General features: G+C 47.7%; 9 protein-coding genes across 23 annotated transcripts; 3 read left to right on the top strand and 6 right to left on the bottom strand.

Annotated features, from left to right (window-relative positions):
- Window positions 1-333: 333 nt before the first annotated feature.
- On the top strand, window positions 334-6,171 carry CDC42SE1 (CDC42 small effector 1). The gene is made up of 5 exons (XM_081026270.1): window positions 334-472; window positions 3,538-3,838; window positions 4,383-4,493; window positions 5,187-5,275; window positions 5,519-6,171. Exons 2-4 carry the CDS (start codon window positions 3,785-3,787, stop codon window positions 5,259-5,261), a joined length of 240 nt encoding a protein of 79 aa, XP_080882396.1. The 5' UTR covers window positions 334-472; window positions 3,538-3,784; the 3' UTR covers window positions 5,262-5,275; window positions 5,519-6,171.
- Window positions 6,172-9,151: 2,980 nt separating this feature from the next.
- LOC308487248 (protein MENT) lies at window positions 9,152-10,225 on the bottom strand (the record flags this gene model as incomplete). The annotated part of the gene is made up of 1 exon (XM_081025258.1): window positions 9,152-10,225. One exon carries the CDS (start codon window positions 10,223-10,225, stop codon window positions 9,152-9,154), a length of 1,074 nt encoding a protein of 357 aa, XP_080881384.1.
- On the bottom strand, window positions 9,170-16,411 carry BNIPL (BCL2 interacting protein like). Its single transcript, XM_081026271.1, has 7 exons — window positions 16,213-16,411; window positions 13,384-13,566; window positions 13,124-13,226; window positions 12,832-12,963; window positions 11,871-11,957; window positions 11,588-11,686; window positions 9,170-11,117 (listed from the first exon to the last, which is right to left on the bottom strand). The coding sequence occupies exons 1-7, from the start codon at window positions 16,394-16,396 to the stop codon at window positions 11,081-11,083; spliced, it is 825 nt and encodes a 274-aa protein (XP_080882397.1). The 5' UTR covers window positions 16,397-16,411; the 3' UTR covers window positions 9,170-11,080.
- A 2,180-nt stretch (window positions 16,412-18,591) lies between these two features.
- On the bottom strand, window positions 18,592-34,290 carry PRUNE1 (prune exopolyphosphatase 1). 2 transcript variants are annotated; one of them, XM_081026272.1, is made up of 8 exons: window positions 34,066-34,290; window positions 28,328-28,420; window positions 27,589-27,791; window positions 25,975-26,159; window positions 24,845-25,003; window positions 24,056-24,150; window positions 22,248-22,406; window positions 18,592-20,485 (listed from the first exon to the last, which is right to left on the bottom strand). In XM_081026272.1, the coding sequence occupies exons 1-8, from the start codon at window positions 34,102-34,104 to the stop codon at window positions 20,057-20,059; spliced, it is 1,362 nt and encodes a 453-aa protein (XP_080882398.1). In that variant the 5' UTR covers window positions 34,105-34,290; the 3' UTR covers window positions 18,592-20,056. The 2 variants fall into 2 exon arrangements, with proteins under 2 accessions (XP_080882398.1, XP_080882399.1); XM_081026273.1 differs by having other exon boundaries at window positions 28,261-28,420; window positions 34,066-34,246.
- A 1,213-nt stretch (window positions 34,291-35,503) lies between these two features.
- MINDY1 (MINDY lysine 48 deubiquitinase 1) lies at window positions 35,504-43,694 on the top strand. 7 transcript variants are annotated; one of them, XM_081026737.1, is made up of 12 exons: window positions 35,524-36,107; window positions 37,154-37,244; window positions 38,214-38,310; window positions 38,805-39,036; window positions 39,410-39,467; window positions 39,883-39,947; window positions 40,333-40,491; window positions 40,826-40,928; window positions 41,292-41,434; window positions 42,233-42,424; window positions 42,748-42,891; window positions 43,157-43,694. In XM_081026737.1, the coding sequence occupies exons 4-12, from the start codon at window positions 39,010-39,012 to the stop codon at window positions 43,235-43,237; spliced, it is 972 nt and encodes a 323-aa protein (XP_080882863.1). In that variant the 5' UTR covers window positions 35,524-36,107; window positions 37,154-37,244; window positions 38,214-38,310; window positions 38,805-39,009; the 3' UTR covers window positions 43,238-43,694. The 7 variants fall into 7 exon arrangements, with proteins under 7 accessions (XP_080882859.1, XP_080882862.1, XP_080882861.1 ...); XM_081026733.1 differs by having other exon boundaries at window positions 35,504-36,107; window positions 38,214-39,036; XM_081026736.1 differs by having other exon boundaries at window positions 35,504-36,107; window positions 38,214-39,036; window positions 42,275-42,424.
- A 492-nt stretch (window positions 43,695-44,186) lies between these two features.
- Window positions 44,187-53,242, bottom strand: ANXA9 (annexin A9). 2 transcript variants are annotated; one of them, XM_081025149.1, is made up of 14 exons: window positions 52,825-53,242; window positions 52,598-52,698; window positions 52,046-52,136; window positions 51,788-51,884; window positions 51,161-51,255; window positions 50,831-50,944; window positions 50,530-50,620; window positions 49,383-49,462; window positions 49,141-49,200; window positions 48,435-48,519; window positions 48,201-48,296; window positions 48,065-48,123; window positions 44,821-44,943; window positions 44,187-44,583 (listed from the first exon to the last, which is right to left on the bottom strand). In XM_081025149.1, exons 3-14 carry the CDS (start codon window positions 52,118-52,120, stop codon window positions 44,521-44,523), a joined length of 1,038 nt encoding a protein of 345 aa, XP_080881275.1. In that variant the 5' UTR covers window positions 52,121-52,136; window positions 52,598-52,698; window positions 52,825-53,242; the 3' UTR covers window positions 44,187-44,520. The 2 variants fall into 2 exon arrangements, with proteins under 2 accessions (XP_080881275.1, XP_080881276.1); XM_081025150.1 differs by lacking the exon at window positions 52,825-53,242 and having other exon boundaries at window positions 52,598-52,801.
- A 5,238-nt stretch (window positions 53,243-58,480) lies between these two features.
- On the top strand, window positions 58,481-68,467 carry CERS2 (ceramide synthase 2). Of its 3 annotated transcripts, none has more exons than XM_081024715.1 (11): window positions 58,481-58,841; window positions 64,613-64,786; window positions 65,206-65,323; window positions 65,547-65,665; window positions 65,887-65,944; window positions 66,045-66,095; window positions 66,285-66,377; window positions 66,569-66,697; window positions 66,848-66,954; window positions 67,066-67,219; window positions 67,409-68,467. In XM_081024715.1, exons 2-11 carry the CDS (start codon window positions 64,614-64,616, stop codon window positions 67,541-67,543), a joined length of 1,137 nt encoding a protein of 378 aa, XP_080880841.1. In that variant the 5' UTR covers window positions 58,481-58,841; window position 64,613; the 3' UTR covers window positions 67,544-68,467. The 3 variants fall into 3 exon arrangements, with proteins under 3 accessions (XP_080880841.1, XP_080880839.1, XP_080880840.1); XM_081024713.1 differs by lacking the exon at window positions 58,481-58,841 and adding an exon at window positions 59,197-59,324; XM_081024714.1 differs by lacking the exon at window positions 58,481-58,841 and adding an exon at window positions 59,767-59,920.
- On the bottom strand, window positions 68,345-91,145 carry SETDB1 (SET domain bifurcated histone lysine methyltransferase 1). 5 transcript variants are annotated; one of them, XM_081024707.1, is made up of 22 exons: window positions 91,061-91,145; window positions 89,582-89,852; window positions 88,659-88,810; window positions 83,939-83,973; window positions 83,220-83,319; window positions 82,462-82,587; window positions 82,090-82,291; window positions 81,215-81,288; window positions 79,748-79,938; window positions 78,867-78,996; window positions 78,030-78,204; window positions 77,786-77,944; window positions 76,486-77,172; window positions 75,913-76,029; window positions 72,653-72,822; window positions 71,479-72,107; window positions 70,896-70,924; window positions 70,649-70,781; window positions 70,203-70,368; window positions 69,656-69,867; window positions 69,298-69,386; window positions 68,345-69,097 (listed from the first exon to the last, which is right to left on the bottom strand). In XM_081024707.1, the coding sequence occupies exons 2-22, from the start codon at window positions 89,839-89,841 to the stop codon at window positions 68,980-68,982; spliced, it is 3,954 nt and encodes a 1,317-aa protein (XP_080880833.1). In that variant the 5' UTR covers window positions 89,842-89,852; window positions 91,061-91,145; the 3' UTR covers window positions 68,345-68,979. The 5 variants fall into 5 exon arrangements, with proteins under 5 accessions (XP_080880833.1, XP_080880836.1, XP_080880835.1 ...); XM_081024710.1 differs by having other exon boundaries at window positions 88,659-88,779; window positions 90,878-91,081; XM_081024709.1 differs by lacking the exon at window positions 91,061-91,145 and adding an exon at window positions 90,951-91,036 and having other exon boundaries at window positions 77,786-77,941.
- A 5,878-nt stretch (window positions 91,146-97,023) lies between these two features.
- On the bottom strand, window positions 97,024-97,191 carry CTXND2 (cortexin domain containing 2; the record flags this gene model as incomplete). Its single annotated transcript, XM_081024616.1, has 1 exon — window positions 97,024-97,191. The coding sequence occupies one exon, from the start codon at window positions 97,189-97,191 to the stop codon at window positions 97,024-97,026; it is 168 nt and encodes a 55-aa protein (XP_080880742.1).
- Window positions 97,192-116,135: the final 18,944 nt, after the last annotated feature.

The raw sequence follows: 116,135 nt of genomic DNA on the forward strand, positions 1-116,135 counted from the left end.
ACGGAGCCCTGTTCCATTTGGGGTAGAACACAAGATTGGGGGAGATGCTTCTGAGAGTCTCGGAATCGGGTTGGGGGGATCCAGGGGCTCCGCTTCGTTTTGCCTCGGGCGCAAAGGGAACGTGCGATTGCGGGGGACCGAGCCTGGGCGTCCGGCGCTCCTCCTGGGGTCCGCGTCCGCGCGTCGCCCAGCGGGGGCGGCGGCCCTCGGGGGCTTCCCAGGCCGCCTCCCACGGCGCTCCGGGAGCAGCGCCTCCCCAGTGCAGGGGGGGGCTGTGCGCCCGGCTCCCAGCCGGACGGGTTTCGTAATCGCGTCGCCGCCGTTTCCGCCCTCCGCCAGCCCCACCTCTGCCGGCCCGCCCTCGGCTCCCCCACCGCGCCGAGGAGCGAGCCCGGGAACCCCACACTGGCGGTCGCGGAGCGGGAGCCCCCCACCAGCTGCAGCCGGGCGCCTCGATGTGGGAGCAGAGCAGGTGAGAGCGTGGGGTGGGTCCCCCGCCGGCGCGCCCCGCCTGCCCTACCGGGCGGCGCCGCACCGGATACTGGGGGTGGGGGAGGAGGGTGTCCAGGGCTGTGGACAAGCTGGGTCTGTGGGAAACGGGGTGCGCTCCCTGAGTAACCGTCCCCATCCACGATCGTGCGGCGCGCAGGCCGAGGCCGCAGAAGAGTAGAAGGGAAAGAAGGAACTGGGCTGTGGGGGGAGGTGGCAGGGGCAAGGTCTCCGAGACTCACTGACCTCGGTGATGGCGTGTGCAGAGAAAGCGCACTGGGTCCTGGAAGGTCTAAATCAGACCGAGGCAACCACGGGCGACAGCGACCGGGCGGAGGGATTCGCAGAGAAGCCCCAGCCCTACCCAGTTCAGGTTGGGAAGAGCCGAGGGTTCCTGGGTAGAGTCGGGGAGGGGGCAGAAATGGAGTCTCTATGACGGGCAGCTCGGGGCCTATCTCTGTTTCCTCTTAAGGCCCCATAAGACCTCACCTGGGGAAGGACGTGGTTGGTGCTGGGGCACAAGCCTGTCACTTGCCTGCAAAGTGGGGCCCACCCCTACTTCTCTAGAACCCCTCACTAGGGCCCGGTGTCTGGAGGTCTCCACAGGCGACCAGCTGCAGCCCTGGGCTCATAGCCAGAATTGCCCACTCCATTCTCTTAAGTCTCTTTCTCTTTCTCTTTCTCTCCAGCTGCTTCTTGTGAAGGCTTGTCAGGCAGCGGGTTGGAAGCCTTGGGGCTGGAGGCAGCATGGACCGGGAAAACCGGTTTGGGGCTAGAGCAGGACCGGGGAACTACCTCTGTACATCCTTCCTCCCTGGAACCTTTCTCCCATCCCTTCTGCAGGCTCCCCAGTGGTTTTGAAGCCCTTATGGCGGCCGCAGTGTGACCTTGGTGTCTTTCCCAGCTCCGACTCACCCTGCCTATTTGGATGTCAGGCCCAGTTCTGGGCCTGTCAGGATATGGCCTTACTGTGATCTAATCCTGATCCCACCTGCTGGTTTACCAGCGCCTGCTCCTTGGAAGTGGGATGGAAATAGTGGGCAGCAGATTCGGGTACCACTTCCTGGGCTTAGCCGCTCAGGATTTCATTTTTCCTCAACCCACTCTTTAGATATTTTAAAGAAGGGGAGTGACAGCCAGTCACTCTTACTTCCTTTCCTGGCCTTTTTCCCCCCACCCCCGTTCACCCTGCCCGGTTTTCTTCACGTTCTGACCCCACCCCCAAGTTTTAGAGACCCCTGTGTCCTATGTCCTGAAGAATGGAATTTCCTGGTCACTTCTCATCATCATTGGTCATTTCGTGCCAAGTCCCACACACACACTTTCCCTCCACCCATTTCTGGCCAGGTCCCTGGAAAAGGAACAGAAACGTCCTTGTTCCCTCCACTGCCCCTTTCCCTCTCTCTCCTCCTCCCCCTTTTCTCTCCTCCTCCCTCTTTTCTCTCCTCCTCCCCCTTTTCTTTCCTCCCCTCCCACCATCCACTTCTGTCCACTCAGCTTTGAGCAGGGGGGTATTGGGGAGAGTCCAGTCTCAGTACAGCCTGTCTAGTGGTGTTGGGGGTTTCCTCTGATTCTCCATTGTTTTCTTCACCCGCACCCCTGCCTCCAACCCTGACCACCCGCCACCATCACAACAAACACTGTGACAAACACTGTGACTGACTTCCCCATTGAGCACAGCTCCCCTCTCTGTCCCACTGAGCTGGGACTTCCGGCCCATCTCTACTCCTCCCCTCCAGTGGTGGGAAGGGAAGTAAGAGGAAGCCCAGACTCCTGGGTCCTTCCCTCTCCTAGAAGCTGCCTCTCAGAGTTTGTGTGATCTCATCTCAAGGCTGTTAAAAAAAAACCCCTCCGTTCTTAGATCAGTCTAGGGTGCCAGAGCCTCAGGCTCCCAGGTCTGGAGGGAGGGGAGGTTCGTGTTCACACTCTAGTGTAATATTCATGAAACTGCCTGTTTGGAAACTTGGACGTTGCCTGTGATAGGCCCGGGAGATGCGGATAGAGAAGGCCAGGTGTGCCCTACCCTGGCTCGCAGGAATGAAGGTTCTTCCTTGGACACTAATGCTTTTGGAAAGTGTCTGGTTGGCTGATGACGCCTGGGGGTGGAAGTGGTGAGGGAGGGAGAGAACAGGTCATAGCGTGAGGGCTGAGGGAGGCAAGCAGGCCGGCAGGCCCAGGCCCTCTGAGCCCTCTGAGCAGCGCGGCACGATAGGACATGTGAAGAGGGTGGGGAGGCCGGAAAACTCTTTCTCATGGGACAGCAGATACCTGGCACAGGTACCTGCAACCTTGCACAGGTGATCCATGCAAGGCACTCACCGGGCTTTGGCCCTGCCACGTGTGTGCAAACAGGTGCACACGCAGGCATGCAGTGATAAGGGACACAGAAACACAGTGTGCACAGCCTTCAGGAAGGATCTCAAGGTCAAGTAATAAAGGAACTGCTAAATGTCTTTTGGGAGGGGCTGGGTCTTAGCTGAGGGAAATGAGGGACAAGGTCAGGGAACAGAGGGAAGACATTCCTCACTGCTGAAAGTCTTTCTTGGGGTCCAAGCTGCTACATTTGTCACCTAGAACCTAGTAGTCAAGGTCTGAAAGAAAATCTAGGTGTTCAGAGTCAGGTAAGGGAAAAGGGAGGGACGGGGTGGAGGCCTTGTTTGTGAGAACAGAAAACCACCATTTCCTCTTCAAAGTCACTTGCGTGCCCCTCCCCTCTGCCCTAAACCCAGAGAAGGGAGGTGGCGCAGGTAGCACCCCCAGACATTGCTCCTTTCTGCCACTGCCCTTTGGTCCCCTCCCGTCCTGTCACCCTAAAGGCTTCCAGCCCCTTCCTCTCCCTTGGTACCAGCAGCTATGGCTCCTTAACCCCGCGGTGTCCTTCTGTCCTTTTCTCTGAGCATCCAACTGTGAGGTTCTTCTGTGAGGAGGTTAGTGTTGGGGACAGGACCAGGCCCTGTAGGGACGACAGGAATATGGGCTCATCGGGAGGCTTCTCGAGGACGGAGGGGTTTCTCGCTAACCTGTCCTCTCTGCTTTCTGCTCATCCAGGGTTCCACGTCTGAGGAAGACATAGCCTTGTGCCGGCCCGCCCGCCCCGCCCTCTGGCCCTGGTCTGAGACACTGCCCTTCACTGCTCACTAAAGGTTCCAAGGATTCTCCTCTCTCTGGCCCGTGCCGCTGAGTGCCCAGGGTGTTGTTAACACCTGAAGGGAGTGCGCCGTGGACGGTCAGGGCGCCAGAGCAGGAGCCCTCTGGGGCCTCGGGTAGGGGAGTGAAACTGGAACCGTCGGGGAACATGAGTGAATTTTGGCACAAACTGGGCTGCTGTGTGGTAGAGAAACCCCAGCCGGTGAGTCTCCCCACCCCCACCCAACACACACAGAAACCCGACCGTATATTTATGCAGGAGGCAGCCCCACCATTTGGGATCTTTCTCCTCCCAGGCACTCTTCTGGCCTCTCGGTCAGGGGAGTTGCTGTGGCCTGACAGGTGTGATTTGGAGTAACGGGACGAATAGTTCTAGCTGGCACTTCCTGTTCCTGTCCTTCTGAGTTGGCCAGGGGTTGTAGGTGGAGCTTAACACCTGTCAGTTTCCCCCATTGTTTCCTCATCAGCCAGAGGTGACTCTGACATGTCCTTTCTTTGTCCAGTGTTCACTCTGCAGGCTCCTGCCCCTCCCACCCTGCCTGTGTCCTCTGTTTTAGGCTGTTTCGGCCTTGCCTTTCACACCCTCGTGATTTCCCTCTTATGATGCCATATCCCCTTTCCCTCCAGGCCCTTAGCTCTTCCCTTAGTGGTTTGCAGTCCACTTGGTTTGCAAGACTCTTTTCCCTTCCTCCACGGGGACTGGAGGAGGGGGTTTCAGACATAACTCCCCCATTTTCTCGAAACAGAAGAAGAAGAGGCGACGGATCGACCGGACCATGATTGGGGAACCAATGAATTTTGTCCACCTGACTCACATTGGCTCTGGGGAGATGGGGGCTGGAGACGGACTTGCCATGGTAACAAAGGAAGGGGGACAGTTTGATAGGGGGTTGTGGCCTAGAACTGTTCCCCTTTTTGAAAGTTCAGGGAGAGGACATAACAAAATACTCGATGGGGAAGTAAGAAGCTAGGTTTCTAGTCTTGGTCACCAGCTGCGTCAGCCCGAGACCTGGCGTTTCAGGTCTCTGGCCTAGGCCCCCATCTTTACAGTTAGCAGATTGTTCTTCATTGGGATGGGGGATAGATGCCTTTAAAAGTTACATGGGCGGCTTTTTCCAAACGCCATACCCCTTCCTTCTGTTCATTAAGAACTGCTGTCTCAGTGCCACAGTAAGTCATTGTGGTTGGGAATGTGGGGGCAGGGGAAGGCCGAGCTCCTCGGTCCTAATATGTGTATCTGTTCTCAAAGGGTGGGCAGTGGGCCTGGAGATAGTGCAGGAGTCCTCTCACCAATTGTGAAACTTCGATAAATATGAGGGCCCTTTGTGGGAGGAACTTATTCGTAAAAGGCTCATTTTATGTCACCCTCACGAAGGTCACTGTGGAGGGAGGCAATGAGACCTCCCTTGGCGGAATGGTAGTGAATTTTCACCTTTTCGGATGATTTTGTTGTCAAGAGATGGGTCAGCCTTTTCCGGGGAGGACACAGGGGCAACCTCCTACTGTGCGACATGAAGACTGATGGAGGGTTTCACGTGCGTTTTTCACAGACAGGCGCAGTGCAGGAGCAGATGAGATCCAAGGGAAACCGAGACAGGCCATGGAGCAATTCCAGGGGCTTGTAGCTCCAACAGGAATGGTGAGTGATTAGAGAAACCCACCCAGCGCCCGCTGCTGCCTCAGCTCCTCCGCGAGGATGGGAAGCGAGGGGGGCAGAGTCAGGAACATACTCGTGGGATCCAGGAAGGCAGAGGGACAGGGATGAGCAGACAGATGGAAATGGAGAAAAGAGAACGCTGTGGAAGTGGAGTCTGTGTGAGGCTGGGCCTTTCTCCCTGAGGCCTTGGGTTCTTGGAGGCTAATCTTCCTTTTTTTAAATCAGGTTCTGCTGTCTGAAGTCTCCCTCTGTCCAGCCCGGAAGAGATGCTGCCCCTTCCAGATCCCTCCTAGAACCAGTGCCCCCAGGGCCCCCTTTTCCCCCCCTCTGCCTCATAGTGCCTCGGAAGGCTTGGGGGCTGGCCTCCCTCCACTCCCTCTGGCTGTAGCCCCTCCTGGAGATGGGGTCAAAGCAGCAGGACTGACCAAGTGACTACTCGTTGGCCAGAGGAGCGCAGCTGAAGCCCTGGACGCTCTCAGATCTGAAATGGGAGTTTCTGGGAACCTGGAAAGAGTTCCCTTCTCCTGAATGACGGTCTACGGGCCACCTGTTTTTAAACTCTGAACCTGGAGCTCCTTAAGTGGCAGGTGGGTGAGGTAACCAGAGCTGAAGCTGGCTTTGCCGAGCAGCTCCTACCTCCCTGGTCTCGCCTCCTCCCTCTCGTGATGAACTGACGCAGATGTCAAGCAGGGGCTGGGAGGGTGACCACTGCCTGGGCTACTCTCTCTCCCTCTCAGACCTTAAGCTCACCGCTCGTCAGTACCTCTCTGCCAGATCCAGCGTCTTTCTCTAGTTAGGCCCCTGTCCCTGTTTCTGTAGCATTGCTAGCTACTCGGCCCCTTTCCCTCTTTTTTAAATTAATTAAAGATTTAATTTAAGATGAGTTCTCTTAATTACCCCCATCCTTTTACTACCTCTGTCCTTACCCTATTCCTGTTAGGAGCCTTATTTCCCACTGAATAAGAGTTATGGTAAGGGGTGGTTCTTACCCTGGTGACATTCCACGTAAGACTTGGGGACCTGGCCTGCCCTCTGCCGACCTCCCTGCTGGCCCAGGTGAGAGGAAGAAGAGGGATCTGGAAAGAAATGCCGCAAAACTAGGAGTTATGTCTCAGGGTGGACTTCTGGACCCTTGAGGAGGGGAGGCGGGGAGATAAATGTGTTCAGAAGAACTCATCTGTGAGTTTAGGGAGCTGAAGACCCTCACAGCCTGGGAGCAGGGAGACCCATAGAGCAAGGTCTCTCAAGCTGGACCCTGGACATCTTGGGCTGGATAATTCTTCGTCGGGGGGCACTATCCTGTGCATCTAGGCTGTCTAGCAGCATCCCTGGGCTACCCTAGTTATGACAACCCAACGGACCCCCAGATGTTGCCAAGTGTGTCCTAGGGAGCAGACTCACCCCCCGTTGATAGCCACTGCTCTAAAGTCAAGGTATTTTTCCCTTAAGTGATTTCCACCGCCACCCTCCCCCATCCCATAATTCATCCTAAGCCTGAGCCTTGATGAGCTTGGCCCCCTTGTAAAGTAGGCTTAGCGGGGCTGCACAGTCTCCAAACAGCTCTACTCAGTCTGTGGCTTGTGCTTGCATGGGTTGTCTCTGTGCTTCTCTGTTCTTGCTCTCAGAACGACGGGGGCCTGCTGTGGAGGCATGAACGGGGTGTGGTGGGCTTGGGGGTGGAAAGCAGTAGAGCTGCAGACAACCCGCTTCCCCTCCCCAGCTTTAAGCCCCATGCCTGTGCCCTGTCCTGGAACCAGACACAGGTAAGACTCAGGGAGTTTTGTCTGAAGACCAGGTCCCACTCCCCGCCTGGCTAACGAGTCTGCTGTAGGTGGGAACGTAATGGAGGAGCAGCGTCTTCAGGCACTTCGTTTTCTCAGGTGTTTTTTGTTCTGGTCCCTTCCTTGCGGGGAGATGAGGAAAGCAGAACGGCAGATGAGCTCCTGCCTGCTTTCTCATTAGCTCCGTAACTGGAAGCGTCCTGTTTGACGGTGGTGGGGGGCTGTCAGGAGCGTGGGAACTAGGATCCACTCTGCTGATTGCACCATCCCTCCCGTCTGCCCCCAGCTACAGTGACTAAGGTGTCATTTTTCCAAGTTCAGTGTATTTCCTGAAGTTTTTCAGGGTCAGATTGGTCCTGGAGACACATTCACAATTTATGTTCCAGTCTAGCTAGTTGCTCTGGAAGTAGCTCGATAGCTCGAGGGTTGTACTCGATCTGAAGGGTTGACAGGATAGGGTAGAAAGATGGGGACCCCTGGAGTTGCTGGTCACTCTGATCTTCATTCAGCCTTATTCGAATGCCTATTTGGACACAATCTTTTCTTTGGTGCTCTCTCACCTTTTGCTACCTTCTCTAATGTGCATGCTGCCATCACTTGAACAATATTTAGAGTGATGGGAATGGGTTTGAGAGTCATAATTTATATTTAAAAAATTGTTGGACTTTTAAATACATTTTTCAAATAAAAAAAGTGGAAGCAAAATAGTCTCAGACGAATCACTACAGGTGTGTGTTGGGTAACGCCTAGAAAGTGGCTGACGTGGGGTTGTGTACCTTTCCGAGGAGAGAAGAAGGCTACGTATTGTGAAGGCAACAAGAGCACCTTCGCCCAAGGGCTCACATCCTTGCTCTTCCTGTTCCCTTCTCTGGGCATTCACCTGAGATTTTCCAAGTCTCTACAGAAACACTTGTTTAAAAACAACTTTGGCAATGCGCAAGGTGAACAATATCAACATTTTATCTGAGGGATGGGGGAAAGGCCCAAGCCGCTTGCTGCTAGCTTCGCAGTTCAGTTTTAGGGTCCACGAGACTGGCGGTCTCTCCTTCCACAGACACCTCTGTAAAAAGACACGAGACCAAACAATGTTTTTTCTAGTTTTGTTTTTCTGTACTAAAAATATCCAGTGGGTGCTGGGACTGAAAAGGGAGGAGAGACTGAGATGCCGGCACCTCCTCTTGTAGGTCAAATGGCCATTACCTCTGGTTTCTGTCTATCTGGGAAAGAAAGAAAATAGAGAAAAGAGGAAATGTAACAAATCTATTTCTTTTCCCTTTCTTACTTCATGTCCCTCTCCCCACAAACTCTCCTTCCCTCAACACTACTGCGTTTATGCTTCTCTTACGTAGTGAATGCCATTGGACACATAAGGAGAAAGACAACAGAAACCGGCAAAATGACCAAGAGGACATTCTGCCCCTCACCTCTCACCGAAGGTCCTATCATCCTATCCATTGAGAATTTTACCAGGTCAGTCAGAGCCTTGGGTGGCTCTTGGTAAAGGAGATGACTGCTTCCTTGAGAATTCTTAGGTTGCTGGGAATAATCCCAGGACAGTTCTTTGGGACCGTGGTTGAGAGTCGGCACTAGGGTCAAACCAACCTGGTTTAAGTCCTGCTGTGATTGCCACTTACCAACTTTACAAACCCCCATTTCTTCATCTGTAAAGTGGGGATACTAATACCTCATGGGGGTGTTGGAGGGCTGATCCAGAGAAAGTGCACATAGCAAGACGTCAGACACTGGCTGTAATTACTATTAAACTGCACAGAGAAGCTGAAAACTTAATTATCTTCCACCTCCATTAATTATCTGCACATCAGGAATTCTTTATATATCTGCAATCTTAACAGCTTGGTCAGTCATCACCTAATGACCCACTATGCATGTTACCTAATAACCAACCAGTTCAAGGAATAACCAGTGGAATCCATGGCCAACGACAAGATGGACAGACCAATGCACATTACGAATCACTAAGCAGACACACAAGCAACAGTTGACACGAGCACACTGGCTGCTGAGCAGCAGGCTTTGGCTATCAGGACTTTCCAGATCCATCCACAAAGATCCCCGCTCATCCCCAAACACTTACTGGTTGCATCTCTGCGAACACTGAAGAGAGGCTGTTCCAAATATCCTCCAGCCCTATCCGGACCCGCTTCCAGAAAGCAAGGGCGGGGCTGGGGCTCAAGAAGTGCAAGGGCGTGGGTCTGAGTCTGCTGCTGAGGGGAGGCATGGGGCTGGTGGTGGCGCTGGTGGTGCTGGTGCTGGTGGGCTGGGTGGTGCAGCTGGCATCAGAACAGGGGCTTGAATCCAGGGGGCATTCCTCATGATGCCGGTCGCAGGGACATTGACGATAGGTGCAAGGCCGGTGCTCCGTGCGCAGTTGGCTCAGCGCCCCAACTCGGAGACGCCCCGAAAGGCCCTGCAGCTTGCCGGCGCGGGTCCGGCTCATGGTGCCTGACTTGCAGTGGCAGTGCCATGGGCCCCAGGGCATTAGCATCACCCGAAGTTCCTCCGGAGGTGGCATGGCTGTGGGCGAGGGTCGTGAGGAGCGGTGTGGGGTGGCCCCAGCTGTTGTCCACTGGCTGAGGCTCGTGTCGGAGAGCGCCAGGTCCCCAGTGGACCTCCAGCTGGAGCGCGGCAGGCTTGTGGAGAGCCTGTATTCCGGCTCCTGGATATTCGCGGGGAACCTTGAACTGGGCCCCACCGCTGTACTGGGAACGGAACTGGGAACCGCGCTGGGAAGAGTACTGGAAACCGTACTGGGAACCTCCGAGCTGGTGCTATTCTTATTGGCGTGAATCACAACCCCCTCCTCCAAAGTCCCATCCTCATGCTCCCACGACTGTGACCCATTGACGTCCGTGGACACCGTTGAGGCCAAGAGCTCCGCAGCTGCTGGGCCTGCCAGGCGGTCGGCAGTGGCCACGACGTCGTCCTCGTCCTCTATCGTTACCCTCCTCTTCCGGGAGGCAGCCGTCAGGGCGGTGGACGGGTACTTGCGGGTCATTGGGCCCTGGAAGCGGAAACTGACCGGCCCAGTCCCGGTCGTCCCGGTCGAAGTCAGGCCTTGGGCCCCCGCCGCCGCCCGGGACCCCAGACTCAGCAGCAGGACCCAGAGCAGCGCGCCGGCGGCGGGGACCATGGGGCTGGACGGTGTGGGGCTGGGAGGGAGCCCAGTGATCGAGGCCGGGGCTCCTACCTTTCTCCCTCCCGTCTGCTCTTGACCCACCGGGTCGTTAGAACTGAGGCCCAGGGGGGAGGGGGCTCTGATGCGCGTGCCACGCCCCCACCCCGCCCCCAGGCCCTCAGCCCGTGGCTCCCGCAGCCCCAGTGGCTCGGCTGAAAATCCTGGGAACCCCCGCAACTAGAACTCCACGGACAGACGGACTGTGATGCAGGGGCTGGAGAAAGAGTTCACTTCATCGGTGCAGAGCTTAAATCTGTCATGGCAGTTTATTAAGCGCCAAGAGGACAGAAGGACAGGTTTTGAAAACACGCCTTCCCAGGGCTCAGAGGCAGCAGACACGGCTAAAAAGGAAAAGGGGGCACACAGCGGCCCTCCCAGATTTAGGGAGGGACTCCTGGCCCCGCCCTTCCCACCCACCACCCTTCACCTTCACCCTACGGCTAGAATACCACACCCAGGTGGAAAGGATTGCAGCCCTTTCCTCTACAGAGGACCAGATGACTCAGAGATGATGGTTCTGCAGCAAAAGCAGGACTCAGACCCCCAGCCTTGCACTTTCGCATACAAAATGCCACCATGTGCACCCCTACTTCTGAAATGAAAGTCACCCAGCAGATCAGGTTCCAGACCAGCCCTGCTTTGAAGGCAGGGTCACGGAAGGAATGACACGCCACTGAGATGTGAAGATCCACTGGTCCTGGGGGTGAAGGAGATGTTTACACAAGAGCTCACGTTTCAGGGTTTCAGGGTTCGGGTGTAGGCAGATGGGTATCTTTGCTTGGTTCTCTGGCCCTTTATTCCAGTCCTATGCTAGGTTCCTCCTGAGCCATGGAGATCCTGGTCCAGCCTAGGAGAGAGAGGGAGGGAGTGGTAGAGGAGCAGGACCTGGGTTTTACGCACTGGTTTAGGGAGAAGTCAGGTGACCAGAAGAGAGAATAGTGGGTGCTTGAGTGGGTCATCATCTAGGATTTTTTGCTCCCTAACCCTCTCCCCACTGCAGAGGCTCTCGCACTCACTGCCAACACGTCCCTTTCTAATTTCTAGGGCTGGCCTGAATCCCTCTAAATTCAGTGCTGTGATCATTCCTTTAATCCTGGTGTCTCAGCACTTCTATGTATAGTTTTTCATTTGTCCTTGTTGGATACAGTCGTGTCCTTCATTTCTTCCCTGGGTGTGTGTAGTTTTCCCAGATACCTTGAAGAACCTGAAGGCAGGGCTTCTGGCTGTTAGTTGCTTTGTATCTCCCGCACATTAAGAAAATGGAAACTGGCTTTACACATCCCGCCTCCACCCTTTATCCTAAAACTCAGGACTCACTGTCTGACAGCTTCAGGGATGTGGACCTGATCCAAAGAGATGAGCTGGCCCAGCTCTCCCAGGCTGTTCAGAAAACGGATCTTGCGTGCAAACTTGGAACTGAAAAAAAAGAGGGACAAACCAAGTGCGTTTTGTACCGGGAAGGGGGCTCCTGGAGACCCTGATAAAGGAAAATGGGACAAGTAGAGTGCTTAAGGCTGAAAGAGACAGGATGGGGCAAGTTCCCTTATCCTGATTTTGAAAATGGGGAAGGATGGGGGGAACTTGTCCCCCGAGTGAGTACCTGATGAAGGGCCGAAGCAGTGCCAGGAGCGCCTTCATGTACCACGTGGCATGGACAACCACCAGGGCACACAGGTTTTTCCGGAGCCTGAAAAAGAAGATGAGGTCATCCTATTTTGTCTCCCATCTTCATGCCTGAAAACCAGGTGGGGCTATCTTCTGTCCTCTTAACTTCTTTCACATCTCTACTTTCTAGATTTCTCTGGCAACTGGGTCTAACCGCCATTCTTTTAACTGCCATCTCAGTTCTATCCAGCTTGAGCCCTCCATGCTCATTTTCAGGAAGCTCTCTTCTCAGAACCTCTCAGCCTGGTCTTCTCCACCCATTTCCCTCCTGGGCCCCACCCTCACATAAGTTCCTTTTGTACACTGCTTCATTCTCCATGACCAGGCCTACTTATAAAACTCCAGGTGAAGAAGACCCAGGAGGAGAAAACAAAAACAAAAACAAAGGAGCAAAAAAGAGAAAGCGAACAAAGAGAAGATGGGAGAAAGAGAGGGAAAAAAGGAACATGGGGGAAAACAGATGTGTGGGTTAGAGACGAAGGCGGAGAAGACAATGGACTGGAAAGGGAAAAAAACGACAAGACTGGGAGAAGGAAGAGAGTCCAGTGACAAAGGTATTCTCACTGCCATTTTACAGACAAGGAAACCGAGTCTCAGAAAGGTTAAGTGACTTGTCAAAAGTCACACAACTAGTAAATGGTGAAGGCAAGATTTGAAACTAACCCCAGAAGTAGAATAATCCAGAATAAAAACAAAGTCCACAGGAAAAAAAGAGAAAAAAAAGATTTGAAACTAGATTTGCCTGATTCTAAGAGGACAGAAGATGGGAGAGGCTTGGAAAGGGGTGTAGAGGGACGCAACAGAGGAAGAACTAAATGGAAAAAGAAAGAATGGGAGGATGGGAGAGAAGACAACGAGCCCGAGCCCCAGCCGTGGCCCCTTGTCCCGACGCTCACCGCCGGTCCAGAGTCCGGTAACACTGCTGCATCCAGCTCAGACGTGGAACTTGGGCCCTGCTGGTACCTCCGCTCAAGTGAATAAGCAGATAATTCTCAGCTACCAGCAGCTCCAGAGTTCCCACCATATACCTGGGGAGATGCAACTGTCAGGGGAGGTCTGTGTTTGGGTCGTGGGGCGTGAGAGGGACGTTATTATGGACTCGAAAATCAGCTACTGGTCCTGGAAGGGGTTCCCTTTGTATGCCTCCCCCCAACAGCCAGCTGGGGCCCTTCAGGCCTCCCACCTCACCTAAACAAGTGCTCCATGACATAGGTGTAGTTGGGGATGCTGCCTCTGGGTAGATAACAGGAAGCAAAGAGGATGACAGCATTGAGGCCATCACCATGGTAACCTGGGAAGGATACGGGGAAGATTCATTCATTCAAGCAACAAATATGTATTGACAGACATGTTTCGGCTGAGGGTCTCTGGAAGTCACAGGAAGGATGGGTGCACCCAATCACGGGGTTTCCAGCAAAGGCATTTTAGTCCACTATGCCAGCCATTACCTCCATGGGAAAGGACTTTCTTATAGGGCTCAATGACCGTCATGTCCACTCGCTGCTCCCGCTGGCCTATGCGGAACACCCTCCAGCGATGACCATCTTCTCCAGCCACATCCCACATGCAACCCCGGCCCAGCCTTTCAGCGGCCTCGCTGGCCCCCAGGCTCTCTGCCCAGGGCAGCTCATCTAAAACAGAGAGATGGGAAAAGGTCAACAGGGCAGAATACACACCCTCAGCGTCGCGTAATGTCCCCCGTTTTCTAGTTTATTACCGCACCCTCTCATCCCTCAGTTCCTTCCCCATGACGCTAGCCCTAGTTTGTCCCATACAGCCAACCCCTTGCTGGTGGCTCTCTCCTATGACTCATCATCCTCACTTTTGCAGTAGACGGTGCCCTTGAAGCAACCTTGCCCTGTGGTAGGTCCATGGCCCTTGCCAGTATCAGTTTTTGTTTTCTTTTTTTCTGGATTCTTTATTCCTCTTTCCATGCTTTTCTTTGGGTGAGCTCATCTATTCCCAGGTCTTCCACTAGCAGCGCAAGGTGATAACCCCCAGATTCGCCTCTGTCACCCAGGCTTCTCTCCAGACCCACATCTCCGCGTGCCTACACGGGACACCTCTACTCGTCTTTCTGTCACCTCCAAGTCACCAGACCCAAAGGGCAACTCAGACTCATGCTCTTCTTCCTCTCTCAGATTCCTTTCTTGGTGAAGGGCTGCGTCCATCCAGCTTCCTGCGAGAGAAATCTGTACATCATCCAAGACTCTCCTCTATTGGCCCTCGAGCCAAGTGGAGCCTGGGTCCTCTTCCATCTGCCTTCGTTACACTTTTATCACTCTTTCCGCTGCTACTGTCCTGGTTCAGCTTCTTACTATTTCTCACCTGGCCTGTTCTCGCCTCCTAACTGGTCTTCCTGCCTCTGGTCTGGTTTCCATTGCACCCTCTACAGCACTGCCAGAGCAAGCTTGCTTTTCTCCCCTACCTTTTTACCCAAATGACAATACTGTGCCCACCTCATTTTAAAAAATAGCTGCTCAGTACTTAGTATTCCATTGTATGGCTGCACCATAATAGGACTGATATCCACAGAGAAATCTTTCCAGAGTGATTAATTCTGATCACGTCACTCCCTTGATGAAAACCATTCAATGACTCCCCATCTAAAGATAAAAGGTAAAATCTAAACTCCTGGGCCAGCCCGGTGGCTCAGGTGGTTAGAGCTCCATGCTCCTAACTCCGAAGGCTGCCGGTTCGATTCCCACATGGTCCAGTGGGCTCTCAACCACAAGGTTGCCAGTTCAATTCCTCGAGTCCTGCAAGGGATGGTGGGCAGCGCCCCCTGCAACTAGCAACGGCAACTGGACCTGGAGCTGAGCTGCGCCCTCCACAACTAAGACTGAAAGGACAACAACTTGACTTGGAAAAAAGTCCTGGAAGTACACACTGTTCCCCAAATAAAGTCCTGTTCCCCTTCCCCAATTAAAAAAAAGAAATCTAAACTCCTTGGCAGGGCAGCAAGAATCTCCGTGGTTTGACCTTGCTGACTTAGCGCTATCTTTTTGTCCCTGCCTCCTGAAACAGTTGATGAGAAAGATGAAAGGAGTACATTTTGTTATTCATAACAAGCGCCTTTCAACCACATGAGTTTTTATTAATAAGGTGACTTTGGAAAGCCCCTAAGGATGAGTGGCTGGTTGCCAGGGAAACCATCCATGTGATTAGGGGGTTGCACCTTTGAGAAGGGGAAAGAGAATAGGTTGTGTTAATCACTAATGGCCAGTGAACTAATCAGTCGTGCCCACACAATGAAGCCTCCATAAAACCCTAGCTGAGGCGGTTCGGGGAGCTTCTGGGTCGGTGAACAAACACATGGGGGTGCTAAGAGGGCGTGGAAGCTCCACACACCTCCCCATATACCTTGTCCTACACATCTCTTCCTTCTGACTGTTCCTGAGTTGCTTCTTCTTACAATACATCTGTAATCTAGTAAGGAAATTGTTTTTCTGAGTTCTGTTAGTCATTCTAGCAAATTATCGAACCTGAGCAGGGGGTAGTGGGTATGCAGCACAGGTGATGACCTGGACATGTGACTGGTGTTTGAAGTGCGGGGAGGGGGACAGTCTTGGGGGACTGACCCTTAACCTTGGGATCTGCGCTAACTCCAGTTGGTTCATGTTCTAACTAAATTGCAGGACACCAGTCGGTGTCTGGAGAGCGGGAGAATTGATGTAGGGAAAACCCACACAGTCGGTGTCAGAAGTATTGTGAGCAGAGAAGAAACCAAATTTTCCTTAGTATCAAAATAGTCGTGCTTGAGACTTGGAATTCCCCAAATGCCATGCTGCTGCCCCAATCGCCTCTTCCAGCTAGAACGCCTGTCGGACTACATGATGGACAGCTGTCAGTCACCTCCTCTGTGGTCTTTCCCAGTGCCCCTCCTGCAGCGCTGATCTCCCCCTCCTGCCTGAACTGCACCCTGGACATGTGAAGGTCATAAGCTGGAAGTGCACTTCCTTCTATTTATGCTCATTTCTTACGAAACAGAGAATTGCCTGAGGGTGGGGACTTTATATCTCCAGTTCCAGCTCAGCGATGGCATGCAACAGTCATTCAATAGTTTTCCTTAATAAAAAAGGACCCCAGCCCCCCTCTGGGACACTCCTGCATTGCATCTCTGGGCTCTAGCTTTCTATTCTGAGGAAATCAATTTTGCTGACCTCACTTCTCGGTCCCCACCTTATTAGTTCTAACTTCAGTCCCACTAAATCCATCCCAAGCTTCTTTTACTGGCCTCTACTTCTCCCAGCTCAGCCCTCAGGTGTCTTTCCCACCTTCCCATTCAAACTCATGTCCACTGTCCAGCTGCTCCGAGTCTGAAGGTGTCTCTAATTCGTCTACTTCCAGGTCAGAACTGCCACCAGGAGAGGAAGGTACAGAGTGGGGAGAAGCTCCATTATCTCCCGGCCCTTTCGTCAGATTCAGTAGCAACGATGGGGCAGAAAGACGCTTACGCATGGGGCGCTGGCCACACAGGGTTAACGTGCTGGGGGTACCTGGGTTGGAGGGGGAGGGGGACAAAAAAATAAAAAGATGTGTGTACGTGTTAGCGGGGGAGGTTAGAATTCCTGTGTAGATGGAAGTGATAATATGGAGACAACACAGGACATTTGGGAAAAGGGAATTGAAATTGCAAAGGGATATGGGTGGCATAACCCCCTCACTAGATTTGAATCAAGAATCTGAGGCCTAGGATTGACTTTTCTTACCTGCCTGTGAGTCACTTTTAGGATCATCAGTATCTTCGGAAGGCTCAGCCGCTTCAGGAGGCAATCTGGAAGGGAAAAGATTAAAAGGGGGAAGACACACAGGCTAAAGGCATCAAGCCAGATAGCGATTGATCCATTCTCTCTCCCCGCCACGATTTCATCACCTCCGCTTTTTTATCCAGCCTCTTTCCTTCAAGTCCTGGCTTACCATCCCTGCCCTCCATTGTGACCACCCCCTTCTCCCAGTCTCCCTCACACCTCCTCACCTAGGGAATTCTTCATCCTGCCACTCCTCCTTCAGATCCAGTCCCTCAAGTCTCAGCGGTGCTCCTAGTCCTGTCGCTTCTGCATTCTCCCTGATCGTAAGTGCCCCCATCCCCCAGAAGAAAAGATTATCATGAGGCAAACTAGGCAGTGTCTTAAGGGAAGTGGATGGGAGGTAGGAGATCCTGGGATGGAGAATAGTGACTCAGGTGCAGGGCAGAGGGCAGGCTTTAAAAGGAAGTCAGATCTCTTGTCTCCTAGGCAGATGCTTCCACCCGCTTCACTGCTGGCTAGAAACAGATCACCCCTCATTTGCGCTGAGGAGCAGAGGAAGGATACATAAAGCTAATCAGTTACATCTGTGACAGTCGCTCCACCTACACAGTAGGGGTGAGAGTGTTTCTCATTACAATTGGCTGGAACCCAACAGACCTGCCCCACAATTACTGGGCAAAGCTGGGGAAGATGGCACCTGGTCAGGCCTGCCTTTCCTCCACCATGTTGGGAGTGGCCAGGGGAAACCATGGCATGGGTGGAGGGGTGGAGGAAGAAGGTAAGAAGATTTGCTGGGGAGGAGAACCTGGACCTAAATTAATTCTAGGTCTGCTTTCCTAGAGAATGGCCATTTTGGAGGATGAAGGTTAGAAAACAGAGAACAGGGGCAGATTTATCACACAGAATATTTCCTTTACAAACACAACACACACGCACAGGGAATTACCCTGGCCTCCCCTGTTCCCATACCATTCCAACATTTCCTACCTAAAGCCACCCCCATGCCTTCTCTGCAAATTCTTAGTCTTATTGCCTCTAGGAACCCAAGATCAGATCTGGTAAGAGCTGGGTGGTGGGGATATCCCCCAAGACCATTCACTTCTTTCCAACTGAGTTAACCAAGCGTTGGTGGTATAGTGGTGAGCATAGCTGCCTTCCAATTGAGTTAACCAAGATCTTACTTACCTGAGATCCAATGTCTTTTCTCCTGCCTCCGCTATAGTTTCCATTTTCACAAATCTTCCTGTCTCCTTTACACACCTGGACTTCCAGGCAGCCGGTGGTCCCAGCTCCCCAGCACTTCTGTACCCTTTTCTCTCTCAGCTCTTGTTGCTCTGGCCTCAGTAGGAAGGGGTAGAAGGGAGGGAACCTCACCTTCAAACAGGTTTTGCCACCTCCCTTCCCAAGGAGCAGGTTCACCCAAAAGAATAACCCTGCCTAAGTGGGGGCGGGTTTGGGGGAGGAGAGTACATTTTCTAAAGGGGCTAGTCTTGGGGGAGGGGGGTAGAGGTCTATGTAGTAAGGCCACTTGTTCTCCTTGTCAGACTCCTCATAACCTAGAAGCTGCTTAAAAAAAAAAAAAAAAAAAAAAAAAAAAAAAAAAGGACAAAAAGGCAACAGTAACACCCACTTTGGTTTTAAGACTATGTTGGCCCTGCCTTTTGGGCATAAGCAAAATCAGCAACCCAGAAGTATGTTTTCAGGAGGGTTCTGGAGGAAGAAACAAATGAAAGGAAAGGCTGAGGGTGACGAGCGACAGAAGACTGTTGCGCCTTATTCCTAGAGTCAACGGAAGGAAAACATGAAGTAGAGCAGGAGGAAGGGAGATTAAACTTGAGGAGGCTGAAACAGTGATCTGAGGCAAAGGCCTGATTATAAGTTGTAAAAAGAGACAATACGACTCCAAACAGGAAAAAAAAATTTAATACTTTAACAAAATGCAAAATAAAGTACCCAAATTACAAAACATAAACTCTTTTGGTTCAGTAATCACACGACTATATTCACCTTCCAATGGCTACACAACATCATCCCCGCAGGAAGTCCGCCCGGCCCCCATTACAATGAAGACGCCACGCGTCACCCCCCCCCACACACACACTATTCAGTGCAACTGTTGGCAACTTATGTGGAATAGAGCTGCGGGGGTGGGGGATCGGGGTGGGAAGGGGGACAGGTGGGTCTGAAGAGAAAAGGAGACTATACGCACTGAACAAGTCGGGAGGGAGCTCTCAGTCGGGTCACTAAGGTCTGAGACGTACCTCTGTACATGCTACATGAGGCCGACCGAGTCCCTTGGCACAAGCACGTATAAATACAGACAATCTGGTGACCCCGAGCATTCCCAGGGAAAACAGAAAAATAAAACCAAAAACATTCAGAGATGCAGAGAGAAAGGATGGTGGCAAGAGGCAGATCACAGAATGCGTGAGAGGTTTGCGTCCAGGTCTTTGGTGTTATGGACGGGAAAATGAGACCTAGAGAGACGAAGTGTCACAAAAGACACACGGTTCACGGCAGCTGGTGTTAGAACTCCACGCTTCCGCTTAATATGAGCAAGAGGATGACACGGACAAGAAACTGACAGACCCACTAAGGCCAGGGACAGAGCCCGGGCTCTTAACGCAGTTCTGCTGGCTTTTGGGAAGACTCCATGAAGTCTTAGGCCCAGAACACTCCAGAACCAGGGTCTGTTGGGTCTCCTCAGGCTCCCCGTGGCTTTGGGAGAGAGGAATCCAAAGAAAGTGAGAGCCAGGCCACCTGACCAGGACAGAAGATAATGGCCTCTACCCTGCTCCCCAGTAATGCCGCAAAAGTCACAATAAGCTCAGAACAGAAATTTCGTCACCTCAGAATCAGACATCGTTACCTAGCGGGGGGCGGAGAAAGGGGTCACGAAGCTGGAAATCTGCTAACGGCTGAAAACTGGAATAAGAGTTTCCAAAGCACTCCATGTTTCTACCTAGCTTGAAGCAGGTGCTCAGTAATAAACACTTGACTTCACCAGAGAATAAGCGAACACTGGAGACCATAAACGTGTGGTTCCATGAGACACCGGAAAGAACCTCGCGGAGGGCACTTCTGGGGCACACATTCTCTGTGCCCCTGGCAAATGAGATGTAGGAGAGTCAGTGCAGACTTAAAGAATTAAATAATAAAATTTGATTGGTAGAGATGGGGGGGTGTGGAAAGGCAGAAAGCCATTCCTGAAGCAGCTGCTTTCTTGTACTTCTTTCTCCTCCCAGGTTTATGACCACAATACACCAGATCCTGGAGCAATGAAGACAATTGCTGAAACGTCTCAAAACATGCAAACGTCTCAAAACATGGTTCAAGCAACCTTTCTCACTATGCTCTCCTGTCCCAACAGTCACTTCTTGGACAGGGAGGCACTGGTGGATTGTGACAGCGAGATCTGACTGCACTTCTCAAAGATGGCCTCGGCGGACAGTTTCGGCAGCCCCTGATCCAGAGGGCACTCGTCCACCAAGCTGTTCATGGGTGTGGGAGGGAGTGGGGGGTCCTCTTCATCTTGACTCAGTCCAGGAATCAGCGAGGTGTCTGCCCTGTCCAACTCCTTGTCCACCTGCTCCCTGGACACACCCCCCGTCTCAGACTGCCCCGAAGGGATCGTCATGGAGTCAAAATACGCTGACAGGGCTTCCTGGAGCAGAGGCAGAAATTTCTTCCGAGAGACCTGGGTGTTGCCTTGGAGATAGGCTTGGAGGTTGGGGTGGCTGCTTGGGACAGGGGTCAGCTTCAGGGACGGAGACTGGGAGCGTTCCAGGACTCCACAGATCTAAAGGGGAGACAAGATGGGGAAATGGTATATACGGCGGTGAGGCAGGGAGCTGAGGCTTCCCACTTACAGGCTTCTCTTACGGAGGAGAAAATGGCTTTTTTATTAAGTCACCTAGAGTGCAGTTTTATTGCTTACAACCAAAGACACATCAGCTAATACATCTAGTATTTCAGAAACAGAAGAAACACTTGAGACCATAGACTTCATTTTATTATGAAGTCAACCAAAACCCCAAGAGATGAACAAAATCGTGTAGATGGTGGTGGAATCTGAACCAGAACCCAGGCCCCCCAGCTCCTAACACTTGTTGTTAGGGGGACAATTGTTTCCAAGTGTATTCCGGGGCTCAAAAACTTGAACTCTAGCCTTAGCTGCGATGGGACAGACCTCTACTGAGGTCGGGGAAGAATCAGGGCAGAATGAAGGAAGAGATCAAAGTGGGAGGTAGGCCAGACACGGTGCCAGGCACGGTCTGGCCATTTACCAATATTCTCTCTTTGAATCCTCACCACTCCCTTATAAGATTGGTATTACCATTACTCTCATTTACAGGGAGGGAAACTGAGGCTTAGACAGATTAGGTAACTTGGCTAAAGTCAGAGCTTGAAGGAAGCAAAGCTGATGCTGGAGCCTAGGTCTGTCAGCAAAGGCAGTGCCGAAATCGCTGTGTTATACTGTCCCAACAGGAGGGGGACAGGCAATGGCAGGGACGGTGGGAGAGGCCTCCTGTGGCCCAGCACAGACAGGCTGTGGTGGGGACACAGTGGGGACGGGCACTTCTATCAGCCGAGGGACACTTTCCTTCCTGACATGCCTGGTAAGAGCATACCTATTGAGTGCTGACTGTGCCCAGCAATATACTTTACACGATATTGTGTTTAATGTTACATCAGACTGATTACTGAATAGGTAATATCATGCCACTTACAGACTCAGAAGTCAACTGACTTGCCTTTGCTCAAAGAGCACGGAAGTGGCAAACCCGGGACAGAAAAGCATGTCTACCTGCCTTTAGAAACTAGTTCGTTCCACAGCACCAAACTACCTTTCACTGAGTGAAGTGACACTTGTTTCCTGGAGGAGAAGGCAGGCAGAGAGAGGTGGAGGGGGGGCAAACGTACCTTTCGTGGGCTCAGAGGGTTCTCTGGCTGTAGTCACCAGCCTGGCAGTTCTCACACAGCCAAGCAGCCCAAAGAGCCCCTGGACCGCCTTACGTCCACTTTTACATTCTCCTCTGGGCTAATGAGTAACCAATGGAGGAAAAGAAAGAGGAGGAGGAGGGCAAGGGGGCCACATGGCAGATCAGGCAAGAAAACAAACCTGCTCCCAGACCACTTCTCAACAGTCAGCGCTAAACAAGAGTAATTAATTGCTGCATGGGTAAGTAGCAGAAAAGCTTTCTCTTGTGTTTCCATTTTCAAGGCAATAGGGTAAAAAAAAAAAAAAAAGAATTGATTTTCAGGGGTGGGAATCAGTGATTACACCAAGTCTTAACTCCAAATTTATTTTCTTTGAAGCCGATTTTAAGTTCCTTCTAAGTAGGAACCGTGTCTCTAATTCTCTTTGGAATCTCCCTTTCTCAACAGTGATTAAGGGTATTCATGTATGTAGAGAATGGGAAAAAGCGGGGAGGGGAGATTTTGGGAATACGAAGGACCTATGTCAACATAAGAACCAAGGAGAGGTCTTACCACAGAGGGCAGCACATACAGGCAGAGCGCCACAGAGCCTTCAGGTTGGAGAAGGGACAGAGACTCACCGTCATTCGGAGGGCTGCATGGGGACAGAAAATAGCCAGCTGCCTCATTGGCTCATTGTGAGGGTTGAAAACGATCGTCATGGCAACCAGGGCATCATAGCTGTGAGCCTGGCAGTAAGCACGGAGGTCTGTAATGAGGCCAGACCTCTGCAGGAAGGCCTGGAAGAGAAGAAATGGACAGAGCTAAGGACGACAGCTGGCCCCTCCTTGTCTCCACCAACACAACATGCTTAGGAAGGGTTTCTCTCTCTGCATGTTACCCTGGGACTGGTACGCCATAAGAGGTACCTGGATATACTCTGTGCTGGGAGGCAGTGTGTAGAGTGGGGAGAAGATGGGCTTTGGGTTCAGATAGAATTGGTTTGAAAAATCAGCTCTATTATCTATAAATAAGCTTTACGATCAAAGAGTTAGGTTAACAACCTCCCTGGACTTAAGTTTCCTCGTCTGTAAAAGTGAGGATGAAACATTTACCAAACATGGTTGTTTTAGGAATTACAAAAATGCTAATGTATGTAATGTGCCTGGCATGTACAAGACTCCCCTGCTCTTGCAGTCAAAGGTCTTTGCCGTTTGGGTATTTTTATTCCAAAATGGAACAACGGGGCACACAAATAAGAACAGACATGTGACAACTGCATCCTTGGCTCTTTATCCTTTGCCAATCTATGCTCATCTCCAACATCTCATGCAGTGTTTCCCCCAGTGGATCCCCCAATGGATAGCACCCCTAGCTGTTTCTGATCACGGCTTCTCTCTCCTGTTGGCACTTTTAATGTGATAGTTTGCGTTGTGCTTATGGTACTTGGTAAGCCTTTTCAGTTCTTATGTCTGTTTTCCAAACTAGGTTATGAGTCGTAAGGGAAGAGGTCATGCTATTTTGTTTTATTTAGTGTTTTAGCATTTGTACACAGCATTTAGTAGAAAGCTGTGCAGACTGTGAGAGTGTGTTCAGATCAGGTTGCCGAATGATTTAAACCAATATGATACGGAACCAAGAATTCAAATACCACTTCAGATATCAAGTATCAAAATTCTACTCATTCATCCATTTCACAAAGTTTACTGAGCACCCACTGAGTGCCAGGCATTGGCAAAGGTGCTAGAGACACAACCCAAACCCAAGAAGCAGGGTCCTCCCTCTGGCGGGGCTGATACACCAGCAGACACAATAAGACACCAGCAGAGACAATAAGCAAGGAAACCGTGAAATATGGTTATGCCAGTTGTGTTAAGTGCTACGAGGAAAACAAAGTAAGAGAATTGCTAGAGATTTCTGAGTGGGGAGGGTATCATTTCCGTGAGGACGGTCAGGAAGAACCTCTTCAAAGAGGAGACACCTGAGCTCAGTGATACAGAGGAGCCGGTGCTGCACGGGGAAAAGCGAGTGCAAAGGCCCTGACCTGGGAATGGGCTTAATGGCCGAGGAACATGTGAGGCCAGGAGTGGGGAAGTGGGGCTGCAGCAACGTGAGGTCGGACAGAAAGACCAGGGCCAGACCAAGGAGGGCGCTGTAACCACAGCCTGCCCTTTGCGTGTTATTAGAAGTCCACTGCCAAGGCGGTGAAGGGAGGGGCGGTGTGATCTAACTTATGTATAAGGAGATCGCTCCGGCTGCTGTGGGGAGAATGGTTTGTAGGGGCGCAAAAGTGGAGGCAGGAAAACCAGGAAACTGTGGGAGTGACAACAGAGACGGAGAGACGCAGGAAGGTACGAGATGTCCTCCGGAGGAGAGCCAGGCGTGAGGGGCGAGGGTACCTCCCTAACTGAAGGTTTTTGTGCCCACCACACCTACACCTTGCTCTTACCTTCAAGTCCACATATATTGCACTAATGGCCACCTTGAGGCCTTGTCTGGTGATGGTCTTCTGGTCCTTTCTCAGCATCTGCTCGGTGGTCAGTCCTAGAAAGCAGATGTGAGACTTGGGGTCAAAGAGCCCAGGGCCCTAAGACCAGGGAGGTGAGGATACCAAGATGGGCCAAGGAAGAGGAAGAACACAGCTTCTCATTGGGGCAAAGAAAGGACTGGTAACTGAGAATGTCACTAGATAATCGAAAGTACTTTAAATTACTGGGTCACAATAGTTACCATTAGAACAAGAGAGAGAAGGATAAAAAGAAGAAGGGAGCCTTTTGCTTAGGATTTTCCCCCTTTCTGTGTTGTTTTCATTTTCTAAAAGCCCATGTGGCACTTTTCTTTCTATACGTCAAGAGGTGGTAGCTGGGTAGAAAATTATGGCAGATTTTTTTTGTTCTCTTTCTTTATCCCTGGTATGTTCACCTTGGTATGTTTCTTCTACTTCCAGATCTCACTCTGATAATTTAGTATTCTTTTGGCATATTTTATTGCTATGTCTATATTCTGATTAGACTGGAAACTCTGAGACTCTTACTCTATTCCTCCTCCTTCTCCTTCTCTTCCCCCACAACAGCTCACACAGAACAATCCAGTCAATGACTGATCAGTTCCTGATCGCTCACACCTCGGTTCTCCCCAGCATGAAGTTTAATCATTACGCATACTCTGAAATTGTCTTAATGACGCTCCCCCCGTTTCCCCACCTGGGCAGGAGAGACGTCAGTTTACCCCTTCCCACCTGACACATCAAACTTTGCCTTTTGCAGAGAATCAAAGATGTCTTTTCTCTCGGGCAGATCTGGGAAGAGGGCCTCCAGTTGCTCCACATATTTCTTGTCCTTTGGGGTTGCCCTCCCAATGTTAAGGTCCATGTTGACACAGTCTAGGATAATTGTTCCTGGGGAGAAGGGAGATGGTGGAACTCAGGTCTCGTGGCCCTCCACACACGAGCCCTAAAACACACACAACCCTCCAAGCAAAAGGACGTGAGACAGGACACGGCACAGCGAACTCACTGAACACGAGAAACTGGGACTACGTCCTGAGGAAGATGGCCCAAATCCGAACTCGAATGCGGGCAGGGAAGTGGGGAAAAGGAAGAAAGGAATCCTGAGCATCTCAGTCCTAGGAGACTGTGAAACCTAAGTCTGAGGGAGAGGACCTCTGTCTTCCTCAGGTCAGATTCCAGTGAAGAATCTTATACATTGGAAAAGGGAGTCTAATCCAACTCTTTTGCTGTCTCTTTTTTCCCCCCACAAATGGAGAAAATGAGAATAAAAAGGTTAAGAGATTTCCTCAAAGTCACATAGATACCGTGTTTCTCGAAAATAAGAGCTAGCTGGACCATCAGCTCTAATGCATCTTTTGGAGCAAAAATTAATGTAAGACCCGGTCTTATATTACATATTATATTATATCACACTATACTATATTATGTCATATTATATAAGACCTGGTCTTATAGTAGAGTAAAATAAGATCGGGTCTGACATTAATGTTTGCTCCTAAAGACGCATTAGAGCTGATGGTCTGGCTAGGTCCTATTTTTGGGGAAACATGGTAGTTACTTCCTGAGCAGAAGCAGCATGAGAATTTGTGTCCTGCTTCTTCGGCTACCCCTCTTTGCATTATACTGTGGGGCTTCCTTTCTGCTTTTTCCAACAAAGTATCCCCTGGGCCTTTAAACAACAAAATATCCCAAGCCTCTAGCACCTAATTGTGTCCTGAAAGACTCCCATCCTTTGCTATGGCCTGAATGGCTCTGAGAGAGTACGGACCAGCTGGAAGAGTCTAGACTTTTCCACTCTCCCTTCTCTGGGGTAGGAAGAGAGGAACTAACTAGTCAGGCCCCAACGCAGCCACTCTCACCGTGCAGAAGGGCTGCGGTCTGCCAATCCAAGATCTCTGGCGCCCCCTGCAGGATCCGCTCTGTCACCAGGGTGCTGCAGGACCCCACCAGCTCCACCGAGACATGGCAGGGAGGGCAGCGTTTCTGCTCGATGGGCCGATGGTCGAGCACCTCTGCGACTGCTTCCTCTAGGGCTGCGTCACTTCTGTGTGGGGAAGAGGGTGGGGTGCGGGGTAAAAGAGAAAGAAAAAAAGGTAGGAGCACTCCACTGTTCTGACCAATCCCCACGTCACTCATGAAGCAAAATACAGGCGTCTCAGGCCAACACTTCGACCTCTGGTCACGTCTACCTCTAACTCACTCCTCTCAATTCTCCAGTGTTATAACTGACGTCATCTTTCAATAGGTCCTGTATAATCTGGCAAAGTATCTGCCACCAAGACCTTACTCACGTATTTGATGTCCTTTAGGGCGGTCTTTCCAAATGATACCCTTGATACCAAACATCTAAATCTCTCCTGTTCCCTCAATTCACTTAACACCCCGATTCCAGGCAGGTCACCAGATCCTGTGGCTTCTGTCTCAATCCCTTCCTTGCCAACCGTCTGCTACTGCCTTATTCTAGGCCCTCAGTGTCTCACCTGGACTGTTCCAATAGTTTTGTAACCAAACACCTGCTTCCGGTCCTGGGCCTTCCTAAACTGTCCTCCACGATGCTACCTGAATGATCATTTGAAGAATGCAGATTTGATGAGTTTAGGACCTGGAATAAGTATAATTAACATTAGCCCCCCACTGTCCTAAAACAAAGTCTAATCTCCTTGGCAGGACCTACAAGGTCTCCAGGCTCTGGCCCCTGCCCACATCTCTAGTCTTATCTTTTTTCTATGTCCTACTTCTCCCTCATAGTTTACGCTCCAGCCATGCAAAACAAATTCCGGTGCCCACAATTCACCATGCTATTTCATGCCTGTCTGCCTTTGCTTATTCTAATCTCGCTCTCTGCCTGGATGTTTTCCCTACATACCTGGGTTCCCCATTCCCTGAGGAACTCCTAGTCCTCTTTCAAGGCTGAGATCAAGGGTCAACTCTGTGACCACTCCATACACACACACACACACACACCTACTGCCCCCTAGCGTGACACTTATCACTTAACTCTAAACCCATTACAACGACCTGTTTGCCTAGTTAATTTTTCCTGACTGAAAGCTTCTTGAAATCATGGACTGTCTCACCTGCATCCTCTGAAGTTTATTAATGAGTGAACGGATGGCTGGATCCACGTTCTGAGGCTACCCCCTGTCAAAGTCCTGCCATAACCACTGGGCTCAGGAAAAAACATACATTTTATTCCTGCCAGACAGGAAGGTCTCACACTTGCGGTGCTTCGTTGGCAGTTTCTTCTAGTCCTAAACTAGGGATGGAATTATGGTAGGTGTGCACCTTTGTTAAACAGACACTAATGAGATCCTGCCTTGTGTAGGAAATAATTTTGCTTTTTTCTGTATCTGATATGACCCATCAATTACGATTAGCCTGTGAGATCTCCGAGAGCAAACATTCTTTCTATTTTCCTCATCAGAGGGCAACTCGGCCCTTGGTAACTATCAGCTGAACCTCCTGCCACTTACGGGGGTAAGACATGATGGTCAACAAGTGTGAGGGTGAGACAGCCAGCCTGGCGCAAGGCATGGAGGTCAATCTCGTCCCGGAAAATCAGGAGGGACTCTGGAATGTGCATCTTCTGAAGGAAGAAGACACTGTCCCCTCGTAGAGGTAGCTCCGAACGTTTTATATTTAAAACTGGCACGAAAACGTCCTCCGCCTTGGTCGTCTAGAGAGGAAAGTGAAAAGAAGCTATGGCAATGTTTTGGCACAAACAGGAAACAGAACAAGACTATTGGGACCCAGGGAGACATGATCTTGGGTAAGTTACTGCCTTCCCCGAAGCCACAGTGACCCAGTGGATAAAAACAAAAGGACAGCGCTTGCCCTCTCTCCTTCTCAGCAATAACATGAAAGTCAACAAGTTAACTCAAGGAAAAGACCTAGTAGTTCTAGATGACGCGGAGAAGGCATTCTCAGTCTTCCGGAACTGACACAGGCATGGCACGAGGGATTCGCACCAGATCACCGCCACCCTTGAGGAACTCGATAACAAACGGGCTGCCTAGTGCTTTATGCTTTACAATGCGGCCAGATACACGTACTCCTTTGATCCTCACGGCGACACTAAAATGGTATCATTTCGGGCTTGACAGAGGGTGACACGAGACTCGGCAAAGTTAAGGGGTTGAACTTACCCAGACTAAACGGCGTTAGGCAGCAGCGCTGGGTGTCGAATCCACATCTTTTCACTTAAGTACTCACCTTTGCCAGGTAAAACGCCAGGGCGAGAGCGGACACCATGGAGTCCAAGTCGCACGCTTCATTTCCCAGCACAACGTGCAGCCGTCGGGACTCCTGGGGAGGAGGAGGGGACATATGCAGAAGCACCATTACCCACTTCCACCTGCCTGACACACAGCCCCTCACTGATCTTCACAGAAGAGGGAGGCCAGGTCATCTGAGGGGTCCCCCCCTCATGGATGAGGACGTTAGCTGAGAGGGCGCCCAGGTTTTAGCTGAGCTTTGAGCATTCCACACACAGCCAGTTAGTGGGAAAGTGTCCTTTCTTCTCCGCTACACTGTCCCCTCGAATGTTAACTTACGGAAGAACAGCAGGCGACAGAGAATACTCTGATTTCTGATGTGGCTTTGGGCACATGACGAGGAGTCAAAGGCAGGGCCTCTGGGGGAGCTGAGGCATTGAAGCCGTATCAACCCTGGTTTGTTTTTTCCCATTTTCAAAATGGAAGAGTCCTTTCACTTCTAAATCACAAAACGAGGCAAACAGACTTGGAAAATAAGGTAAAAATAAGATCTAGTCCATGATCTCCTGGTCCACGAGCAGTCCCCTTCCCCGAGGGGCCTCAACGATAACCAGATACAACCAACACTCGCAGCCCGAGAAGCAGACACTTTCCCAGCAGGTTGAGATGAAAGTGAGAACAGCTGCGCCCGCTGGCACTCGTAGACCTAAAGCTTTGGAAAGTCCAGCTGCTGGAAGAAGTCTGAGGAGGGAGCAGCTTATTATTAACCTGCTTCTCTGCACCTCCCTAGCTTTCAGGTTTAAATTATACACATGAAAACCTCCAGTGCCCACAATAGCAGAGACAGGGGTTTGGTTTTATTTTGAAACATTTACTGAGTGTGCCGTGCACCGTGCTAATAGTTTTACGAGCATGAACTAAGCATTTCGTCCTCGAGTACCGATCTGAAGACATCGGTACTTTAAGGATTATGATTTCATTCCAGGTACGAGCATTCTGCCAGGTAGGATGAGACCATAAGGGCCACGGCTCAGCTTAGGGCACAAGAATTCTCTGATCACTTTGCTTCTGAGAGACGAAGGGAAAAGCGAGACCCAATGAGATCCACCTGTTATAGCAGTGTTTCTTAATTTCAGTAATCTTGGCATTTCAGACTGGGTAATACTTTGTTGTGGGGACCGTCCTGGGCCTGACAGGCTTCCCTGGCTTCTACCCACTAGATGCCAGCTGCCTCCCCAGTCGTGACAATCAAATGTCTCCAGACTTGCCAAACATTCCCTGGGGGGCAAGATCACCCCCGGCTGAGAACTTCTGCGTGACAGAAAGCTGAAAATCCACACTCTGGCTTCTTCAACCAGGGAAGATTTACAAGATGGAAGAGTTTAGAAAAGTGGGCAAGGGATTTAGGGGAACAAAACATAGGAATGAACAGTTATCAATCACATAATTTTAGGAAAAGTCATGTAACTATGTAACTTTAGGAAAAGAGAGTCTAAGGGAACCTAGAATCATCTTCCCTGTATGGGCTGGCTGTTACCTGCTTGTGCCACACCCCAGAAAGCTATAGCCAGAGAGGCGCAATTTCAGAAGACCTCTGGTGGTAGAAATTGCCTTATCTAGCAACTCACTAGGTTCTTGTTTTTAAATCACCCTCTTTCTCACCTCCTACTCCCACCGCTAAGAGAGAAGAACAAAAGGCAGAGGTCATCTGTCAAGATTTGGGGTGCAGGGCCTCTGGGGAAAGTTTGTCCTGAGGGTCTCCCCTGTGCCCAAGAGGCTGGCAGCCAAGACCCATTCCGACTGAACAGCATGGGAGACCCTTTTCAATATTAAACTCTTTTCCAACACAATATGAGAACTCTGTACCCAAGACCCCAGTCCTAGAGTAACTCCTCTGACTCGCAATTCCTCCTCCTGACACCAGAGAAGGCTGCTCTGTTTCCTGGATACCAAAGAACTGCCCAGATGGCTGTGGACCAAAGCGGCAACAAAGCACTTGAGAGAAGTGGCTACACAGATAAGTCGCTCGCTGACGCAGTAAGCGGGGTGGCACTATGTTCTCTAGAGAGGGAGCTAATATATAAACACGGGTGGCCATAGCTCCTGACGGTGGAGAAAAAGGTAAGAGGAATGGAGAAAAGGCAGAGCAAAGAGGAGAGACCTATTGCTGGGCCCTCGGAGAACTTTCCCCAGTGTCACTCGTATTACCGTGTTTCCCCGAAAATAATAAGGGGTCTTATATTCAGTTTTGCTCCCAAAGACGCATTAGGGCTTATGTTCAGGGGATGTCCTCCTGAAAAATCATGCTAGGGCTTATTTTCCGGTTGGGTCTTATTTCCGGGGAAACACGGTAGTACCGCTTCATTCCAGTGGCAGCAGAATCAGGCTGGATCAGGCCTCCAGCATCGACAGAAGGTTGAGCAGCAAAGCGGAAAGCAGGGAGCAGATGCACACGCCACGGCTCTGGGCTGAGGGGAAATGAGTTCCAGGGGAAGACTAATAACCCTTTGTGCTCAGCCAAGCTCAGCCCGCAGCCAGAAGAAACTACTACAAAAGGAATAATGCTGTGGGACCTTTAGCACATCTTGGAGTACGAGTGACCGAGGGAGATGGTGGCATTGCCATCCTGTGTAGCACCCACCATTCCCGCAGCCTGGCTGGTCTGGTCACCACCCGCAAAACGAGATGTGCTCGGGCCCAGCCCTGTTTGTCCTGCTCTGTCTGAAAGCAGCGGAGCTCCCCTTTGAAAAGGCCAGACTGGGGTTGAATCCCAGCTCTGCTTCTTCCTTGCGGTGGAATCCTGGCCTCCGTAAGATGATTCCTTTTTTTCAACGAGGATAATACTGTGACCAATTTCATGATGTTGTTACGAGGAGTCAATGAGGCAGCACGGACGTGCTCACCCTGTAGTAGGAAAGACAGCTCCCTTCCAGCCCCTCTGCCTCTGCACCCGCTCCGGCGCTGTCCAAAGCCCCCTCTCTCGCGACCACCACCCAGGCCAGAGCAACCCCCTCCTCTAGACCTCCAGCTGTCAGCACCCGTGGCTGTCACATGGAGCTTAACTTCTACCTTAAGAAACTCACTATCTTTTCGTGGGTGTGCATTCCAAACCCCTAACATAGCTCGCCAGGGAGGCAGCCATGTGCTTTGTTGTTCAAACCAGGAGACTCTTGTGAATGAAAAAGGGTGCAACTAATGATCACGTCAGAATAAATGAAGGCTTCCCTGGGCAAACAGGTGTAGAAGGCAACATTCTCCTGCCATTAGGAAAAACGGGCAACTCTTCACCCTCACCCCCATCCCCCGCCAGCTTAAGGCACAAGCCAAACAGCCTGTTTTCTGACATCCACAGAAGAGTTCAGAGCAAATATAGCTCTACTTAGAGCATGAGGAAACCTGAGCTGCCAACGGACGAAATCCAATCTCAGAGCCACAAGTAAATATAAACTTTTTTTCTTTAAAACAGCAACAAGCCACTACTTGGAATGGCTGTATCCTGATGTTCTTTAAGGATGGGGGGGGGGCGGGTGCTGGCAAAGAAAACCACTTCCCTTCTGAAGCTGAATGTGGTCTGAGCCTATCCCACAAAACAGGTAATAGAGGAGGGTAAAAAAAGAGACAAGGAGCCAGAGACAGAGAAGCCCTTCCAGCAAAGAATGGGACTGACGGATTGTGATCCCAGGACTGTACATTTCTAAGGAAAGCCAACCACTCTCAGTTCCTGCCTCAAGCCTGAGGAAGTGTGGACAACACAGACTGATTATCTGAAGGCTTCGGAACTTGCACCTGAACTTGAGTAGAGCCCCACCCTGAAGCAAAGATTCTTCCCCACTAGGGATGAGACACCAAGAACAGGACATTTTGTTAACCAGGATTTCTTTTAAATGGAACAACCTTACTGTCACTGGAGCAGAGGCTGCAGAAAATTCCTCTGGTATCAAATGCTAAAAATATGGTATCAACAAGAGAGTTGGCTGGGTTATCAGCCGTTTCTATCTTGTGTAAAAGTCAAGCATTCACAATTCCCTAAAAGTTAAACTACAAAAAAAAAAAAATAATAAAGCTAAAAGGGAAACACTCAAATTTAAGTGTCTCTTACTCATGTCTTCTTTACACAAGAAACAAGTGTGGCGTTTGGGGAATGAATGGGGAGAAGAAAACGAATCTTTTTCTTTTTCATCTCACGTCGTTTTTGTATTAAAACGTTTTCACCATCTACATTTACAACTTCTGTAATGAAAAGCAATCTAAATTACTGTTGTTCACTCACTAATGTCCCTCGAGTCTAATTTTCTTACCCCCCTCACCCCCCTCCACCTGGCCCTGGCTAGGCTGTGTGATGAGGAGAGTTCACACTGCTGTAGAAGATACCCCCTTTTTTGGCACCCTCTGTGTACTGTTAACCTTTGGGGGGCAGATGTTGTGGGATAGACGCATGCAATGAAGTGCTATTTGGTGGTTTCAGGTCCAAGGGCTCTTGATGAAATGGTGGGAAACAGGTCATCTAGGTTGGGGGGGGGGTGCAGATCCAAATGCTTAACACTAGGAATGGTGCCACAAAGACTCTACATTGGTCCTCTCATGAGTTCCCTGTGGTAGGGACTGGAGGTAACCAAAATGGATCGGGTTCCAAATCGCCGTACGCATTAAAACAACTTTCCCCAAATTTGTATTTCACGAGTAACTGGTGTTCGTTGGTGTTAAAAGTGAACTTCACCCCTCCTCTTCAGGTGAGGACATTCATTTATGCCAGCAGCTGATTCTGCAGGAGAAATCAGGTGACTTGCAGGAGTTGTTCACGACCAGAACCTGTGGCCCAGGGGTAGTCGCAGCGTAAGATACTTCGAAAGGAAGGTGAAGTCAAACATCTGTCCGAGTCTCCCCAGGGACAGTGCAACTTGCAGTGGCGGGGGGGTGGGGGGGCCGGGGGACAGGTGACCTCCCGGAACCTCTCGGGGCCAGCTCTGTGCTGCTGAGGATAGCAGCCTGACGCTGCATGCCCGGACAGTCCAACGGGCTCGGAGAGCACCGAAAATAAGCCGCAAAGCACTCAAGAGTCGTGTTTATAGTTTTGATTCCAAACACACTTTGTGCTTATCTTCCGGGCGGGGGTGGGGGGTGGGGACAGGGTGGGGGGGGGGGTTATGTAACCGCTGTGCCTTAAGGCCAAGGAAGAAAACTGTTGGCAAACCAAGGCGGGTCGCGGGTGACCAGATGTCTCGTGCAGGCTGATCCCAGAAACTGGTTTAAATGACAACCCCACGACCACCGCTGGTCCCGGATGAGCCAGGCCCGCCAGGCAGAAACCTCGTTCAGTGGCAATAACGTCAGGGGCACAGGCAGCCCCGGGTTCACCTGGAGGCCTGTGGGCCAAGGAGGCCCCGAGAGCGGAGACCTGAGAGGGGCGGGGAGAAAGGAACACGCACACCTCCGGGCGCCCCTGGCGGCGGCGCCGCCTGGACCTTGTGCCGGAACCGACCCAGGCGCCCGCGACAGGGGCTCAGACGCGGGACCCAGACCCACGGTTCTCCTCCCCGCTCTCTGGCAGAGCCCAAAAGCAAGGGGCCCAAAGTGGGGAGACTGAGCTGTATTCCCACTGTCCAGAGCGAGGCTCGCGGTCCCCGTCGCTCGGGTCCCCAAGCCCCGACCCCACAATTCCGTGTTCCCTCCACACAGACCCTCCCCACACCCCACATCTTCGCTCCCTTCTTACAGTCACAGGCAGGAGTGCGTTACCTGCAAAGCAGCTCGACAAGCCTGCAGGTAGTCCTCCATGGTGAAGTCCCACGTGTGCCGCCGCCCCTCGCCGTGGAGAGGTTATCCGGCAAATGCGCCCCACCCCGGACTCTGGGGCTTGTAGCTACAGTCAGGAGGCGGGACTCGAACCCGCCATGCTGGGATTCGGCCCCGACCCGGGGAGGAAGTGCGTAAGCGCGCATTCCTGGCGGCCGACGTCGCCCCGCCCCCAGCGGCGGAGGCGGAGGCGGAGTTCTGCGCCCAGAGACTCACGGGATGCCTTTCCGGAGGCTCGAAGTGGGGCGTGGCGCAAGGCCTCCTGGGAGTCGTAGTCCAGAAGCTCCGAAATGGCTCCAAGAATTGAGGAAAGGAGAATTTTCTAAGATCAATCATTTGACATAGAAACGCGTATGTGTCACAGTAACCTGTCTTCGTGGCATCTGAACTTTCCCTCTCGAGTCAGGCTAAGTAGAGCATCTTTCCATACATTACACTGAGCCTCCGATTGACATCTTAAATTACACATGGCAAAACAGCTTTTCTTCATCTTTCTTGAATTCTCCCCTTTACCAAACTGACCCATTGCCACCAACTCTGTGACTGTCCATGTGATAAAAAACATTAGAATCATCTTTGACGCCTCTTCTTAATACCTACAATCTCTTGCCAACTCCTGCTGTTGCTTGCTTTCTAATATAGCCTCGGAAATGTCTCCTTCTTCTTTTCCTGGATCATTGTAATCTGGCTTCTTTGCTCTCTGCCTCCCTAGTTGTGCCAACGGCCCTTTCAGCTTTCAGAGTTGCTTGCTCAGTCATCCTGCGGCAGCCCAGTGTGTAGAGTTTGGAGGGCCCTTCAGAATGTGCAGTTGTGTTCCAACCTCCTTCCAACTGCCACCTTCCAGGCCCACGTTGTACAGAATGCTGCAAACAAATGTACTCTCATCATCAAATGTTCCCTCCTTTATTAATCCATCCTTTTATTTCCTATAGCCCGACTGACACTAGCTTTTGCTGCTCCCCAAGCTAGCAGCTGAGAGGAGGTGAAGCCTGTGTGGGAACAAGGAGCGGAGCACGGGGGTATTGGGTCTCCTGCTTGTTCAGCAACTTCTCTCCCTGCTACACTCTTCTCCCCACAGCCTGGGCCTTCTTGCACACCTATTTCTGCACTAACAGGGGCATAGCCCAATCACTTTCATTTCTGGACCAAACAAATGATAAAGTAAGAACTTGGAAAGGAGCAGGATTTTTTCTTTTTTCTTTTTCTTTTTTTTTTTACTTTAAATGGGTAAACGTGTAAGTATCTCGCTCTTTGGCCCTGCTTCTGTGGATCCAGAGCAAAGGACTGCCTTCCCCGAGAAAGCCCAAATCCAGCAGGCTGCTGCTGTCCAGCCCTGCTCCTCCCTGCTCGGCAAGGGCACTTGCTCTTCCCTGCTCTCACCAGAGAGGCACAGCGCTCCGTCCCTTTCAGCGGCAGGCGGAGGGAAGAGAAAGGCTCTGTTGTTTTTCTCTCCTTGTTTCTCGCTCCCTCACTGCTGCTAATCACCAAGCTGCTGACCAGGTCAGAGAGCCTTGATGGAAACCCTACAGTGCTGGGCAGGCCCCTTCTCCAGGAAGCCTTTCCTTGACTAATTTTTCTTTGTCTCAATGGGAAAAAAAGAGGGAAAAAGAGAAAAAAAGAAGAAGAAAGAACCACAAACTTCCTTTGAAAACCAGCTTGTAGTCAGGGCCTGGAGCGCACGCCCTAGACTCGGCGACTCAGGAATCCTGAAGACGCGCACTGAGCAAGCTGGGGAGGGCACCTGGGTTGTGCCCCTGCCTGTGCTCACCCTCCTCCAGTGCCCTGGGTCCTGGGCGTGAGTCCGGAAGTGGCCAGGACCCAGCCAGGACCGCCGCTCTCATAAACCTGTATGTGGAAACTCTGGTGTTGACAGCTGAAAGGCAGCTGCGACTGAGGCGGCACCCTTCGTTGTACCCACCGCCCCCATCGAATTGCCAGATCTGAACCCTCCTTTTTAGTCCAGGAACAGCACTCACTTCTTTAAGGTAAAAACTTCCTTTTATCCATTTCTTTCACCTCCTCTCCTACCCTCAGTTATTTTTCTCTCTAGCTCTGGGGAGGTGACACTGACTAACCTCCCACCTTTGGTCTCTCCAAGTCTGGAGGGGCTAAGGTAGGGGCAACACGTAAAAGGGAAACTGCTTGGTTTCTTCATTTTCTTCTTTTTCTGCCCTATGGTGGTGGTTTGACTTCTTCTGAGGGGAAAACTTAAACTATTAGTTGCATGACGATCTGGGTCACACTGAGAAGGAGATTGGAGTGCGACAGTAAGGGACATGTGGGGAGAGGAAAGTTCTGGGAGGAGGGGTGGGAGTCTTACTGAAGCTACCTACCCATTTTATAGGCTTCTGCCAACTTTTGGCTACTTACTGCCAATGCTAGGGAGGGGCCAGGGCTATTTTAACTCCCTCACCCACCATCAGAGGATAACGCCAGCTGGAGACTGGAGAGAATGCGTAGGACTTGAATTGAGAAGAGGGAAAGAACGGAATCCTGATTTGTTTGTTTGAGTACCCGCCCCTCCTTTCCTGCTCTGACATACGCCATGCCCACCCCACCAGACATACACCTTGTAGAATGGAAATCCTCCATTACGGTTCCTGCCCAGCCGCGTAAGACTTAGCCCACTCAGCTTTGCCCAGTTTCTCTGGCACCCAGCTCCCTCCGTTGTCCAGCTCCTGGTTTCTTTTGGCTCAACCCCTTGCCAGCTAGCGGCCCAGCCCCCACTTAATTATTGATCATTTTTCTGGCATTGGACAAAAAAGATAAGAAATGAGCCCTGCTTTCCTCCAGGCTTTTTAAACTTTCCTAGGCTCTGGTTTCTGCTTCTGAGGCTCATCCTAAGTGTCATTTGGGAGGGGAGGAAAGGAGAGAGGAAAATAAAGTGTCAGGCCTGCAGGCAATTTTTGCTACCCTGATTCTAAATTAGCAACATGCGAATGCATTAATTATGTCTGAATCAGGAGGATGATCGATTTGGGTGACTAGGTGTATTTCGGAACTTTTTATGTTCCTCAACTTTATCTCCCAGGCCATACCCTTGCCCTGAATTCCTGAGAGATTACAAGAAGGAAGCCATGACTTCAGGATAGGAAGGAGCTGGAGAAAAGACAAGACTTCTGGCAAGTTTAATTTCTCCCCATTTCTTACCCTGAGTCAGGAGACGAGGGGAGCAAGGAGTTTGAAGGGAGATGTTTTCCAGAGGGCAGAGTTTGTGGCTTTTTATTGTTTACTATCCACAGTGTTAATTGAATGTCTGTCCCTGCTGAACTTGATGTTTAGTGTGATAGAGAGCAGGTTAAACAGGTCCAGGTTCACATCTAAAATGACCTAGATGGGAACAGACAGAAAGAACCAAGGCACAGACAGGTGAATGTACCTGGAGCATTTTTTAATGTAAATCGATGATCTGTATTGCTATATTCCATAAATAGTGGGCCAAAATGTATCTCTGGGTTTAGGCGGTTTTGGGAGGAGAAGTTCCTGTCTCACCTCCAGCTGTCCAGGAAAGCTTACTGGAGAATTTGTGTGGGGCAGTGGTCTTTGTGGTCCTACTGTGAACTCATTAATCAGTACCAGTCTCCGACTCAAATCCCTACGGCCTCCATTTCCCCTCTCTAGCCTACAGGAAGCCCCTCCCAAGACCTTTTTGTTGTGGTTTGAGATTGTGTAAGGTTCAGTAGAGTCCTCTGACACGAAGGACTTCTCCTCACCAGTGGTTCGTCTTTAGGGGCATGATATTGACTCTGCATTTCCACTCTTCACTCCAAGCTCTTTGTGGCTGTTCATGGCTTCGTCCTTGAGCTGAGGCAGAGAGAAGGTAGCCCTAAGGGTACAAACAGCCTGTGTGTGCTCAGGATGGTCCACGAACAGCGGAGTTTGGTGTAGGGCAGAGGAATTACTTGGATCCTGACAAAGGTGGGGGTTACCGACGTGATGCTTATTACAGGGTGCACTAAAGCTGAACCATGTTAAATAACCACTAGTATAGTTTTAACATTTCTTTCTCCATCTCTTTCCCTTCTGTCTTTCTCCTTTTTACTCTGCCTTTTCTCTGTCTTTTCTGCCTTCCTTGTCCTTATCGATTTCAGGGAAGCTGACTCCACCCAATGTCTTCAATCCCACTAGAATCATCTGTCCCAAGCCTGAAGGTCCTGTACACTCATTGGCCCCATCTGGTCACAGCAGGTTAGAGGTGAAAAGAGCTCACGCTGGGGCTGCCCTTGTTTACCTAAGCTGACGAAGACACACTCCCCCAACAGGAGTGACTGCAGATACTGTCCAGCCTTGCCCACTGCAACCCTTTTCCGAGACTTTTCTGGGTCTGTTTGCTTTCCAGCCCAATGATTTCCTTTGTATTGGATTGGTCTCTGTTTTGCATACCAAGCTTAGATTAGGCAAGTGCCCGAGGACCGAGGACCGTGAAGTCCTTTGGTACCCCTCAGTAGGTTCCTCTTGACCATGGAAGACCATCTCCCTGAGCATTTGGCCTCTGGGACGGCCAGGACTGCAGAAGCAGTCAGCTCTGAAAACCACGAGGTCCCGTCAGAACCAGATGAGCACCCTCAAGATAAGGATGCTGGAATTGCCGACGGGGCAGCCAGAGAGCAGGAGCCAGCCCACCAAGCCTCGCTGCCAGCCCAGGGCCAGGATAAACTCGAGTCCCTTCCTCCTGACACTAGCTCAAGCCAGCCAGGGCCGGCCCATGGCACACAGCCCGAGGGAGAGACAGAGGGGGCGTGCTCCAGGCCCCAGGAGTTGCCCCAGTCCCCCAGGGCCCGACAGCCAGAGTTGGATTTCTACTGTGTAAAGTGGATCCCCTGGAAGGGAGAACGGACACCCGTCATCACACAGAGTGCTAACGGCCCTTGCCCCCTCCTCGCCATCATGAACGTCCTCTTTCTTCAGTGGAAGGTGAGAGATGGTTTGGATGGGGGCTCAGAAAATGGGTGGGAGGGTTCTCTTCCCTGACCCACTCCCTGGAGCATCCTGATTTTTCTCAAACCCGTCAAAACTTTCCAGATGATTCTGTTTCTCAGCTTGAACCAGTGAGATAAAGTGTTCATCAAAACAGTTACGTGTTCTAGTCCTGTATCTTCCACCCTCTGGCTCATGGGACTGCCTTGAAGTATATCACATTTATTCCCCTGCCCCCATTGCAAGCCTTCTTTGTCCATCACCCCCCCACCCCCTGCCATCTCCCCGCCTTTCTGTGAGTTTCTCCTTCAGTGCTGTGTGAAGGAAAGCACTCACTTGGCTGACCCTTTGGTCACCCCTTTGCCTCCAGGTCAAGCTGCCCCCTCAGAAGGAAGTGATCACCTCAGACGAGCTCATGGCCCACCTCGGTGAGTGACTGGGCCTTGAGGGGAATTATGCAGAAGATTCAAGTGCTGTCCACTCACCAGAAATCCAGAACATTGACGGACTCCGCGTCTGGGGTTCTGATGTGTCAGGGAGGATGGCAGTCTGGGGGGCTTTTCTGCAGGGCTGGGGAATGAGAAGCAAAAGTCAGGGTGTCAGAAGTCCTGGGTTGTAACCCCAATTCTGCCCTTAGCTTTCAGTATGTGAGCTTGGGGAGCGGCATTCACCTGTGTGAGCCTATTTCTTCCTCTGAGAAACGAAAGGTCTGGATTAGATTCTGAGGCCCTTTCTAGCTTTACAAATCTGTGGTTTGGTGACCTCACAGCCAGACCCCAGGAGAAGACAAAGCGGCTTTGGGGGCAATCGGTGGGTAGGCTGATGAAGAATCCTGTCTTGTAGGAGACTGCCTCCTGTCCATCAAACCCCAGGAGAAGTCAGAAGGACTGCAGCTTAATTTTCAGCAGGTGAGCAAAAGGTCTGTGGACAGCGGGGGTTACAGGCTAATAAGAGAAGCCTTTCTGCTGCTTTTCATGAAGGTTCCTGGAACTGATTTCTTTCTGTAGGAAGAAGAGGAGGGTATATCTGCGTCCTAGAAAATATGTTCAGTTACATCAGCCAAAGAAGGGTTGAGGCAAAGTGGGGAATGGAATGGCTTGTTAGAGAAGCAGGGAAGAAAAGCAACAAGATTAATTTTTTACTCCTGGGAGTGGGGGAGGGGAGGCTAGACTGTCCATCCTTTTCTAACTCCCCTCCAGCTTTATTGAGATATAAATGACATATAACATTGTGTAAGTTTAAGATGGACAGTGTGCTGGTTCGATAGACCCGCATTTTCTCTCCTGCCCCCAGAATGTGGACGACGCAATGACAGTGCTGCCTAAACTGGCCACAGGTCTGGATGTCAACGTGCGGTTCACGGGCGTCTCGGATTTTGAGTATACACCTGAATGCAGCATCTTCGACCTACTGGGCATACCTCTGTACCACGGCTGGCTTGTGGACCCACAGGTGAGGGGGAGAGGCCCCCGAGAATCTCTGGTCCAGCTCAGGCTGACAAAGAAGCACCGTTTTGTGGGATGAGGGTTAAGGAGGTAGGGATTGGATTGGTTCCGGAAGGTAAAAGCGTTGAGAGGCAGGACCCAGTGCAGAATTCCTTGAATTTCGACCGTTTTGGAGGGCACCATTGAAATACAAGCAAACCATATGCAGTTCTTTAGACATCAAAAATTTCAGGAACCTTTGGTCACGGGTTGCCGTTCTTGTGGGCTTGGTTCATTTCCTTCCTAAAAAGATCTCAATGTTTTATTGTTTTGTACCCCCCTTGCCCCCACTGCCCATGCAGAGTCCCGAGGCTGTGAGTGCAGTGGGGAAACTGAGCTACAACCAGCTGGTAGAAAAGATCATCACTTGCAAGCACTCCAGCGACACCAACCTCGTGACAGAAGGTGATTTCCCTCCCTTCCCCTCTGTGGATCTTATGTGGAGGGAATGGTGCTTACTTAGGTTTATTGTGTGTCTGTCTCCCTCCTACTACATCCCACTGGCATGTAAACTCCATGAAAGGGAGTTTGGGGAACTGGGGTAGTTCCCTGGCATGTCCCCCTGTTGCCCAGCACAGTGCCTGGTACGAGGTAGCTGCTCACTCAGTAACGCTTTGTTGAATGAATGAATGTGGCCAGGCTTCGGGGAAGGGACTTCAGATGGTGGGACACCCCTAGGCCTGTTGACAGGGACTGTTTGGGGAGGTCCTACCAGTTATGACTTTGGACTGAAGCCAACCCCCCCCCGCCATCTTGTGCCCTCCGCAGGCCTGATTGCAGAGCAGTTCCTGGAGACCACCGCGGCCCAGCTGACCTACCATGGCCTGTGTGAGCTGACGGCCACGGCGAAGGAGGATGAACTTAGCGTTTTTTTCCGCAACAACCACTTCAGCACTCTGACTAAGCACAAGGTGATGGGGTGCGGGAGTGGGGGGAGGGGAGGGGAGTGCTCTTTCTGTCCTCAGGCCTTTGCTTCAGTCAGGACAGCGTAGATTAAGCTCTGGTAACACGTGTCCCTGACCATCCCTGTGGTTTGCCAGAACAAAGGTTTACTTCTCTCAGGCTGCATGTCCACTGCAGATTGGCTGCACGTCTGTCCCACTTCATCACCACTCTGGGACCCTGGCTGACAAAAACAGCCTTTATCTGGAATATAGGAGGGGCACCATGCACTCCCTTTTACTGCTTCTGCCTGGAAGTGACACGTGTCATTTCTGCCAAGCATCACTGGCCCAAGCAAGCCATGAGGAACAAGCCTGCCATCAGTGGGGGACAGGAAAGTATAATCCTCTCCCAGGAAGGGACAGACAGTGGAACTTTTAAACAATACTGTAGTCTTGCAAAGTTAGAAATTATCTAAGCTCTCTGGGAGGAGTGGGAAAGGCCTTTGGTTCTCAAAGGATTGCTCCTCATAGCCGTCGGGCGAGCCCAGAGAACCATGGGAAGGAGGGGAGGAAGCAGGATCTTGGGTGGGACCTCCACTCTGAGGACCCTGACCCCAGTGACCCCCTGGCTGACTGTACACTCAGTCACCCCTTCCCTCTTCCCATAGCCACACAAGCATAAAATATGCTCACGCGTCCAATGGCGTGTTCCAGCCGGCACGCCAATTGGTTCAAATGGTCTCTGAGCATGTCAGATGATCTGGGGCAACAAACCACCTCTGTATCACTTACCACCCCCAATCAGCTCCATCCTCTTTCTTGCAGAGTCACTTGTACCTATTGGTTACCGACCAAGGCTTTCTACAGGAGGAGCAAGTGGTGTGGGAGAGCCTGCACAATGTGGACGGTGACAGCTGCTTCTGTGACTCTGACTTTCACCTCAGTCATTCCCTGGACAAGGGGCCTGGCGCAGAAGGTGGGAGTGGCTCCCCCGAAAAGCAGCGTCAGGTAGACCAGGTGTGTGGGGCCTTTGGGAAGGGTGCAGAGAGCACGTTCACTCACTCACGTTCGAGCGCGGTTAGCCATAGGCCAGCTGCATGCATTGGGTCATTGGGTCATCCAGAGGTCGTAGCCCGAGACACCCATGCCCCTTCACTTTGTTACCTTTGGACCCTCTCGTGCTTGCTGTGTATTTTCTGGCATCACGGGGATCTACTTGGCTGCGGATTTTGCTGTGACGGAGGAGGAGGTGAAGAAGTTGAAGGATGAGGAAAAACGGGTTTGGAGACCTAATCCAGCTGGCCGGCCGTGGCCCACACTGTGTCCTTACCCCCCTCTAGGACTACCTGATCGCCTTGTCCCTGCAGCAGCCACAAGGCACAATGGGCCTTAGCGACCTGGAGCTGGCCCAGCAGCTGCAGCATGAGGAGTACCAGCAGCAGCAAGGGGTCCAGCCTGTGCCCGCCCGGGCCCTGGTGCCGCAGGTGAGCCCCCTGCAGCCCGCCCCTCCACCTGTCCACAATCCCATTGTGCCACCCCTGCCGCTCCCAGTACACGCATGTGCGATTATGATCCCTGCCTGTGGCTGTCTCTTCAAGGATGCCTTCGGGGCCCTTCTGCTGTCTGTCCCTTGCCCCTGCGCCCCTTCCTGTCTTTCTCCCTTCTGATCCCGACCCCCGCTTCTACCTAGAATCTCAGGCCTTGTGCTCTGGCAAGGCTGACGGATGACTGGTTATTACATCCACACAGGGGAGAGGAGCCACATCCGGACGCCCAGCCAGGGAGCGTCGACAGAGGCCGAAGCAAGAGTCCGACTGTGTCCTCCTGTAGTGCTGCCCAGTGCCAGGCTGCCCTGCCTCTTCTCCCAGAGGCCCTGGCTAGCTCGCTTGCTGTCCCGTCAAGCCCCAAGATACGCAGAGTAACTTATTTATGGACTGGTGGGGATCGGGGCAGGCAGTCAATGCCAAGGTCAGACTCGGTGACATCCTTGCCCTCATGTGCTGCGGCCTTCGCTACCTGCCAGTCACCCAGGGCAACAGTAAGGCTAGCGGGGTGAGGATTTCTGATTCCCAGCTCCCTTTCCCCAGAATATCACACTAGCACACCACTCAGGCTTAGGGTGAGGTCCCTATCTAGAATGCATCTCCCCTACTTCCCACCCCTGAGGGCTGGGTCCTCCTGCCTACCCTGCAGGCCCATCTTCCTTTGTTTAGGGGTTTGATTTGGGTTTCTATCTCTATTATTTGTAACGCCTTCCTAGGGGTTTGGAAATAAAACTTGTTTCCTGAGGTGTGTTGTTTGCCTTACCCTACAGCAATGGGGTTAAGTATTTGACCCAATTGAGGAATGCGAATAGGGAGGGAGGGTAAAGAGGTGTGAAAGGGTTGGCTGTCATTTCGAATAGAGCCAGCAGGGGGAACCAAAGCCCGCTTTTTCCTTTTTTGGTTGTTTTTATGTTCTCGATAAGTCTTTGGGAACTAGTCCTCTCATTTGGAGGTGGGTTTCCAAGGCACGGTCCTTTGCCACCTCTGACCATGTCCTGGTTTCTGTTTCTTAATTATTTTGCCTAAAGTTTCCTGGGGAAGAGAGAATAATGGGGTCAAGGGGAGGGTGGAGATGCCCAGGGGAGAGGGGTTGTTGATAACTGCAACACTAGAGCCCCAAACAGGATTCCCTGTTGAATATCCAAGCACACATCAAAGGCACCTCCAATTTCAAGGCCTCCTCCCAGCCCACGTCCTGTTCCACCCAAACTTCAATCAGGGAACACAAACAACTGTGAAGTTAACCAAAAGAATTCAAGTATCAGTGAGATGTTCTGCCCAGGGCTCAGGAAGGATGAGTCGGGCAGAAACCGTCAAGGAGAGATCCCATCAACCCACACCCAAGACAGAGTGAGGGGACCCAGGTACCAGACATCACTTGGAGATGAGGGACATTAAGAGATTTAAAAGAAAACTTCGAGTGCCAGCCTCAACAAGAAGCTGGAACATGTGCTCCGTGAGGGGTTAGCCTATTTGTTGGGGTTAGCCTCCAGCTGGTCTCCTGCAGGCTCAGCCACACATGGGACGCTCAGATCCTTGAATGTCATGTGGGATGGTGGCAGGGAGGTCTCAAAGGTCTTCAGCCCTGCACAGGGCTAGTAGGGCTAACCGGCAGTCCCCTTTCACTGCATCCTGCACACAAGGGAGTCATGTTAACACAAGGACTCACGACCCTCCTGGCCCAGGCACTCTGTCCCCTCCCTCATGCTGGTCTAGAACTCATCTGGTGCCTGGAGTCCTACACCTAAGTTAACCAAAGACTCATGAATTCTCCAGGGCATGATATGCTCTGCTGTGTGCAGTAGATGCCAGGGAAGAGGTGAGGGGTGAAGCTCTGGGGCTCCAGGTTAAGAACTAGCCGAGTCTCACCTGGAGGGCAGAGTAGAGGGACTTCCCAAATTTCCTTCTGAACTCAGCTCGGATGCTTAGAAGGTCAGTCTCACTTCTAGAAATAAGGATACGCATCAGGACTTGGTAGTTGGGCTCAGTTTCCTGGTGGGGGACGAAACAGAATGGAGAGGGGTGGCAATGAGATTCTCACAGGATGGGGATTAAACGGCATGGTAGATTATTCTAGAACAGTGGAGGAGAAGAGAGAGTCAAGGGAAAAGAGAAGTATACGTTATCTAGGGGAAAAATTATCTTTGTCCATGCTCGTGGAAGATGTGTAGCGCATCAGGAAGATCAGTCTCTCGGGGCAGCTGGAATACTTCTCATTCCTTCCACATGTCTTTCCTGGCCCTGCCACTTGCTTAGAGCCTCGCTCCTCCAGAGCTTGGTGGTAGGCAGCTCCAAAGGCAGGGACTTAAAAAAAGACTTGAAAAGACTTGCTTCCTATAAAGACTTCCAGTATAAAAGCCAGGAAGACTATTTTTAACTTCCAAGATAGTGAATGTCTAAGGAGAAAACTGAGTTGAGGGTGGTGGGATGGCTCAGTTGGTTAGAGCACGAGCTTTCAACAACAAGGTTGCTGGTTCAATTTCCTCATGGGATGGTGGGTTGCACCCCCTGCAACTAAGATTGAAAACAGCGACTGGACTTGGAGCTGAGCTGCGCTCTCTACAACTAGATTGAAGGACAACGACTTGGAGCTGACAGGCCCCAGAAAAATACAGTTTCCCAATATTCCCCAATAAAATTAAAACACACACACACACAACTAAATAAACCAAAAACTGAATTGGTGGGGCTCTGATAGGGAGCAGGGTCATGTGACTTCCGGTTCTAATCCAGACCCAACAAGCCATCTCGCTGCCCTCATCTTTACACATCAGTTTCTCCTGGTTGGACCCCTGGGGTTCAGCATCACTGTCTTTCTCCTATACCTCCACCAGGCCTCCTGCCTTTTGGTTAAAGAAGATAATGGAGGGTTCAGTTTAGAAATAATAGAGGCACAAAACCATCATCAAGTCATTACATCAATCATGCATTGCAAATGATTATAGTAAGTAAAGTGTTATCATGAGAGATTGCTACATGAAAACTTTTGGTTGCAAAAATCCTACTTGTGTCATGAGCTGTGCACGGGAGCTGTCCACCATTTAATGTCCTATTTTTCAGTTTCCTCAATTACTCGACTCACATGACCCTCCCCAGACGGCCTGAAACCCACACCCATGGCACCCCACAGGTCATAAACTCCTATGAAGAAACAAAAGAAAGGGATGAAGTGAAAACAGGATGCTATATTTCATCTGGATTCATTACCTAATCGTCAGTGGGCCTGATGGCTACCATATTTTAAATTTCATGTATCATCAGTTTCGTATTGTGATAAAGATTGCCAATTGTTCCCCCAACTATCAATTCTTCCCTTCTCCAAACTCTTGTCACGCCAAAGTTGTAGAATTGGGGCAAGAGTCACTCATTAACTGAGTATTCCCACTGGTGTACAAGTACCGTCCACACCAAATCTATATTAAATACAAATTTTGTCTTGATACTTGACAATGTACTTGGCACCTAATAATGATCTTTATAACGAACATTTATTTTATGGTTCAGGTTGGTTCAAATGTGTCCCGAATCAGCATTCACTGAAGGTCATTTTTCTGAAGAAACATTCTTCACAATCTATGTTTTCACCTATCTCTCATAAAAGAATAGTACAGAAGTATCCTGATTGAATTTATCCTCTTTTTTAAAAACTGGGCCAAGATTATTTTTCAATTCCTACATCCAAGAGTGTGGGTCCTGTAACCCAGATACGTACATTATAATTATTTACTGCTAGGGTAAAAGTCTTTCTCTTTTTTTGACAGCAAAACTAGATAAGCACAACTCTTCAAATGAATTTTAGTGTTGACCCGTTATAAAAGTCCAGGCTTTATTGGGTAAGTACAATAATCTGCTGTCTGAATGGAAATCTCTGGATGATGAAACAAGTACTTAAAGGCACTGTCTTTTGAACAGCGGTCAATAAGGCATGTGAGATTCTCAGCCAGTACATTTACCATTTGCCAAATGGTAACTACTCTTTTCCTCTTCAAAGTTTTGGTGAGTTTTTTTATTTCTGGGTTTTGGGAGACAGTTGTCCTAACAGGAGACCTAGCTCAATGAGCAGAATGACTGGGTTCTGCTTATGAAATCACTCCAACTGAAGCCGCCATTTTAATTATGGATAATATGGAACAAAGTCTGACCAGTGTGGAGAAAGATGGTGCTGGGTGCTACGAGCACTCATGGTAGAGCTTATAGTGCAGGCATACGCTGGAGGATTGTGGGTTCGGTTCCAGACCACCGCAATAAAGCGAGTCACTTGAATTTTTGTGTTTCCTAGGACATAGTAAAGTTAATTTATACTATGCTGTAGTCTGTTGACTGTGCAATAGTATTATGTCTAATAAAACAATGTATATACCTTAATTTAAAAATACTTTATTGCTAAAAAATGGCACCCATCATCTGAGCCTTCACAAGTCGTAATCTTTTTGCTGGTGGAGAGTCTTACCTGCTATTTGTTAAAAAAAACTGCAGTATTTGTGAAACACAATAAAATGAGGTCTGCCTGTAGAGACCTACATCTATTGTATAGACCAGGAGTTGACGCGTGGCAGTTAAATGTCCTACAGGACCATCATGTGTTTGTAGGGAGACTATACGACCTAAAAGCTGTGTGTCGTTGAGCAAGGTCCTTAACTTCTCTGTGCTTCAGTTTTTCTATCTATAACACAGGGATGGAGTGTGGCTGTGAGGACTAAAGGTGTGTAACGGGCTAAGCGTAGGCCCTGGCACACAGTGAGCACCTAAGAAATACTGGTTCTTGTCATTACTGTTGCTGGTGTTACCACCATCACCATTCTGGCAATAAGTGAAACCAGACAAAGCATGGTCTTCCAGAGCCAATCTTATCTGTATTTAGCCATGTAGGCATGAATGAGGCCAAAATGTGGGCTTGGGTGCCCCTTAGGGGTCACCTAACTTAGCTCTCACCACAGCTCACTCCTCTACTCTTGACCAGAGAGTCTGCAACCCTAGGAAGCGAGCTGCTATATGCTTATAAAGTGACTATGAGATTGTTGTTAGCGGCAGCGTGGAACTTCCCCTCTCGCCCACGAGGTATCTCCCCACCAGTTTTTGTTCCAAAGCGAGGGAAAAGGAGGGGCCCTCTCACCTGGAGGGCTTGATGAAGTTTCTCAGCAAAGTACAGCGGTGTGTTCCTGATCACCGAGGCTGGAAGCAAAGAGGGAGAGATGGAGAGAGGTAGCTCCAATCCCAGGAGACCCCACGTGTCCCGGGAAGGCCCCTACCTAGGCTGAGCAGAGCCATCTGGGCATCTCCGTGGAAACGGTTCTGGACAATCTGCTCCAACTCATGCCCGGTGCATCGGTGGTACTGCTCAAACACTTGGGGTGTGCGGGGAGGTAGTTAGAGAGAGAAATGCGGGAGGTTGATTACCACAGAGAAGGATGAGCCCTCCCCACCTTCCTCAGCCGGAACTCATCATTAGAGCAAACTGGGGAGACAAGAAGCCTGGTGGGTACCTCGGAGGAGGTGTTCAGGATTTCGCTGGGTGAGGATAAGGACCCATGTCCCCTCTGTGCCGGGTCCCTCAGCCTGCTTCAGTGCCTGGGAAGGGGGAGTAAATCAGGATCGTTGGTTGGGGGCTGGAGAGCCATGATTACGATATTCCCAGAATCCTCCATGATGATGATGGAATGGGATTAAGGGCGGAAAAGTTATTTTAACCTGCAAATTAGTTGCTTTTATTTATGGTTTTTAAAAAAATGCAACAGAGGTGGCCGGTTAGCTCAGTTGGTCAGGGTGTGGTGCTAATAACACCACGCTTGCCAGTTTGATCCCCACATGGGCCACTGTGGGCTGTGCCCTCCTTGAAAAAAAAGGAATAGGACCAAGAGAGGGACTCCACCCTTACAGCTCAATCCCCCAGTTTGAGAACAACTGGCACCCAAGTAATTAAGTGTTCCCCGAGGGCGGGTCTGTGGAAGGTCCCCCACCCAAATACCCATGAGAGTTGACGAGCTTCGTTTCTGTAACTTCAGGAGTCAGAGGCTAGATGAGTGAAAAGGTTTCAGGTGTAACACTACCCTATGCCCCCACTCCACGGAGGACTCTTTCCCCACGGCAAGGACAGGTTTGTTGGACAAATGGGTACGTGGGTCACTGGCCTAAGCTATGGTGGAGGGCATGTCTTCCGTGCATGGTTGTGCGGTCTCTTCCCTCACTCACCTGGACGTCCTCTTCGGCCAGGTGATAGTCAATGACTTCAGAGTAGCTCTCACGGCCCCCCTAGAAGGAAACTGTCTCAGGAGGATTCTCTGAGGGGCAGCTTTTTATCTCCAGGACCACAAACCAAACCTGGTCGCCCCCCAAAGCCCTCTCTTGTTCATTACACTACAACAATGCTCCCTACTCTGTGCCACCCCACTCCCAGGTGGTTTATCTCCCTTCCCGTGCAGGTCAGTTCTCACCTTGGCCAGGGCGAGCAGCAGATCCTGCACGGTGCCACTCGTCTCAGATCTGATGTCCTCCTCAGCCTCCACCTGGAAATCTGGGGTGGGGTCGGGAGCTCCCTGAGTCCTCCTGATTTTTTCCAAGGCGGATGCCTCTAGGACCTGACAAATGCCTGACCCATTGTGCCCCGCCAACCCTGCCATCCCCTGCTTGCATGGCTGTTAGTCCCCAGGATGGAAGGCAGAAGCACCATCATGGCCACCCAAAAAGCATCCCGAAGACGTGGCCACCCGCCACTGTGGGATCTCGTGCTGTGGCACGGCCTCATCTCCAGGCGCCAACCTGCTGCGGGCAGGAGGCATCTGTTAGTCCAGTGGTGGCCAGACAGTGAAGAGGAAGTAGGGAAAACCATCTGATGAGGCAGGATGGCTAGGGCCTGGCCCCCTCCGTGGAGGGGAGGGAAAGTGATGTCGGAGGTAGGATGTTACAAAGGGAAAAGCACAGGAAAGGGAGAAAAGGAAGGGAAAAGAAAACAACAGAGAGAGGGGTAGGAGAAGGATTAGGAGATAGGCCAAGACTGGACATCAAAGGAAATGGGGGAAAGCAAGAAAAAAAGGGGGGCTACGATGAGGATGAGAAAAGGCTCATTCCCAATTAGTGGGTGAGGCATGTAGCAGCCAAGCAGGGCCAGCAGCCAGGGGCCTGAGAGGTGACACCATGACTTAGAGAACAGGTCCCCACCTTTCCCCTCGGCTGCAGCAAGGTTCCATTCAGCCTGGGATGTGGTGTGATGGCAGAATCAGCCAGGGGTTGGGAAGATGACATGGGTACCCTTGGGACTGTCACAACGCCCAACGTTGTCATTACCTCGGGATCTGCCCTGGAGCCCCAGACTAAGATGGTTACTCATTGCTTCTCTTTCTTTAAAGATCACATCTGGCTGTCTCCCCTGGGGAGACTCACATCTGGCTGTCTCCCCTGGGGAGACTCAGCACTGGCTGGAGGGCCAGGAGGACAGGAGGTCAGGGAGGAAGGAGACAGCCCCAGGGAACAGAGGTCGGGCAGACAGGCTCCCAGAGGACTCGCCACCGAGATTGCAGGAGAGGATAGGACAGTCCCTCTGATCCCTCCTCGCTCCTGCCGGGCCCTCCCTCATGCGCTCACCGTGTTTGTAGACTGCCAGGCACTCTTGCAGCTGGGGTGGGGCACGGGTAGCAAGAATCTCCATGGCCACATCCTCAGCAGAACCTGAGTCCTACAAGAAATCAGGAGGCCACCCTGAGACAGGACCATGCCATTCACCCCAGCAGAGAGCAGATGCTGACCACGTGTCCTTCTAAGGGTCCACAGAGAATGTTAAAAGGGGCCTCTGCCAAGTCCGCTCTTCTGGAGGGGCGAAGGCCCAGCCGCCCAGCCATGTCCCTCCCTCAGTGTGTCCCCACGTCCCAGCCTCCCCTCCTGGTACCTTCAAGGCTGTCCTCAACTCCTGGGCATCGAAATGGGCTGCTGGCTTCAACAGGGCCACCACGAGCCTCTCGAGGTTGCCGGAGACTGCTGCCTGCAGCGATGTCAGCAGATCCTGGAAGGGGTCCCCAGGACAGAGGGTTGGGTGTGCGAGGGAGGCCCAACCGTGTGGGGAGGTTTGGGAAGATTTGGCTGGTTTTCATCTCAGGCCCAAAGCACTTTCCCCCGTTTAACCAGGGGGCAGAGGCTGGCCTGCTCTTGCTGTACCCCAGGCCTTTCAGGGGGTTTCTCACCCCAGTCCGCTGCTCCTGGGAAGTCAGAGGGGTCTCACCTGCTTGGTGCGCTCGCGGAAGGCTCGGGAGATGACCTGCCTTTGCTCTCTGCTCCGATTGGTCAGCACGTCCATAATGGCGTTGCGGTCCACACCTGAACCAAAATGAGGGCTCGGCTGTATGCCCACCGGGCAGACCCCCAGCGGGGTCTTTACAGGGTTGGGGTCCCCTTACTCCTCAGACTTGCAAACTAGGAGGGAACAAGCTCTCAGAGAGGGCTTCACCCCCACTTCCATTTGGTTTCAAAAGGAGATACAAATATGATGCCAAAATAGCATGCAAACCTGACCCGCATTTAGGCCAAGGTGGCCTGTGTGATGGGGAAAAAGTGGCTTTGGGGGATCAGTGACTTGGATTAGAACCCTGGCTCTGCCTTTATGACCTTGGGCGAGCCTCTTCACCTCCCTGAGCCCCAGTTTCCTCATCTGTAGGATGGAAACAATGAGACAGCTCACAGGGTGTGTGAACAGGACTGTGCCACACCTGCTGTGGTACTTGACTTACAGGAACTAAAACATTCCACAACCACTTATCGAGATGGCCGGTTCCTCCCTCCTGGCTCTCTCTTGGTCCATAATGTGGTTTCTTAAAGGTAGATCCCCTAGTGCACAGGGGAAAGGGCTCACCTTGGCCTGCAATGGCCCTCAGCAGCCTCTGCACATCCTTTTCCACACTGAAGCTCAAGAAGGTCCTCAGCGTACCCAAGGTCCCCCAAGCTGCCGTCTGTAAGAGCAAGGAGGCATTGCAGGTGTGCCCATGCCCTCCCAGGTGCCCCAGTCAGGCCCTTGACAGGCCTCAGGGCCTGCTCTTCCCCATCTCTGGCCCCCTCACAGCCCCGGAGCAGATGTAGTAAGAATGATTCCTGCAGTCCCAGCAGCCCCTACCTTGTTGGCAAGGCCCAGGTAGCTGAGGATTTCCTGGGTCAGAGACAGTCCTGCCTTCTCGCTGGTCACAGACATGGTGTAACTGGCCGTGCTGGGGAGGGGACAGGAGCCAGCTGAGGGGAACTTCCCGGCCTTTGGGACTCTTTATGACCCCCCCTCCCCCACCGCCAGGCCCCAGAGCCTAGGATCCCATTGCCTGTTCCTTTCCCTTGTTGTAGAAAAATGGGACATTAACCTGCTTGGCAGGTTTGGGAGCCCAAGTAGAGGGGTAAGAGGGAAGCCCCCACCTTCCCCACCTCTCACCCTCCTTCAAGAAGCAAAAGTGCTGTCGAAACTAGCCCCAAACAAGCCCTCCCTGACTCCAGGGCTGGTCCCAGGGCTCCCTAACTGTGGGCCTGAGGTGGATGATCCCTTCTGAGGTCCATGTCCTTATCTCCCGTGGCCTGGCTAGGTGTTCCCGGGTGAGGCGAGATGGCAGGAGTAAATGTGGGGTGGGAGCTAACTCCTCACAGCACTGTCCCTGGTGAGCCCCAGCTGGCCAAGCCACCTTACCTGCCGTCTTTCACCCTTGGAGTCTCCGGCCGGGATTTCTAGGTCAGCAGGTGCAATTTCTGAGCTGATGTGAATCTGTGTTCTTGTTGGTACATGGGTGCCTGGGCAAAGGAGCAGGTACTCATGCTAGAAAGGAAAACTCCTTCCTCCCTCCCCTAAGCCATACACAGCCCCCACCCCCTACCCCCCATCCCCCGCCAGCCTGCAGGCCCAGGTCCAGTGCTTACCCAGAGGTGCTGAGGGCGAGGTGGGTGTGGTCACAGCCTGGTGGCGTGCCTGTGTGGGCACTAACTCCTGTGTGGCCCAGTAGAGGAGAGCGGGGCATGAGCAGCCTGCCCAGCCGCCTGTCAGATGACCGGTCCAGCTGCTGTCTCAGGCTCTGGCCCCTCCCAAATGTGGGAGAGGACCAGGCGGTACCGGGTCCCACAAGCAAACACCTCCCTAGGGAGCATCTCCTCAGCCCACGCGTGAGAACTGCGCTCAGCCTCTCAGCAGCTCCACCGGCACACAGGAGGCTTTGTGCGCTGCTTTCCCAGTGGGACCAGCTCGGACCATAGAAACCCAGTCTCTACATCCAGCTTCTGACCTGGCTGTATCTCCGGCTCCCTGGGGGGCAGGTCAGACAGGCTCCAGGCTGATCTCAGGCTGATAGAGAAAAACCTGTTGGGGCACATACCGGCAGTGCACCCCAGCCTGCACCCCAGAGGGGGTCCCAACCCAGACACTCCCTGACAACTGCCTTATTAGAGCCAGAATCCTGCGTGGGGAGGGCCAGGGGACTGTGTACATCAGCGAGGAATAAGGGCACAGATATTTGGCGGTGGAAGCAGATCAGCAGAGTCAAGAGAAAAAAATGCACAGGGTGTTCCCTGTGGGCTGAAGCACCGCGCTCCCAAAAGGCAACAGGGAGATGCGGGAGGCTCCCAGGGTCCCTGTTCCTTGGAGTCCTTCAGTTGCCTTTTGGCTGCCAGGACTGTTTTAGCAGCTGGGCCTGGTGCTGTCGGGGCACAGGGCAGCAGGTGAACAGTCCTGAGGAGCCTCAGGGGCCCCTGAACAGGCAGCTACTTGAACCTGACAGCCAGCTCCATGGGGCCTGGGAGCAGTTCCCTCCTGCCTCCCTAGAGCAGTCAGGTGGGGGCTGGGCACAGAAGCTTAGAGAGTTGTCTCCAATCCTGTGCCAGGGTCCCAGGAAGGCCCTCGCTGGTTTTCTTACATGACGAGGGACTTGCAGCTCTTCCACAAAACAGACCAGGGCTAAGGAGATGCCAGGACGGGATCTCCATGGGCCAATCATTGTCCATCACTTTTCTCCTGTGAAAATGGGAAACACACACTGGTGTCCACTGGAGAAATGTGGGTCCAGTCCCCAGCTCTGTTACTTGTTACCTTCTGTAACCACAGCGAGTCACTTCAGGTCTCCATCTCTGTTTCTTTACGTGAAAAAAAAAAAGATTGTTGGGAGAGGCTGGGGGTAGGGGGTGGTGGGGGGGTGGTATCCTGGGGCACTTGAGGCTAAGCTTCCCGGGTGGGATTAAATGAGGTAATCTATGTGATGACATCTGACAGAGAAAGGTGCCTTGGAAATTAGGGTTGCCAGAGTTAGTAAATAAAAATACAAGACATCCAGTTAAATTAGAATTTCAGACAAACAACAAATAATTTATTGGTATTAAGTATGACCCAAATATTTCATGGGATATACTTATGCTAACAAATTATTTGTTGATCTGAAATTGTCATTTAACTGAAATTGAGCATTCTGTATTTTACCTGGCAACCTGAAAAATGAGTCTTAGTTTCAGAATAGTTAAAGCAGAAATTCTAGAGCCAGACTCCTTAGACTCAGAATCCTGGTCTGCTGTGGGAACGTGGCAACTACCTTACCCTTTCTGTGCTCAGTTTTCTCATTGTCAAAACGGAGATAATAATAGTGTTAATATTTTAGGCTATTGGGAGAATCAAATACATTAATACATGTAAAACAGTTTAGTAGCGTGACGGGCACAGAGTGGCAAGTATACATGTCAAAACGTTAAGTAATATGTAATAATAAATATTGCTATGTTATTGTATAATGATAACTTATTGTTTTCCTAGGAAGTCCAACCTCTGCTCTTTTGCAACATCTTTCCTGCCATTCCCCAATATGGCCACAAGAGGACATCAGTAGCCACCGAGAGCTGAGAGCCCCCTCGTGGCCACCTGAAGTCTCGAGGCACTGGTTCCACACAGATCTCAAAGCCCTGTTCTTTCCATTGTAGGGAAGAGCAGTCTCCTGAACACCTCAGGTTCCTAGAGAGACTCGGTGGGCAGGCAGGATCAGGAGACGAGCCTTGGGTAGACATCTACTCAAGGGACCCCTGTGAGACAGGCAGGAGACTCCCTGGGCTGGGTTATTGCAGTACAGTGGCTCCACAGCCAGGGTCCCCATACCTTCTGCTTTCTGTACCGGTCAGTCTCTTCTGGGCACAGGTCCCAAGTAGGCTTAGCAGGGAATGGAGGGGGAGAGAGGGCTCTTTTGCCCCCAGTTCAAATCTTTGCAAGGGACTCCTGGCTGACCTCAAGGCTGAACTCCGAATCTGGAGAATCTGGAGAAGGCAGGCAGAACCCCAGTCACGTGGCCCAAGCATAGTGCCAGTTGCCTAGGGGTGTGGGGAGGTGTGTGATACAATTACAGTTGCCCCACTGAAACTTGGTCGGATCTCACTTCTTTTGTCCCTTGGTTTGGTTTTGTTCAACTCCAGAGCATGACTGTTTACAGGTTTACCAATCACTTTCACCCCCTCTGCTCTACATCTTAGAATTTCAGAGTTTGAGGAGATCTTAGAGACCATCTGGTCTCCTACCCTCTCTTACTGACTCAAGGAGGCTGAGTATGTTCCCAAGGCCATGGTGCTGGAATCCAGAATCCAGCTCTCCTAATTTCTTCTCAGTGTTTTCTTCATCATTCAGAGCAGGGCATGGCTGATTTGGGGTCCCTCTTAGTGGAGTACAGGGGGACAAGCAGTAATATAGAGAGCCTCAGCTGTTGACTCATGAATATCTCTTCAACTCTTAACTCCAGCTCGCTTTTCTGCAAATTCGGTCATGCATCGCTTAACAAAGGGGACAAGTTCTGAGAAACGCGTGGTTAGGTGATTTCATCGTGGGCACACACTCCCACCTAGCTGGTGTCGCCTACTATATACCTGGGCTGTATGGGTTAGTCTACTGCTCCTGGGCTACAAGCCTGTACAGCATGTTACTGTACTAAATACTACAGGCAACTGTAACACAATGGTATTTGTGTATCTAAACATCTCTAAACATAGAAAAGGCACAGTGAAAATATGGTATGAAAGATAAACAATTCAGACCTGTATAGGCCACTCACCATGCATGGAGCTTGCAGGACTGGAAATTGCTGTGGGTGAGTCAGTGAGTGAGTGACCGTGAAGGCCTAGGACATAGTGTAACTACCATAGACGATAAATTCTGTACACTTAGGCTACACTACATTTTTTAAAACATTTTTCTTTCTTCAATAACCTTAGCTTATTATAACCTTAGCTTACTGTGTTTTACTTTATAAACTTAAACACTTTTTAAACTTTTTGACTCTTTTGCAACAACACTTAGCTTAAAACACACATTGTATAGCTGTACAAAAACATTTTCTTCCTTTATAACTTTATTCTGTAAGCTTTTTTCTATTAAAAAAAATTGGCCTCCACCTACACAGGGTCATCAGTATATCACTGTTTTCCACCACTTGTCCCATGGGAAGGCCTTCAGGAGCAATAACATGGAGCTGTGTCATCTACGACAACAATGCCTTCTTCTGGAAACTTCTTTTGGAAACACCTCCTAAAGCACCTGCCTGAGGCTCCTCATGGGGAGGCAGCTCTCTTCAAAAACAAGTCCACAGTGGTTAGCTTGGTTTCTTTTTTTCATCATAGATTTGCTTGTAAGCAGATGTTAAAAAAAAAAAACAACACAGGCCAAAATGGAGTCACTTTTGCTAAGCCATGGCACCAAACCAAAATTTAATAACTAATCTAATTGCAGTTTCAGCCATCCCAGGAGTGGAATTTTAAATCATTCAGTCTGGAATTTCCTGATCAACTTTAGTGGGGTAATCTGCCTGAGAAGACCCCCTGCCTCTCCCTAAAGGAAAGTCCTTGCCTGAAATAATCCATTTTTTTAACTTCGTAGTCCAGCCCTCTTTCTGCCTATAAAAACCTTCCATTTTGTACAAAACCTCGGAGGTTCCTTCTAGTAGTTTGGTGGGGGGCTGCCGGATTCATGAAAGGCTTAATAAAGCCAATTAGATCTTTAAATTTACTCAGATGAATTTTGTTCTTTCACACAGAAAATGCACCATAAACATTCCTCTCTATTAATGAAAACATTTCAGTGTTGGGGATCCATGTTTTCAAACTTTTTAAGGAGCTTGTCAAGGTCTGAAAAGCTGTGAAATCCTTCACTGTGAATATTTTGGGGGTTCTTTTTCTTCTGCATTTTCCTTTTCTCTTGCCTCTTGGCGTTCCTGTTCCAGTTCCAACAACTCATCAGTCAACTCAGGAACCTTCTCTAAGGAGCTCGTATCCTATCGTCCTCATCCACACCCAGATTAAAGTTGTTTGCTGTCTCAACCACGGCCTTGTTGATTTTTGCAAGCTTTGCGCTCGGATTTAAAACTGCTGTGAAGTCACTCGGCAATTGGAAACTTTTAGCTCTATTATAATCTTATGGGACCACTTTTGTATTTGTGGACCCTTGACCAAAACGTCCTCATGCGCTGTATGACTACTTTGCCTTGCATGATTTCAGAGTACACAGACATTCCTCCTGGCTATTTTTCCTCTTGTAAGGAAACATTTTTCCCCGAACTCCTGGCACCTGAATCCCTCTGCTCAGGTCCTAGCCAGCCAAGCTCTACTCCTTTACCCAAATAGGCTTCTAATTTGCAAGAGGCAGCCTTACCTGGGTAGACCCACTTCCCACAGCGAGGATTTAAGTCTTTGCCCACCCAGAAGCCCGCCCAGATACCTAAATCCCAGGCTGAAGGCCTCCGGGACACCTCACCAGCCCGTATAGAGGAAGTGAGGCAGCATGGGGCTCTATGGGTGGGGCTATGCCAGCCCGGGGCCGTGGGGGATGGGTCACAAGGGCGGTGGTCAAAATCTCCTGATCCAGCCAAGGCCGCACTGTGTGTGTGTGTGTCCTAATTATGTTGACAGAACTGGTGGCCTCTTTCTAATACTGCCTGAGGCCAGGTTTCCTCTTCTCCATCCTCCTCCTTTGTCTCCAGGGGGAGGGTTGCACCCTCTTATCTTTATTTCTCAGGCCTTGGTAATCTAACTTCTGCCCCAAAACTTCCCCTCACCCCTGCTATCTTTAACAATGTTAACCGGTCTCCAGTCCTCCGAGGAATCATTTAAAACATCTGGTGAAGCGGGGGGGGCTGGGGCAGCCGGTTGACTCCCTGGTTAGAGCGCAGTGCTCACAACACCAAGGTCCCCGGTTTGATTCCCACATGGGCCAGTGACCTGCGCCCTCCACAATTAGGTTGAAAAAAAAGGAAAACAAGAACCAAAAAAACATCTGGTGGGGACCTTGGGAAAACCTGGCAACAGGAAAACTGATTAAGAAGGTTCAGACTCTAAAGGAGAGGAGTCAAGTAGGACAGAGGTGTGGGGAGGAGTTAGAGAGGGACCCAAAGGTTATCTGGGGTCCAATGAGGAAGATACTGGAACCCTGCTGGAAACGGGTGAATGGGTGTTTAGCGGAGGAGGAATCTTGGGAGGCGCTCAAGAAAGGTAGAGGGAACTTTGGAATTGGAAGGCTGAAAGAGGAGGAGTTACAATATTTGCTAAGAAGGAAGGAGTTCAGCATGTGGCAAAGGAAAACAGGGCTAGAGGGGTTGCTAGGAACTGAAAAATTTGGCAGGTCTGAGGATGAAAAAGGCTGGAGTCCACCGGCCTGGTTGTGGGGGGAGAGACTGGGTCAGGGGGTGGGGCCTGGGATGGGGTGCCATTGCAAAGAGCAAAAGAACAAACAGGTTCGAAAGCAGTCAGCCTTTGCCTCTCAACCTCTCCAGAAAAAGCCTTAGGTGAGGGCCAAGCTCTCAAACTGGCTTACTAGGGGGTCGCACTCCATCCTAAAAGAACTGTCAGAGCACCTGAACTTGACCAGGTAAACCATGGAACAAGCTACTGTCAGAGGTTCTGAGACAGTCTAAAAACGCCAGCACTTCATCAAGGTAAAAAATTAAGTTACCTCTACGTGGAGTAATTATAGCTCTCTCTCTAAACAAACCCTCAAACATATCTTAGTCACGCAGTGTCCACACGAGGAGCCAAGGACAGTTTTCTAGGATAAACATGTTGCATCTTCCTGAAACATCAATTTTACCAGACTAAGGGAAAAGACATTTTTAAAATACGAATTTGAACACGGATGTAGATTGAAAACTCGAATACACTTCACAAAAGTTGGGGTTTGGCTCTTTCAGAGTCTGCCAGGAGGCTATGCGTCCCGCTGGGGATAGGTTGGGGGGAAACTTCGTGGGTTTTATGGCGGCGGCGGCGGGGTGGGGACACCTAGGGGTCGCGGGCGGTGCGCTGGGAACCGCAGTGGAGTCACAAGGGCCCATGCCCGGCTCGGCCCTGGAGGGGCGCTCGGCCCGGGCGCGTCGCCGGAAGCCGGGGCGCCCTCCTGTCTCCACTGCCCAGTGGGGCTGGAGGTGGGAAGTGTGGCGATCGGCGGGGCAGAGGGAATGGGGGCAGCTGCCCGGCCGCGGTGGCGGGCTGGGTGGGGCAGGGGCCCGGCGCCTCCGTGCGGGGCATCGCAGGCACCTCGCGGGTCTGAGCGCGACATCGCTCCCCGAACGGAGAGTCGCAGAGGCCGGGGGGGCGCGCACTAGCTCCCCTCGTCGGGGGATTCTCCCCGGCGCGGTGACTCAGTAGGCGCCGCCCGAGGGCTCGGGTCCCCGGGTCGCGAGGCGGGGAGCGGGGGCTGGGAGCGGCTGCCCGGCGGAGGCCTCGGCCCGCGCCCGCCCTCCCCGCCCCTCTCGCCGCCGGGCCGCAGGCCCACGCCCAGTCTCCCGGCTCCGGGGTGGCTCGCGGCCTTTCTTTCCCGGGCTGGGCTCGGCCTCGGCTCGGCTGGGCTCGGCGGGCGGCGGGAGGAGGAGGAAGGAGGGAGGGAGCGGGCAGGCGGGCGGGCGGAAGGGGGAGGAGAGGAGCGGGCCGAGCCAGTCCGGTGGGGCCCGGAGCTCGGACGAGGAGGGACACGGAGCAGCGGCCCCCGGCCCCGCCAGCTCCGCGACGCCGCTGCCGCCGAGTGAGTGGGGACCCCGGCCCGGGCGCCCGGGGGCTGCGCGGGGGGTGGGGCGGGCAGCGGGCGCGGAGAAGTTGGGAGCAGCGGGGCTGCCCCGACGCAGCTCCTCGGAGAGGCCGGGCCGGGGAGGGCGCGGGGCCGAGAGGGGGAAAGGGACCGGTCGCGGGCCGGGGCGGCGGGCGGGGCGGCCGTGCGCTCGGGGCCTCTGCCGGCCGCGCTCATGGCGGCGGGCCTGGGGGAGGGCGGGCCGGGCGCCTGGCGGGAGCGGCCGGCGCGTCGGGCACCTCGGATTCCCGGGCGCGCCGGCCCGAGCGCCGAGAGGCCCTCCTGGGCAACAGGTAGGGTCGGGAGGTGGGGACCCCGGGACACGGGGATGTGGCGGAGCGCCCGAGCCACAGGCGCCCCTTTGTGGGGCAGTAGCAAGGCGTGGTGACCATTTGCGCGAGAGCCCCCAGCGCAGCAGGGCCCGCGGCGTCACCCCCGGCCGGGACCGGCCCGTGGCCGGAGAGGGCGGGGAGAGGAGGGTCTTGCTTCTTTTGCTTCTGACGGGCGCACTGTGCCCACTCCCGGAGGGAGGTCGGAGCGTCCATGTGCTTAACGGGAAACAGGAAGGAGTGGCTCTGAGAGTCTGCCCCGGCCCCCCAAGGCTAAGGCTCCTAAACCGTTATGGGGTGTGTGTGGCAGGGGCGGGGGGGACGGGGAGCTGCTGGTGAAACTGGTTTGCTGTGCCACAGCTTGTGAATTGCTGGCCCCGAGGCTCTCTGGCAAGTAGGTTAATTGCAGGTGTGATGGGTGAATCTGTGGTCTGAGCTTGGGGGTTGCTCCCTCACCCCAAGCTCCTGGCATCCAAACCTGGCCCCAGTCACCCGAGTTGCCAGGCCAAGAGTCAGGGGATTCTGAGGACCCTGAGGTGTGCAGGGAGCCCCTCTCCCCAGAGAATCGAATCAGGGACGGCCTCCAGCAGGTTGTCACTCTCACGTCTGTGTTGGAGGAGTCACTGTCCCCGTCCGTCCGAAGGTCCGAAGGTTCCGGGGCCTGAAGGTGGGTGGTGACTGAGCTGGTGATGAGGCTCCTGGGGGTAGGGAGCTGTCTGCAGCCTCGCAGTGCCTCAGGGCCTGGCCCTCATCCTCCAGTGACCTGTGCAGGCACTGTTCTAAAGAGAGTTCCTGGTGTCCCAGGGGACCCCACAATCCACTCCCTTTCCTGGGGTCTCTGAGCAGCTTTCCCTCTGGGAGGAAGGGCCTCTTTCCGCTGTCACTGGCCACGGGCTGGCTGGTCCTTTAATGCCCCGGTCAGCACTGCCCCCCACCCCCATCTTCAACCTGCCAGCCTCTGTTGACCCCTGGGTGCTGTAGTCTCATGCAGTGTTTGGGTGCCCTGGTGGGGCAGCCCAGACAAGCGAGATTTGGGGGCATAGACGGCAGCCTGAAGCCATGACACCGCCTCTTCTTGGCTTCAGCTGTTGCTCACAACCTTTTAGTTCATGGCCTGCTGCTGTTGCTGCCTGAAAAGTTTTCAACAAGGAAGACTATTCAGATCGTCTTCCACTTCTTTTTTGTGGTTCCTCAGGCTTCAATGGAAGCCCGGAGCCTGTGGGACCATCTCTGTCACCCTCTCCTCCATTGCTTGTCCTGTTCGAGTTTCCTCAGTTTTGCCACCAACCTCTGAGAGCCAGTGGGACTGTTTCTTATCACGCGGAATCTGTGAGATCCATTTCTCACAGACTCACCCTTCTGCCCTCCCTGCCCTCTGGGTCTCCAAGTCCCCCTGGGGACCCTCTGCCCCTTTTCATCCACCTGGGAGGGGTCAATCAAAGTCGGGGCTAAGGGTGGGGATTGGTCTGAGCTGAGCTCAAGTTCCTGGTAATCCAATGCCTTGAATCCCTGCGATGCTGGCCCCTCTCCAGCCTGCGCCTCCGAAAGTGGCGTCTGTGTTTCTGAGGAGGTGTGAGTGAGTGTGTGTGTGTGTGTGTGTGTGTGCATGGGCGTGTCAGAATCTGAGACACACACACACCTATTGTCTTTTCGTGTGTGGGGGGGGCGGGGGAGTACATTCTGTGCGTGGAAACTTATCTGTAGGTGTGTGTGCCCTGAGGGTCTGGTGCCTGGTGTCCCCGTTACACGGCCCTCTTTTTTGCCCCAGCCTTTTGTTTATGGGACCCCTTGCTTGGCTTGGTGTGTGGGTGCCAAGAAGCCGCCAGCAGACCCATTGGTTTGGTGGGGGTGTGTAAGTGAGCTGGGCGGGAGCCCCTGTTTTCCCTTCCCCCCATGTTGACTCTGAAGTCCCGACCTCCTGGATCGACCTCCTGGATCGGGTGCCTCTCCCTGCTGGGCCAGGCTGGGTGTGGGTGTGGGGTGGGGATGGGGTAGGGCTCATCTGCTAATGGAAGGCTGTGGTCACAGAAAGCCTGAGACCCAGGTGCAGGAGCCCCCATTACTCTGCATTTCTGAATGCCTGACACTACGCTCTGTCCTCACAGCTCACACCCGCCTTCCACTCTCCCTGCGTGGAGCGGGAAGGAGATAGGTGCTCTCGTGTCCTAGGTTCAGATAGACCACAATCCCGGCACCTGCCCTTGACCCCTGCCACTTTTGCCTACCTCCCCAGCCCCTCACCTTCTTTGTTGGAATAGGAAGGGCATCAGACATTCCTGGACCCCAAAGGCCAGGGGGACCCCAGTCAGTGCCCTTAATCTTTAATCCTCAAAATGTCCCTGTCTGACCAGGGTGGGGTTGGAGACCATGCCAAGGCCTGTCTGTGCCCTTGGCTTTAGATCTCCCTGGAGGGCAAACTGAGCTCCAAGAGCCATAGCTGTCAGGTGACTGGGTCAGGTATACTCCCCACCTCCAGTCAGGCTAAGCACAACGGTGCGAAGGGACAGCCAGGGGCCACCACATGGCGTCTGCCCTGTCCCTTCTCTATTACATTTTCTACCACTTTTCTCTAGGAAAAATGTGTGTGCATGTGCGCGGTTGTGTGGGGAAAGTTCCACTGTGGATAATTATGTTTAATTTTGTTCAGTTCAAAAGGCTTCCATCTCTTTAACTAATTAAATATTTATTCTGGCTAAGGTAGAGGGGGAAGGGGCAGTGCCCTCAGGAGCTGAGGCCTGGAATGTGTGTGTGTGTGTGTGGTGTTGGGGGGAAGGTGGAGCTGAAGCTCCTTTGTTAATGCTGACCTCTGATTTCATCCAAGAGAGCAGTGACAGGAGTTGGGACAAGAGGGTAAAGTCCTTGAGCTGGAATACTGACCCGTGACAGGCTGAGAGGGATTTCGCAAGTGCCTCTGTGGTGGGTGGGGGCGGAGCTGTGGGAGGAGGGACGAGAGGCCCAGCCCAGCTGTGATCTATCTGATGAGCCTTCTGCCAGGGGCACCCACTGGTCTCCAGTTCACAGTGGAGAACAATCTCCCCACTCTCTTTCCTCCCTGGCAGGGGGAGGGGGCACGACCACCTTTCCTGAGTCAGCTTTGGTCCCAAGGCCAGCCTGGACACCACCATCTCTCCTGTCTCCCGGGAGGGATAGGGAGCCTGGAAAGTACTGTCGTTATCACCCTGCTGGCGTTCACTGCTGAGTCCCAGGACTGCCAGGTGTGCTGGTTCCAGCATCACTGACTGTTGGGACCATCTTGCTACTTATCTGGGCTCCAAGCAACTGCTGGCTCCCCGTGAACCACAGACCACTTCCTCCCTCATTCAGTGTCCAAGTGGTCACTACCCCTGGTCGGTCCTTTCTCTTTCAGGGGAGAAAGGCAGAGGTGAGGACAGCAGCAGCTCTTCCTGAGCTGAGGGTACTTTTGCCAGCTGTCCCCCTGCAGACTAGTATTTTAGTTTCCAGGGGAGCCTTAACAAGCAGTATCTCCTAGTTCTGCCAGATACGTTGGTCTGCTGTTTTGATTTCCTGTCCCCCAGTCCCTGACTTTGTGTCGCTGTGCCCTCACTTTGTCTACCTAGGGCTCTTCTGCCTTATGTGTAGGGGTTGGATGGCTTGGCATGGATGTTAATCTTGTGTGCAAAAGTTTGCTGTCCACTGATTGTCCTAGAGCTCAGCCTCATCTGGGGACATAATTTTACTTTATTCTAGCCTTTTAATTTTCCCTAGGGCTTTGCTGCCTAGATGGCTTATAGGGAAGGGATAGGGAGGGCTTGCCCCAGCCCTGCAATACATTTGTGTTTTTTTTTTTTTTGTAATTAAATTATTGTGGTGACATTGGTTAATACCTGCAATCTGTTTTTGAGCTTCCCTAGCTTGGAAGTTTGCAGTTGTCGCTTGGCTGAGAGGCTGGAGGGGGTGGCTGGAGAGTGGGGGAGAGGGAGGCTGCCTCTGACTTCACTTGAGATTCTCGGGCCAGATCCTGCCTGTCCCCCATGCTGGGATAGCAGAATGACAGGCGACCTGAGGTTCTTAATTCTAGGGCATCCAGCCTTCAGGGCGGGGGTGTGTGGAGGGGAGGGGTGGTGGTGGTGGTGTCAGCATCACCTGCAGTTACTGTAAATAGTAAATGTTAGAACTAGAAAAACGCCATCTTACACAGACGAGAAACTGATTTGGGCAAGGCCACGTGACCAGGACCGGAGCCCAGGGCTTGAGTCTCTGCGCCCTGCTCCTTTTGTTACACCATGAAAACTGTCATCTCTCTCTGTCCCCCATGGCTACCCCCACTGATGCCTTCTCCGTTCCCCCCCTCCTCACTCAGGATGCTCCAGACCTTGTATGACTACTTCTGGTGGGAACGGCTGTGGCTGCCTGTGAACTTAACCTGGGCTGACCTAGAAGACCGAGATGGACGTGTCTACGCCAAAGCCTCAGACCTCTACATCACACTACCCTTGGCCTTGCTCTTCCTCATCATTCGATACTTCTTTGAGCTGTGAGCATACCAGCCTACCCCATGCTCTCCCTGGCTGCCGGCCACACCGTTTCCTGCACTTCAAGTGTCTCTTGCCTTTTAAGTGGTCCTGGACCCTGCTGTTCTGGCCACCCAGGTCCCTGCCTACTGTGTCCCCCACTGAAGGCAGCATTGTCTGCCTGAGGGCTCAGCACCCCCGTGCCCTTTCTGTCAATGCTTGTTTGTTCTCACCCTCCACCCCGCCTGGTCACTCGTGAACATAGGCGGCTTTGTCAGCTATGGGTAGCCCAAGGAAGCCAGAGAAGGGGTTGCTGGGAAACTGAGGCCCAGAATGAAGTTGCCTGAGCTTGCAGTCCTTTTCCCCTCCCAGCTTAGGGGCTACCAAGAGACCGCGGTGCTTCAAGAGAGCCAGACACTTCTCACTCATGTTCCTTCCCCAGTTATGTGGCCACACCCTTGGCTGCCCTCCTGAATGTCAAGGAGAAAACTAGGCTGCGGGCAGCTCCAAATCCCACCTTGGAGCACTTCTACCTGACCAACGGCAAGCATCCCAAACAGGTATGAGCTGCAGCCCCTCTCTGGGCATTGCTGAGTTCTGGTGGAGAAGGGAGGAGGAGGGAGGGGAGGGGAGGGGAGGAGAGGGTAGTAATGCCAGCTGTGGTGGGTGGGAAGGTGGTGGTGCTGACTTAGGTTGTTACAGGGGGAGGGTGGGAGGGTGGGAGGGTGGGGGATGGCTGCTGAGTTCTGAAGTGCCCTGTGATGGCTTCTTCGCGACACCCAGGTGGAAGTAGAGCTGTTGTCCCGGCAGAGTGGGCTCTCCGGCCGCCAGGTGGAACGCTGGTTCCGCCGCCGCCGCAACCAGGACCGGCCCAGTCTCCTCAAGAAGTTCCGAGAGGCCAGGTGGGGCTGCTGGGGCATGCGGAGCTGGGTGGCAGAGGAAGGTCTTGTGTGTCTTGCTGGGAGGGGTGGGGGCAATGGCTGCATGCGGGGTGAGGTCTCACCCAGGTGAGATGATTGGGTCCTTCCTGTCGTTCCCAGAACATCTCTGGGGGACTTGGGGGCGGGAGGCTTGTGCCCTCCTCCAACCCCACTCTCCTAGCCATTTCCGCATCCTCTTCCAGCTGGAGATTCACATTTTACCTGATTGCTTTCATTGCCGGCATGGCTGTCATTGTGGATGTGAGTGGGGATTTCTGGGCCGTGGGAGTCAGTCCTCTGGCAAGGCGTGGGGAGGCCATAGAATTTGGGTCCGTCTTTTAACCTCTCACCATCTCTGCAGAAACCCTGGTTCTATGACATGAAGAAAGTTTGGGAGGGATATCCCATACAGGTATGGAGTCCTGATTTCCTTATGTGGGGTCATTAAGAGAATCAGTGTAGGGTGGGACTGGGACACATGTACCCTTGTGAAGAGGTGACCCCTGGAACACATGGCAGAAGGGACTGGTGTCACAACGCTAAATGTAACTTCAGGGGCCAAAGGGCTGGGTCTACCCTACCTCTCTCTCCTCCCTTCCAGACCACCATCCCGTCCCAGTACTGGTACTACATGATTGAACTTTCTTTCTACTGGTCGCTGCTCTTCAGCATTGCCTCTGATGTCAAACGAAAGGTGGGTCCAGGGGCTGCGCCATGAAGCCTAGAAGCCGACGTGGAGTTCTGTGATGAACAGGTTCCCCTCTGGTTTCTGGGTGCTTTGGATAGAGCTGTGGGCAATGGGGAACTGAAAGTGGGCGGGAGGAACAGGGAATAGTGGGGGCTGAGGTCCGGAACAAGTGCCCTGGAGCTGCCTCTTTTCTGCAGGACTTCAAGGAGCAGATCATCCACCACGTGGCCACCATCATCCTCATCAGCTTCTCCTGGTTTGCCAACTACATCCGAGCAGGGACCCTCATCATGGCTCTGCACGACTCCTCCGACTATCTGCTGGAGGTCAGCAAACCCAGAGGCCCCAGGACAGGCTCTTTGGACCATCTGTAGGGTGGGGGCCGGGGCACAGAGCCAGTGTGGGGACCGGGTTGTACGCGTGAATGTGAATGGGGGAGTCAGGGGCCCGTGATGACGGGCGGGCTCCCCATGCAGTCAGCCAAGATGTTCAACTACGCGGGATGGAAGAACACCTGCAACAACATCTTTATCGTTTTCGCCATCGTCTTCATCATCACCCGACTGGTCATTCTGCCTTTCTGGTGAGTAGGAGGCTGGACCAAACCCGGCGTCCCGCCTCCCCGCCGTTACCTGTGCTCCGTCCTGGCCTCCCCCTGCGAGGTTTACAGTTCTCCCCTGCTTCCCGTTCCCAGGATCCTGCACTGCACCGTGGTGTACCCACTGGAGCTCTACCCTGCTTTCTTTGGCTACTACTTCTTCAATTCCATGATGGGAGTGCTCCAGACGCTGCATATCTTCTGGGCCTACCTCATTTTGCGGATGGCTCACAAGTTCATAACTGGAAAGGTGAAGGCTCGGTCCCCACTTTGTATGCCCTACTACGCTGAACTCGAGCTGCTGCCCAAACTCCTTCCTCTACGGGAAGCAGCCCTCTGAGAAGCTGCGGTGGGGCCTGGGGGTAGCTGGAACAAGCCCGCACACAGGCCACCCTTGGGGCTCGGAGGACATGGAATAACCCTTCGTATCCTTTTACAGCAGGTAGAAGATGAACGCAGTGACCGGGAAGAAACGGAGAGCTCTGAGGGGGAGGAGGCAGCGGCTGGGGGAGCAAAGAGCCGGCCCCTAGCCAACGGCCACCCCATCCTCAACAACCATCGTAAGAATGACTGAACCGTTGTCCCTGCAGCCCCTCAGATTAATGCGTAAAGCCAAGGAGCTACCCCACCCTCCCCACAGGGTCACTTTAAGCTCTGGAGAGAAAGGTGAAAGCCAGAGAAGAGTTCTTCTCTGTGCCCCCACCCCTGCTAGTCACCCAGTTGCCTTTAAACCAAATCCTCACCAGCCTGTCCCCAGGTCTCTACCTGGAGAAGCTGGTTATGTCCTTTGTGTGGGGGGGAGGGGAAACGGTCTCATTTCCCAAGTTGTCCTTCCTATTACTTTCAGGACCCTTCCTCAACTCTGGGGGTGGGGGCTGCAACTCACATTCCTTAGCCTTCAGAGGTTGGCCGTTTGCCTTTGCCTCCCTGACCTCCAGAGCCAGGGGCGTGCCTTACTGTCCCATCTGTGGGCCTCATTCTGCCAAAGCTGGACCAGGGCTCATCTTTCTAAGCTCCCTAACTTGGACCAGAAACCAAAGCTGAGACTTTAACTGTTTCTCTCCTAAGATGCAAATGAATTGAGTGTAGGAGGGTACACATGACCCTTACCCTACCTCTGCCAAAAAGTGGGGGCCATACTGGGGACTGCTCAGTCTGTGTTACTACTTCTCTGCCAGCTGTCCCTGTAGTCACAGGTCCAGGATCTTACTGCCTCCTTTTTCTGGCCTCTTCCCCTAGGCTAGCTGGTTTGAAGTAGAATGGCAACTAGTTCTAATTTTTTTTTATTTATTAAACATTTGGGGTTTTGGTTTTAAAGCCAGAATTACAGCTAGCACCTGGCATTTTAGCAGAGGGACCACTTCAGACCAAAATGTACTGTTAATGGTTTTTTTAATTAAAATATATTAAAGATTAAGTAAAACATGGCAACAAGTGTCTGAGACTATTGGGAATTGAGAAGGGGGAATCAACTAAATAAAGTAAGGTCGTCTTCCTCATGGTTACGTAACAATTTCGGTTTCAAATTTCACGTGGCAAATAAGAAAAAGCAAAGGTAGAGAAGGTTCGAGACTAATGACAGCTGCCCATTGGGAAGGACGGGGGCGAACAGACCTCTTACAGAAAGACCCAGAACTGGGAGCGTGGAGGCTGAGGGAGAAAAAAAAATCAAATCATAGTCTTCGTCGTAACATCTTGTTGAAAGACTTTCAAGAAACAATACAAACCAGGGGGTAGTAGATACACAGCCCTCATTCCGGGAATCGAGTCCGTTAGAAGCAGGAACACATGTCAGGTGGTGGGGATTTCCAACAGGACCGAGGGATGTCAGGCCCAGGCTGCTAGCACCACACTGGAAGGGGTCTCCCGCTCCAGAACCCCCATTTCTATTGACCAGGAGCTGGGGGCGTAGCTAGACTGGAGAGCTGGGGGTCAGAGCTGACCAGTCAGGGAGACCCCGTTCCTGAGGAGAGGGCAGGCCGGGAGGCTGCAGGGAGGCGGCAGCGCGCTCTAGAGCAGGCGCCCTCGGCACTCGATGGCCCCGCAGCAGCACAGCAGCTCCTTGCCTTCCACGCTGCCTACCTCGTAGTTGTAGTCCCAGGTCAATTCTGTCCCAGCCCGGATTCTCCTGCACAGGGACACAAGGGGGGGCGGGTGGTGAGGACGGCAGGGAGCCCAGGTGCCCGGGGTTGCATGGGTGGGGGTGGGGGTGGGGGTGGGTCCTGGCTGGATCACAGGAGGTGCTTTAGGATCACAGAAGTCCTCGCCCCTCCCCGACCCTGGGCTTCTTTTCCTCCCCACACACCCTCTTTCCCAACTCCCTCTTACTTGCTGGCAAAGAAGGCCACCCAGGGGAAGCGAAGGTCATGGGTATCCACGAAGACATTCTGGACAAACAGGTTGGGGCTGCAACTGTGCTGTAGGTGTAAGGACAGGGTCAGTCAGAACCAAGGAAACAGGATCCGGCTTTGGGGCGGACGTGAGGGCTGGAGGAAAAACGATGCCGTCGGATCCTCCCCGTCAGAGCAGTGGAGTTTTACAAGAAAGCTACCGCTTTAAGATCCTTTGAGATCAAGCACGTGTACCAAGAAGAGCGGAGTTTCTAGAGTTGTGTTAAAAGCAGTAGGATTTGAGGACCATGGGATCATCCAGCACCCAGACGTGGGTCTGGGAAAAGGGGTCTCACATTGAGGTAGCGGCCCAGGTTGCCTTCCAGCTTGGCGTCGATGATGTAGCAGGACTCCTCGCCGTCGTAGAACTGGCGGGTGTTCTTCCGGATGGGTGCACTCTCCCCCTTCTCCGCGGACGCCATGTTGGTGGACTTAATGGCAATCCCATGGGTTGACTTCAGAGCAAAGCCTCGGGTGGATTTTACTGCCACCTGGCGCTTCATTGGACCTGGACAGGAAGGAGAATAGGGTCAGGACCCGTCCCGACTCATGACTGGATATTCTACCCCCTTTTCATCCCATCGACCGCAGCTCAGGAAAGACAGTAAGTGGGGACTGAAGCAAAGATCGTAAGTGGCCGTCTTCTCCAAGCAGGATTACATCTGCTGGGCAAAGTGGCTGAGGGAAGAGTGGAGAACCGGAACGGAGAGGAAGGGGGCGTGTTTAGCCGGGAGCCAGGGAGCCCTCCCAGAGATGCACCAACTCTCAGGGTCTGAATTTTCCCCCACGTCCTCAGCTTTCTTTAAAACTCCTCTACCACCACCCTAACCCCCCCCAGGCTACCGGACATGTTCTTCTTATCCTCGAAGTCATCGCCTTCAGAGCCAGACGAGATGGTCTGGATGTCATCACTGTCAACTGCCGTGGCGGAAGTCTGACCCGCAGTGGGCTTCCGGCTGGTCCCACTTTCCCCCTCACTTTCTGTGCTGCTGGACAGTGTCAGGACATCCTGGGGAGGCAGAAGGGTGAGAAGAAGGAAGAAGAGTAAATGGACAGGGCCCTTCAAGCTCCTGCTCTCACCAGGAGCCGGGCGGGAAGGGGCTGAGGCTACAGCAAGGCGAAGAGGAGAGGGTGGTGGAGGGAAACAAGGCCGGAAGTCGAGGCCAAAGCAGCATGGAAGCTCTAGCGGTCGTTACAATGAAGGGCCTGAGATGAGGAGGACCTCCCTGCACTCAGACTCTGAACCAAACAGCAGGCTGGTGAGGCCGAGCGCGACACAAGCCACTCACATCAGGGTGGGACTGGGCTGAGGCCACGAGCCGGCGGCTCTGGTGCATACTCGTCTTACTAGGCGGGCGGCGAAGTCCTTCCATCTTCATGGGAGATGGGTTGTACCCATAATTTCGAGAGCTCTCAGTAACCCTGATGGGAGGGGAAGGAGCAAGAGGGGTCAGGTTACTGGCTGTTTCTCTGGCTTCTTTTGTAGGGTGGAGACGAGAAGGCAGATTGGGAAACAGGGCAAAGGGAGGCACTTACATTGCCATCTTGGGTCGGTCGTCAGGGTCCTGGAAGAGAGAGCAAGTGGAGGGTTAAATGTAGCTGAGGTCCTAGGGAACAAATCCAACACTTAGTCTTCATCTCAAATGACTTCCAGAGGCATTAGCCAGGGAGAGTTAAGCTCTCTAAAGCGAGGTGTGTGTGGAGAAATGACTCTGCAGCCCGACAGCAACAATTGTATTCTCACCAGCAAACCCCGCCCGGCAGAGGTCTTCAACCCTCCCCAACAGGGCGCCAAACGCTCATGGAAAACCCCACAGACAGAGTCTTATAAGGACAAGGAACACAGTTCACTACCTGTAATGTGGTCGGTTTCAATATCATTAAAAGTCACTTATAAACCCTTCACTCTGGAAATGAAGCAACCCAGCAGGTTGATTTAAAAATAATTCGGTTCTTGAAACAAACACTAGGATTGTGCTGGCTGGAGGAGGAGATAATCAGGTTTACCACAGAAAAGAGCCACTAAGAAAACAATCTACGTGTGAAGACTTCTGGGGAGACAGCATGGAGTCTGGACGGCACCATAGCCACCAAAAGCCACGGCCCTGTCACTGCTTACCTCTTTCTTGGCCGGCTTGATGTCTCCCTCATCCTTGAGGCCCAGCCCCGAGGTGGAGGCCTTCTCGGCTTCCCCTCGGCCTCCCCCAGCCCGGCCGTCCCCACCTTCGCTGGTCTTGAAGGACGAACGGCTATCTGAGTCAGCAAAGCCACCCTCACTGACACTATTGCAGCTCAGCCACGAGGCCACCTTGTTCTTGGGCGTCTCTTCAGAGGAGGGCGGATTGCAGCCACCCAGAGGCATGGGGAGAGGGACCGGCATATGTGGGGGGCCGAGGTCTGGGGGACGCGAGTCCTTGGAAGCTGTCTCGGACAACCCGTTCTCCTTCTGGCCGCGCGTCTGCCGCCGGGTGGCATAGCTGCGCCACACTGAGCTGGTGCTGAAGTCCTCGTCCTTACAGAAGTTGTCGTCCGAGCTGTCGTCATTGGACTCTTCGGGGTCCTCTGTGCCGCTGTTGCCGTCCTCCTGGTCCTTCAGGTCCACGCCGCTGCTGTCGGAGGAGCAGGGCGCGTCGCTCTCATAGCCCTCCTTGAAGTTCTCCACGCTCTCGATGTGGTCCAGGTTGGCGAAGTACTCGTCGCCCATTTCCAGGCCCTCCTTGTCTGCAAAGTCATCTGTCAGGATTTTGCCTGGAAACGAAGTAAAGAAAAGGCCTTCCGGGGTTATGAGGATCTTTTAGAAAGAGCAAGGCTTGTTCCACCCAGACCCAGCCCACCAGCACGCAGGCAAAACGCCTCCACGTGGAGCCTCCTCCCCTGTGTGCCTTCGCCAAGGGAGCACGAGGAGCTGACTGTGGTTTTATATCCTGCTTCCTGCCTTCCCACGCGTCCTCTTTCCTTTGTTTACCAACAGGGTTCTCAGCTCCACCCAAAGATCTCTGGGTGCAGCAGACTGATGGGGGGAGAAAATGGTACTGGGGACTCTGCCGTCACGTCCTTCCGAAACAGCACCCCCGCAATTTCACCCTTGTCATTTTTGTCCCTAGGAAGCACTTCTGTCCCTCCCTCATCCCCCCAGATGGACATATCACTCATCATGTTTTTTACAGAAAAAAATCCGGGCCTCCTCGTAGCCCCGGTTCACGTGTCAAGCATTTTTCTCTTGTGTTCAAACTCATCTCGGATTCAATTCCCACCATGTCTCAACCCCCGACTGCCAACCTTTCGTCACCAACCTGCATAAATACAGACAAAGGAGCCCTTGGCAATGTCGTCCAAGCAGCGGATACCCCAGCCCTTGTTCTGCGTCTTGAACAGCTGGAGCCGAACCTGGAGTCCGTGCTGTACCAACCGGTTTGTGCACATGTTTGGGTCACACTTGCAGCGTTTGTTACACTCGTAAACTCTGGCAGGAGATTGCAACAAAATCGATCACGACACTGTGATCACTAGAGCATTAAATCCACACAACTGTTACCATTCGTAAGGTATCACCACGGGTGAGGGAATGACTAAGTGAGCAGATTGACTGAGCTGTCTGTGCTCTTTTGATTCATTTGGGAATGCAGCCCAAGGAAATAATTCAGAAGGGGGAGAAGTGATTTCGGCAGAAATGTGCAGCACTGCAATTAGTAACAGTGAATAGCAATGACTAACTAACCTGGAGAAAAGCTCAGCAACTGTGATGGGAGCAGGGTAAGAGCCATTAAAGTACGTAGGTCAGCTGTGTCAGTGTATAATAAAGATACGTGAGATGCATGAATAAAGATACGTGAGAAACGCAGAAGCCAATACGTAGATACTGAAAGGGAGTAAAGAGGGTGAACTGGTACAAAATTTCATGGGATTCTTCTTTTGGTCAAGTTGATTTTCATTCTTCTATCCAGTGAACGTCTTTAAAAACACCAAGAGCTGTGTCAGACACTGGGGACACAACAGGGGAATCTCAGGGAGCTCATGTCTAATCTCAGGGAGCTCATGTTCCATATCCAGTTCAAGGGATTTAACAACATTTAAAAGTAAACTACTGAAGTTAATCAGAGAGATCTAGCAAATATGGACATTAAAGGAAGTAGTTATAGTGAGAGAACTGTCGTCTTTCCAGGTATCAGTTTCTGCTCTACCTGCTGTGCTCTGTGTTCGGATTTGACTACTTCTTTTCCTGGTATGTAAATTGAAGGGGACTGTTTACTTTTGGGAAGATGACAAGAATACATTTAGTTGGTTGATGACATTAGTCCTATCCCTCTGGACAAAGAAGGTAAGACTAGCCTCTACTCATTGAGCATATACTTTGGGTTCAGCATCACTGCTTTACATACATTCTTATTCTCTCCTCAAAGTAGCCCTATGAGGGTGTTTTTAAACTTTAAATGCATTGTTCAAACATAACATACACAGAAAAAGTGGGCACCTAAGTCTACAGCTCAATTTCCGCAGATACACCGTGGAACCAGCAACCATATCAAGAAACGACGTAGTTCAGTCCCGTGAAACCCCATTGGGCATGGGGGTGCGGGGGTGTCAGTGTTCAGTGCTTACTGCCAAAGAGCCAGGGTCAGCTTGGGAAGGAGGGGGTCAGAATGTGAACTCAGGTTTTATCACCAGATGGAACTTCCAGAGAGCTCTACTGAGTATCCCTCATTCATTCAACAAAATGTGTTTGAGCTGTTACTAGGTGCCAGGCACTGGGTAAGTTAGCTGCTGGTGACACAGCGATGAGCCAGCCAGACAAGATTCCCCACCCCGCCCGGAGCTTACATTCTCATGGAAAAGAGAACAAAAACAACTCAACAAATATAAGCGCCAGTTGTCACAGATGCTAGAAAGGACACACACGGGGTGCTCGCTGAGAACTGAGGGGGTGATGATGACCCAGTTTTAGAGCGACCAGGAAAGGTTTCTCTGAGGAGGTGAGAACAGAGCTGAGAGGGCTCAAGGTTAAAGAAGATAAGTACGCAAAGGACAGTGGGAGGATGCCAAGAAGAGGGCACAGTATGTACAAAGGCCCTCGAGGTAGGCTGGCAAACACTAGGTGAACTGGATCCGGGAACTGAAGAGTATCAGAGTGGTTGGAACAGTTCTGGAGGGAGAGAGATAGGAAGAGGCAAGATAGTAGTGTCTTGTGACCCAAGATTAAGAGAATAAAATCCGAGGTATCGGCGAGTTTTAAGTAGGGGAGTGACATGTTATTTGTGGTTATTTGAGAACATTTTTATGAAACATTTCAAACAGGTAAAAAAGATACAATGAATACTTACCTGCCACCCAGCATTATCAAGTCTAAACATTGTTACAAGATTCAAATATTTTGTTTGTAACAAAAACATAAATGATACAGTGATGCAGCTAAAGCTAGTAACTGTCTTTTCCTGTTTAGTTTTCAATGTATCAATCTCCTTTGAAGATACTCAGACACAGCAGGTTTTCTATCAAACTGTTTATTTTCCCAAAAGCTCTTGCAGCCAGGTCTGGCGCTGTCATACCCGCTGTTCCCTATACTCAGCAGTCAGCCTGGAAGCCCCCTTTTCCTTCATTATCATCTGTGGGATTTTCCTCACCCCCCTTTTGAGTTGGATCCTATTTGCTCGATCTGTATGAGTTCCTCGTCTCTCTTTACTTTATTCCCTCATTTTGGTAAATATTTCGTAACTTCTGAGAAGGGAAGTGATGGAAAATTTTGAGGTATTTCATGTTCTAAAATACGTCGTTAGCCTGCTTTAACACTCAACTGACAGTCTGCCCGGGTTTAGAACTCTGGGTTAGAAATAATTTCCCTGAGAATTCTGAAAGGATTGCTTAATTGCTATCCAGCTTCCAATGATGCTTTGGGAAGGCTGAAGTCATTTTGAGTCTCTTTTTTGTGTGTGATCTATTTCTCTTCTCTAGAAGCTTTTAGGATTTTCTTCTTGTCCTCAGTGTTTTTATTATCATGTGTTTTAGTGCAGGTCTATTTTCATCTATTACACTGGGACCTGACTGGCCCTTTCAATTTGGAAACAGACTCTTCAATTATAGGAAAATATCTGCATTATTTCATTGATGCCCTTCTCCTCTCTTCTCCTATTCTTTCTGCTAATTATGTATCTTGAGTACTAGACTTATTAGTTCACATACTCTTATGTAACCACTCTCCTCTTTCCATGACCTGTTCTTCTCGAGCACACATGCTGGCTCTGCCAACCTCCACTCAATTTCTGGTTGGAGAGCCTAGGGCAATCTGTTAGGACATTCACACAGCTATAAAATTAAGATCACCTTTGACCACGACAGAAAATTACTAAGACACTTTTCAATCATTCTATGTCTTCATTTCAAGGAAAGCACAAGGGAGAAACACGAGCTGGGATTTCAGTAAATAAAATTTAATTGATAAAATACCTGTTTTGGTTACTCTATTTTTGGTTCTAAATTTTAGAATTCTGATGGTTCCTACAAGCATAGAAAACCAAGAACGTGCCCCTCAGTCTGAGGTGCTGTACTTTCTCCTACTTACCCGGTGGGCAGACACTCCTCCAGCCTCTTGTACTGGTAGCCAGAGTTGGGGTTGGTTTGGCCGCCAGGGGTGCAGGCTGTAGCCTGGATAGTTAGCTGGTGGCAGGCGCACTTGGACCTGTACACGATAGAAGGTATGGCAGCTAGAGCTGTGAGGTTTTCTTTAGAGGCAAGAAGCACTGATAAAAGGATGGGGTTAAGACGGGGAAATTTCTTTTTCTCCTCTCATACATGTAAATGAGAAAGGCAAAGATGGAGTAAGCATATGACAAAGTGAGAATAAGACAGAGACAGATGACAAAATTGAAAGCATGGCGGAGGGAAGCAAAAGAAGAGGAGAATCAGAGACAGAAACACACACCTGTGCCCAGGGTTATGCAGTGGGGACAAGGCAACCCCAATGCCTCTATCTCATAGTTTTCATGGAGGCCTCAAGGCAGTTCGGCTGAGGAATGAGGTAAAGGCAGGTGGGGAAAGGGAAAAGGGATGCAGACATAAGGCACTGGAAAAGGTGGAAAGAAAGGCAATGCCAAAACAGGTGGAGGCAGGGCCAGCAACAGCCCGCCCGACTCACTTGTCCCGACACCCGTCCTTGCAGTCACAGCCAACCAGGAATTCAGGGCCCGTGTTAATGAAAACACCCTTGCCGGGGATTCGTTCCTTGCTGTAGGCCACCTGGGGCGGGGGGGTTGTGTCAATCTCATTGACACAAGATAGAGGAACGTCTTCTTTCCCATAGGTGATGTCCAAAATATAGTAAAAAGGCTTAAAGGGCTGAAACTTCCGGTCCACAAGAACGTACGGATCCAAACAGAACATCTCCAGGAAGAGAAAGTCACAGCCAGTCTCAAACAGGTAGCGTTCGATTTCCTGCATTGTCCGAAGGCAGAGGCCACAGGGTGTCTTATAGATAACATGGAAGCCCATCTTGCGGTTCACTCGGCGCCGGGCTGTCATCCGCCGGAAGTCATAGAGCAGTGGGACGAGCAGAGGGTTCTTGCCCCGGTACTGCTCACTCCTTATAGGTCTGACTCGCGACAGACAAGTATAGCTGCAGACGTGAGGTAAGTAGAAAAGCTTCTCCATGGGGGCGCGGTAGGAGGGCTCTGCCGGGGCCCGCTCCAGCATGCCGTGGAATGCTGGGAAGGCGGGGAGGGCTGGGAGGGCTGGAGGTGCTGAGGGAGCGGGGGGTACGGGGGGTGCTGGGGGCGCCGGAGGCGCCAGGGGTGCCGGGGCAGTGGTTGTTGAGCCTAACGGTGATCTGAAAATGAAATGCAAGATCAGGTAAGAATGCAACAGGGTCTATCTGTTACATAATTACTCCCACCCCACGCCGGCTAAACCACTTCTTGAATCTTTCAAACAGCTGTGCTCTTGAAGCTGAAGATGACACCAGATTTTCCTATGCCTTGCCAAAAGACCCAGACAAGGGAACATCCTGGTTAATATTCACTGACCCATAATACCTCTATCTCAACAGTGTATCTTTTCCTAACAGTGTTTTTGCCTGTGAATTATAGAAGTCGAGTCCAGTCTTCTACCAATGCTCTTTTTCCTGCTACGTGTCCTATAAATGTCCTTATGAACTCCCACGGTTCAAGGAAAGAGGTTGTAGTGTTCCTTTTTTATTGTGCCAATGATGACACCAGACTCAATGAGAAGTTTAACAAATGACTTTCTTGGCACCCAGTTTCTAATTCAATTATTTTTATGTTCTGTTTCTTGGAAGCTTCCAAGGTTAAAGCTTTTGTTTCAAGTCCAAACTCTTCACTGTAATAGCCTTAACAAAGCCCCTTGGAGCCAAGGAAGCTCCCTAGAAGGGACCATTCATTTCATACTGCCAGCCCCCCACAGAGCACCTGAGATTTTCTCACCTAAATGTCTGGTTGATCCCAGGTTTCCCACCAGGGACATTTTCACTGAGTGCAGGGGATGTAGGGGAGGAATGACCAGAGCCCACAGATCCTGGACGGAAAGACGTGCTCTTTTTGGCTACCTGCTTCCGTGATTGGGCAAGCTGGCTTTCCAAGCTTCTGGGAGATTAGAGATCATATGGTAAAGGATACAGAAAATACGAAAGATGAAAGAAACTGGCCAAAAAGAAGGACTAGCACTCACTCAGTGTCACCTGCCTGGGGGGACAGAGGTGGAGCCGGTGGGGCAGGTGGGGTGGGTGTAGCAGGCGGGGCGGGTGGGGCTGTAGGTTGTGGGAGCTCCATTGGCTTAAACTGGGTGCCGGTACTGGTCAGATCCTGGGTATACTGGACCACAGGGCCTTTGCTCCTCACAGCACCTACAGGAAAAAGGACATGGATCACTGAGAAGATCACAGTGTCACCTGTTTTCATGCACACACCTGATCCTCAATTTACATAATATAAAAAAGCAAAAATGGAAACATTCTGAGTGAGTGCTAAGACTGTCAGTTCCCAATCTTTATACAATGAGTGGGGAAACTGGCACAGCCTGGCTTTGACTTACACAATAAGACTTTCTCTTCCTGCCTCAGACGATTTATGGTAGTGATGCTATTTTGGTGAAAACTTTCAAAAATATGTTCTTTGATCAACTAGTGTAGCGAGGAAAAAAAAAAAATCAACCAGGAAGTATGCCAGGAACACATAAAAACAAAAACAGTTTGGGCTATAAAATGGTGACCACAGATAACAAAACACAGGTGATCCCCCTGTGAGTACCAGAGGCAGCTACCACCAACACCCCTAACCTAAGCCAGTTGTTTCAGATTTTATGTGGTTGTTTAGAACGAATCAGAGCCACAGCATGTGGACGCAGCACCACAAATCCATCACCACTACTGGGGACAACTCAGGGCACACGTCCTGTTTCCAATGAGTCAGTAGTATCATCCTGGTAAACAAAGGATAGCCGTTGTATATAATCTCCTTGGCTGGTGTGTGCGTTTCTTCCCTCCCCCAGGGTATCTTTCAGGCATACCCATATTGGGACGTGTCCGAAGCTGTCCCCCTTGCTTCTTCTCCAGTGTAGAGGCCGAGGATGTCTTCATGCTGAACATGGGCTCCAGCCGTGTAGAGCCTCGGTAGATCCATTCACATCTTTTGTCATCCTGGGAGATTGGGAGGAGGGAAGGGCGGGATTAAATGTGTTAAAGACTAGATTCTATCCCGTCATTTGCATAGAATATACACCATGTGCCTGCCTCCTCAGGGAAATCTCCCTGAAGTGCCCTGAATTCTTCATCTCGTCAAGAAACTGATGTGCTGGGCTCCATGCTAGGCATCAGAAACGTGAACTAGAAAAACATGTATTCCTTGTTTAAGAAATCTCAGGAACGATAGATGTTTTTACTGAGTATAAGAAACATGACCAGGATCATACCTTAGGAACAAAAAGCTGGGATAGCTCAGTGAAGAAAAAGGATTCTAAGTAAGGCGTGAGAGGGGAGAAAAGGATGGGTACGTAAGGTCTAAGAATTAACTTGGGTTTTGAAAGATCATCAGGACCTCCAATTCCTGATCCCTCCTTCTCTGTCCCTCTACCAAATCCTAAGCACAGACAAATGGAACTAGCTGCTTTTTCTGTACCTACATGCAACGTGGCTACTCCTAGAGGAAAAAAACAAAAAAAAAACCCCACCACCATGCAGATGGTATCTCAATTAAATCCAGGGAATTTATTTTCAACCACCACCCACAGAAGAACACAAAGGACACAGCAAAATTTGACCCAAAGCAGTGAGAACAGATAGGAGGACAAGAAAGAGGGAAGCTATGACGTTTGACAAAACCGCCCTCGTTGTTGTCTCTCATGCGCCTCAGTCCACCCGGACCCTCCAAAACTCTAGGGGAGAACAGTACCAGGAAGAGGATCCTGACCAGGCTGCCGTCCACCTCCTCCACTCGGGACTTCCACCACGTGCCCTCCCACTCAGTCTTGATAAGCTGGCCACTCTTGAGCAGCACCATGGGTCGGTTGGGGTAAGCGGTGATGTACTCCTCTATGAAGTCTCGGCAGGAGATGTCTTCTATGTCCTCCCACGTCTTTTTCACTGTCCCAAGAAAGAAGGCGGGCTGAGAGAGGGCAGGTAGGGCCCGTCTCACAGGAAAAGCTGGTTGGCAAGGAGATGTTTGCTATTTCTTCAGTTGGGAGGGACAGAAAAATAAATGAAGAAATCGTAACCTGAAGGGGTGCAAACCTAAGATCACCAAACAGCATCGAACCTCCTTGTGTAAATGATCACACAAATCAAGTGCGATCTTATAGGTCACACTAAATATAGGTTGAGTCACTCGTCTCGGAAAAATGGATGTTTCTCCTCAGAAAAATTCAAACGGAAATTCTTGCTAACTTGATATAAGTCTAGAAGTAAATCAAAAAGATCAGGTGGCATCATGAAATGGATTGAAAACAAAACGTCGTCCTTCCCATTCTCTATCAGGCTTCTAAGGAACCCTGAAAGCATTTACTGTCATGTTATGTGGAAACAGCAGCATTAGTTGACTCTTCTGCAATTAAAAAATGTTGCTTCTGTAGGAGTCTGTCCCCAAGCCACTCACAAGTGTAGGGGACAGCATAAAGCCTCCATTAACATAGCTTCTGTAGAAAGCACTACGCCGACCACAGATTTATATACATGTCAGACAAAGCATGAGACCAGGAAAGCAGTAATGTCGTCTCAAACCTAATCACTTAGAAAAGAAATCAAAACATTTCTACAATATGAGTATCCACCCAAGGTCAGGCCTGACCTTCCAGTGTTTCACTCTTTGGCTACAGAGACCCAGCACCAGAGACGAACAAATAAAACTGTATCTCCCAAAGGGCATTAACACTTTTGCTGCAATGTTCAGGTACGTTTTCCTATGGCTTGCACTATCAACAACAAAGACAGTTTGTGTGTCATATTGTGTAACATTTTATAATAAATTTTTTATGTCATCAATGCCATTAGATTCTTATTTATACTTACATCTAATTGATGCCAGTTAGTATGTTTATGTTTTGCTAAAATTCAATACAATGGTAAATTTATTACCATATAACAAAGATTTAAAATAAAAATAATGTCATTAATGTATAATGCAGCTCAAAATGTTATTATTAAATGCATAAAATAGTCGAGATATCAATTTTTTTATTTTTTGTGGATTTTTGACACATTTTGAAAGAAAAAAATTTGAAATTAACGCAGTGAAAAGGTTTAACCAAACTTTTGCTCTTTGGGACTGAAGTATCAAGAATACTAGGGATCTTCAACTGGGCGTCTTCGAAGAAATACAAGGAAGACAGTCTACACCACTAAGGAAGAGAGAAAACACACTCACGTGGCCGGCAAATGGGATACAGTTCAGACTGTGTGACGTAGGAAGCGTAGCCATCATCAAAGAAAATGAGAAACCTGTAAGGAAAACAGTGATGGCAGAAAGATCAGGGGGTCATATTTAACAAGGACCTATAGACATTATCTTATCTTAGACTCCACTCCTGTGGCTCAAACAGAACACTCTTCAGAGGAGGTGTTCCAGTCTACTACTTTCTCCCTGTTATTCTTTCTTCCCACCCCAAGAGTTAAGGATACTCTCTTGGGCAGCCGGATGGCTCAGGTGGTTAGAGCACGAACGCTGAACAACAGAATTATCAGTACAATTCCCACATGGGATGATGGGCTGCGCCCCCTACAACTAAGACTGAAAACAGCGACTAGACTTGGAGCTGAGCTGTGCCCTCCACAACTAGATTGAAGGACAATGACTTGACTTGGAGCTGATGGGCCCTGGAGAAACACACTGTTCCCCAATATATTAAAAAATAAAATAAAAATTCTCCCTTAACCTAAGCAACATACGCCCACTTTTCCAAAAGCTATTCTTGTTCCACTATCAGATTCCTATTCCGAAAACCATTTGGTCTCCACTTTTATTTCTTGATTTCTAAGGATTCCCTATTTCCCTATTAATCAATCCTGAGTAGTCTCCTAGATTTCTAAGTGTTGTCCTTGAGAAAGGTTAAAAAAAAAAAAAGGAAAAAAAAGGAGAGAGAGAGAATCACCCGCATGACTCCTGTGGCAAAGAAAGAGAAAGGGTTTCTGGCCACTGGGGACTAAGCACAAAGGCTAATTGTGAGATCTGGACTATGGCTTGAACAGGGCAGGTGCTGTGCTCCCGGCCTCCGCTCTCTTTCCAGTCCTCTGTCCAGGTACCTGAGCTTGTTTTTGACGTTTGGTGTCTCAGCTACAATGCCAGCATAGAGCCAGACCTGATTCCCGTCTTTGTACTTGGCCACCACTCGACTGCCCACATACAGCTTGTCAGCAGGAGGGTGGTAATCATAGGCAATATGGTTCCCCGACAGCAGACTCTTTCCCTTGTTGTCAAATTTCACCTTGTACTTCTTTCCTGGCCCTGAGGGAAAGGGAAAGATACACAACAAATGTTCCAAGCCATCAGTCTGTGGGTAAATCCTGGCTGCCGAGTGCGAGACAAGAGGCCTGGCTAAGGGGATGGACAGCAGTCGGTCTGTAATGGAGACCTGCAGGCTGCCTTTTGTGCGCTCCTGTGCAGGCTGAACATACCGACCGTCTGGATGGCAATGAGGGTTCCTTTGTGCCACGTCTTAGTTCTCTTCTTGCCCAGAATGCGCATGCTGACTATCAGGTCCCCGTCTTTGCTTAGTTCTCCGGGTATCTGACTCAAAGTCCCTGTGGAAGAAAGTAAAGGCATTCTAAAGAGACAGGACAGAGACTGGGGAGAGAATGGAGAAGAGAAGAGGGCAGTGAGGTAACCAGGGAAAACGTGGCCATCTTTGATCCTCAACTACTTTTGCTCTCTCTTGACCAAGGGCAGAAGCACAAGACATAGCTGACTCGTCTGTTACGCTAACAGGAAAAACTCGAATAATTGAAATTCGCATGTAATTCAAGAGCATCTCACTTCAACCAAATGTCTCCAACTCATTAACAGTATTACCTGCCACGCATGAAGTGCCAAGTAGCATTTATGCCACATTTTCCTGAAACAGCCCCATTCTACAAACAGAGCTTTCCTCAAACTGTTTTCTAAGTGTTTGAGTTCTTCTCCTCTCTGATCTCTATCTGGAAGGAGTCATGAGCATGAGCTAAAAAGGTATTTGGACAAAGCCATCACACCCTGGAAAATCAGTAGGCAAAAGACTTACATAGACAAGGAAAAACAAAATAAAAAATAATCTTATATTGACCTGTATAGCCCAACAGAGGTGAAGGATTTTTAGAAGCTAAAACAAAGGCAGTCACCCATGAAATCCCTGTAGGAGTTCTCCCCCATCTGTCTCGAAGCATCTCCTGACCCTAACCTTTATGGAGCTCCTGGGAACTGCTCTTCTTGTTGACGGCATCCATGAACTTCTGCACATCCTGAGCCGACTTCCGTAAGGCAGCCATCGCTTCACGGAGCTGTAAGGAAGGGCAGCAGGGAAACGAGTTTTAAAACAGTAGGATGGGTAAGGAACGACTTCATAGCTCAGTTGGTTAGAGCGTGGTGCTCTGAACAACCAGGTTGCCGGTTCGATCCCCACATGGGCCACTGTGAGCTGTGCCCTCCACAACTAGATGGAAACAACTACTTGACTTGGAGCTGATGGGTCCTGGAAAAACACACTTAAATAAATAAAAATTTAAAAAAAAGGAAAAAAGAAATGGCTTCAGAAAAAGAAATAACTTGTCTTCCAAGAAACAAAGTAGAATTAGTTATGTTTGAAGCTTACGGTTACTTTATCAGGCAAAACTGCCCTTTCTTATAAATTGGGTTCAGAACTCAGCTTTAGGATGCTGTCCTGGATGAACCTCACCTAGCTGGGCACTGCCAGATTCCACACTTGGTAGCAATCAGTGTGTGCACCTTTAAGTAACCTCTTTTGCAGTCTTACCACATCTGTTAGAGGACAACCCACAGGGTTGGTTACAGGGTGAATGATTATATGTCAATGGCTGAACTGACTGAACGGTCAGGTCAAAAGTGTCTCCCATTTTCATATTCTTATCTGTCCCCCTACCCCCACCAATTCCAACTCACCTTCTGGTCTTTTGGAGTTCTGCTCCCAGCGTCACCTGTGGATGAGAAAAACTCTAACGAGTGTAAGACACTTACACACAACAATTTCCAAGAAATCAAGAACGAAGCTACCTAAACGCATTACCGTGGAAATACTCTTGATAACAACTGCAAAGTAGATCCAGGTATACGTATCTACGTCAAAGTACCAAAAGAGTCCAGAGAGATACACAGCCAATAGGTGACAGTGCTTACCTGGGGTAAAGTACTGGGACAGGTGGCAGTCGGTGGGATTTTGGGTTTTGAATTTTTATAACAATAACTTACTCATGGATTAGCTGACTGACTTGAAAAAATGAGATGTGGTCGATAAATTAGGCAAAGTTGTTTATTCTTGAGTAGTGCTATACAGTAGGACTCCTTGCTCTGATGCTATAATAGAATTGCTCCACATCTGCACTGTCCCATCTGTTACCACACGGCTACTAAGCAAATGAAATGTGGCTAGTGCAACTAAGGAAATACATTTGAAATTTCATTTTTAAAAAACTTAAAAAAAAAATCAGGTATAATTCATATACCATAAAATGTACCGTTCTAAAATGTTAATTCAGTGCATTTCAGTATATTCATAAGGTTGTACAACTCACACCACTATCTAATTCTGGAACATCTTTATCACCCCAAAAAGAAAACCCACTAATGAGTATGGGGTTTCCTTATTGGGGTGAAAATGCCCATTAGCAGTAACTCTCCATTGCAGCATCTCGTCAGCCCCCAGCAACCACTCATCTACTTTCTGTCTCTATGGATCTGCTGATTCTAGACATTTCATGTAAATGGAGTCATACCACATGTGGGTCATCCCACGAGGGTCATTTTTGTTGTAGCATTTATAAAACACTCCAGTAGCAGAATACAAATTCTTTTCAAAGAGCACACAGGGATCATTCTCTACGACAGACAACATGCTAGGCTATTTAAAAAGTCTAAAGAAGCTTAAAAGGATTGAAATCATACAAAGTATGTTTTCTGACCACAATGAAATTAATTCAGAACAGAAAGAAATCTGGGAAATTCCCAAATATTTGGAAATCAATGTACTCCTCAATAATCCACTAGTCAAAGAAAAATCACAAAAGAAATTAAAAAATTGAGCTAAATGAAATATAACATATAAAAATTTATGAGACACAGTGAAGCATTGTTAAAAGGAAATTTATAGTTTTAAATATTTAAATTGGAAAGGAAGAAAGGTCTAAAATCAATAAGCTAAGCATCCACTTTGATAAACTAGAAAAGAGCAAATCAAACCCAAGTAAGTAGGAGGAAGAAAACAATAAAGATCAGAGTAGAACTCAATGAAATAGAAAACAGGAGAGAACACAGAAAAACAGTAGAGAAAAAATCAATGAACCCCCAAAATGGATCCTTGAAAAAGAGCAACAAAATTGATAAATCTTTAGCTAGACCAACCGAGGAAAAATAAGAGATCCAAATATAACCAATGTCAGGAATGAAAGAAATTACATCACTATAGAACCTATGAAAATTAAAAAGGATTGTAAGGGAATACTATGAACAACTATGACAATAATTTAGACAACTTAGATACAATGGACAAATTCCTAGAAAGACACAAACTAATAAAACCAATTGGAGGAGGAAAAGAATATCTAAGTAGACATATCAGGTAAAGAAAATAAATTAGTAATTAAAAACCTTTCCACAATAAAACAATGTAGTATCCTAGATTGGATCCAAGAACAGAAAAAGTCCAAAAATCAAATAAAGTATGGAGTTTAGATAAAACTAATGTACCAATGGTTGTTTCTTAGTTTTGACCAAGGTACCAAGGTAATATAAGTTATTAACATTAAAAGAAACTAGTGAAAGGTATGCAAGAACTCTCTGTACTATCTCAGTAATTTTTCTGTAAATTTAAAATTATTCCAAACTAAAAAGCTTATTTGAAAAAAAAAAACCTTTCCACAAAAAAAAGTCTAGGCCAAAATGGTCTCACTGCTGAATTTATCAAACATTTAAGAAAGAAATACCACAATTCCACACAAATGCAGAGGAAAGGAACACTTCCTAACATCTTATTACCCATATTACTGATACCAAACCCAAACAAACCAACAGCCTTCATGAACATAGGTTCAAAAATTCTTAACAAAATATTAGCAAATCTGAAACCACAACATGTAAAAAAGATTATACACTAAAATGAAGAGGAGGGGTTTATTCCCGGAATGCAAGGTTGGTTTAACATCCAAAAAATAATTAATACACCCTATTAACAGGATAAAGGACAAAAACCATAAGATCATCAGAAAAAGTAGCCGACAAAAATCTAAAATCCAATCTAGCTATGATAAAAAACACTCAGCAAACTAGGAATAGAAGCCACTTCCCTCAACCTGATAAAAGTGTTGCCACAAAAACCCTACAGCTCACATTATAATGCTTAAAGACCAAATGTTTTCCCTCTAAGATCAGAAACAAGGAAAGGATATGCTCGTAAAACGTTTACTCAACATTGTACTGGAGGTTCCAGTGAGTATAAGACAAGAAAAAGAAACAAAAGGCACCCAGATTAGAAAGAAAGAAGTAAAATTGACTTTATTTGCAGGTGACATGATCTAGAGTATAGAAAATCCTAATGGATCCACAAAAAGTTTCTAGAAGTAATAAGTGAACTTGATAAGGTCATAGGCTGCAAGATCAATACACAACACCAACTATATTTTTATATCCTAGCAACAACCCTAAAATAAAATTAAGAAAACAATCCCATTCACATTAGAATTAAAAAGAATAAACTCCTAATACTTAGGACAGATGTACCATGTTCATTCATTAGAGGACTCCCTATTAGTTAAAAAGGCAATACTACCCAAATTAATCTTTAGATTCAATACAGTTCATATTAAAAATCCTCGCCGGTTAAAAAAATTTTTTTTGGGGGGGGGGGGTAGAAACTGACAAGCTGTTCCTAAACTTTGGAATATACCCGTATATGAAATACAAATAAATTTGGAGGCTTTTCACTAACAAAGTGATTTTAATACTTACTCGTACTATAACCTATAGTAATTAACACAGGGTGGTGCTAGTATATAGACATTTATATCAATGTGATGAAGTAGATCCTGACATACATGGCCAGCTGATTTTTGACAAGGGTACCAAAGAACAGTCTTTTCAACAAATGGAGGTGGAACTGGATAGCCATAAACAAAATAAACAAAGCAACCTCAACCCTACCTTAAGAATGTTTAATCTTCTAAAGACACCAGTAAGAAAATGAAAAGACCATAATCTGAGAGAAAATGTTTATAAAATACTTGTATATCCAATAAATGAATTGTACCTAAACTATAAGTCTTCTAAGTCAATAATAAAAAGACATGGGCGGCTGGATGGCTCAGTTGTTTACAGTGCGAGCGCTGAACAACAGGTTTGCCGGTTCGATTCCCACCTGAGATGGTGGGCTGTGCCCCCTGCAACTAAGATTGAAAACGGCAACTGGACTTGGAGCTGAGCTGCGCCCTGGAGAAACACACTGTTCCACAATATTTCCCAATTAAAATAAATAAATAAATAAATAATAATAACAACAACAATAATAAGGCAATCTAATTTTTTTTGAAAGGCAAAATATTTGAATAGATGTTTCCCCAAAGACAATATATAAACAGCAAATGAATGTATTAAAAGATGCTTAACGTCCTTAGGGAAATTCAAACTACGATCACAGCGTGACAATACTACACACCCACTAGAATGGCTACAATAAAAGACAATACCACGCATTGACAAGGACATAGAGAAACTGGAACCCCACGCTTTGCTAGTGGGAATGTAAAATGGTATAGCCACTTTGGAAAACAGCATGGCAGTTTCTTAAAAACTGAAACATACACTTGTCATAACACCTAGCAATTCCACTCCTGGTAGAATACCCAAGAGACATAAAACATAATGTTCACACAAAGATTTATACACAAATTTCACAGCAGCATTACTCATAATAGCCCAAACTGGAAACAATCCAAATGTTTATCAATTGAGGAATGAGTAAAACCATGTGCAATAGCTATGCAATGAAATATCATTCAGCAGAAAAGGAACAAACTACTGACACATGCAACGGTATGGATGAACCTCGAAAACCTGATGTCAAGTGACAAGCCAGACACACCACAGAAGACATATTGTGATTCTATTTATATGAAATTTCTAGAAAAGACAGAACTTTACGGAAAGAAAGCAGATCAGTGGTTGCTGGGGTAACAACAGAGACTGCGCACACAAGCACGAGGCAATGTTTTGGGGTGACACAAGTGTCCTAAAACTAAATTGTGCTGAAGTTTGCATTACTGTATAAATGTACTAAGATGCACACTGTACACTTACAGTGGGTGCAGTTTATCGTATATAAATTATACCTTTAAAAAACTATTAAAAAATAGATAAAACCAAACAATGTACTGTTTTGGGATATATACATAGGTGCTAATGCCACCTATAAAAAGAAAGGAGGCTAACCAATCAGGAAGTAGCGTGTAGGAGACACTATGATACTAACAACATTCCATTTCTTCCTGTATCAGACAAGTCCAACGGTTTGGAATATGGAGTCAGTGACAGTGGTTTCTCCTCTCTTCCATCTTCTCATCTTCTAGTGTTTCAATTTCAATTCTGAGACTTTCCGATCCACAACTTCATCTCTTACCTGAATCAATACTGAGGACATCATCATCTTCATCAGGAATCTCAATTATTTCTGTAGGCCGGGAAGCTTCATCCTCGGAGCTACTGTCCCGGTACTGTAGTCCCAGTTTGGAGTAAAAGTCCTTCACCAAAGACTCACAATTAGTCACTGCCCTAATATTGGAACACATGTAGAAAAGGTCAGTAGGTGTAGGAGCCACTCGAATTTATATATATTTAAGTATATGCTGACCTCAATGTAAACAGCCATATTCCAAAGCATCTCTGTTTAGAATAGAATGCTTTTCCCATAGAAAAACGTTTCAGTAGTGGTTTCCAGACTAGTTCCTCAAAAATCCACAGTAAGCCCAAAATATGGTCCTTTTAACCACATCTCATCATCTACCTTGTTATTTGAAAATGTGTCCTAAGTGACAACCAGGCTCCAGAAATAAATCTCCTAGGGCCCTAGGACCTTAGTAATGCTCCAGTTACATAAGACAGTAACTCTTCACAATCCTCACTCCTCAGTTGATCTTAACTAAGAAAACAAAGCACTTGTTCTGAAGTAGAGCGCAAGAGGAAGAAGGGAAGGAACTCAAGACCTGGCCCCTACTTCCGATCACATATGAGGCTCTGATAGACGAATATTCTATATACCGAGGGTGCCAAAAAGATGTATACACATGACTTTTGTTATCAGTCTATATTGACTATTACAATTTTAATACCGTTTGTTCCTTTCTTAAAATGTATATACATTTTTTTGGCAGCCTCTGTATATGGATGGTGGTGAGGTAAGATATTGGACTCTAACCTTTGAGGCAGAGTCAGGTTTTGCACATCTGTACCTTGTAAACTATAAGGCGCATGACACGGTGTCATGAACAATTATACTTCAAAAATGTCTGTCAATGGAGAGATTTCCTCCCATGTAGTCCTCACCTAGATGCATCATCAAAGAGCTGGTCAACATGGGCCACCTCAGATTCCTTCTGTATGACCCACGTCTCCAACTCTGCCAGCTGCTTCTTGCGCTGCTGTACACAGTCCATCTTTTCCAGTTCTTCATCGATGAACTGCCGCAGTTCTTCCATAGAGATGCCTAGCTCCTCAACCACTGCTTGCTGCAGCTCTGCAATCTCTTCGGACTCCACTGCAGCTGTGGCTGCATCCAACCCAAGGCACCCAGGGAGGGAGGACATGCTGTTGTCCTCTACATGGAAGAGAAAGCTAAAATTACCGCAGGAGGCATTATAACTGTAACAGAGAATTTTGGCCGCCTAATAAACCTCCTTTCTAGTCCTTACTTGTTATTCAAATATAGTTAGGGTTGATTCTGGGCTCTCGCCCCCTTCTGCACTATAAGATGCTGAGAATCTACAGGGTTCTCATCTTACGCGATCGACTTTAAGCCTGAGTAAGATTTAAAAGTTTGAGAGGGCATATACTGTACAACAGGGAACTACTGGAAATAATGTTTTCGGAAACTCAAGAGAGCCGATTTACAAAGATATAGGCATTCCTCATAGATATTGCGGGTTGAGCTTCCAGACATCTTAATAAAGCAAGTATTGCAAGAGAGTAATCTTTTTGCTGGTAGAGGATCTTTGCCTTCAATTTCTAAACAAAAGTAACACCTGTGAAGCGCAATAAAGTGCAATAAAAAGAGGTACGCCTGTATTTCTGTGACCTGTGTTCCTTAATGGATTAATGAGATACATCTTGGTTTGCACGCTATTGCCTAGCTTGAACAAATACCTCCAGTTGGAGAGGAGAGGTCGGTCTATCACTCACTGTTTTCTCTTTAATTAGTTGTTGAAATTTACTTTTTTAAGAGTCTATACTACTTAAGCACACAAAAGCTTGCAGCAACGAGATTTCTCCAAAGCAAGGGAAATAAAGCAACCTGGAATTAAAGGTGGCTACGTAAAACCTACAGTCCAAATCCAAATAACCCACACATTGACGTTAGCTGCTTTTCTGATCAAATGGTTAGAGCAAAAGTGATGCCAGTATGCCGGGGGAACCCCAATGCCAGTTCTCAGCGCCTCCACTTTTCCCTTTGCCCACATCCCGCCCCACCCGTGTGTTACCCATTGTAGGGGGTGCGTCCCACGCTCCTGCAAACCCAGCTCAACCCCGCCCCCGCTCGCCGCAGGGGCAAAACTTCCTTCCCACCCTCACCCGACCTCCTCCCACAAACAAAACATTCCAGACAAGCCCTTGGTTTCCAAATACCTCAGTTAACTTCCCCCACCTCCCTGCTTCCAGCTACAATAGCTCTTTTTCACCAACCAGACCCCAGACTCACGCCTCAGGGGTGGGCCTCTACGGGAGAGAACGAAAGAGAAAAGGGAGCAGGGGGAAGGTAAAAACGTGAGGGGAGGGAAAGGGAAGCAAAAGGGACGCCCGGAAGCAAACCTCAGGTGCCGTTCCGGTCCCGGCGACGGTAGCCTGACGGGGTCAAACCCAAAGCTTGCAGGACAACCCTCTGAGGCTAGGCAAATTCAGGCGAGTACGCATGCGTCAAAGCGAGCCGCCCAGGGCACACGTGAGAAGCGATTGGCAGAGTGAAGTGGGCGTGGTCTGGAATATATTACAGAAGCTCCGCCTCTTCCACCCCCTCCCCAACTGGTGGCAGCAATACTATTTGTTAAGTAAAGATTCAGTGGGTCCACACTCTTAGGTTTACATATTTTTCTCGCACTTTTACTGGATTTTGTTTTATTACGTAGGTCATACCAATTGTAACAAGTCGAGGAATAGCAAGATGTAATAAGAAAAACATGATAATATCCTCTCCTCTCTCATGGCTTAGCCACCACCCCTGCTCCTTTGAAGTAAAGTACTAGCTTAGTTTTCTAGGCTTGTAGGTACAAGGTCATGTGTGTGAAATTTTTTTGTAGTTTGTTTTGTTTTGCTTACATTTAACACGTGGACATCCCTTGAAGTCAATAAAAGGGATAAAATTTGTCTGACAGTTGCACAATACTTCAAAGTTTGTCTAAACCACGTTTAGAAATTTAAATTATTTTTAGTTTTTAGCCACTACCAGTAATGCAACAATAAAAATTAACATCCTTTTGAAGTAGTACTTTTATTTCTGTGGAAGAAATTCGACCGAATGGAATCTGAGTGTGGGGACAGAGCCAGAAGTGCAATTTCCAGGCTCTCGGCCTCACGTGGAAAGGTGCTGGCTCAGGTAGTAAATGGCCATCAACTGTGATTGGATGGCCATCAGCTGTGGCTAGTTGGCTGTCGACTGTAACCAGTGAGCCACTGGCCCCTAATATAACTGCCGTGGCTACGCTAGCAGCAGATGGGGGCTAGCAAGAGGATGGTGGCTGAGCTAGAAAGCGCAGATTGCAGTTAGCATGGCGGATTGCAGTTAGCAAGTGAGGTTGGTTGGCAGAGAGAAGTGGACGGCAGGTTGTGGATAGTGTGGCTCCTGCTTCCTGTGTCTCCAACCCAGCCGCCAGCGAGAATATAGTGGTATGACTCCCCTATCTGTGGCTCTGTGAGTGTTCCTTTTTGGCCTCACCATGTCCTGCGTTCTCATGTGGGGAGCGGGACTAGAGACCCAGCATGCCACCCTGTGTGTCACACAGGAAGCAGGAGCTGCAATCTGCTGTCTGCTTCTCTGTCAACCAACCCACCCCAGTTGGTAGCTACAATATGCCATCCACCTCTCTGCCAACCACCCAACACACTAGCATAGCCACAGCAGTTATATTAGTGGCTGATGGCTAACTGGTTACAGTTTATGGCCAACTAGTCACAGCGGGTGACCATCTACTCCCCGAACCAGCACCTTTCCACGTGAAGTCGAGAGCCTGGAAACTGCTCTCCAGGGGCTCTGTCCCCACAGTTTCTGTTAGTTAGATTCTTTCAGCTTTCTGACATGTGTGTGGGTGGTTTGGGGTAGAAATAAGGAATGGGGAATGTTGAAGAGAAACAGAAGCTATTTGGGGCATCATATTCCAGTCTGATTTCTTCATTGCTCTGAGAAGACGGAAACAATGAGACGTAGAAATCAGCAGTGGGATGCAGGAAGTGGCTTCTAAAAGCCTTGCACAACGGGGAAAGTTGTGAGAGATTCTAAATCGCTGGTCCCATTAAGGATGTACTAAATCAGAATCTGAATTTTAATAAGACCTCCAGGTAATTTGTTTGTTCACTAAAATACGAGAAGCACTATATGAAAGGCAAATTTGAGCTGTGTAATCCTTTCTAGGGCAGGGCCAAGATTTGGCTTTGTTTTTGTTAAGATCTGAAGACGAACTCTTGTTGGAGATGATTAGGTCCTGTTATAAATGACTCATTATTAAGTTGTACAAATTATTGACGTAGTTTATTGCCAGTTTCATAATATAAAGTCATAAATAACTGATAACACTAATTGGACTGTTCACGTTGGTGTGCTCAGCACATTCATTCCAGTAATCCACTGTGAAACATCACAACCATATGCTACTTAATACTTGACCATGAGAATTCATAGCCCAAGGGCCAAAACCCTGGAATGCCAAGTGATCCTTTCCCTACAACAGACTTAAGGGAAATTAGATCATAATCTAAAGGTTGCTGAGTGATCTCAGAATCAAAACAAAAGAAGAAAGGGATTAAAAACAAAGGGTTTCGGGCATCAAGAAAGTAATGTGAGGGCTGGCCCAGTGGCTCAGGTGGTTGGAGCTCTATGCTCCTAACCCTGAAGGCTGCAGGTTCGATTCCCACATGGGCCAGTGGGCTCTCAACCACAAGGTTCCTGGTTTGACTCCCTCAAGGGATGGTGGGCTGTACCCCCTACAACTAGCACTGGCAACTGGACCTGGAGCTGAGCTGCGCCCTCCACAACTAAGACTGAAAGGACAACTTGAAGCTGAATAGCACCCTTCACAACTAAGATTGAAAGGGCAACAACTTGACTCGGAAGAAAGTTTTGGAAGTACACACTGTTCCCCAATAAATTCCTGTTCTCCTTCCCCAATAAAATCTTTTTTTTTTTTTTTTTTTTTTTTTTAAGAAAGTAATGTAAAGGAGCAAAATGGGGTGGGTGAGGAGTGTGGTCACCTGGGAAATACATGTGTCATCTACAGGGAGCAGCTGCTACTTAGCTCCAGTTAATTTTTGTCCTGTGTGATAGATTCAATGTTACTGGATCTCCAATTTTTCAAGGGATTTTAAAAATTCATATTTTTCTATGAAAACTTTTGAGTTTTGAATGTTAACAACTAATTTAAAACTTTTGTAAAATACTCTGTAAGCCAGCACTTCGACTTCTAGGAATTAAACTACATACGGTTGAAATCGCATGCTTTTGAAATGATATGTGCTAAATTATCTTCTGCAACATTGTTTGAAATAGCAAAATATTTAGAAACAATAGAAATTTCCATCAGCAGGGGGTGGTTAAACAAATTATGGCACACCCAAACTCCTGCTGTGTTTTTAAAAAGGTTAAGGAAGCTCTTTGTGCGTTGATATGATGTGATCTTACAATTAAATGAGAAAAGCAGGTGCAGAATACGATACATAGCATGCTATTATTTGTGTAAACAGTGGCAACAATATACATATACCTAAAATATCACTGGAAGGAGACATAAGAAATTAACACTGGTTGTCTTTGAAGAGGGCAAATGGAAGGGTGGGGGCAAGAGTGACAGTAAGAGTTCTCACAGTGCACCATTTTATCCCTCTTGAATACTGAAACATGAAAGTAGTGTATTCACACATATTACATGAAAAAGAAAAAGAACAGAAAACTGTCTGGAAAGATACACATACATGCAAAAACAAACTACTTTAACAGCAGTTACCCCTGGAAGGAAGGATTAGGGAACAAGGCAGTGTGTAAGAATTTAGTGCATTTTTATCCTTAGGTAATAGTTTGAAAGCAATTTTTTTAACCGTGTGCATTTTGTTACTTTTATAACATAATTTGAAAATGTTGACTCAAAAAAACAAACAAGAGAAGCTAACGCCCACCCACCCACGCTTTGTAGGTTAACACTGGAAGGGGCCTGGCCCAGTACAACTTCTCTGCAGACCAACCGGATCTGTAGCTGACAGTTTAAGGGGGAGAGGTGTGTGTGTGAAAGGAATGCCTAAGGACATCGGATTGGCAGAGATAACGTGCGCAGTAAAACAAGATAGCGATTTGTGGGCGGCAACTTACTGAATCTTCACACAAGGACTATTCAGCCCCAGGGAGTAGAAATGCCCAGTCTCCTGAATAGCATTCACATTGGCCCTGTGTGACTTTGTCTTGACTTGTTCCTCCTTCTCTGCTTTCACCGATGGTCTACTTCTGAGTGATGTGTTTTTTTCTTAGGTAGGTTACCGGAGAAAGGAGGGTAACAGTCAGACCTGTGACTCTCTAGTGATTGCAGACTGATGCTCTTGTTAATCGTGTGTTTGTCCTGCATTTTAAGGGGTGTGGGAAACATTAATTTCTGAGGTTTTCTTTTGGGGGGCGCACACACTGTAGCCCTCATGTACTGACATCAATCTTAATCTGATTTTGTTTTACCCTGACTGTCACGTTACCCTGGATTTCTTTTCATTAAATCAGGGTACAAATCGTATTTCTCTCTCTCTTTCTCTTTCGTAAACACTAGTACCTTCATTGGAAGGCTTTGGTTCCCCTGCCTCCATTTTCGAATAATCCTGGGAATTTACTCTTCTCAATCCTGCTTCTAAGATTTGGGAACAGAAACAATGATCAAGTCTCTGCTAACAGTGTGTGGTTAGAGTTACGTCTCCGAACCATTTGGTATCAATGCTAATGCCTGGTCCAGCATTATGCTGTGGGTCCCTGTCTCCTCTAAAGTGACTTATAAGCTGGTCCAGGTCCCTGCCCAAGTCCCAGTGATGCTGCCCACTCAGATGCCAAGGCTATGGCTCTCTTAGGTCACTGTTACATGCTAGGTCACTGTTGCCTAGAACATATGGCTGAACTTGAACTTGAGAGCTTTAATCTCTATCACTTTCTCTGCCAGAACCAAGCCTCTTAAGCCAAACCTGTGTCAAGCCTTGGTCGGTGGTCTAGATGCTCCCTTTCCTTCTAGTGAATTCTCTTATGGACTTTCCCGCCAGTTGGCCATAGTCCACCCTACCAAATTTCCCTAACTTCAGACTTTGGAGAGTAGACTTCGCTTTTAAAAGTTCCCTGGGAATGAAAGTCATTGCCATCGTCGTCATCATCATCATCTTATATATTGGTGTCCTGTAATTGCCATAACAGATCACCACAAACTAAGTGGTTATGAAAACATAAATTTATTTTCTCACAGTTTTGGAGGCTAGAAGTCCAACCTCAAGGTGTTGGAGGGGCTGCACTCCTTCCAGAGACTCTGGGAAGAGTCCTTCCTTGCGTAGTCCAGTTTCTGGTGGTTCCAAGTAAGAGTTCTTGACCTTGACTGACTCCAATCTCTGTCTCTATCCTCTCATGGCCTTTCCCATTGTCTCCATGTGTCTTCTCTTCTGTCTTTTATAAAGACACTTCTCACTGGAATTAGGGCTCACCTGATAAACCAGGATGAGTTTATCTTGAGGCCCTTAACTTAATTATACCTGCAAAGAACCTTTCCCTAAATAAGGTCACATTCATAGGTTTCTGGGGGTGAGGACATGGACATATCTTTTTTGAGGGCCTATTTCCAACCTCTTAGATGTTATTTTATAGATGAGTAAATTTGGGGTGAAAGAGATTAAGGAAGTCACCCAAGGCGAATTACCCTTCTCCACCAGAGTCCACTTGAGAAGGGCAGAAGATTTTTATCACAGGACAATTGGTTCCTGCTAGCCTTACATTTGTGTAATGAAAGGGACTTCGTAGGACCCCCTCTGGGAGGGCTTCCAGCTTTAGGTGTGCCTTACCAAGCATCACGATAGTATATTACATAACAAAATTATGGCCAACTGTCTTATCTTAAGGACATGAGATCCTAGACAATTAAAACCCCTGGCCTTATTTTTTATTATTTTTTATTTTTATTATTTTTTATTTTTATTTTTTTTGGTTGTTGAGAGCCCACTGGCCCATGTGGGTATCGAACCGGCAGCCTTCGGAGTTAGGAGCATGGAGCTCTAACCGCCTGCGCCACCAGGCCGGCCCCCCTGGCCTTATTTTAATCAACAAGTTCAACCTTTCTCTGCCCCCGTTTTATAACCATTTCCTTGAAGAGGAACAATACAAACTGGCTTGTGTTTCATCCCTTTTATTATTCTCAACTCACCCTCATGTGCCTGTTGTGGAATACAAGAGTGAGAAGGCTGAAAAGTAGGGCAGCGAAATAATACAAAGTCTGGATCATAATCGTCCGTATAAAAGATTTTGAAGCTCCCGTGAAGGGGAGAGTCTACCAGGTGTTTCTCATAGTTCAGCTCAGGGATGGTTCTGTGGTTATGAAACTGGCCTTGTAGGGATTCTTCACCAACTTGGCACAGCGGAAAATCATCACTATGAGGAAAAGAAACAGAAGAACAACAAAGGTGATGGCAAAACCTTTGTCTACATCAACAGTGCTGGGCAGGCTTGAGTCATCCATGGGAACACACACCTCTTGACCTTGTCCAGCGGTAGCTACCTCCTCAGGTATCTCTTCAGATTTGTCATATTCCTAGACAAAGGAGGATAACACAAGCTTATTGGTTTGTATGTGTACGTGTATGTATATATTTTATTAATAACACTATTTATATTTTGGCTTTGCCAAAAAAAAATCAGAAAGATTTATTTAAGGAGCACTTATGAAACTGGTAAAGTTAGTATAGGTGACTTTCAAGCTATACACACACATAAAAGTATTCAATATTTAGAGACTTACTCCAAGGCAAAACACGAGCCAATATGTATAACTCAGAAATCAACTGGGGCTTCCTTGCCCTAGAAGATCCAGGGAAAGCTGTGTTGAACACCCCAATAATGGATTAAATCCAAATTCTTCTCTAAGAGTTTTTAAAAATTTTAAGAGTGTGTATTGTTGACTGATTTGTTGTGGAGTCTTGACTTACTGGATATGAACATAAAATTGTTTTGTTTTTTTCTAATCACTATGTTTAGCTCTGCTATCATTCCCATCTCTTAATGAAAAATCAGGTACTTCCTAGAAGTCATCAATTTAAGTTATTAAAATTGAGTCCACTAAAATCATATTGAAAAGAACGAACTCAGAGGACTCCCACGTCCTTATCGCAAAACTCACTACAAAGCTACAGTTATTAAGTTATTAAACAGAGTGGTATTAGCATAAGGATGACATAAAGGTCAATGGGCTAGAATTGATAGTCCAGAAATAAACTCATATATCTATTGTTGACTGTTTTTGATTAGAGTGCCAACACCAATCAATGAGGAAAAAAAAATGGTTCTAGGACAACTGGAGATTGATATGCAAAAAAATAAAGTTGGACGCTTCCTTCACATCATACGTATATGAAAATGAACTCAAAATAAATCAAAAACCTAAGTGTAAGAGCGAAAACTATAAAACTTTTAGAAGAAAACAAAGGAACAAATTTTCAAAACCATGGATTTGGCAGAGGATTTTTAGTGACGACATCAAAAGCACAAGCCACAAACAAAGAAGACAGATAAATTGGACTTTACCAACTTAAAACTTTTGTGCTTCAAAGGACACTATCAAGAAAGTGAAAAGACAACTCATAGAATGGGAGAAAATGTTTTGCAAGTCATAAATCTGATAAGGGATTTGTATCTTGAATTCTTACCACTAAATAATAAGACAACCTAATCAAAAATTTGGGCAAACAATCTAAACAGACCTTTCTCTAAGACAAGATATACAAATGGCCAATAAGCACGTGAAAAGATGCCCAACATCAATATTCATGAGAAGTTACTAATCAAGGGGCAGAAAGTTTCAGTTAAGCATGAGGAATACGTTCTAGAGATTGGCTATACTATATTGTACCTATCGTCATTGATAACGTATGGTACACTTACAAATTTAAGAGGGTAGATCCCATGTTGAGTGTTCTTGCCATAAGACAAAATTTTTAAAAAAGAAAGGAAGAAAAGGGGTTGAGGCAACCTGTGGCAACTGAGATAAAGGGAGAGTTGAGGTTAAATTGATCAAAGAGGAATTTTTTTTCTCTTGAGGGGCCAGATATGGACCCCACAGACAGGGACCAGCCTGGGGATTATATAAAAGAGAATCTAGGCCAAGAGGGCTTCCTGCTAGGCTGAAGCTACTTTAACAGAAAGCGGCTGGACATGAACTTGAATTCAGCATTGCAAAGACCAGCCAGAGAAAGGACATTGACTCCGAGGGATCCAAAGTTCACTAACACCAGTGAAGGAATTTCTGTGGAAACTATGAAAAGTGCATCATGAGAGTAAGAGCTGAGCATCATTCAAGCCTAGAGAGAAAAAATGCCAATAGATTTGTTTTGAAAAATTATTTAATGGGTCGTTTGTGCCTTATCTTTTCTACAGTGACCCACTGTAGAAAAGTGACCCACGTTTCATTGGCTTCTCATTCCCTGTATGTGTTAATACCCTTTTGGGCCTACTTCCAAAATCTCTCTCAAATCAATTTCCTTTCCTTTATCCCATGGCCAACAGTGTACTCTAGGTTGTCAAATGCCAGACTCCCGCAACTACTCTCCAATGTCCTGAAAATACTCTTATTACCTTCCAAACCACAAAGCAATCTTTAATAAACATAAATTGATCAGTCCTGTTAACTGAAAAATAAAAGGCAACAAGTGTTTGAGATACAAAAGAATAGCTGTTCTGACTCAGGCAGAAACTCAAATAGTGTTCTGATTAGGAGGTGAAGGCAAGAGATTTGTATGAGAAAGGGAAGGGGAATAATTACATGAATAGAAGGAAGGAATTTCTCTTGGTGTTAATAAGTCAAGGAAGGAATTTCTATAGGGGCAATAAGCTAAGTTATTCTTTAGCTATAAATGGTGGTGCTCATTCTGAAGAATGTCTTTAATTTGCAGTCCAGTAGTCAGACTGTCTGCTTTTCTGTTAGCTCTGCAAACAGTTGTTTGGAATACAATGTAGCTTTGGCCCAGTCCAAAGATTATTTTAGCCAGTATAAACATTTCAAAGATTTGAGTAGTAAGGCAATTCCAGTGGGATGGTAGCTCCAACTCCATTTTGAAGTGGTTTTGTTTACATTATTTTTCACAGCCCTTAGATTAAAATCCTTCAGCAGCTTTCCACTATCTTCAAACTGCTTTTTTTTTTTTTTTTTTTTTTTTTTTAGGTGTGTTTTTCCAGGACTCATCAGCTCCAAGTTAAGCAGTTGTTTCAATCTAGTTGTGGAGGGTGCAGCTCACTGACCCATATGGGAATCGAACTGGTGACCTTGTTGTTAAGAGCACTGTGCTCTAACCAACTGAGCCAACCGGCAGGATTTCAAGCCTCTCTACAATCTGGTCTACCTTTTTTATTGCCACTCTCTCCCTTGTACTTTTTGACCCAACAATGCAGGACTTCTTTCTCACAGTTCCATGAGTTTCGAATGATCCACCTTTGCCTCCAAACCTTTTCCATTAACATTCTCTGTACATGATTCACCTCCTATAGTCAACTTTGAGGTCTTAGTTTAAATGTTAATTTCCCAGGGAGATATTGTAGTAACATTCACTATAATTTATTATAGTGTCTTTAGTGTCTGTCTTCTCTGATAAAATAGTAATCCTACATGAGAGTAGGGACCATATCTAATATGTTGGGTTTTTTTTATCCTAAAAATCTAGGATATATTAGATAATATCTAATTACCTAATTAGATATTTATAGATAATATATCAATAAATATCTGTTCATTGAATGAATGCAGCACTCCACTTTGCTAAAGTGGGCATGTAAAAACCTTGATTGAATGAATGAATGAATGCATCGGAGAATGTAGCACTGAATTAAGGTAGAAGAAGACTATTGGTGATCTAAAAGAAAACAGTGTCCGCAACGTGGTAAAGAAGGAATCCAGATGTTAGTGGATTAAGCAGGAAAGAGCGGTGAGGAAATGAAGACATTAAAATTTTAAATTATTTACGAGGAGTTCAACTAGGAAAGAAAGAAGTAGAATAGGAGCTAAATACTTATGACAGAGTAAAGTGGGGGATTCCTTTTCAAAGGCAGGATAGAAAGGTATCAGGTAGGATGCATTTGGTTGCAAGTGACAGATAAGTCCACTTAAGTGAGATAAACAACACACGGAACCTATCGATTTATGAGGCTGAAGTCCGGAGTAAAGCTAATTTTAGGTATGGTTGGGTCCAGCGATTCAAGGTGTTATCAGGGTTCTGCCCTTATATGTCTATGATTTTTCTCATCCGCACCTTTCTTCGATGTTGATTTTCTACTCAGGCTGGCTTTTCTAGGATAGCAAGAATGACTCCAGCAAATGCAGACCCCACTTATCCTCCCTTTATGTCATCTCCTTTTCCCCAATTCCAGAGGCAAAAAGAACACTTTCGTATCAGTCAGGATTCTTGTCTGCAAGCAACAGAAACAGTCTCCCTTACTTAAGCAGAAAAGGTATTTATTGTAAAAAGATCAGGTAGATTCCAGAATCAAGTAGAAGGAGAACTGGTTTTATTTAAAAAAACTAAGAGAGGCCAGGCATTGGGAGTCACAGCCCAGGTCCACACAGGAAAAGTCTGTTTAGGGCACTGCTGCCACTGGACCTGCCACCGCCAGACACTACTGTCGCTGAGCATGGCTGCTGCTGTCATTGGATATTGCTGCTTCTGCCATGCCTGAATTATAAATTGTGTCACCATTGTGTCACTCCGTATTTCAGTTCCTGGCTGGAACATCTGACTGGTCAAGGCTGAGTCATGCTCCAGCACCTCAGCTACCATGGAGTAAAAGAGGCAATACTTGGTGTCTTGAGGCTTCTGTAGTGGGAATGAGGTTCTGTCTCTTATAGACTCAGATCAAGGAAGATGTCCCCCCAAAGGAAGGGTTTGTGGATGTTGGGCAGACAAAAAATGAAAAAAATCTATTTTTTTTGTTCTTGGCCCCAATCCAGCTATATGCTGTTTATGAGACTCTACTATGGTAAAATTTAAAGGCATGGAAAGAGTAAAAGTAAAAGGTATATAAAAAGATATACTAGGTGAATACTAACTAAAAGAATGTTAATATCAGACAAAATAGGCCTTAAAACAAAAAACATTAGGGATAGACAGAATTAATAGATTATAATAAAGGGTAAAATTCAGTGGGAAGACGTAACAGTTCTAAATTGTATGCACCTAATAAAATGGCCTTAAGATAAATAAGAAAACAATAGGACTATAGGGAAAAATTGATTTAAAAGATGCCATTATAGTGGATAGTCAACACATTTTCTCAATTACCAGTAGATCAACCAGGCAAAAATCAGTGAAGATATAGAATATTTGAATGACACAATTAGTAAGCTTGATTTTTTTGAACATCTGTAGAGCCCTACATCTAGCAGTTGGCTAATCCAAACTTTTCCATGTATAATTTAATCCAATTTGAGTTGGGTTTTTGGGTTTGTTTTCTTTCATCATGTGAAACTAAAAGCATACTTACTTCATAAATTAAATCTCTTTTTGCTTAAAATAGGGATAATGGTTTCTGTTCTCTGCAAATTAACCTTGATGATACAAATACTAAGTTGAGTTTATCCCAGGAGTGCAGTGTAGTTTACATTAGAAAAATCTATCAATAGCATTTATTTTACGTATAAATTTTTAAAATCTTATATATGTATTTTTATATACACACAGATTAAAAGAAAAATCATATGAACACCTCAATGATTGCAGAAAGAGCATTTGAAAAAATTGGGTACAAACATAAAACAGCCATATTAATATTCGTAGCCAAATAGGGATAGAAGGGAACACCTTTAACTTGATAAAGGTTATCAGCCAAAAATGTATAGCAAATATCCCGATTAATGGTCAAAAGTTGAAAGATTTTCTTTTTAAAAATCAGGAACAAGACAAAGATGGTCACTGTCTTCACTTTTATTCAGCATCTTTCTGGAGGTTCCAGTCAGCACAGCAAGATAAAGATAAAAAAGTATAGGGATTTTGGGGCAGCCAGTTAGCTCAGTTGGTTAGAGCACGATGCTCGTAACACCAGGGTTGCTGGTTCAATCCCCCCTTGGGCCACTGTGAGCTGCGCCCTCCACAACTAGATTGAAACAGTTACTTGACTTGGAGCTGATGGGTCCTGGAAAAACACACTTAAAATAAATAAAAGTTTTAAAAATGTATAAGGGTTTAAAAGAAAGAAACAAAAGTGTTCATTATTCACAGATGTTATTGCCTGCAGAACAGTCTACAGAAAATATGAGAAATAAGCAGCCTTTAGCAAGGTACTTGAATAAGAATCACAAGTCAATTGCATTTCTAAATGCCACCAGCAATAAACAATAAGAAAACGTAATTTAAAAAAGACATTATTTACAATGGCACAAAAATACACAAAGTAGTTAAAAATAAATCTAACAAAAATCTAACAAACAGGACCTATTTGAAGGAAATTATCCAATTTTACTGAGAGTCATGAAAGAACACTTAAGTAAACGGAGGAATATATCATGTTTATGGATTCAACATGGTAAAGTTGTTAACTCTCCCCAAATTGAGCTTTAGATGCAATGCAATTCTGCCAATATTCCACCAGGGTTTTATAAAAAAACTGTCAGTCTGATTTTCTTAAGTGTCAGTGGGAGCTCATAGGCCTAAGAACAAAGAAGACATTCTGAAGAAAAAGAATAGGGTGGGGAGATTTCCCGTATCAATTATCAAGGTTTATTATAGAGCTATAGTATTTCTGACAGTGGGGTATATGCAGACATAGATAATAGATCATTTGAGCATACTAGAGAGCCCAGAAACAAATCACACAATTTAGGGGAACTTGAATTATAACAGAATGGGCATTGTTGATCACAGAAAAAGAATGGACTATTTGATAAGTGATACTGGAAACAGGATATCCGTTTAAAAAACTGCATCTATAGTGACGTGTCAAGAGCAAACTTAAAATCCTATAGAAGAAAATATAAAATATCTTTATGACCTCAGGGTAGGAAAAGATCTCTTAAACGACACAGATTGTACAACATATGCATAAGTCAGACAGAGAAAGCCAAGTAATATATAATCTCATTATGGAATCTAGAAATAATAAATGAGCAAACAAAACAAAACAGAAACAGACCCATAGATGCAGAGAACAAGCAGATGGTTGTCAAGGGGGATGGGGTGGGAGGACGGGTATTAAAAAAAACAAAACAGTATGACCCATGCGTACATTTAAAAAATTAAAAATGCATATGGTATCCTAGGTTGTATATAAAAGTAGGGACATATTTTCAGCTTTGCTTCTGAAATCCTTCTTGATGTATTTTATGGGCTTTTGGCCACAGCAATCCATTAGCCAAAGTCTTCATTAGGATGGTCCATTCTAACTTCCTGAAAACTGATACAATGGAGCTTATTGTCTTATAATTATAATTTGTATTACAATGCCATCTTTCCTTAATTCGTTAGTCTATACTTTCCCACCCCAAAATGAGTTTTCAGGGTTATGTAAACCCTATGTACGTGGGGAATAGGTGATACATCACACTTGTGAAGTGAAGTGAGGAATTCTGGGAGGGTACCTAAAAAACAAAGCAAAGCAAAAGAAAACAAAATAAAACAAAACAGTACAACTGTTGCAGTGTGTTGGACGCTAGGCTTTCCAGTTCTATGCTTAAGCTCCATTTATTTTTTTGGAAAGATTTCCCATATTAAATGTATGTGTCTAGTTCATCTTCCCCAGTGCAGATTCCTGCTAAGCTCCCTGCAGCTTTTCCCATCAGACTGATATCCAGACTTCTAGGTATCCTAACTCACAACTGATAGGGAGATGGGCAGGGCTTGTCTACATAGAAATCAAACCAATACTAATAGCCATTAACTGTCCTGAGATAAGAGAAATCCTTTTATTTCCGGGAAGAAAGAAACGTTTTTTATTGCCAAAACTCTTTGTGAGGAAAAATTAGTTCCCGTGGGAAGTTAGAAACATGAAATATGGTATCAAATGAAACTTGTCATTATTGCATAGTCAGAAATTAATATCATCATTACCTTAAAAAAAAGTTATTTGGGATACCGTACTCAATGTCTTCGGAGATCAATTTGTACGGTAGGTCCTTTGAAGAGGAGACAGCTTAGGAGGAGCTCATTGGAAACTCCTGCTTGTCCATGCAATTCTTAGTTTTGGAAAAGTAAAGGGCATTACTTCCAGATAAGTCAATCCCCAGTGAGAACAATTTAATGGCAACCATGAAATACAACAAGGTGGTAGAGAACGTGGATTCTGGAGCCAATCCCTCTGGATTTAGATCCTGGCTCTGAGAAAGCTTGGTGACCCTGAGTGCGTAACTTAACCTTTCAGAGTCTTGATTTCCTTCTCTGTAAAGTGAGGGTAACATATAACAATCCTATGAAGTAGATGTTGAGATGCAATAAATCAATGCATGTAGAGAACATAGAACAGCGACTGGTACATCACATCTGCTAGGCAAGTGTTTGCTATTATTACCCTCCATAGGTTTACTATGTTCCGCATTTCTGGCATCATTTCTCTTGCCATGGAGCATCTGAAAGTCGATGCTATATAAATTTTCCATTTCAGTGGAGTTCTGGAGCACACTCGTCATATGTCACAGTTACACAGTATGGAAAGAGTCTAATATCAACAGAGAAGGGAAGCTTGGAAGGCCTGGGACCCATAATTCAAAGCACTGACAGCCACTCTGGGTTTCAGTTCACTGGGTGCAAAAAATATAATAGACATTCAACGTATGGCATGATGTGAGGAAAGGATTCCAATTTGAGCTTAGGCTGTGTGTCCCCCAGACTTTACGTGCCAAAACAAGTCTTTATGATGATTGGGAATGGGCCTTCCAGCCATCTGTTTTATCTCTCACCAGATATTTTCCTGGTGAAAAATTCACCCTAAGGGAGACAGTCTGGATTCCTGGGTCTGGCAGGGATAAGATTCTGACAGTGTCTGTGAGATAAAGTGTTCTTTGACCCACCTCTCCTGAGCTTACTCACACCGGGCATCCTAGGGTATGGGAGACTCAAAACTAAATACCCTTTTATAGTGGCTCTTGTCACTTTATCTTACCTACATACTTGTCTGATTTGGGAAATAGAGATTACAATCAGATCTTCCTCTATTATTATTTGAACTCTATGAACTTTGAATTTAATTTCAATGCAGCATTTACCATTTAACAAGTACAGAAGAACAACAACAACAAAATAAACTAGGTCTTGTGAGCAGAGAAAGAACATGATGGAAGGAGGGAAGCCTGGGAACTTTTGGAGGAAGCATGGGAAGTTTAGGAGGAAAGAATTTTTTGCGAAATTCTGCTTAATTCAGTATGGTAGAATTCGAAATACATGAAAGTGAACGGTATTAAAATCATAGAATCTCATGGTTGGAAGGAATCTTTAAAAGACATCTTGTTGGGTCATTTCTGCAAAGGCCCTACTTTAAGTGCTTGGGTAATTTTTTCAGGGGTCAAGAAGTGATGGTCTTCCAAAGCGGCATTTTTGAAAAGCATTCTTTACATTAAGCCAAATCTGTCTCCTTGGCTGTGTTCCACTTTTAACTTATGACCATGTAGGGCAACACATATCTTTTCCGTTTACAAGGTCTTTAGGATTTGAAGATGGCTACAAAGTACTTGTTGACTCATTTCCTCAATCATTTCATCATTTAATCATTTCTCAGAGGCTATGGTCTTTCTATCACTCCAGTCTTTTTCCATTGAAGAAATTCTACTGTATCTATATCCCTTTTAAAATGTGGTGCCCAAAACAGAATACATGACTCATGCAAACTCAAGATTATGCATCCAGATATACTTTTATTGCTTGAGATAAGTCAGGGTAAAGAATTTGGATTTTATTCTTTCAGGCATAGGGGAAGCACTGAAGGATACTGAGCAGACAAACCCTTGAGAGCAGGGCCCGTATCTTGCTATGTATCTCACTGTCTCTAACTGGAATGTAAGCTCTAAGGGTTAGGCCTGCATCTGTCCCATTCATGGCATAGCTACAGCGCTGTTATACCTACATGAATGAATGAGTATCTATATTAGAGCCTGGCACATAGTGCATATACAATTTATGCTTATTGAATGAAGCAAGGTCAATAATCAAAGCTATACTTGAGGAAGGCAACTGATAACAGTTTGCAAAAGGTAATGGGGACAGGAAATAATAGATACCCTAGCGTGGAAAACAATGAGAAGGAGTTGTAGCAGTTTCAACAAGTGGTAACGACAGCATAACCTCGGATAACAGAGTGAGTCACAAAAAGGACCGAATGGATGTGAGATTGTGAAAGGATTTGACAGGATTTATAAATGAAATGAACATATAGCAGGAGGAAGCAGGAAGTGATAAAGAAAATTCAGGGCCTTGAACGTGGATGGCTGAAAGAAAAACGTTGACATTCATAGAACTACTATGTATTTTAGGAATAGCAGATATTTTAAGGGATGATGATGAGTTCAGTTTGGGGTCAGTTGAATTTAAAGGTGTGGCAAGCTCAGGAGGCAGAAATGTGGGACCGAAGTTTAGGAGGAAAGAAGAGCAAGGTCTTTAGAGCTAAGAGTCACCCAATTATAGGAGTAGGTGAGATGGCCAAGGAGAATGAGAAGCAAGGGAATGTCTGCATTTCTTGGGGAGGAAAGAGGTCAAGGAACCACAGATGGTATAACTACAAGTAGGAAAACTTGCAGAATGTAGTGTCATGAAATTGAAGAGATGAGAGAATTTCAAGGAGGGGATTTACCAACAGCCTCAATTGCTGCAGGAGAGATGGAAAACCCTCAATATCTGGAAATGGGCAAACATCAAGTCGCCTTTGGTTCTCCTTCTCCTTATCTAATCGAAGCTGAATTCCTGAACTTTGAATCAAAGGTCTCCAGTTTACTTATTCAAATGTCTCACTCAAAGCTGCCACATTCCAATAAGCTAATTTGGCTCCTGTTAGTTAGGCTGATATCTTTTCTTCCTCTCCCTCAAAGAGTAAAATACATTCTTATTGAAAAAAGAAAAGAAAAAGGCTAATGTTGTTTGGGTACCACGTATGCCTTGCATGTTCTTGGCTCTTATTTTCTCTTTTTCTTGACAATCCAAATGACAGATAAAAGGGTAGAGCCAAAATCTGTTTTCCAAAGAGAAGACCTGCCCTACAATTTTTTTTTTTTTTTTAGTAGCTCTGAAGGTTGCTGTTTTGTTTGAGATGAATAGCAGCACTCTTCAGGACCAGAGTAGGGAAAAGGAGGTTGGGCATCAATCTATTGGTTTATGTAAAATTTGATCCTGCTAAGTTAGTGTGGGGACAGAGTCCCAGAGAGCAGTTTCCAGGCTCTCGGCCTCACGTGGAAAGGTGCTGGCTCGAGTAGTAGATGGCCATCAGCTGTGACTAGGTGGCCATCAGCTGTTACTGGTTAGCCATTAGCTACTCATAGAACTGCTGTGGCTAAACTAGCGCGGATTGCAGTTTGCAAGCGGGGTCGGTTGACAGAGAAGCGGATGGCAGGATCCTGTGGCTCCTGCTTCCTGTGTCTCCAACCCAGCTGCCAGCGAGAATATAGCGGTATGACACCCCTATCTATGGCTCCGTGGGTGTTCCTTTTTGGCCTCGCCATATCCTGCATTCTTGTGAGGGGAACAGGACCAGAGACCCCACATAACACCCCGTATGACAGTTAGTAAACAGAATAACAGCATTTATAAATCTGCAGCAGTCAGTTCCTTTTTTACTTAACATTTACTAGAAAAATCAATCACCTCTTCCTTTCCTTGTGTTCTCTTCCCAAATCACTTCATTTTCACCATCTGTAGTATCTTATGTTTCTCAAACAAAACAAAACAAAAACAAAACAAAACAACTTAAAAAGACCCAGCTTTTCTCTCCTGGCTGTAAGTTTAGTCTGAAGGGAGAGGTGATGGTGAAGAAATATAATAATAAAGCTTTCTTACTATAAGCCCCCAAATCCAAGACATCCTACAGCTAATAGGACCAATAGTGGTCTCACCCCGCCCCCCAACTTGCCTCAAAACAAGACTATGCCTAAGCCATCCCCTCTCAGATGAAAGTTTAACTTTAAAAAAAAATAAACACAAAAAAACAAAAAAAAACTCCAAGAAAAAAATAGCTCTTTACTTCTCTTAGTCATTTCCCTAGTATTTCCCAAGCTTGTAGAAAGGTACTATTAAACTCAGAAGAATTGGGGGGGATTATTTCATAAAAACTCTCCCAGGAGAGCAATAGGGGAGTTACTTACCTTTTGAGAGAGTGACATCCAAGGCTGGCTGTGGGCAGGGCAGTCTCCTACTCAAGCACATCTCTTGGCAGCCTCTCCTCTTTTCCTCAACCCCCTCTTACAAAAGGAGATGGTTGCAAGCTCTCTCCCATCCCCACTCCCACACTGAACTCAGAGGCTTCATAAATAGTTCAACTAAAACAGGATCAAGTTTCAGACACTCCTATAGTGAGTGAGAAAGTGATCCCATGAGATTAAATTGGAGCCTAGATCAGTAGAAGAATATTTCCACAACTCTGCCAGGTCTGGGGCAGCCAAGGTTAATCGCTCCAGTGATGTCTTCTAAGTAGGATCTACACAGTGGGAGAAGATGAGCCAGTCGTGGGCTTTTGGGTGGATGAGCAGTGTCACCTGGAAAATTGTTAGAAATGCAAATTCTTGGACCCCCATCCCCACCTTAATGAATCAGAAACTTTGGATATATTGGCATCTGTGGTTTCAGTAGTCGCTCCAGGTGACGGTGATGTATACTCAAGTTTGAGAACTGCTTGCCAACAAGATCAATGAAGCTCTAAAAAACCTCCCCTTTTCCTCAAAAAGAATTTGCTTAGGACATTTGAATCAGAGACGTCAAAACAATTTCACTTAGCTTTAGTTTTTATACATGTGTATATATACCTCCAATGCAAAATTGACTACTCTTCCTCTGAGGTTTTATTTGGTTCATTATAAAAAAACTTCTATAAGATGTGTGTGTGTGTGTGTGTGTGTGTGTGTGTGTGGTGTATGCTTATAAATATACAGAATATTTCTGAAAGAACACACTTCAGGGCCTCAAATTATCATATACCTTGTGCACATTATCTACTCAAAATTTATTTTTTCAAGTAGATACATTTCCAAAATATCACCCCTTAAAAAAAAGTAACTCTCCCGCAAAATGTGCTATATTTCATAAATTTTTACTGAGTGCCTACTATGTGTCTCAATCACTGTGCTAGGTGCTGGAGACAGAATGAGAATGAGGTATAGTCCCAGCCCTCAGACTTTTATTTTCCCCAATAACACTAAATATAGCAATTAAAACATATTTTCAGTTTCCAAATGTCTCTTGCTCTTGACCGTGTGAAATTATGTGGAAGAGCTGAGGGAAGGGAAGTGTAGTAGCTCTTTCTTTCTAGAGTAGGAAAAACTAAAACCTGAAACAAAACCAGGCTTTGGGCTCATTATAATAGCTACCGTTTATTTAGTGATCGACCTTAAAACAAAATTATATGTTTTAAAAAATAATTATAAATGTAATATAAAGTCAAATCACATTCAAACATTACAGATATATATATATATATATATATATATATATATATATATATATATATATATATATATATATATATAAAACTGTTAAGAGTTTGGTGAATTTCTCCAGCTTTAATTTCTGTATTTATTGTGATTATTATTTATAAAATAATACTTATTTTATGTTTTTTTCATTTAACAGTATATCTTGGCCATCTTTCTATTTTAATACATCTAGAGACACTTCATTTTTTTTCTTGGCTTCTGAGTCCATTGCATAGATAACCCGTGGTCCATTTTCTCGATTACAGGGCATTTGAGTTGTTTCAGATTTCTTATTGTTATATCAACATTGCAATGGAGATCCTTGTACATATTTATCTGGGCACATTTTTGTGGGATAAATTCCTCAAAACTTTAAAAATATAAATGCTGGTTTGTAGGATATGACCATTTAGAATTTTAGTGAGTATTGCCAAATTACACACTAAAAAGGTGATAGCAGTTCACAGTCCTTTCAAAGAGGTGTGAAAGTGTCTGTTTTTTCACTGTAGCACCAATATAGTTACTTTCAATCTCTGAAATATTTGTCCTGCTAATAGGCAAAAAATAATACCTTGGTTTTTAAAAACTTGCATTTCCCTGATTACTGTGGTATTTGAATTTTATTGTTTGTACATCTTTTGAAGATTTCCTGTACCTATCCTTTCCATTCTTTGATTAGGCTACTCATGTTTCATTTATTGATTTGAAGATATGTAATTTTTTTTAACTTATAACGTTTTGTGATATATGTTGTTCCCAGTTCCTGTCCTGTGCCACTCTCGCTCCCTCGTTTTTGAATCTACAATCAACATCAGCTTTCAGAATTTAATCTCTCTTCTCAGCCCAAAAACCTTCTTCTGGCTTCTTTTGTTTCTCTGACCAGTGTCATCCCCTTCCACACACTTTTAAACTGTGCTTCTTCTGCAGTTCCAGAATCTTCCATCACCAAAATATTGACCTAATTTGTCAATCAGTCCTCCAATTCTGGATAAACTGCTCTGTTCACTCTCTTTCCTCAGGATTCTGTGTGAGCATTGGCAGAGAAAGAATAACAGTGCTCCATAATGTCATGAAAATTTATGCCTTCTCTTTTTGGGTCATCGGAGCACGTGACAATTCACACTTTTTCATTCATACACTTCTCAACCAGTTACCTACAGCTGTACTGCTACACCCAGCACCATTTCTACCTTTCATCCTCAGTGGAAGTTTCACCTGTTATTTCTCTTTGAGAATCAAAGCCATTACATGAGAGTTGTCAACTTCTCTCCCTCCACTCCAAAATGTCTGCACTTTTTTAGTAAAAGGGTGCCTTGGTTTTTTTGAGAGTAACACTTCCTCACGCAGCCCTAACCTATCTCCTTGTTTTCCCTCGGACCAGTCTCACTTCTTTTCCTGGGCGCATATATTTTCTTGCATTTCTAATTTGCTCTTTTCCACAAGCTCAGTTTATAGACATATTTTTCTAGTCCCACTCCTAACCTGTCTGCCACCCCAGTATCCTTTGATAACTTTCTCGTCATTGCTGTATTTCTTGCAAAAGTGGTGTATGCTCTATTTACTTTATTGGTGTCTGCCTAGTGGTGTCTCTAGTGGTGTCTTACTCTAGTGGTGTCTGCCTCTATTTACTCACTTTCTGTTCACTTCCTACTCACTGGAACTATGGTTTCCACTCCTCTACTCTCCTTAGATTTGCTCACCCTCTTTTTTGAAAATACGAGGCTGTTGCCCAAACTCTTTTATCTTGAGACTCCTTTGGCTTCCACTGTGCTGCTCTTTCCAGGTTGCCTCTTCCTTCTTCCATCATCTGAAACAAGCAGTTTTTGAGGTATTCTTTATGTCCTTTTTCTTACTTCTTTTAACTTTGGTGCTGTTATTCTCTGTAACCACCAGTCACTTACAGTCGATACACAAATTTAGGTCTAGGGCCCAACCTGTCTTTTGGGCAGATGCCCTATTTCATATGCTTAATAAGCATTTTTACCTGGCTGTCCCACCAACCAATCCATCAACTGAACTTCAGCTGAACAAATCTGAACTTCCAGTTAGCACCTGCCTCTGTTCCTGATATCATCTAAACGCCTTCTTTGATATCCCAGCTTCCTCTCATTCCATATACAATTACATGGCAGGCCTTGTTGATTATTCTGTGACAACATTATTCATGACAATCATTTCCTTTTCAGTTTCATTGACCTATGTCAAGTCCTTGAAACTTCTCCTCTGGATTTCTGCATAGCTGTTTACCCAAGTGGATTTCCTGCTTCCAGTCTCTCGCCTCCCCAAAATAACCTGGATCAGTGTTCCTTAAAATTCTAACTGCCAGGAGTAGCGTTTCCAGATAATAGATAAATCATTTGCTAGCATAAATATGTCCTATGCAATATTGGGAACAGACTTATTCTAAAAAATTATTTGTTGTTTATCTGACATTCAAGTTAACTGGCCAACCTTTGTATTTTTATTTGCGAAATCTGGCAACTCTATCTGGAAGCACTGAAAACTGGTGCTTCTGTGGATCACCATTATTTAAAAAATTGATTAAGGTAATAGAATAACTTGTAATAGTTTAAAAAACATAGTAGTAATACTAACTTTAATGTTGGTAAGCTGAAAACATGAACTAGGTCAGTCTTCACAATCGACTTCCTAATTTTTTTCCCTACTAAAATTAGAAAAATCTGAATTTACAATGAGTTTGTCTGGTATAATGAGTGTTTGATGGCTACCAGATAATTCTGAATACAGTAGTCCCCCTTATCCTTGGGGGATCCATTCCAAGACTTGCAGTAGATGCCTCATACCGTAGATAGTACCGAACTCTGTATATACCATGGTCTGTATATACCATGGTCTGTATATACCATGAACTATGGGATAAGGGTGTTTGAAGTGAGGGGGAGTATTTTGAGGGGGATTAATGGCAATGTGTCTTTCACTGTAATATATATTTTTAAAATTTAAATATTCACCTCATTGTTTGCTCATACCTCATATACATACCCATGATAAAATTTAATTTATAAAGAGATTAACAATAATAACTAACAGTAAAACAGAACAATTATAACAACATACTACAGTAAAAGTTTTGTGAATGTGGTCTCTTTCTCTCTCTCAAAATATTTTATTCTACTGCATGCACCCTTCTTTTTCTTGTGATGATCTGAGATGAGAATGCTTATGTGATGAGATATAGTGAGGTGGAATTTTCCCTTTAGTATTTTTGGACTGCGGGTGACCGCAGGTAGCTGAAACCATGAAAAGTAAAACTGGGGATAAGGAGAAACTACTGTAATTGAATTTAACATAGGTCTAGTATCATGAAGAGTTTCTAATTGAAGACAGTTTTCAGTAATTTGTGAGATCCTAAGTAGAAGAGCATAAGGCCACCTCAGAAGTTCAATGTTTCAACTTGGGAGAGAATAGGAGCTGTATTCAGTTGCATGGGTTGTAGTCTGCTCTGAAAAGCGTTTTTCCCCCATTCAGTTGCAACATTTGGATGTGGTTTAAAATATGTTCAATAATGCGTCATTCACTTTTTTTCCTTTGATGAAGAAAACTACCATGTATTGTGAAATAATAAACTTTTGGCAGTCAAGGCATTTCTCTAACAGTCTGGATTTCTGACAAAATCCCGATACTTTAAGTTTAAAAATCATGGCATTTAGAACTAGAAGTTGTAAGTTCAGGTTAATAAAAATAATGAAAATATTGTTCAGATAAGCCATTAGGGCAAACTTACTATCTGAAAAAATGTATGTATTTTTAGTATTATATGTATAGTAAAGAAGGGATTTTTACTCCAGTCTGTTTTAATAACCTTGTGAAAGTACCTTTCCCATTTTTGGCCTCCATACTTCGTTGTGGAAAAAGTAGTCTTCCATCATTTGCCTATTTCTTCTCAAAGATTATGCTTACTGGTTGCTATTTTACTATATTTACAGTTTGTACTATTTTGTTCTATGCTGAATCAAAATCAGAAGAAATATTTCTCTGAATAAAACAGAAAGTGGACCGACCTTTTATTTATTGTAGGAATAATACCCTTTCTACACCCAAAGCTACAACTCCATCAGTTTTGATCCCAAGATACCTTTTCCAGATTTTCTCAGACCTCACAAAATAATTCTTTTTTAAATGACATTTTTTCTAAATAAAAATATCTTCTTCTGTAACTTGAATTTTAAGTGATAAACCAAATAGGTAGTTTCTGGGCATTTTTCCTTAGGTACTGCATACGAGTATATGTTGTGCAATGATTCATAGTGTAGATACCAACAGTGACTGCTTTGAATGTAAACATCTGTTAGTAAGTACAGGGCTGATATTGCCTTTTTGTATTGTATACCATGATTATTTCTTTGTGATATTTAATTAGGGATTTTTTGGCCAATAGCTTGTTATCTTTCTCCAAGCAAAACATTCGTTATTAACTTTGTAGCTAGGTGTACAAGCATCTCTGAAACAAAATGACTTTCATCATTTTTTTTAATGAGGTGTGTAACTTGGATCTTTTTTATCAACACATTCACCTATTCATACTGGAAAACATTGTTTTGCATTTACTCTGGAAAAATACATTTTACTTGGCAGCAAGGTTATTATTGTATGTGGTTCAAAAATGATTTGAAAGCTTGGATGACTTTTTGAATAACTGACAAAATTTTCTAATAGTCAAGATGTAGTGGGCAAGGGACAAATGGATTGCTGGCCCAATAAAATACAATTTTCAGATATTCATAGTTGTACTTCCTAGTTACATTTTTGTTTTTTTTGTTGCTTGGATGAACTTACCACATTTAAAGGTACATAATAATTCACATTCTATATCTGCATTATTAGCTACCTTTACCACCTAACTTTGAACTGAAATACTTGTTACCTTTTTCCCTACTTCTTATGTTTCAATGTACTTCTTTTGAGTGGATGATTTTTCTCGTTTTGGAGAATTGGAAATGCAACACAACAAAATGGTAACAAATAAAACTTTAATTCTAACAAATGCAAACAATAATATACAATTATGTTATACTACTTCTGCTGAGGTTAAACTATACTGTCAACTCAGAGAAATGAATCAATGTAATTTTTGTAGTACACATATAATCTATAAAATGCAAAGATGCACAACAGCATAATGGGAATTCTGTTAAAATTCTAATTAAATTTATATTAAACAGTTTGTGAAAAACATCTGAGAACGTAGTATCTTATAGTGGAAACACAGGAATGGCTGTAACGTGTTCCCAGAATCAGACGCCTTTGGTTTGCCTTCCACACCACTAACTAGCTGGATGTCCCCTGCTTAACTTCTGCTTTTGTTCCCTTATCTGCAACGTGGAAATAATACAGTAATAGTATTGACCTCACAATGTTGTGAGGATTACAACATATAAAGCAGTTTAGACAGTGTCTCGCCCAAAGTGCTCAATGATTCCTATGTTATTAGAAAATAATTTGTGCAGTTCTCATCTTATCACTTCCCTATTAAAACTCCATTACTACATCCCTATCTTTGACCAAAGGAAGTTATTGCACTCCATCAAAACACTTTCTTCACATATTGCCTCCTGGTTTTGGCTGTCGATGTCTCCTTTTGTAGACCGTAAGCGCCCAGATTCTCTTGTACTACCAGTTCTATAGCAGATATTCAAAAATTAGTTATTGAACTTTTTTCACCAGGGACAAAGGTCTTAAAAGAGAGGAAACTATAGAAAGGATTACAAATCACCACGTGAAGTTTAAGCATTAGAGCACCCTAAAGACGGTTTACGAAACCAATCGTCTGGAGAATGGCCAACCGGGCCATCCAACACCAAAGGAAGCTT

Source organism: Rhinolophus hipposideros (assembly GCF_964194185.1).
Source record: "Rhinolophus hipposideros genome assembly, chromosome: 19".
Taxonomy (NCBI): Eukaryota; Metazoa; Chordata; class Mammalia; order Chiroptera; family Rhinolophidae; genus Rhinolophus; species Rhinolophus hipposideros.

Bases quoted from the DNA above. Each gene is read 5' to 3' on its own strand.
- CDC42SE1 (XM_081026270.1), top strand. From the start codon at position 3,785: ATGAGTGAATTTTGGCACAAACTGGGCTGCTGTGTGGTAGAGAAACCC. The intron at 3,839-4,382 runs GTGAGTCTCCCC...TTCTCGAAACAG, and splicing joins TGGTAGAGAAACCCCAGCCG to AAGAAGAAGAGGCGACGGAT. The intron at 4,494-5,186 runs GTAACAAAGGAA...CGTTTTTCACAG, and splicing joins CTGGAGACGGACTTGCCATG to ACAGGCGCAGTGCAGGAGCA.
- BNIPL (XM_081026271.1), bottom strand. From the start codon at position 16,396: ATGCGTAAGCGTCTTTCTGCCCCATCGTTGCTACTGAATCTGACGAAA. The intron at 12,964-13,123 runs GTGAGGTGGGAG...GCATCTCCCCAG, and splicing joins GTCATGGAGCACTTGTTTAG to GTATATGGTGGGAACTCTGG. The intron at 11,958-12,831 runs GTGAGCGTCGGG...CTTCTTTTTCAG, and splicing joins TACCGGACTCTGGACCGGCG to GCTCCGGAAAAACCTGTGTG.
- PRUNE1 (XM_081026272.1), bottom strand. From the start codon at position 34,104: ATGGAGGACTACCTGCAGGCTTGTCGAGCTGCTTTGCAG. The intron at 26,160-27,588 runs GTAAGTGGCAGG...TTCCCCACACAG, and splicing joins GACCATCATGTCTTACCCCC to AAGTGACGCAGCCCTAGAGG. The intron at 22,407-24,055 runs GTAAGAGCAAGG...CTTCTCTTCCAG, and splicing joins CAATATATGTGGACTTGAAG to GCCTTCCTGCAGAGGTCTGG.
- MINDY1 (XM_081026733.1), top strand. From the start codon at position 38,584: ATGGAAGACCATCTCCCTGAGCATTTGGCCTCTGGGACGGCCAGGACT. The intron at 39,948-40,332 runs GTGAGCAAAAGG...TCCTGCCCCCAG, and splicing joins TGCAGCTTAATTTTCAGCAG to AATGTGGACGACGCAATGAC. The intron at 40,929-41,291 runs GTGATTTCCCTC...TGCCCTCCGCAG, and splicing joins CACCAACCTCGTGACAGAAG to GCCTGATTGCAGAGCAGTTC.
- ANXA9 (XM_081025149.1), bottom strand. From the start codon at position 52,120: ATGTCTGTGACCAGCGAGAAGGCAGGACTGTCTCTGACCCAGGAAATC. The intron at 51,885-52,045 runs GTAGGGGCTGCT...TTGCTCTTACAG, and splicing joins ACCTGGGCCTTGCCAACAAG to ACGGCAGCTTGGGGGACCTT. The intron at 50,621-50,830 runs GTACCAGGAGGG...GATTTCTTGTAG, and splicing joins AGTTGAGGACAGCCTTGAAG to GACTCAGGTTCTGCTGAGGA.
- CERS2 (XM_081024713.1), top strand. From the start codon at position 59,233: ATGCCCGGCTCGGCCCTGGAGGGGCGCTCGGCCCGGGCGCGTCGCCGG. The intron at 65,945-66,044 runs GTGAGTGGGGAT...CCATCTCTGCAG, and splicing joins GCATGGCTGTCATTGTGGAT to AAACCCTGGTTCTATGACAT. The intron at 66,955-67,065 runs GTGAGTAGGAGG...TCCCGTTCCCAG, and splicing joins CTGGTCATTCTGCCTTTCTG to GATCCTGCACTGCACCGTGG.
- SETDB1 (XM_081024707.1), bottom strand. From the start codon at position 89,841: ATGTCCTCCCTCCCTGGGTGCCTTGGGTTGGATGCAGCCACAGCTGCA. The intron at 77,945-78,029 runs GTGAGTGCTAGT...CTAATCTCCCAG, and splicing joins CCCCAGGCAGGTGACACTGA to AAGCTTGGAAAGCCAGCTTG. The intron at 69,868-70,202 runs GTAGCCTGGGGG...CTTCCTGTCCAG, and splicing joins GGATAAGAAGAACATGTCCG to GTCCAATGAAGCGCCAGGTG.